The following is a 121,896-nucleotide window of genomic DNA, read 5'->3' on the forward strand; positions in this document are numbered from 1 at the left end:
TTATTTGTGGGATGGTGGGAATTACATTACATCTATATTGACACCAATCCTTTCATCAATGACATCATCCTGTACAGACACTTTATTGATGACATGGTTTTTGTCTTTAACTAAAACAGTGAGGGCACCCATTTATTCCTAGAGGTGTTAAGTTACTTCAATAACAATCACATAGGTCTAAGGTTTAGGGGTGAGGCAAATCCATTTTCAGTAAAAAATGTTAGACCACATGCTCCGAGGAAATTGTGAAAAAGGCATCATAGAGTCTAGCACCTACCACAAGCCTACTTCAGGAAACACAACTTTACATGCTAATTCTGCCCATCCTCCACATTTGATTAGATCCATAACCAAAAGCCAATTCATTAGGCTTAGAAGAAATACAAATTCAGATCTAACATATCAAACACAGTATGAGGAACTAGAAAACAGACTTTTGCAAAGGGGGTATTCACAGAACCTACTGGACAAAGCACAAGATGAAGCTAGACAAAAGTCCACTTCCAAAAAACACAACAAAAAATAATTTAGTTAAAGGGACAGTGTAGTATAAATTAAACTTTCATTATTCAGATAGGACTTTTCATTTTAATCAACTTTCCAATTTACTTTTATCATCAAATTTGCTTTTTTCTCTTGGTATTCTTAGTTTAAACTAAACATAGGTAGGCTCATATGCTAATTTCTAAGCCTTTGAGGGCTGCCTCTTATCACATGCTTTTTAAATCTCTTTTCAACACAAAGAGACAGAAAGTACACGTGGGCTATATAGATAACACTGTGTTCAGGCACAAGAGGTTATTTAAGATTTAGCACAAAACAATGCTAAATGCAAGAAAATAGATAATAAACAGTCACAGTCATGTGATCAGGGGGCTGGAAGAAGGTTCCTAGATACAAGGTAATCACAGAGGTAAAAAGTATATTAATATAACTGTGTTGGTTATGCAAAACTGGGGAATGGGTAATAAAGGGATTATCTATTTTTTAAAACAATAACAATTCTATGGTAGACTGTCCCTTTAAGAAACAGTAGTTTTCAGCACACATTATTCCCCCAGTATAACAAAATTGTTTCCATCCTAAAAAAACATTTGAGCTTATTATATAATGATACACTACTGGAGCCATATTTTAAAAATTGCAAATTTGTCTCAAAACGTCCTGTAACCTTAGGTTCCAAACTTTCACAAAGTATGCTCACAACACATGAGACAAATATAAAAAAAAATAGTTGGCTTCACTCAGAAGGAAACTTTAAATATATGAATTTCAGTTGTAAATCATGATCAGTTCTAATTATTGGTAAAGACTTTAGGTCCTCAGCAACACATACGTATATGTATGCTACTTGTCGAGCCAAGTGGGTAATTTATTTTATACCTGTAACTTGTGTCAGGTACAATATGTAGGTCAATCCTCCCGTGAGCTTCTTACTAGAGTTTGTGAACGCATGAGGGAGGTAGAACATTACAACAAAAACTCAGCAATAACAAAGCACTTTAATGGAACACACTTTACCAATATTACAGACTTTGGGGTACAAATCATTTATAGGGTTAACCGGCAACATAGAGGAGGAGACCGCCATAAGCTACTTACCAAAAGGGAACTTTTCTGGATATTAAAGCTAAATCCCAGATTTCCCTTGGGGATGACTTTTGAATGGGACATTTCCTATTTCACTGGTTTGTTATTCCTATCCATTCTTTCTCCCTTAGCAAATTACATATATTGACATTTGGCTAGATTACGAGTTTAGCGGTATGAGCGGCTCGGTACTAACTTTCAAGTTATTTCCACCGCTCACCTCCCTATAGCGCTGCTGTTACAGGTTTGCAAAAACCCGGCATTAGCAAGCAATATGTCAGCATTGAGCATAATTGAGCTCCATACCGCACTCAAATACCAGCGCTGCTTTGAACTGGTTTTACGTGCTCATGCACGATTTCCCCATCGACATCAATGGGGAGAGCCGGCTAAAAAAAAGCCTAACACCTGCAATAAAGGAGCGTAAAGCTCCGTAACGCAGCCCCATTGATTCCTATGGGGAAAGAAAATTTATGTTTACACCTAACACCCTAACATAAACCTGAGTCCAAACAACCCTAATCTGCCGCCCCCAACATCGCTGACACCTACATTATACTTATTAACCCCTAATCTGCTGCCCCCGACATTGCCGCCACCTACATACACTTATTAACCCCTAATCTGCCGCCCCAAATGTCGACGCAACCTACATTACAGTTATTAACCCCTAATCTGCCGCCCCCGACATCGCCGCCACCTACCTACACTTATTAACCCCTAATCTGCCGCCCCCAACATCGCCGCCACTATATTAAAGTTATTAACCCCTAAACCTAACCCTAAGTCTAACCCTAACCTAACCCTAACACCCACTAACTTTAACATAACTTTAATAGTTATATTGTAGCTAGCTTAGGTTTTATTTTTATTTCACAGCTAAGTTTGTATTTATTTTAACTATGTAGACTAGTTAGTAAATAGTTATTAACTATTTACTAACTACCTAGTTAAAATAAATACAAATTTACCTGTGAAATAAAACCTAACCTTACACTACAATTAAATCAATTACATTAATTAAATACAATTAACTAAATTACAAAAAATAATAAACACTAAATTACACAAATAAAAAAGAAATGATCAAATATTTAAACTAATTACACCTAATCTAATAGCCCTATCAAAATAAAAAAGCCCCCCCCAAAAAAAAAAAAAAACCTAGCCTAAACTAAACTGCCAATAGCCCTTAAAAGGGCCTTTTGCAGGGCATTGCCCCAAAGAAATCAGCTCTTTTACCTGTACAAACAACCCCCAAAAGTAAAACCCACCACCCACACAAACTAACCCCCCAAATAAAATCCTATCTAAAAAAACCTAAGCTCCCCATTACCCTGAAAAGGGCATTTGGATGGGCATTGCCCTTAAAAGGGCATTTAGCTCTTTTTCAGCCCAAATCTAAAAATAAAACCCACCCCATAAACCCTTAAAAAAACCTAACACTAACCCCCAAAGATCCACTTACAGTTTTTGAAGACCGGACATCCATCCTCAACGAAGCTGGGAGAAGTCTTCATCCAAGCGGACAGAAGTCCTCAACGAAGCCGGGAGAAGTCTTCATCTAAGAGGCAAGAAGTGGTCCTCCAAATGGGCAGAAGTCTTCATCCAGATGGCATCTTCTATCTTCATCCTTCCGACACGGAGCGGCTCCATCTTCGGTGCATAGCATCCTCTTCTTTCGACGGCTACTGTAGAATGAAGGTTGCTTTAAGGGACATCCAAGATGGCGTCCCTTGAATTCCGATTGGCTGATAGAATTCTATCAGCCAATAGGAATTAGAGTTGAAAGAATCCTATTGGCTGATAAATTACATTAATTAAATACAATTAACTAAATTACAAAAAAAAACAAATAAATTACACAAAATAAAAAAGAAATGATCAAATATTTAAACTAATTACACCTAATCTAATAGCCCTATCAAAATAAAAAAAAACCTAGCCTACAATAAACTACCAATGGCCCTTAAAAGGGCCTTTTGCAAGGCACCTGCTCCTTTTTTGCAGGTGTAAGGATTTTTTTTAGCCAAGTTTCCCCATTGATGTCTATGGGGAAATCGTGCACGAGCACGTAAAACCAGCTCAAAGCAGCACTGGTATTTGAGTGCGGTATGAAGCTCAATTTTGCTCAACGCTGCAATATTGCCTGCTAATGCCGTTTTTTTTTGCAAACCTGTAATAGCAGCGCTATAGGGAGGTGAGTGGTGGAAATAACTTGCAAGTTAGTACCGAGCCGCTCTTTCCGCAAAACTCGTAATTTAGCCGTATGTTCTTTATCCAAAATATTAAACAGTGCTTCTCTCTGAGTTTCTATTTCCTGGAGTAATTTATCATTCAAGGGGGCATGTTTATGCATGGTTTCTAAGTCTGCTATTTTACTTAACGTCAATTACAAAGCTTGACGTTACTGTTTTAAAACATAGGCTTTAATTTTCATAATGTCTCCTCTAATCACCCCTTTATGGGCTTCCCATAGAATTCTAGGATCCGAGACTGATCCTGTATTGATGGAGAAATATCCCAAAAATACAAAGTGTTTGGAAGTGGCGCCAATCAAGGCTCTCTGAATATTAAGAAAAAACAGTATACTATGATGTAGATATGTAAATAAAGCAAATTGCTGCAGCTGTTAGTTTTTAAGAAATAAAATACAATTTATTAATACATTGGATAATAATCGAAATCAATGGAAAATAAAAGTTCAGTCACTATCTATAAAAATTCAATCAGTCACTATCTGAAGACACCGGTGTCTACTCTAAAACTTCACTGAAAAGTTCACTGAAAAGTACAATTTAGCCAAATCAATAAAACAATCCTTAAAATTAAGTTATAAGAGAATAAAAAATTAGGCAATGATAATAGCATCACACACTGTTCATGTCTTTACAAATACCGTTGGCCAAGTCAGGGTTGGGAACTCAGACTTTAAGACTTAGTGGTCTGGGTATCCAATTCCTAAAATGTGTATTTTGATGTGTTAAAGTCTGATGTATTCAATGCTGAGGTCAGACTGCAGACATCTAGTCTCTATCAATCAAGCAAGCAGAAAGTTTCTTTCAATCAAGTCAGCATCGAGTTTCTATCAATCAAGCAGGCAAAAAATTCAGTGTCAAATGCAGGTTTTGAATTTAGCGGTTATTTAGACAGCTGTTCTCAGTTCTCTTTCAGTCTGCCGCTTCAGCAAGCCCTCCTACAATCCTCTCCTACCCGGAGTTCCGGTATGGGCGGTGGCAAGCTACGGCAAGCAGTGTTTTCTTAAAAATAAAGTTGTATCGCTGTTTATTTTTCTTCTAAGTGTGCACACTTACAGTTTTTTGGTCTTCACTCCTACCGTCTGCTCAGCATTGTGTTGCAATGTTTCCCCTTGTGCTGGCTTGACGGTCCTGGGAGCTACACAGTATCTGTGTCTTTTCCAAATGAACTGGGTCCTGGTGTGGTTTCTACGCGTTTCAGCTCTCCAGGGAGCCTTTGTCAAGATAACCTCCACCAGCTGTGTTGCCTTTTTTTATACTCTTTTCTTTTATTAACCCTTTCTTGGTGTTTAGTGGTTTCTTTTTCCTATTCTTTTTTTTTATTTTTATATATAAGAAGTCCATCTCTTGTCATTCTCCTGTTCAATGGTCACGAAACTTCATTACACATTCATTAAAAAATATATTTCACAGAATGTTTCAAAGCATTGTTAAAAAACATCATTGGTTATACTGTAAAATCAAGCGTTTTTCGCCTAGCAATTCACTTTATAAGATATCCAAATCTAGATTTGACCTTATTTAGCAGTAAAAATTTATAGAGGGTTTAAAGTTAATTAACGTTTTATAAAATTCATTAAAAAAAATTATTGAAAAAAAGTGACCATAATCAAACCTGGAACCTAGTGCTTTGAAGTCCAAGACCTTAACCATTTAGCTATAGATGATTAATGTATTTTGGTTTGGTATAGGGGAATCACATCTCTCATCTAATCCTCACTTAATGAAAAAAAAATTTTAAAGTTAAATTTAACTGGATTCGAACTCCTGGTTCTATACTGTCTCAGATAGACGCCTTAACCACTATGCTAATTGAATAGTTGGTATAACAGTCTTGTTAATAAATGGTTTTATTTCGGTTAGTTTTAAACAATTATTTCTCCTTGCTCTCTATGGAAGGTGTAATATCTCAAATAGTTCATAGGTTAGAAACTCATAGATTAGAATAAAATATTAATTAGACTAAAATATTTTTAATTTTAGAATAAAGTTTTTAATATTTTATAATTTATAACTATATATTTTAGTCAAAATTCTGACCAGATTCGAACTCAGAATCTTAAGCTTCAGAGCCCACATACTTAACCATTCAGCTACAACTACTCAGTCTTTGTTGTCTATACATCTCTTATCTAATCCTCACCAGATAGAAAATTATTCTTTTTGTTATTCTTGCTTAGTTAATACCACTGATGTCTGGTTCTTTATGGGCAATCGTCTCTCCTTACTCAATCTTAGCTTATTTGGCTAGGACTAGTGGCTTTTGTATCAGAGGGAGGCTAGTAGTGTAGATGTTATTTAAATCTTATAAACCCTCAAATAATGAAGTGTTACTCAACTAATCTGTGGATTATATGTGGTTGATAACTATAGTACAGTCAGGTAATATATTAATACTCGTCAAAAAATAATTCAATTAAATGAAAGAGTTTATATCCATTTCACTATTTAGACCTTTAGGGTGTAATGTCCCAAAGTTGAAAATAAATTCAGCTTCCTGTTTTAATAGTTTCTTTGTCAGATTCCCTCTCCTTCCATCCAGCGTTACTTTTTTAATTCCCCAAAACTTGAGGGCTCCTGTATTTCCCCTATGAACTTCTTTAAAATGTTTATACAGGACCGTATCCTCTCTCTCATGCTCAATCGCAAGTAGATGTTCACGTATACGGTCTTTAAGTTTTCGTCCTGTCTGTCCAAAGTATCTCAAATTACAGTCACATTGTAGCATGTATATGATGTTGATATCTGTACATCTTATAATGTCGGTTATCTTTATAACCCTTCCATCTTTCTCAGATTTAACCTGTTTAAGTTTAGTGCTGTTCTTACACGCCTTACATTGGTGGCAGGGGAAAAAAAAACAACTAAATTACACAAAATAAAAAAGAAATGATCAAATATTTAAACTAATTACACCTAATCTAATAGCCCTATCAAAATAAAAAAAAACCTAGCCTACAATAAACTACCAATGGCCCTTAAAAGGGCCTTTCGCAAGGCACCTGCTCCTTTTTTGCAGGTGTAAGGATTTTTTTTAGCCAAGTTTCCCCATTGATGTCTATGGGGAAATCGTGCACGAGCACGTAAAACCAGCTCAAAGCAGCACTGGTATTTGAGTGCGTTATGAAGCTCAATTTTGCTCAACGCTGCAATATTGCCTGCTAATGCCGTTTTTTTTGCAAACCTGTAATAGCAGCGCTATAGGGAGGTGAGTGGTGGAAATAACTTGCAAGTTAGTACCGAGCCGCTCTTTCCGCAAAACTTGTAATTTAGCTGTATGTTCTTTATCCAAAATATTAAACAGTGCTTCTCTCTGAGTTTCTATTTCCTGGAGTAATTTATCATTCAAGGGGGCATGTTTATGCATGGTTTCTAAGTCTGCTATTTTACTTAACGTCAATTACAAAGCTTGACGTTACTGTTTTAAAACATAGGCTTTAATTTTCATAATGTCTCCTCTAATCACCCCTTTATGGGCTTCCCATAGAATTCTAGGATCCGAGACTGATCCTGTATTGATGGAGAAATATTCCTTGATGTATTGTTCTATTTTTTGAAAATGTAAAGGATCCTCTAAAAGAGTATTGTCTAAGTGCCAAATATATTTAGTTATCGGCATATTCGCCAAACTTAATTCGCAGCGGACCACTGAGTGGTCTGACCACTGTTATATATCCTAGGTTAAAATATTATTTATTTTGATTTCAGCAGTAACCTCTGTGTTATATATTTACGTAACAATATTTTTTATTAATGGAATTATGAATATTAATAATCAATCATAAAATTATCGTCAGCAATACCTCCAATTAATATAAAAGAATCTTATCTATACAACCCAGTGAAACGTTATATCATTTCTGTAATGTATTCAAAAATGCTATTGAGGTAGCTAGAAATTATGATGATAAAATTATTATAAATATTAATAATTAATCTCAAATGTAATTAATTCCAGAGTTCTGACAAGTTAACCTCTATAAACACATTGATTATATTTATGCAGAAAATAGTGTATTAATTATGACCAAATATATATATATATATATATATATATATATATATATGTCTAGCTACAATGTCCTATATCAAGCAGGCTATAAAAATATCTATATTTATTAATATTCAATTAAATTGTCTGGTACTTAATGTATTATGGACACAATATAATCTATAAATCTACTTTAACCCAAAACTAATCACTTAACAAATATCCCACATGAATTTTACAAGAACAATTTGTATTTAACCAGCAACACTTAGTCCCATGCCAAAATATGGACTACTAACTTAACAATGTTTAGTTAACAATATAACCAAATATTATAATAAGAATTTTAGCTCAAATGCAATAAGTCTAATGGAATTTGCTGGAGATTATTATTCAAAATCTAGTCAAAAATAGCCTTATATCACTTCAAATAATCAACCAGAGAGATTTATATATTATCAACACAAAAGCCAATTTATGTGCGATTCTTAAGAGATTTCACAGTAAATAAGAAAATGAATTTATAAGTATGGACTGCAAAACCCCTCTTCCTAATAATAAGGCTACTTAGCACTGGTTTATTTAATATATGAAATACACTGGTCTATTTAATACTAGCATTGCAACTATAAAGTACCTCTTTAAATACCAGCTTCAATTAAACTACAGCAATAAAGAATATATTTGCTTTAAAACACTAAAAATATAATAACATCAAACAGCTTAATACATTACCAGAAAACCAATTTGAGAGTTCAATATTCCAGATATTCCTTATGGTCATACATGAAGGTATTTCTATTTTGCAAGGGTACAGGTCACAAGGTATCTCTCTTGCCCAAAGAAAGTTTTTCAGCCAGGATTCAGTGAAAATAGCCCAACAGTGAGTCTGTGCCCTCTTGCATAGAATGAAAGCCTATATCAGTGATAAACTCCTCCTTCATTCTCTAATCATTCCATATAGAAAATGGATATGCTCTTTGAGCCCAAGCTCACCTATTATAGGTTATCCAATCCCCATGATTCTTTGGCTGCAATTCTCGTATTGATCACCGGTGGCACAATAGGCAACGGAATGTAGTTTCATTAGTAAACACTACAGAAAAATATATTTTCTTATATGTTTTTAAAGTGTTTATTTAATACACATTTTCTAGCTCAATAAACTATTTTGTCAATTTGATATGGTATTATTTAATTTGACTGACCATGCGTATTTCAATACCAAATATGGGGTATTCTGATATCTCTCAAATATATATATGTATAATACACGTAATATGAATATACCTATCTGATGTATGCTTCCATACAATTCTACTTATAATATCTTAAGAGATGTGCGTAAGAGTCATGTTTCCATATTCTATACGTACCTGCACTTAGACTTCTGTTGGAACCAATATCACTATAGATAAATATATAAAAGTCACCAAACTGTAACCATCAGAAAGATAGTAACAAAAAACAAAGGCGCCCTCCACCGGCTGTCGTAGAGGATAGATGATCACCAGGGTCAGCTCTTCTTAAGAATGGATGGAAAATCTGAGAAAAAAATGAAAGAGAAGAAGGCGCTCCAATGGTGCAGAATGTTAAAACACAGCTAGATCTTCCCCAGAAATGATCCCCTTACAAATAAATGGGTACTCACAAACAGAGCGCACTATAATGCAGTGCTATTCTTGCAGGCTGGAGTATTCAGAGCCCACCAGCTAGCTCCCACCAGATTTGATGTGATCTTGAGTCTGGGATGAAAGAACAAAACTAGGGAGGGAAACAGGGAGACTCCAATGGTGCAGATGGTCACTAATGCTTTCAAAGCCCTCAATATGTGCCCCTTCTGTGATGGAATTCTCACATATGCTGCACACTATAATGCAGTGCAAGTAGTGCAAGCTGGTATATCAGAGTCTACCAGCTGACTCACTCCAAAGAACAGGATCCACAGTCCAGCAAAGAATATGAAACCCCAAAATAAAGCTCTTGAACCAATAAAATAACTTAAAATATCCCAAGGCAAGAGATATATTTTTTTTTTAAAATTTTATTTATATCCAACAAAGGGTACATACATAACATGTCAGCATCACACCTCGCAGGGTGCGTCACATAAGAAAGTACATAACCATGATAAGAGACAATATAAATTTGCATATGTATAAGGAATCCAGGTGCAATTATAGTTAAGAACATTAATGTTTTCAGCAGAATGGAAATGGTCTATATACCTGTACCACAATGTTGGGGTTTTTTGTTTTTAAATTACTAAACTAAACTAACTTAACGAAACTCAAACCCAAACTAAACTAGAAATTAATTTAATTTAAATTTAAATGCCCCCTTCACCCATCCAGTATGATAGCCCCTCTGAACTCACTGACATGTTATGGAATGCGGAGCCCATTGGGGTGAACATAGATATTTAGCTCTTATTTAAACTATGATAGGGGGCGCATTTACCTTGCCTGCAATCTGTAATTAAATTTTCATAAAAGTAAAAGTATAGGGGTTGTGAAGGGTGATTCTTCAAAAGCTTCCCTACCACAATGAGAATAGATAAGACAGCTAAGAGCAAAATTAAATGAAACTGAGCACCACAATACCCAAATAGATCTAGGAGTGTGTGTGTTAGCGCCGTAGTGGAGTATGACCTTAACTAAGCAGAGTCCACCTGCTATAGAATACCCAATTCAAGAGATAATTAGATGTATGGCATATTGGTGTAAAAGTTATTTAAAAGTTATTTAACACTCCAAGACAAACAAGCCCACCCTAATAGGAGATGTATGTAGATACCTCTTGAATACAAATAATAGAGACATGTGCACAGAGCGTTTAGCGTAATGAATAATATGAGAATAATTGTTGGAGCAACAAATTGCGGAGACAAACCATTATTTGAGGTTAAAAAAGTGGGTGTCCACTGCTAGGAAATGTTGGAGTGTACAACGGCAGGTAAGTCAGACAGTTATTCCCAAATGCCTCCCTCATCATGCCATATAGTGGGATATACCTCCCAGTGAGTATAGTCAACTTAACATTTTGAGCACCCCCTAAGCCACAATCAATTGGACAGCATTTTGAAGGAAGGTTTTGAGGCAAAAATAGTGCATACACAGAAGTAAGTGGTAGTTCAATATCTGCATTTGTTGGAGTCATTTAGATAATGCAGTGCCAAAACATGTGAAACAGTAAAAAAAAACAAAAAAACTAGATAGATAATACAAACTGAAGTAACCCATTCGGCAAAACACTCAGTGGCCAGCCTTGTTAGTAGCTTCTCAATGTCTAGAATGCACAGCTTGGAAATTTATATCCTACAGAAAGGGACAACCGCCTCAGAGCCGGCTCACGCTGACCTGGTGTATGATGTCATCCCACACCGTTCCTCGGCAGGACAATCCTGCTCTCCGATTTTAAACCCCGGTGGCCATCTTGTTTCTGCAAATGATCCGAGGTGCGCCAATTAATGTGTAGGTCTATCAGTTGTCCCCTTGTGGAGATGTGCGCCACTATAGAGAGTTCCGTTGCAGGTGTTGGCAATTGCCGGTCAAAGCTGTCCCCTGTGACTGTACAATGTGCGTGAAACCAGAGCTCCGGGGACATGGAGAGCCAGTCCGCTGCTTGCATGGGTAAGTGTGACGGAGCATTAGGTTTTGGAGCTTCCGTAATACTTCTTCGAGCGGGTTTGGGGTCACAGGCATCAGTCTCGTTCAGCAGGGGGAAAATCCAAGGGTTGCAAGTAGGTGCCTCACCATTACATAAATCAGGCTGCAGATCGTCCAACCACACGATACTGCGTGAGAGATCATGTTTTGACTGCTGTTGACACCGCGTGGGCTTATTATCCAGTGAAGAGGTAGTCACTAATATTGGTGCCTTATCCACATCCGTGGGGCAAAATCTTTTAGTCGCCTGTACCAGTTCGTGTAGATTCTTGCAGCTTAGGAGTAACTCCTCAAAAATAGGCAGAAATACTGTGGTTATCTGCGCAACAACGTCCCTTTCTGGTTCCATAGCTCAGTGATCCTTCAAGAACTATAACTTAGTATAATGCCTTCCGGGGAAGAAGTGGGTGTAATGCTTCTATCTGCCAGGGTTTCCCAGACACCTTTTCTGTCAAGGGAGATGCAGATGGCATAGAAGGTTGGCAAAATTACTGTAGTTAGCAGAGATTTTCTTCAGAGCTAGCGGAGCTCACAGCCATCTTCTAAGGCCGCCCACCGGAAGTCCCGGCAAGAGATATATTTTATTAAAAAGTATACAAGAAGCTGCTGGCACCTTTTCATCAGGCGCTCCGTTTGTGAGTATACATTTATTTGTAAGGGGATCATTTCTGAGGAAGATCTAGCTGTGTTTTAACATTCTGCACCATTGGAGCACCTTCTTCTAGATAAAAATATATTTATATTATTTCATTTAATAGGAATATATTGTATATCTGCGGATATCACTTTAATATTGAGTGCATAAAACTATATGATACAATTCATAGCACAAATTACATAAATTGCATTTATATACCAGTATATATCAGTCATATTTGGAACCTCCTAGGTTTATCAGATGTTTATAATGAACTGCAATTCATCCTGATATAATTTGTTAAACATCTTAAATATCAATACAGATACAGTATGTATTCATTTCACTCCATATTTAAAAGTATTGTGCAACATGGTTGAGACATGAGATATCCCTCAGAATCCATATATATACTGTATATATATATATATATATATATATATATATATATATATATATATATATATATATATATATATATATATCTGAGGTACAAATTAACTATTTGAAAATGTATAATATAGGTTATTTAAAATCCCAATTTGTTTTCACTTGCCTGTAAGTGTCTATTCCAGATAATTATATTGTGTATTGGGACTTGAAAAGGGAATTCTTTGTCCCACCATTAGCCTGTGTTAAAACAATTACCCTCCTGAGATTTTACTAGCTTCAAATGTCAATTTAGACTTAATGTCTGCTGTCCTCACAGGGGGTCTAGTGATCTGATAGGAAACATATCTCTTAAACAGTGGTTCAAAGGTCCCTTTGTAGTTTGAGACATCCTGTCTGTGAGGTGTATCTTACTCAGTAAGGCAATCTGAAATGTATGCTAAATCAGTAAGGGGGGTTTGTGTCAATTTCTGAACTGCAGATACAAATGAATGTATAAAGCAATAGTCAAAGCATATCCAAGTTTATTATTTAATTTATATAAATAAATTATTGTATCTTATCATATATAGGTACATTTGCATATACATATATTATCTAATTTCACTCAGCAATACCCTGACATAAATCCCCCCTTACCATTTTAAGATATGGGGGACCCACGTATTGAAATGGACTGAAATCCAGTGGTAATTGGTGAGTGTACTGACAGTATATGCATTATAGACAGTCTTACCAGAAGAGAGTCCGTTATTTTTTTAATCCTCATATTTATGCTCTTTAGCTAGACATCTTATGTATGCTTTAACTACAGCACTTTATTAGTGTATTTGGGGAAATTACCTTTCACTCTCCCTCTATGACTTGGAGTTGGGACCTAGGATGGCATGCTCGCAACTGATTAATATGGAACAATTTATCCATAAAAGTATCGTTTTTAGGCATACATGTTGTATATCCTATAATTATGAATATTAATAATTAATATTTAATCCTTTGTTCTTGATTAGTTATCTTCATAGACACCTTGAATTATATTTATGTAAAAACTAGATTATGAATCAATTATACATGATTATTCTGTTACAATTTTCTATACAAAAAAGATCATAAGATATTTCTGTAAAAATTAACCTTACTCACGATGAATCGCTTATTAAAATTACCACAAATTAGAATACCAGAACTGTCTGTAATTAGCCAACAATTTTTAGTCCAATACCGAAATATGGACTGCTAACTTAACAGTACTTAGTTAACAATATAACAAGATACTTTATATAAATCTTACTGAATCTCAATAAAACTAAGAGAACTTTCAGAAAAGTATAATTAAACTATTTAGCCCAAAAATTATTCTATATAACTTCAATTAAAACACCAGAAATTGTGATCAAATGTCTGACATAATAGGGACACTATTGCCCAATGACCCACTGATTCTCTTCTTTTTATCACTTCCTAAACTTAACAACAGTATAGCCAAACTATTACTGACTATGATGATCAATAGTGCGAAAACTTTGATCCCGAAATACTGGAAATCAAATACAGTACCCACAGTAACAGAATGGAGGGCACAAGTAGAAAACCTCCTTTATTTGGAGAGATATCACCACTTACAGTCAGGGTCTATAGATACGCATGAACTCATGTTAGACATGTGGAAACAACACACATCTAACCTCCAATGAGTAAACATCTGCACCAACTAAACCGACAGGCCCACAATATGCTGAGACCACTTATCGCACACATGCTTTTGATATTGTTTACTATGGTATTGTTGATAGACATATATTTCATAGATGTTCAGTGCCTGAAAATTACAATAAGGACTCTCATAAAGGCTGACAAAAAGAAGAAAATTCGAGATTAGACAAAGTTTAAACCTTCTTGCTGTGTATATATTAATCCTGTAAATCAAATTTTTACCTTTTTGCTATTTCTTGGCTTTATGTTATTTAAGAATATGAAACATTCTGTTAATGATTTGCTTGATATCAAATAAAGAAACCTTTAAAAATTATATGCCAATTAATCTAGGAGATTTCACAATAAGTAAGACTGACTTATAAATGCCAAAAAACAAATTATTTTTCCTAGCAATAAAATAACTTAGCATCAATATAATTATTTCTAAGCTACACAGGCCAATGGGACATACATTTAAAGTACAAAATACTCTTTTAAATCACAGCTACAATTTAATTATAGCTATAGAATACCCTTGATTTAAATATTAAAATATACTTAACAATCGGTAAGTATTTAGTTTTAAATAGGAATTATTTAGATATTAATAGTATGCTTTATTTAGATTTATTTTAATTATATTTAAGTTAGGGGGTGTTAGGGTTAGAGGGGTTAATAAATTTAATATAGTGGTGGCGACATTAGGGACGGCATATTAGGGGTTAATAATATTTAACTAGTGTTTGCGATGCGGGAGTGCGGCGGTTTAGGGGTTAATATGTTTATTATAGTGGCGGCAGCGTTGGGGGCAACAGATTAGGGGTTAATAAGTATAATGTAGGTGTCGGCGATGTCCGGAACGGCAGATTAGGGGTTAATAAATATAATGTAGGTGTCAGCGATGTTGGGGGCGGCAGATTAGGGGTTAATAAGTGTAAGATTAGGGGTGTTTAGACTCGGGGTTCATGTTAGGGTGTTAGGTGTAAACATAAAATGTGTTTCCCTATAGGAATCAATGGGGCTGCGTTACTGAGATTTAGGCTGCTTTTTGGCAGGTGTAAGACTTTTTCTCAGCCGGCTCTCCCCATTGAAGTCTATAGGGAAATCGTGCACGAGCACCTACAACCAGCTCACCGCTGACTTCAGCAGCGCTGGTATTGGAGTGCGGTATGGAGCACAATTTTGCTCTACGCTCACTTCTTGCCTTTTAACGCCGGGTTTGTAAAAACCTGTAATACCAGCGCTGCAGGTAAGTGAGTGGTGACAATAACGTGTAAGTTAGCAACGCACCCCTCATAATGCAAAACTTGTATATATATATATATATAGATATCAAAATAACAAGAGTATTGCATTGAGCAATGATACTTTTTTTATTGGACTAACTATACATTTATAAGATGACAAGCTTTCGGAAGATATATATATGTTCTAATGTCACTCAGCAATAGCCTGACATAAACCCCCCTTTAAATTTTAATATATGTAGGACACATGTATTGGAATTTACTTAAAATCCAGTGGTAATTGGTGAGTGTACTAGCAGTATGCATCATAGACAGTCTTGCAACGAAAAGAGTCAGTTTTTTTCCAATCCTCATATTTATGCTCTTTAGCTAGGCATCTTTTTCCTCTTTAAACTACAATACTTCTTTAGTGTATTTGGGGATATGACACTTCATTCTCCCTCTATGACTTGCAGTTGGGAACTAGGATATCAGGCTCGCAACTGGTTAATATGGACCCATTTATCCATAAAGCTATCATTTTTAGGTATACTAATTATATAGGCAACTGGAGATATTTTGTCAGTAATGACAAAAGGACCCTTCTATGATGGAAGAAATTTCTTCTCCTTAACTTGATCTCTTCCGAAGTTATAAAGATAAACTTTATCATTAATTTCATATTCCTTTTTGGACGTTTTGAGATCATAATAGGTTTTAGTGACAGTTGCGGCCTTCTCTATGTTCTTTTGAGCAAATGCAAAAGCATATTGCAGATGCTTCCTTAAGTTCTCCACATATTGATGTGTATTGGCAGCATTTATCAAATTCTGGTCTGATGTATGGTACAGTAAATGTTGAGGTAGAACTATTCTTCTACCAGTCATCAATTCAAAAGGTGACATCTTAGTAGCACTATTTGGTGTTGCTCTTAATGCCATTATGAATAGAGGTAATTTTACATCCCAGTCTTTACCTGTTTCACTCACAAACTTTTTGAGGATTTTCACAATTGACTGGTTGTAACGCTCTACACCACCACTTGAGGAAGGTTTATATGCAATATGGAGCTTCCTTTTAACCCATAGTATTCTCCACATTTTGGTCATCACTTCACTAGTGAAGTGGGTTCACCGATCGGATTCGATTCTCTGGGGTAAACCAAATCTGGAAAACATGTGGTTGATGAACAATGCTGCGCATGTTTCAGCACTATTATTAGGTGCACTGATGCACTCTACCCATTTAGTGTACAGGCATGTTACTGTCAACATGTATCTGTTACCTCTTGATGACCTACAGTATCTCACAAAAGTGAGTACACCCCTCACATTTTTGTAAATATTTTATTATATCTTTTCATGTGACAACACTGAAGAAATGACACTTTGCTACAATGTAAAGTAGTGAGTGTACAGCCTGTATAACAGTGTAAATTTGCTGTCCCCTCAAAATAACTCAACACACAACCATTAATGTCTAAAATGTTGGCAACAAAAGTGAGTACACCCCTAAGTTGAAATGTCCAAATTGGCCCCAAAGTGTCAATATTTTGTGTGGCCACAATTATTCTCCAGCAATGCCTTAACCCTCTAGGGCATGGAGTTCACCAGGTTGTGTCAGGGTGCCAGGAATCACACTGAGACGAGAAGTGCAAAAATAATCACACCTTTATTAATAGCAAAAAATAATAAAAAGTCCACAAGTCAAATAACAAGCCAGGAGTCAAAACCAGAGCTGGTAGTCAGATGAGCCGAGTCAGGAACCAAAGCGAATAGTCAGACGAGCCGGAATCAGGAACAAGGAGAACAGCAGAGTCAGGAACAAGCCAGGGATCAGGAACCAGGAAGGACGTCAAGCAGCCAGGTAATACACAGGAACTCTCACAAACTGGTCTCAGACAACGCAAAGGCAAAGCATACTGAACCCTTTAAATAATATATGATGACATCACAATTCTGAGACTGCATCCTGTCTCACATGGATGATGCACAACAGTCTGGCCATAAAAGGAAGTGCAGGAAGTGAGCAGCATCCCCCACAATGCACCAAGTCAGGAAGAGAGGTGAGTAAAATGGCTGCCAGCAGCACATGGCAAACACAACAGGGAAAAACCCTGACAGGTTCCCACTGGATTCTTCTTCACTCCTCCATGATGAAATCACAGAGCTGGTGGATGTAAGAGACCTTGTGCTCCCCCACCTTCCGTTTGAAGATGCTCCTTAGATCTGCTTATGGTAATAATATAAGCCCTCATCTATCCAGAGAGATAATATCCCGGTGGAGAGTAAAAAGAGGGACAGGGCTTGTAAACTGCAGATGCTTGTATCATAAAAAAATATTAAATAAAGTATGTAATGATTGTTTGTATATTAAATCGAATCCTGTTACATAATATAGTGCATATAAGAAGTACGGGTATAGTACCGGATTTACAAATTACCTTCCATTAGCCGTCACATAATAGTCGAAGCCAACAGTATACCCTCTCTATGCAATCTCCATTAAAGCTAGCAGTCAATTATATCAGCCAAATGGCCAAAATTTACTGGAGTTTGCACAATTACTACACAAAGAGCTGTCTCACAATATAAAGTGCCAAATCCCTAATGGAGCTCAAGTTAGTGTTGGCTATTAACAGTGAATTATCCTGGTAATACTATGTCCTCATTCCACAATAGATTAACAAGTTAGCATTGCTGTACGGCATGTAAATAAGCCCTCCCTAGGTGCCCTAACAAACACAGGAGCTCCCAGACTCCTCACCAGTACCCTAACATGTTTTGCCGTAATTCGGCTTTATCGAAGGGTAAACAACTGGTTAATATATGGCACAGGCCAGCCAGACATGTATACTTGTTTGTTTAGCTGTCTTAAGTCAGAACAGAAACGCCATTGTCCATTGGGCTTAAGAACACCTAGAATAGGATTATTATAAGAGCTATGCACCTGTCGGATAAAACCCCTTTCTTCCAATTTTTTTATGATTTCTGCAAGAGAATCATATGAAGCTAAGGGAAGCTGGTACTGTTTAACAAAGACAGGTGGTGCATTGGTATCTGTTTGGATTCTTGCAATGTGCAGGTCTGTAGTCCCACAGTCATAAGAATCCCTAGCAAAAACATCCTTGTACTCCATCAGGAGTTCTCGTAGTTGTCGGCGTTCATCATCACTGGAACGGCCATTAGCTAAGAAGATTTGCTCTTTGACTATTTGCTGAAATCCTGGAAATATTTCAGGCTGTCCTATCTCATAGGTTTCTTCCAACCTAGAGGTGAGATCCCCTTGATTATAATTTACATTGCCCCCCTGATTCTGGGTATTGGGGTATTATTGCTCTTTGATCGGCTGATCAAATACTAGGGAGGCTTCTTCAATTTTACAGATGCCTTCCTCTGAGCTGAAGGGATAAATAGACTGAATTGTAAACAATCTGTATATAGAGGTAGAGCAGAAGGAGGCACCACAATAGTGCACAACCAGTGTTACTTTGCCTCAATACACGCAATACAAGTTATACTTACAAAGTATACAGCACTTGAGAAGTGCCACAAATGCCTGCTGGATCTTTGTTAGCTGTCCAGAAAGCTATCCTCTTGATATTATTAGGCGATGACCCAAAAGGAGCTGTGCTCACATAGAGTCTGTGAAGGATACTCGTAGGATGAATACTCTGAGTTTCGTTGGATACAGTCAGGAATCTCTTTGATGCGCTGAAAATGGATAGGAAACAGCGGGTGGGAGCTAAACACAGTTAGCTGTAGCGGATTCCAGATATTGGTAAAAAGTTGTGAAACAAATGTCTAAAAACAATGTAGAATTTAATTAAAATGTGCAAATATCACACAACGCGTTTCCCGGTTGTAATGATCGCTTCATCAGGTGTGTAAAAACGTAAAATGATTCACGGCGTCTATAGCCATCTAGGGCGCATGCGTGCGACTTTGCCTAAAGCCAATGGGCTGTCTAGCAGTGACCGGCTTCCATGTTATTAGATAACGATAAAAATGTGATTCAATGATTGACACCCCCCCCAAGACTTACATGGCTGATGGTAAAGTTGACATTGATACAATATGTAGCGAATTATAAATTTATACTACGCATGTATCCTTGTTCTACTATTTTAAAGTATCATAACCAGACACAGCCGTGCCCAACAAGAACATCGTATAGAGGTAAATTTGCACACATTTCCAATAAATATAGCGTCCTTTATTAAATCCTCAAATAATACAGGCACAGAAATGTAGGTTGCAAACCGATATAGTATATAGATGGTAAAATAATATAGTACAAATGCCAATCAAGTTTGATCTCAAAAACCAATAAAAATATCTTGGCAATTTTCCAAGGATCAAATATTAACTTGGATATGTGTACCAATATTGCAGCCTCTCGCAATCCTTATTTGTTCAAGCTATACAAGAAAGACTTTGTTTGGCACACGTCTTTTTGGGACTTTTCACGGACATTGGTACTCACAAGTATAGTGTAACACATGATTTTTGTTATATCTGTTTTGATTATATGTTATTGATTATATATGATAGTTATAAGAGCAGACTTATTACTATCAGCACATTTCAACATTATTTCTGCAGATCACTGTTCCACTTACTAGAGAACAGTTGTATATGTGTTCTTGCACTTATTTGTGTATTTTCTGTAATATACACTTAATAGTGGTGTTGACATCAGTCTACATTTACACAATACACATTGTTTACATCTGTTTAGTTGACAGATCTGCACATGTAACAGGCGCATCTAACAATCACTAGTATTTTTGTATGAATTGTAAACAATCCCTCTGGCATAGATGCAAAGGATTGTTCTATTAACTGTTCTTCAGTTAAGTATCCTTCAGGTATTAGCACAATTATATTATTCTGGAATCCAAAAGTGTAGTAAATGGATTCTAGAGCATATCCTATGGTAGTTCCCTTGGACAAGGTGATATCCTGTGGGGTCATGTTATGCACAATAACATGTATTGGAATAGTTCCAATGTTTACCATAGGAGTATGGGTCATTGTTATACCCAGATGTTTCATTCGATGGGAGATGCATATTAGTGTTTAAATTTTTTTTAATTTCTGACCTCTTTTTACCTGTAAGGATAAGAGGAATCTATCAACCCCAGCAGGGATTACAATATCATTAGATACCTGCATATTCACAGGATATGGCATTTGCTGGATTAATTTCAGGTCTGCATTTTCATCCTGAAATGCTTCAGGGTTCCCCTTTAACCTGCTCCAGAGGCAAAGGTTAATCAAATCTATTTGTATGGCATATCTATGTAAGAGATCATTGCCAATGTATATTAGATTATGAAGAGTATTTAAAACTAAAAACAGGTGCTTCGCTGATTTATTACCTATGGAGAAAGATAATAAACATTTAGCTGTGATGTTATAGCTTTCAGATTTGTCATCCAGGTCATGGACCCAGTGGTCTTGGGGAGAGAGATATTTAATCACTGTAGGTTCAGCTATTTGCACCAATAAGCCTTCGCTTATATAGCTAGCTTCCTGTTTTAAGTTCAATTTGGCATACTTGCGGTTAGATTTAGAGTTTTGTCGGTAACGACCCACGTAGCTAACGCTGGCTTTTTTCCCCCCGCACCTTTTAAATATCGCTGGTATTTAGAGTTCACAGAAGGGCTGCGTTAGGCTCCAAAAAGGGAGAGTATAGCATATTTACCGCCAATGCAACTCTCAATACCAGCGGTGCTTATGGACGCGGCCAGCTTCAAAAACGTGCTCGTGCACTATTCCCCCATAGAAAACAATGGGGCAGTTTGAGCTGAAAAAAAACCTAACACATGCAAAAAAGCAGCGTTCAGCTCTTAACGCAGCCCCATTGTTTCCTATGGGGAAACAGTTTCTAAGTCTGCACCTAACACTCTAACATGTACCCCGAGTCTAAACACCCCTAACCTTACATTTATTAACCCCTAATCTGCCGACCCCGCTATCGCTGACCCCTGCATATTTTTTTTAACCCCTAATCTGCCGCTCCGTACACCACCGCAACCTACATTATACCTATGTACCCCTAATCTGCTGCCCCTAACATCGCCGACCCCTATATTATATTTATAACCCCCTAATCTGCCCCCCACAACGTCACCGCCACCTACCTACAATTATTAACCCCTAATCTGCCGACCAGACCTCACCGCTACTATAATAAATGTATTAACCCCTAATCCGCCTCACTAACCCTATAATAAATAGTATTAACCCCTAATCTGCCCTCCCTAACATCGCTGACACCTAACTTCAAGTATTAACCCCTAATCTGCTGACCGGACCTCACCGCTACTCTAATAAATGTATTAACCCCTAAAGCTAAGTCTAACCCTAACACTAACACCCCCCTAAGTTAAATATATTTTAAATCTAACAAAATAAATTAATTCTTATTAAATAAATTATTCCTATTTAAAGCTAAATAATTACCTGTAAAATAAACCCTAATATAGCTACAATATAAATTATAATTATATTGTAGCTATTTTAGGATTAATATTTATTTTACAGGCAACTTTGTAATTATTTTAACCAGGTACAATAGCTATTAAATAGTTAATAACTATTTAATAGCTACCTAGATAAAATAATTACAAAATTACCTGTAAAATAAATCCTAACCTAAGTTACAATTAAACCTAACACTACACTATCAATAAATTAATTAAATAAAATACCTACAAATAAATACAAATAAATAAACTAACTAAAGTATAAAAAATAAAAAAAGCTAAGTTACAAAAAATAAAAAAATTAATTACAAACATAATAAAAATATTACAACAATTTTAAGCTAATTACACCTACTCTAAGCCCCCTAATAAAATAACAAAGCCCCCCAAAATAAAAAAATGCCCTACCCTATTCTAAAATTAAAATAGAAAAGCTCTTTTACCTTACCAGCCCTTAAAAGGGCCTTTTGCGGGGCATGCCCCAAAGAATTCAGCTCTTTTGCCTGTAAAAATAAACACAATACCCCCCCCCCCAACATTACAACCCACCACCCACATACCCCTAATCTAACCCAAACCCCCCTTAAATAAACCTAACACTAAGCCCCTGAAGATCTTCTTACCTTATCTTCACCACACCGGGTATCACCGATCCGTCCAGGCTCCGAAATCTTCATCCAAGCCCAAGCGGGGGCTGGAGATTCATCATCCGGCTGAAGTCTTCTATCAAGCGGCAAAAAGAAGTCCAGAAGAGGCTCCAAAGTCTTCATCCTATCCGGGCAGAAGAGGAGATCCAGACCGGCAACCATCTTCATCCAAGCGGCATCTTCTATCTTCATCCGATGACGAGCGGCTCCATCTTCAAGACCTCCAGCGCGGATCCATCCTCTTCTTCCGACGTCCTAAGTCCGAATGAAGGTTCCTTTAAATGACGTCATTCAAGATGGCGTCCCTCGAATTCCGATTGGCTGATAGGATTCTATCAGCCAATCGGAATTAAGGTAGGGAAAATCTGATTGGCTGATTGAATCAGCCAATCAGATTCAAGTTCAATCTGAACAGCCAAAAGAATGCGAGCTTAATCTGATTGGCTGATTCAATCAGCCAATCAGATTTTCCCTACCTTAATTCCGATTGGCTGATAGAATCCTATCAGCCAATCGGAATTCGAGGGACGCCATCTTGGATGACGTCATTTAAAGGAACCTTCATTCGGACTTAGGACGTCGGAAGAAGAGGATGGATCCGTGCTGGAGGTCTTGAAGATGGAGCCGCTCGTCATCGGATGAAGATAGAAGATGCCGCTTGGATGAAGATGGTTGCCGGTCTGGATCTCCTCTTCTGCCCGGATAGGATGAAGACTTTGGAGCCTCTTCTGGACTTCCTCTTGCCGCTTGATAGAAGACTTCAGCCGGATGATGGATCTCCAGCCCCCGCTTGGGCTTGGATGAAGATTTCGGAGCCTGGACGGATCGGTGATACCCGGTGTGGTGAAGATAAGGTAGGAAGATCTTCAGGGGCTTAGTGTTAGGTTTATTTAAGGGGGGTTTGGGTTAGATTAGGGGTATGTGGGTGGTGGGTTGTAATGTTGGGGGGGTATTGTGTTTATTTTTACAGGCAAAAGAGCTGAATTCTTTGGGGCATGCCCCGCAAAAGGCCCTTTTAAGGGCTGGTAAGGTAAAAGAGCTTTTCTATTTTAATTTTAGAATAGGGTAGGGCATTTTTTTATTTTGGGGGGCTTTGTTATTTTATTAGGGGGCTTAGAGTAGGTGTAATTAGCTTAAAATTGTTGTAATATTTTTATTATGTTTGTAATTAATTTTTTTATTTTTTGTAACTTAGCTTTTTTTATTTTTTGTACTTTAGTTAGTTTATTTAATTGTATTTATTTGTAGGTATTTCATGTAATTAATTTATTGATAGTGTAGTGTTATATTTAATTGTAGGTATTTTATTTAATTAATTTATTAATAGTGTAGTGTTAGGTTTAATTGTAACTTAGGTTAGGATTAATTTTACAGGTAATTTTGTAATTATTTTATCTAGGTAGCTATTAAATAGTTATTAACTATTTAATAGCTATTGTACCTGGTTAAAATAATTACAAAGTTGCCTGTAAAATAAATATTATTCCTAAAATAGCTACAATATAATTATAATTTATATTGTATATATTAGGGTTTATTTTACAGGTAAGTATTTAGCTTTAAATAGGAATCATTTATTTAATAAGAGTTAATTTATTTCGTTAGATTTAAATTATATTTAACTTAGGGGGGTGTTAGTGTTAGGGTTAGACTTAGCTTTAGGGGTTAATAAATTTATTATAGTAGCGGTGAGGTCCGGTCGGCAGATTAGGGGTTAATACTATTTATTATAGGGTTATTGAGGCGGGAGTGAGGCGGATTAGAGGTAAATAACTTTATTATAGTAGCGATTAGGTTCGGTCGTCAGATTAGGGGTTAATAATTGTAGGTAAGGTAGCAGCGACGTTGGGGGCGGTAGATTAGGGGTTAATAAATCTAATATAGGGGTCGGCGGTGTTAGGGGCAGCAGATTAGGGGTACATAGGGATAACGTAGGTGGCGGCGGTGTGCGGTCGGCAGATTAGGGGTTAAAAAAATTATTAGAGTGGCGGCGATGTGGGGGGGCCTCGGTTTAGGGGTACATAGGTAGTTTATGGGTGTTAGTGTACTTTAGAGCACAGTAGTTAAGAGCTTTATGAACCGGCGTTAGCCCATAAAGCTCTTAACTCCTGACTTTTTTCTGCGGCTGGAGTTTTGTCGTTAGATTTCTAACGCTCACTTCAGCCAAGACTCTAAATACCGGCATTAGAAAGATCCCATTGAAAAGATAGGATACGCAAATGGCGTAGGGGGATCTGCGGTATGGAAAAGTCGCGGCTGCAAAGTGAGCGTTAGACCCTTACCTACAAGTCTCTAAATACCAGCGGTAGCCCAAAACCAGCGTTAGGAGCCTCTAACGCTGGTTTTGACGGCTAACGCCAAACTCTAAATCTAGCAGTTGGTTTTTCCAAGGTCATGCACTTGCATAGGGATAAATAGATCATCTTTAACTTTCTCAATTTCCGTGAGGAATTGAGAGTGATCTCCCCCTTGTGGAGAGATATCCTTAATGGACAGTCAAGCATAAATTAAACTTTCATTATTCAGATAGGACTTTTAATTTTAATTGACTTTCCAATTACTTTTATCATCAAATTTGCTTTTTTCTCTTGGTATTCTTAGTTTAAACTAAACATAGGTAGGCTCATATGCTAATTTCTAAGCCTTTGAGGGCTGCCTCTTATCACATGCTTTTTAAATCTCTTTTCAACACAAAGAGACAGAAAGTACACGTGGGCTATATAGATAACACTGTGTTCAGGCACAGAAAGTTATTTAAGATCTAGCACAATACAATGCTAAATTTAAGACAATAGATAAAACACAGTCACAGTCATGTGATCAGGGGGCTGGAAGAAGGTTCCTAGATACAAGGTAATCACAAAGGTAAAAAGTACATTAATATAACTGTGTTGGTTATGCAAAACTGGGGAATGAGTAATAAAGGGATTATCTATCTTTTAAAACAATAACAATTCTATGGTTGACTGTCCCTTTAATACATCGCCGTCTAGGGAAATATTGGCTATCTTTCCAGGCGAAATTTTAAAAATATTACCATCAGAGCCACTTAGGGGAGTCTGATCATCTATTTGTAGGATAGTTATCTTAGGTGCAGAGCTAATCCTGAAATGAATCTCCACAGCATCTGGCTTCTCTTCCACCACATGACAGTTATGTCTGGTGTGAGGTATGCTGGACCGCTCATAATTAATAGGTCTTTTGAGTTTAGGCTTGTGGGGCATTAGCTCATTTAGCTGTGTAGTAAGATAAAATAGTTGCTTGAGATCCAGTATCAAGTAATTTCATTACAGGGTTGGTAACTTAATCCTGAAACTCAGCTAATACATAATATTTATAGTCCAAAGAAAACCAGCAAGTTATTCAAAGCGCTAAAATTAAATTTTTTATTGGAAAACATACAGGGTAAAATTGTTATAATAAAAGCAACAGCATACACTGGAACATCTACATAATATCTCCCCTCAGTTTCTACCACTTCACACATAAAATTAGCATGTTTAAACATTTGTGGACTTTGCCACAATTCCCCAGAATTAACCACTTTACCTGATGCAGAAGAATTTTCATTCTTACCAGTCGCTTCCTCTATAATAGGGATGACAGGATTCCTGTGTACTGCATCTGTGGGAATAAGGTTTAGGGACAAGAGATTCATTAATATTTCCAGTCTGGGGGCACCTGTCATCACAGTCAGGCCTTCCGTTGCTGGGCTGTAGGGAGAGAATTTGATTAATATCATTAACATTCATTATTCCCTTTGGTATTTCTCTCCCCCCAGAGAATATCTGAAAATTTATGACTGTGCCAGTGGCGCATTGTTGGCCACTGGCGGTACCCCTTAAAAATAATTATTAGGCTCCTGAGCCATAAGAGCCTGTCTCATATTAGCAAATTGTTCAGATAATTTAGCCAGTTGGGTACCTAGTTAACCGATTTGATTATACAAGCTATTTCTACCCATGGACCGATTTTGCCCCAAGGTTGTGATTCCTGGATTGTTGTGATCCCTCAGTCATAGCCATTGTGTCTATTTTGACGCAGTTGTCTTTGAGGTTCAACTTGTCCAGCGTTAATATCCTGGGTTGTACCATTTAATTGGGGTGTCTGGTTATTCTGAGATTATCTTCGCCACTTATGGTATCTACTTCTATGGGGATACCTATTACCTTGTGGGTATTCGTCTCTTTGGGGATATCTATTTATTTACGTATGCCCCCCATTTTGTGTATATTCCCTCCTTTCAGCTTGCGGACTCTGCACCTCAGCCCTTGGTTGGGGAGGGGTTGACTCAAAACTTTGTGAGGAAGGCCTGTTTCCTCTGGAAAACCTCAGCAAATGTTTTCTTTTTGGATTAAAAATGTAGGGGGCTAGGTGACACCCTAGTTTTGGTCACTACTTTAGGGTTGGGCCTTTGCTTTCTTTTAACCCCCTGTTCACTGGACTGCTGAATGGATTATAACTTTGTACTGTCTCTGATCAGCCAATCCACAAATGTAAATGTCCACAGCACTAGTAATCTAAAAAATGTCTTTATTGACAAAAAGACAGCAACGTTTCGTGATAAATATCACTTAATCATGCTATACACATCATACACTGAAAAGCCTCTTTTAAACTGTTTAGTTTGGCACCATTTATTTGTGGCATCAGACGTTTCTATCTTACAATAATTTGATAACTATATACATAATACATACACTTTTAATCAACTTTAAAAATGCATTACTACCTTTGATACAGACCTTATATTTTTTTTAAAGATTTCTACATATTGGTTTCAGCCATTTTACCAGAATACTGACCATTCAAAATCCCTATTCATACCATTAGGGGCCATTGACCCCAACCTATTGATCCAGTACATTTCTTTCTGTTTAAGTAATTTCTCACGATCACCTCCCTTTCTTTGTGGGCCTACATGATCTATTATTTGCCACCTGAGTTGGCTTACATTATGTCCCTTTTCCAAAAAGTGATGGAATACAGGGGCTTCCTTGTCCCCACATTAATATTATAGTGGTGTTGACTCATTCTATCTTTGACTTTTCTATCGCCTGATACCACAAATGAATGGCGCCAAACTAAACAGTTTAAAAGAGGCTTTTCAGTGTATGATGTGTATAGCATGATTAAGTGATATTTATCACAAAACGTTGCTGTCTTTTTGTCAATAAAGACATTTTTTATATTACTGGTGCTGTGGACATTTACATTTGTGCATTATTGTCAGGTGGAACAGGCGGTTTCCACGGTCTAAACGAGCACAGGATTTCTTTCCAGCAGCTGTTCCAAACACGTAAGGATTGATCAGCCAATCCAATGAACAGTTATCCTCAAAGTCGCTAGCCAGATTTACTTTGATGTGTGAGGGCAAGGCTTCATAAAATAAATTTACAAACTCTGAGCATTCAAATTTGGGCTTGTTCTCTGACATACTGTAAGCTCATTTTAGTATAGAAAGGAATTGGATTGGGCTTTGATTTGCGCCACATTTTAAATGGTATACAGCCGCTTTTGCCGCTGTGGTGGTGCGATACTACCCAAATTCCCTTTTGCACTGTTGCTTTGTTTCACTCAAATAATTAATATTCATATCTGTTAGTGAAACAAATAATTTGCAATGCTTACCTTCAAATACCCCTGGCAGAAATTAATTCAGTTTTAGACTGCTCACTATGAACATTTACTATAGATAAAGCATTTTCATAGGCCTAGTGGTCATTTATAGAAATGGTCCCCCTTTTGGAGAATACGGGTACTGCACTGTTTAAGAATTGAATTATCTTATAAGTGTCATACACCTTATTAGGCACATCTTGGGTTCTCATAGGGACCTTATTATTAGGGCTGGAGCGCCCCCTATCTGTCCTATTTTTACTACGGGGAGATCCCTTATGTGTATTATAATCATATGGGCTATCATCATATGGGCTATCTGGGTAGCTGGCTACGCCCTCTGACTCACTATAATAACTGTCCTCCCCCTCTGAAGTGTAGACATTCCCTGCATTTAAACCCTTAGGTGACTGCCTATGTGGGAAGTTTATTTCTGAGACATCTTGGGTCATTTAATTTCTTCCCTTATACCTTGTATCTCACTTCTCACAAATTCTTTTAAGGATTTAATAATCTCTGTGTTATTTTCATCACTAATGGAGGGGGCTTATTATTGCTGAGTTGCTCATTTAAGCTTTTTATTTTAGCGATTAATTTTTGGTTATGTTTATCTAAGGCGGCCATGTCTTGTTTAAGTGTAACAATTTCATTTTGGGCTATTTCTAATTTTTCTTCGCATTTGCGTGATGAGCGAATTTCATCTCTTAGCTGTTGTAATTGCCATTCCTTTGCTATAAAGTGAGTGGACATTTCGTCATTAATGCATATTATCAACGGCCAAGATTTGAGAATTATCTCATTCCGTTTTTTTATAATTCTTGCATTGATTCATTTTTTATAATTCTTGGAATAATTCACTTGTTTCATTACACGCTCTATTTTCAATAGCGATAATTTTGGCCTTAGTGGTAAGCATATCAATATACTTGTTTAAATCACCCGAAATATTAAATCTATTTTTGATGTGGCCGATAGCGTCCATTCTAAGGGAGTCTGCCTTTGTAAGGGGTAATCTTGGGGAACACATTTCAATAATGTGTACAGATTCATTTGAGTCACTTCTAGTGATAGACATTACGGTTTTGGCTTAGTATTTAATTAACTAACGGCTAGATTACGAGTTTTTGTCGGTAATGGTGTGCGGTGCTAACAAGCCTTTTTTTCTTACCGCTCACTTAAGACAACGCTGGTATTACGAGTTCTCTGCAAGCTGGCATTAGCCTCAGAAAAGTGAGGATTGAGCAAAATGTAGCTCCACATCTCACCTCAATATCAGCGTTGCTTACGGTAGCGGTAAGCTGGCTGAACGTGCTCGTGCACGATTTCCGCATAGGAAACAATGGGGCTGAGCTGTCTGAAAAAAAAACTAACACCTGCAAAAAAGCAGCGTTCAGCTCCTAACGCAGCCCCATTGTTTCCTACAGGGAAAGAAAAGTTATGTCTACACCTAACATGAACCCCGAATCTAAACACCCCTAATCTTACACTTTTTAACCCCTAATCTGCCGATCCCGACATTGTCGCCACCTGCATTTTATTATTAACCCCTAATCTGCCGCTCCGGAAACCGCCGCCACCTATATTATCCCTATGAACCCCTAATCTTACACTTATTAACCCCTAATCTGCCCCCCGACATTATCGCCACCTGCATAATATTATTAATCCCTAATCTCCCCCCCCAACGTCGCCGCCACTTTATTAAATTTATTAACCCCTAAATCTAACCCTAACCCTAACACCCCCTAACTTAGATATAATTTAAATACATCTAAATAAATTTACCATAATTAAATAAATTATTCCTATTTAAAACTAAATACTTACCTATAAAATAAGCCCTAAACTAGCTACAATATAACTAATAGTTACATTTGTATCTATCTCTTGATTTATTTTTATTTTACAAGCAAGTTTGTATTTATTTTAACTAGGTACAATAGTTATTAAATAGTTATTAACTATTTAATAGCTACCTAGTTAAAATAAGTACAAATTTACCTGTAAAATAAACCCTACAATTACACCTAACACTACACTATAATTAAATTAATTACCTAAACTAACTACAATGAATTACAATTAAATTAAATAAACTAAATTACGAGAAAAAAACCAAACACTAAATTACAGAAAATAAAAAAGAAATTACAAATTTTTAAACTAATTACACCTAATCTAATCCCCCTAATAAAATAAAAAAGCCCCCCAAAATAAAAAAATTCCCTACCCTATACTAAATTACAAATAGCCCTTAAAAGGGCTTTTTGCGGGGCATTGTCCCAAAGTAATCAGCTCTTTTACCTGTAAAAAAAAATATAATACTCCCCCAACATTAAAACCCACCACCAACACACCCAACCCTACTCTAAAACCCACCCAATCCCCCCTTAATAAAACCTAATACTACCCCCTTGTAGATCACCCTACCTTGAGCCGTCTTCACCCAGCCGGGCACAAGTGAACCTCCAGAAGTCTTCATCCGATCCGGCCAGAAGAGGACATCCAGAACGGCAGAAGTCTTCATCCAGGCGGCATCTTCTATCTTCTTCCATCCGGAGCGGAGTGGGTCCATCTTGAAGACATCTGACGCAGAGCATCCTCTTCCATCCAACGGCGACTGAAGAATGAAGGTTCCTTTAAGTGACGTCATCTAAGATGGCGTCCCTTCAATTCTGATTGGCTGATAGAATCCTATCAGCCAATCGGAATTAAGGTAGGAAAAATCCTATTGGCTGATGCAATCAGCCAATAGGATTGAAGTTCAATCCTATTGGCTGATCCAATCAACCAATGGGATTGAGCTCGCATTCTATTGGCTGACTGGAACAGCCAATAGAATGCGAGATCAATCCTATTGGCTGGTTGATCATTTTCGGTATGCTAAAATCGCGGAAAAAAAAGTGAACGGTACACCTGTACCTGCCTGACTCGTAATACCAGCGGGCGTTAAAAAGCAGCGTTGGGACCTCTCAACGCTGCTTTTTAAGGCTAACACAAGACTCGTAATCTAGGTGTTAAATTGCCAATACAATTTAAATTTAAAAAAAAAATGTTTTTTTAAATATCGCTAAAAAATTTTTTTATAAGAATTTCTATTTACTACAAAATATATTATATCAATGTGATAAAGAATAATGATCTACAGCAGTAACCTCCAACATGTTATATATTTACGTAACAATATTTTTGATTACTGTAATTATGAATGAAGAAAAAGGATTTGTTCCAAAAACCCAATGGCAAATAAATCCCTGTTGCTGACACTCAGGTTGTGTAAAAGACATAAACTTTATTACGGTAATCCATGGACATACAGCTGGACACCAAGATTAAAACAGGGTGAAAAAACAGTGTTTGACCGGTTTCGGTCCTCAGACCGTAGTCATAAACCTAAAATCATGCTACATGTGCATGCTATTTAAAAAAAATGAGCTGCTCTCACTGGATAAGCTCAACACACCCTAAATTAACCCTATCATTACTTGGCTGAAGTTTGAGTGTATATATGAATATAAGTATAAACTCTGATACAAGCATACTATTATCTCCTCATTATAGTTATTAATGCTGTAAGAAAGCTGGTGTGAGTAAAACCATCCAGTAAGACTACACCCAGAATGAAGGACAAAAAACTATCGGCTAGATTTAGAGTTCTGCGGCCAAAGGGGTGCGTTAGCTACGCATGCTTTTTTTCCCCCGCACCTTTTAAATACCGCTGGTATTTAGAGTTCACAGAATGGCTGCGTTAGGCTCCAAAAAAGGAGCGTAGAGCATAATTTAACGCCACTGCAACTCTCGATACCAGCGGTGCTTACGGACGCGGCCAGCTTCAAAAACTTGCTCGTGCACGATTCCCCCATAGAAAACAATGGGGCTGTTTGAGCTGAAAAAAACTAACACCTGCAAAAAAGCAGCGTTCAGCTCCTAACGCAGCCCCATTGTTTGCTATGCGGAAACACTTCCTAAGTCTGCACCTAACACCCTAACATGAACCCCGAGTCTAAACACCCCTAACCTTACACTTATTAACCCCTAATCTGCCGCCCCCGCTATCGCTGACCCCTGCATATTATTATTAACCCCTAATCTGCCGCTCCGTACACCACGGCAAGCTACATTATAGCTATGTACCCCTAATCTGCTGCCCCTAACACCGCCGACCCCTATATTATATTTATTAACCCCTAATCTGCCCCCCTCAACGTCGCCTCCACCTGCCTACACTTATTAACCCCTAATCTGCCGAGCGGACCGCACCGCTACTATAATAAAGTTATTAACCCCTAATCCGCCTCACTCCCGCCTCAATAACCCTATAATAAATAGTATTAACCCCTAATCTGCCCTACCTAACATCGCCGACACCTAACTTCAAGTATTAACCCCTAATCTGCCGATCGGAGCTCACCGCTACTCTAATAAATTTTTTAACCCCTAAAGCTAATTCTAACCCTAACACCCCCCTAAGTTAAATATAATTTTATTCTAACAAAATAAATTAACTCTTATTAAATAAATTATTCCTATTTAAATCTAAATACTTACATGTAAAATAAACCCTAATATAGCTACAATATAAATTATAATTATATTGTAGCTATTTTAGGATTAATATTTATTTTACAGGCAACTTTGTAATTATTTTAACCAGGTACAATAGCTATTAAATAGTTCATAACTATTTAATAGTTACCTAGTTAAAATAATTACAAAATTACCTGTAAAATAAATCCTAACCTAAGTTACAATTAAACCTAACACTACACTATCAATAAATAAATTAAATAAACTACCTACAATTATCTACAATTAAACCTAACACTACACTATCAATAAATTAATTAAATACAATACCTACAAATAGTTTAAATAAACTAACTAAAGTACAAAAAATAAAAAAGAACTAAGTTACAAAAAATAAAAAAATATTTACAAACATTAGAAAAATATTACAACAATTTTAAACTAATTACACCTACTCTAAGCCCCCTAATAAAATAACAAAGCCCCCCAAAATAAAAAAATGCCCTACCCTATTCTAAATTTAAAAAGTTCAAAGCTCTTTTACCTTACCAGCCCTGAAAAGGGCCCTTTGCAGGGCATGCCCCAAAGAATTCAGCTCTTTTGCCTGTAAAAAAAACCCATACAATACCCCCCCCAACATTACAACCCACCACCCACATACCCCTAATCTAACCCAAACCCCCCTTAAATAAACCTAACACTAAGCCCCTGAAGAGCTCCCTACCTTGTCTTCACCTCACCGGGTTCAGCGATCGGTCCAGAAGAGGGTCCGAAGTCTTGATCCAAGCGGCGGCTGAAGAACTCCATCATCGGGCTGAAGTCGGAAGTCCATCATCGGGATGAAGTCTTCTATCAAGCCGCATCTTCAATCTTCTTTCTTCCGGAGCGGAGCCATCTTCTTCCCAGCCGACGCAGATCCAACCTCTTCAAGCGACGCCTACTCGCCGAATGACGGTTCCTTTAAATGACGTCATCCAAGATGGCGTCCGTCGAATTCCGATTGGCTGATAGGATTCTATCAGCCAATCGGAATTAAGGTAGGAAAATTCTGATTGGCTAACTAGGTCTCCAAGTATGTCACTTACCAAGTATGACCTCAATTACCCTGACAGTATATAAATATGGGGGATCTGAGTTGTACTATAATGTACCATATGAATCCTCATTATATAGGTTATGGGGTCTATGATGTGATGGATCTTAAAGTCCTGACATACTAGGTTAAACAGATGCTAATTTAACAATGCCAATAATTGATGATGTCAAACTCAGAATTGAATCCCACAGGTAGCAGGCTACCAAGTTTATGAATCCAGTATCCAGTAATTATGAATATTAATAATCAATCATAAAATTACCGTCAGCAATACCTCCAATTAATATAATAGAATCTTATCAATACACCCCAGTGAAACGTTACATAATTACTGTAATGTATTCCAAAATGCTATTGAGGTATCCAGAAATGATGATGATAAAATTATTATAAACATTAATAATTAATCTTAAATTAAATTCTGAGTTCTGACCAGTTAACCTCTATAAATACATTGATTATATTTATGCAGAAAATAGTGTATTGATTATGACCAAATATATATATATATATATATATATATATATATATATATATATATATATATATATATATGTCTAGTTGTTACAATATCATATATCACACAGGCTATAAAAAGATCTATATTTATTAATATTCATTTAAATTGTCTGGTACCTATGTATTATGGACACAATATAATCTATAAATCTACCTTAACCCAAAACGAATCACTTAACAAATATCCCACATTAATTTTACAAGAACAATTTGTATTTAACCAGGAACACATAGTCCCATGCCAAAATATTGACTACTAACTTAACAATGCTTAATTAACAATATAACCAAATATAATAATCTTAGCTCAAATTAAATAAGTCTAATGGAATTTGCTTTATTTATGTGCGATTCTTAAGAGATTTCACAGTAAATAAGAAAATTAATTTATAAGTATGGACTGCAAAACCCCTCTTCCTAATAATAAGGTTACTCAGAACTGGTATATTTAATATATGAAGTACATTGGTCTATTTAATACTGGCATTGCAACTATAAAGTACCTCTTTAAATACCAGCTTCAATTAAACTACAGCAATAAAGAATATCTTTGCTTTAAAACACTAAAAATATAATAACATCAATAGGCAACTTAATGTAGTTTCATTAGTAAATACTAAATTTTCTTATACATTTTTAAAGTGTTCATTTAATACACTTATATTTTCTAGCTCAATAAACTATTTGGTCAAGTTGATATGGTATTATTTAATTTTACTGAGCATATGTATTTCAATACCAAACATGGGGTATTCTGATATCTCTCAAATATATATATATATAATACACGTAATATGAATATGCCTGTCTGATGTATGCTTCCATACAATTATATTTATAATATCTTAAAGGGATAGGAAAGTCAAAATTAAACTTGCAAAATTCAGATAGAGCATGTAATTTTAAGACACTTTTAAATTCACTTCTATTTTCAAATATGCTTTGTTCTCTTAGTATCCCTTGTTAAAAAATGAATACGCACATATCATACACTAGTGGGAGCTGCTGCTAATTGGTGCCTGCACACATTTGTCTCTTGTGATTGGCTAAATAGATATTTTCAGCTTCCTGTCAGTAGTGCAATGTTGTCCCTTCAGCAATGGATAACAAGAGAATGAAGAAAATGTGATAATAGAATTAAATTGGAAAGTTGTTTAAAATTGTATGTTCTATCTGAATCATAAAAGAAAATTTTGGGGTTTACTATCCCTTTAATAGATGTGCTTAAGAGTCATGTTTCCATATTCCATACGTACCTGCACTTAGACTTCCGTTGGAACCAATGTCACTATAGATAAATATATGTTTATATTATTTAATTTAATATGAATATATTGTATATCTGCGGATATCACTTTAATATTGAGTGCATAAAACTTTATAATACAATTCATATCACAAATTACATAGGAATTTATATACCAGTATATACCAGTCCTCCTTGGTTTATCAGATGTTTATAATGAACTACAATTCATCCTGAAATAATTTGTTAAACATCTCAAATATCAATACATATATGTATTTATTTCACTCCATATTTAAAAGTTATTGTGCAACATAGTTGAAACATGAGATATCCCTCAGAATATATATATATATATATATATATATATATATATATATATATATTTATATATTACTGAGGTACAAATGAAATATTTGAACATTTAAAATATAGGTTATTTAAAATTCCAATTTGTTTTCACATGCCTGTGTCTACTCCAGGCATTATATTGTATATTGGGTCTTAAAAGGGGAATTCTTTGTCCCACCATTTGCCTGTGTTAAATCAATTACCCTCCTGAGATTTTACTAGCTTCAAAGGTCAGTTTAGACTGAATGTCTGCTGTCATCACAGGGGGTCTAGTGATCTGATTTGAAATACATCTCTTAAACAGTAGTTCAAATATCCCTTTGTAGTTTGAGACATCCTATATGTGAGGTGTATCTTACTCAATAAGGCAATCTGAAATGTATGCTAAATCAGTAAGGGGGGTTTATGTGAATTTTTGACATCAGAAATGCAGATACAAATGAATGTATCTAGCAATGGTCAAAGCATATCTAAGTTTAATATTTAATATATAAATTAATTATTTTATCTTATCATATATAGGTACATGTGTATATACAGATATTATCTAATGTCACTCAGCAATACCCTGACACCACGATCGAGGGAATATTTCGGATTTAATTGCTAGAGAAAAAACTGTGATCATCTAGCATAATGTGGTCTATCCTTGAATACCATTTAAGAGATGAGGAATAGAATGTATAGTCTATTTAATTGTTGTTAAGTATTCTCCAGACATCATGAACTAGGGAGTCTTTAAATCCTGTTTTAACTTTGTGAATGAGACTGAAGTACAGAAGATGTTTCATTTGAGTTATCTACAGTAGGATCTAAAGTGAGATTGATGTCTCCAGCTACTATCACTATGCCTTTTTGATTTTCCAATAAAGTATTAAGAAAGTTGCAAAAAAATATATCTTGTTTTTTATTTGGTGCATAAACACTTGCTAATGTAGTTAATGTATCATAAAGAAGGCCTTTATTATAAGAAATCTCCCTTCCTTGTGTTTAATTATGTTGTGGAGGACAAAGGGAATATTATTTTTAATTAATATCCCTACACCATTAGTTTTTTCTGGAATTAGAGGCATAGTAACAGGCGCTAAATTTATAATGAAATGTTGTGGGCTCGTTTATATCTTTTAATACAACGCTCCTTTTAATAGGACTATTTAGACCTTTAGCATTAATAGTCAATAAGGTAAGGCTGGTATCGTGTGAGTGTAATATACAGAGAAATACTAAATAAAGACATGTGTTTGGTGTATACTTAACTGTGGAGTATCACTTAAGTAATATTGTAATATTGAAGTATTAAACAAAATAAAGTGAAACATATATAAATGAAAACTGAAAATAATGGTAACACAGGTAATCATTCCCATGTAGGTTGGGGAGGTCGCAGTACGACATTATCACAGTTTCAGAATATCATTATAATCATTATAAAACAGAAACTTTAAATAAAGATATAAAAATCGAAGGATATTAACACTGCACCGTAACAGCATAACTAGGCCTTTTAACAAACCTATATAAACATATAGAGCTCAGTATGATCACTATAAGACGCTACTATTACAATATCTATAGCAAATCTTAAATTATCTGGTTATACAAATTATTTGGGCAATATCAAACTATTCTGTTAAGGATTTGGTACTTATATTTCAGAAGAGCGCTCAGGCCGAGATACTGGAGTTGAAATCTGTTTCCTTTTCTTGTTGTGCTTCAAGGTTACTTGAGACCATTTAGGTCTATATGCAAATGTATCTTATACATCAAGGTTAGTAGAGTGGGAACTTATAGCGGTATTAGATTCATTAGAGTCAGCTGGTGAGCTTGAAAGTCCCAAATTTTAGCAAAATTCTCCAAATCTTGGGGTCCTCTGTAAACGTAGGTGGTACCATCCTTTGTGACGTTGAAGCTAAACAGGTATACCCATCTGTAGTTTATATTCTTTTCTTGCAGCTGTACAGTGAGGTGTTTAACTGCTTTTCTTTGTAGTATAGTAGACAGGCTCAGGTCCAAGTAAATGTGTCATTTATGATCCAGATAAAAAATGGATTGCGATTGTCTAACCTTCTGCCATATTAACTCTTTGTTCTTGTAATTTAAAAATCGGAGTATAATGTCCCTTAGAGGTACGTTGACCATTGGTGGTGGCCTTAGAGCTCTATGTATTCTCTCTAGAACTATGGGAGAGGTTAATATGTCACCTAGTATTTGTTTGATGAAATCCTGGGTGTTTCGTTCCAGATCTGTTTGTTGTATAGTTTCTGGTATACCTGTGATATAGTTATTCTTTCTTCACCTATTTTCGAGGTCCTCAACTTTCATTTGGAGTTCTTCTATTTGACAATCATGTGTGGATGTAGTTTGTGAGATCGTATCTAGCAACTCATTTGCAGTTTCTTGCATTTCCTCCAAATCTAAAACTCTGTGGTCAATTTCAGAGATCTCTTTTTCCATAGCAACTAATTCAGATTTAATAAGGTCTTTAAGAGATAAAAAAAAATATGCTTTAGTAGGAAGGTTGGTAATGTCCATTTTTAACTGTGAGGTATAATCAGAGGATATTGAAATATGTTCACTTTCTTGTAAAATTATACTGACATTTTCTGTAATAACATCTGTCAGTGGAGTTATAGCAGCCTCATGTGGTTGAAAAAAGGTACTCACCGAAGATGTATGTGTGGATGGAATTTTATTTTGCTTATCCGACTTGGCATTTCTTCTTAAAGGGACAGTCCACTCCAGAATTTGTATTGTTTAAAAAGATAGATAATCCCTTTATTACCCATTCCCCAGTTTTGCATAAATAACATGGTTATATTAATGTGCTTTTTACCTCTGTGATTACCTTGAATCTAAGCCCCTGCAGACTGCAACCTTATTTCAGTTCTTTTGACAGACTTGCATTTTAGCCAATCAGTGCCCTCTCATAAGTAACTCCACGGGCATGAGCACAATGTTATCTATATGGTACACATGAACTAATATTCTCTAGCTGTGAGAAACTGTCAAATGCATTCAGATAAGAGGTGGCCTTCAAGGGCTTAGAATTTAGCATATGAGCCTACCTAGGTTTAGCTTCAACTAAGAATACCAAGAGAACAAAGCAAATTTAATGATAAAAGTTAATTGGAAAGTTGATTAAAATTGCATGCCCTATCTAAATCATGAAAGTTTAATTTTGACTAGAATGTCCCTTTAAGGTCATCTTATTATTTAAACAAAGTTGGAATATTTGTTATGAAAAAAATAGCAGAATATGAAGCAGTCCTTCCAATACTTTGCCTACGCTCAGGTAGGTCTCAACAAGAAACTATTAAAGATACCCCTGGTAAGGGAATCAGAATAGTAAGTTACTAAAAGAGTGCTGCTTTTATGGGTACATCCCACATATAAAAAACAATATGAAGATTGAGAGGCACAATGCAGCTTTTATAGGAACATCCCTTATAAATGAGATGGGAGAAAGATGTGAAGACACAGTGCTGCTACTATAGGATCTGCCCATTTATAGAGAGCAGTATAGCAGTGTAGCTGTTATATTACTGGTCCCGTATTGCGAAATATTGCCTGGAGGTATATTCAGCATTTCAAATACAAGTGCAGAGAATTCTGGTATATTTATAGATTAATAAAGCATGTTGTATATTTCGATCAAGCATATGTATGAAGCATTGCATTAGGGAGTGATCTGTAAAGATATCTCAGTGTCATGCTGCTGTTACTATTGAAATGTCACTCATCTGTGAAAGAGATACGACTGTCTTTTAAGCCGGAGATGCATTCATTGTAGGAGATGCCACTTCTTTTAATTTCAGGACCTGCCGCATGATAGATAAGATGATGGCCGCGCCTGTAAGTTCACAAACAGCCCGAACTCAAATGCCACTTATTATGATCATTGTATGTTGTCCGGTAGGGCTTCGCATGTCCATGCGCTCAGAAATTTTGCCCCTTAGGTGATTTCTCTGCATCAGGATGCTGTGAAACGCCGTTACTGCATGGAGCTGATCTAGCTTGCGGCCATGTCCCGGCACAGCACCTATATGTCATTATATTTTTAACTAGTATTTACCACTAGACTCCAAGGGGGCATCTATTTCTCCTGGTTTAAAACATCAATTGGATCTATGAAATAGAGCAATTCAATTATATTACTTTATTTTATGCTTTTATTGTACACTATACTTTTTGAAATGCCTTGATGTTTAAATTTGATTGTAAAATATGAGAAATCTAATGATAATTTAATGTTACATTTTCTGCCTTTACAAGTGATTTTGTGTATTGACCATTTGAGTAAATGATTTAGTAATTGCTTTCATTTATGTTTTTAATATTGATATTTACCATTACCATTTTGTGTATTTTCCAGATCCTCATAGGGGGCCTCCAGGGAAGCATATTTATCTATAAAGAAAATAAACAGTTTATTTGGATTAGTTCTTTACAATATATTTATTAAATTCATTAGTGCAGTGTCCTTATAATTATTTAAAGAGACAGTCTACTTTTTTAAAAAGATAGATAATGCCTTAATTACCCTTTCCCCAGTTTTGCACAAAAAACACAGTTACATTAATATACTTTTTTCCTCTCTAATTACCTTGTATCTAAGCCCCTGCAGACCTTATCGCAGTCATTTTTTTAAACTTGCATTTTAGACAATTAGTTCTGGTTCATGCATAATTTCATGGGAGCGAGCACAATGTTATCTATATGGTACACCTGAACTAGCACTGTATGGCTGTGACAAGCTTATAAAGGCAGCCTGCAGGGACCTAGAAACAGGCAGGGATGTTTAAAGGTTATAAACTATATTAATATAACAAAGTTGGTTGTGTAAGGCTGGGGAATGGGTAGTAAAGGTGTTATCTATCTTTTTTTTCAATAAATTATTACATGTTATTGGATTATTAATGGCCATTATTAAAGAATATAATGTTTAATTGTGTAAATGTTTAGAGAGATAAGATATTAATTTCAGCTGTTCCAAAAATTAAAGTTTACATTTTAAAAAAGCATACACAGGGGGCCGAGCTAACCGCCGAAGGAGTAAGATGTGCCACTACAGAGCTCCTAAAAAGCAGATTATAAAAACAACTAATTATGGGGTACTAAGGGTCTAGATAGTTTATATTTTATTCTTGAACTATTATAGAAGCATGATCTCTCTGTCTGAGCCCAAGATGAAGCTATCGACATTATTATCCATCAGCTAGCTGAAGCAGTGGCAGAGGGGTTGATACCAGAACTGACATCTAGCCTTCTCACGAACTAGCCTATTCCCAGGCCACTCATTTTACTGATTGTCAGCCCCTTTATACTACTAGCAACATGGAGGAACTCTCAATCTGCCTTATCTCTTTATTAGGGGACTTAAGCAGAAAAGCTGACAGATGCTTCTGTGGACTACAAACCACGCTCCTCGAACTACGCAATCAAGATGGCGCTCCTCCACTAAATCTATCCGACTCCTCTAAGGAGATCCGGGAAGAAGATCCCCCACCAGCTCCACACTATCATCAGCGTGCACAGAGGAGGCAGCCCAGTCACGTCCCGGCCAGCAGTTTGCCACAGTCGGTATGTCCCGACTCACTACAATTACACTCTGAAGACCTGCCTCTTTCTGAGGCGGCCATACCGGATTCCACAGGGCCCTCTCTCGCCATCACTAAGTACCACCCTCAGAGTTCACTCTCTCCTTACCTCCGCTCCCGGACAGCTCTTGCACAGACCGCGCTTAAGATCACAGAAGATACAGCTGATCGCTCCGGGCGGTCAGGGATGCCTGACCGCATTATTGCTAAGGCGTACATGGCAGGGAGGAGAGAGGCCGGGACCGCAGATCCATCTGATTACCTTGAGGGCAAAACTCCCCATCACTACATCAAACAAAGGTTTCATATCTCCAGCGGAGCTTATATAGAGCCCAGCAGAGTTCTCCAAGCCAACATCAAAATCGGAGTGGGCTAGAAAGACACTTGCCCCTCTATAAAGGCTTTCCCACTAACTTTATGGGACCTGAGTTCACGTTTTTGTTACAGCCAGATTCCCATCGTTGAAATGTATTATCCCTATGTTACCTTATGTGTTTCATGGCAGTTTTTCTCTGATGTCCCCCTGATCAGCACACCTGATATTTTAATTGGGATTTAGGTAGCTTGACTGTTGTTTTTCCCCTGTGAACGGTTGGGGTAGTTATCACATTTTTTCTGCATTTAATATCTCAAATGTCGGCCTCTATGATTGTTCTATAATGCTCCCAATTCAGCGCCATGAGCTTTATTACACAAGATATATGGTTACCCAGATAGGAGCTTTTTAGCATTACACCCTCATTATATTACTTACCTCCTATTGCATCTATATTCAGATAAAGAGAAATATAAAATACCAAACATAGGATGAGGGCTATCATTGCAGAATCTAGGGAGTTTTTTGTTGATAATTCATTGTTTAGCCTATCATTGCAATATGACTCCATGTATGTCTCACAACAATTGTTATTCTATCTACAGGGACATGAACCCCACTACTTCTATCCTAAGTATACCACTCTGATGTTCTCAACTCTCACCCCTCCTGAATCTAATCTCTCTCACTATGAGACATTATCTGTTGCTATCTGCAGGCCACTTAATTTCCCTAGCCCAGAAGGCAGATATAGCTGTCTCCATACATGCACATCTGAAGCGCAAATTCTATCCCTGAAACTTTTGCTTATTGAGTTATAAGGATATAGTGCATGCTTAGTCAAGGAGACGCCCCCCATCTCTCTCCCCACTGCATACTCCCTAAATCTCAGATAAGACACACGTCTAACAAGAATCCAACCTCCCCCCCCACATACTCCCTCTGCACTTTCCTGCCTTTCGTCTCTTTCTCTCTCCCCCTTCTTTTTCCTCCCTTCTTTAAAGCAGCTCTAACCTGCTGATTTTTCCCATCTTACTCTACTCAGTACCAGGTGCAAAAGTGACCACCCATAATGCTAATTTCCTCTCTCAGTGTCCATTAGATCTGTTGGGTTCAAAAGTAGCCCGTTGTTTGCATAGAGGAATTCACTTTAGAACATAAAATAAAAATGAGGTCTCAGATGACTAGCCACACAGATTTAATATATTTTTACTTATTTTTCTTGTCATTTTCATTTTGCCTTAACTAAAACAATTTCTGATTGTCATGTAAAATGATATGTATGTTCAATGGCATTCCATACTTGTTGTATTCTCATATGACCTCAATAAAAAGTAAAAAAAAAAAAAAAAAAAAAAAAAAAGCATACACAGATATTTGTTTAATCACAATCGGCTAGATTACGAGTTTTGCGTTATGAGTGAAAAAGCAGCGTTATGGGTTATAACGCTACTTTTTCACTACCGCTGCTATTACGAGTCTTGTCAAAAAAGCTGTACCGCACACTTTTTTGGCCGTAACGCAAATTAACTTATGCAATTTGCATAAAGTCTTTTTTCAATGGGACTTCAATAGCGCCGATATTACAAGCTTTTTTTGGGAGGCCAAAAAGTGAGCGGTACAGCCTATCCCGCAAGATTCGTAACACAATCTAAAGTCAGTAGTTATGAGTTTTAAACTACAAAGCTGTAGCATAAAACTCATAACTAAAAAGTAAACTAACACCCATAAACTACCTATTAAACTACCTATTAACCTATTAACCCCTAAACCGAGGCCCTCCCGCATTGCAAACACTAAAATAAAATTATTAACCCCTAATCTGCCGCTCCTGACATCGCCGCCACTATAATAAAAATATTAACCCCTAAACCGCAGCACTCCTGCCTCGCAAACACTAGTTAAATATTATTAACCCCTAATCTGCTGTCCCTAACATCGCCGACAACCTACATTACAGTTATTAACCCCTATTCTGCCGCCCCCAACGCTGCCGCCACTATACTAAAGTTATTAACCTCTAAACCTAGGTCTAACCCTAACCCTAACACCCCCTAACTTAAATACAATTAAAATAAATCTTAATAAAACTTACTATCATTACCTAAATAATTCCTATTTAAAACTAAATACCTATAAAATAAACCCTAAGCTAGCTACAATATAACTAATAGTTACATTGTATCTAGCTTAGGGTTTATTTTTATTTTACAGGCAAGTTTGTATACCTAGCTATAATAAATACAAATTTACCTGTAAAATAAAACCTAACCTGAGTTACACTAACATCTAATCTTACACTACAATTAAATAAATTACATAAATTAAATACAATTACCTAAATTACAAAAAAAATACCCACTAAATTACATAAAATAAAAAAAGAAATTATCAGATATTTAAACTAATTACACCTAATCTAATAAATCAAAATAAAAAAGCCCCCCAAATAAAAAAAAACCCTAGCCTAAACTAAACTACCAATAGCCCTTAAAAGGGCCTTTTGCGGGGCATTGCCCCAAAGAAATCAGCTCTTTTACCTGTAAAAAAATACAAACACTCCCCCCCCAACAGTAAAACCCACCACCCACACAACCAACCCCCCAAATAAAATCCTAACTAAAAAAACCTAAGCTGAAAAGTGCATTTGGATGGGCATTGCCCTTAAAAGGGCATTTAGCTCTTTTTCAATTGCCCAAACCCTAATCTAAAAATAAAACCCACCCAATAAACCCTTAAAAAAAACTAACACTAACCCCCGAAGATCCACTTACAGTTTTGAAGACCGGACATCCATCCTCAACGAAGCCGGGAGAAGTCTTCATCCAAGCGGCAAGAAGTCCTCAACGAAGCCGGGAGAAGTCTTCATCCAAGCCGGCAGAAGTGGTCCTCCAGAGGGGCAGAATTCTTCATCCAGACGGCATCTTCTATCTTCATCCATCTAGTGCGGAGCGAGTCCATCTTCAAGACATCCGGCGCAGAGCATCCTCTTCAATCGAAGTCTTCTTCCAGAATGAAGGTTCCTTTAAGTGACGTCATCTAAGATGGCGTCCCTTGAATTCCGATTGGCTGATAGAATTCTATCAGCCAATCAGAATTCAAGGTGAAAAAATCCTATTGGCTGATGCAATCACCCAATAGGATTGAGCTTCAATCCTATTGGCTGATCCAATCAGCCAATAGGATTGAGCTTGCATTCTATTGGCTGTTCCAATCAGCAAATAGAATGAGAGCTCAATCCGGTATTACGAGTTTTGCCTGGGAGGCCAAAAAGTTAGCGGTACAGTCTATACAGACAAGATCCGTACCGCCATCTAATGTCAGTAGTTATGAGTTTTACGTTACAAATCTGTAGCATAAAACTCATAACTAAAGTGTTAAAAAGTACACTAACACCCATAAACTACCTATTAACCCCTAAACCGAGACCGCATCATAAACACTAAAAATAAAATGATTAACCCCTAATCTGCCACTCCGGACATCGCCGCCACTTAAAAAATGTATTAACCCCTATTCCGCCGCTCCCCCTCTTTTCTTCTCTTTTTAGTGCTTCCATCAAGGACTTTGGATTCTTTTGTAAGCAGAGCTGCCAAGCTAACTGCACAGATCCGCCATATGGATTTCCTCTTGATGAATTTTTGGTGACTATTAAGCGGTGGTCTTTTTTGAACTGATTATAAACTGTGGGTTTGAGCTTAACCACTTGTATGCTGATTTCTACACTGCTTTACTGGTCATCTCTGTTTGATATTATGAATTTTCATTCAACTCTGCATATTTATTACATGTAGAGTGCATTGCGGATATCAATTAGTATTTATTTATGTAAGGATACCATGCACAATTATTATTATTTTTTTTTCACTTTGTGTGATTTGTTGTGTTTTTTAATATAAAGACAATAAACAGTATCAATGCATTACTGAATGTTATTGGTTTCATGCAGTCATGTATCACTCTACACCCTATTCATGGAAGAGCAGACCCAGCCCTAAATTAAATTAAAAGTGCATGTGTCATGTGTATGCACACGAGTGACTTTGAATTCATGTTAGTGGCCCTGTGCTGAAATTCTATTGTGGCCCATATTCAGCTTATTATTATTATTATTATTATTATTATTATTATTATTATTATTAGGTATTTGTAGAGTGCCAACAGATTCCGCAGCACTATAAACATAGGCGGTATACAAGATAACATTTAGAGGGATCAAATGGGTAGAGGGCTCTGCCGAGAGTTGCACTGTCGGCTCTTATGAAGGCAATCTTCAAACAGCTGGGCTCATAGGCTTACATTCTAAGGGGTTCAAGGGTAAAGCAATGGAGTAAGGAAAGGTTAGTGTAGGTTGTATGCATCCCTCAATAGTAGAGTCTTTAGGGAGCGCTTGAGGCTGTTAAAAACAGGGGAGAGTCATGTGGAGCGAGGCAGGGAGTTCCACAAGATGGGAGCCAGTCTGGAAAAGTCCTGTAAATGGGAATGTGAGGAAGTAACAAGAAAGGAGGAGAGTAGGAGAGTGTGAGCAGAGTGAAGGGGACAGGAGGGAAAGTATCTGGAGACAAGGTCTGAAATGTAAGGGGGAGTGTTGCAGTTGAGGGTTTTGTATGTCAGAGTGAGGATTTTGTGTTTAATCCTGGAGGCAAGAGGAAGCCAGTAAAGGTATTGGCAGAGAGGTGCAACAGATGAAGAGCAATGTGCAAGGAAGATGATCCTGGCAGAGGCATTCATTATGGATTGTAAAGGAGCTAGGCGGCAACTAGGTAGACCAGAGAGGATGGAGTTGCAATAGTGTAGGCTGGAAAGGATGAGAGAGTGGATTAAAATCTTAGTTGTGTCTTGTGTAAGGAAATGTCTAATTTTAGAGATGTTTTTTAGGTGGAAGCAGCAGGCTTTGGCCAAGGACTGAATGTGAGGAGTGAAAGGTCAAGTGTCACCCCAAGACATTGGGCATGCGAGGTAGGGGTAATGATGGAATTATCAACAGTTATAAAAAATTGGGGGGTGGAGATTTTGGAAGAAGGGGGGAAAATAAGGAGTTCAGTTTTGGAGAGATTAAGCTTAAGGTAGTGAGAGGACATCCAAGATGAGATATGAGAAAGACAATTAGTGACACAGGTTAGTAAGGAAGGAGGTAGGTCTGGTGCAGAGAGGTAGATTTGGGTGTCATCGGCATACAAATGATATTGAAATCCGTGGGTCTTTATTAAGTAACCTAATGATGACGTGTAGATTGAAAACAGAAGGGGACAGAGGACAGAGCCTTGAGGTACCCAAACAGAAAGTGGTAACGGGGCAGAGGATGCTCCATAGAAGGCTATGCTAAAGGTACGGTTAGATAGATAGGAAGAGGACCACGAGAGAGCTGTGTTCCAGATGCCAAAGGATTGGAGGGCTTGGAGCAAAAGAGGGTGGTTGAAAGTGTCAAAGGCTGCAGACAGATCAAGGAGGATAAGCAGAGAGAAGTAGTGTTTGGATTTTGCTGTAAGTAGGTCATTGGTAACCTTGACAATTGCTGTCTCTGTGGAGTGATGGGGGCGAAATCCAGATTGCAGTGGGTCAAGAAGAGAGTTTAATGTAAGGAAATGGGATAGATGTGCATATACTAGCTTTTCAAGGAGATTTGAGGCAAGAGGGAGTAGGGAAATAGGGCGTAGTTGGATGGGGAGGTTGGATCGAGAGAAGGTTTTTTGAGGACCAGTGCATATTTTAGAAATGAGGGGAAAATACTAGTGCTGAGGGAGAGGTTGAAAATGTGTGTGAGTATAGGGGTAAGGGTAGAAGAGAAGGAGGGGAGTAACTGTGAGGGGATGGGGTCGAGGGGACAGGTAGTAAGGTGGGAGGATAGTATAAGGGCAGAAACTTCTTCCTCTGTAACAGGGGCAAAAGAGCTAAATTTATGGCTCTTTGGGTTTTGGATGATTGTGAGCTTTTGAGGGTGTGGGAGATTGGTAAAATGTTGAGAGCTGATTTCATTTATGATAAAGTCAATTTTAATATTGAAGTGGCTGGCAAAATCTTAAGCTGAGAGAGAAGTTGTATTAGGAGTATCATTTGCTATTGAACTAATAAGGTGTACTGCTGAGAGTCTCACCACTTTTGCATAGGCAGCATTTTTTTTCTTGCCCTATTGTATATATTGTTGCACTGCTACCACTACTGAAACACACATGATTAAAGGGACAGTCTGCTTGAAAATTGTTATTGTTTAAAAATATAGATAATCCCTTTATAACCCATTCCCCAGTTTTGCATAAACAACACTGTTAGATTAATATACTTTTTACCTATGATTACCTGTATCTAAGCCTCTACTTAAATCTCAGTGTATTTTACAAACTTGCATTTTAGCCAATTAGTACTGGCTCCTGCATAACTGCAAAGTGAGTGAGCCAGTGACGTGCAGTCACAGGAGGCAGGTGAGGCAGCGCCTACCCTGGCCAATCTATGTAATTACAGGCAGCATTTATTTAAAATTAAAAAATAATTTTTTATTTTTTTTTTTCATATTTTTTTTTTTTTTATAAAATAAGGTGACCCCCCCTACCCCCCCACCCCTCCACCAAAATCATGTTTCTGTGTAAATTTTATTAAAACCGACTCACTGTTTATACATCAATACATTCATATTGCACAAGAAAAGGACAGCAGGCTGTCCTTGCATTGCGCAATATGAATGCATTGACTACTGTGGAAGTGTATGGGACGCTGAGAGACTGCCACCAGAGGAGAAAAGGTGCTAATGCAGTGCTCTCCAATGCGCCCCATACGCTTCCACAGGAGGCTAGCCTCCGTCCTGTCCGCCTCTCAGTCTCACTAGTCTCAGCCAATCAGATTCAGAATTCAGAACTCGTCTGAATCTGACTGGGGCTGGCTGTCTCTGAGTGCCGGGCGGGAATTAAATAGATCCTTCCGCGTGCTGTCACGTATCTCAGAGCAGCTCAAGCAGCAAGTGTGAGTGTGAGAAGGAGCCTGGAGTCAGGAGGAGGTAAAGAGTTTGAGGTGAGGTGAGTGGGGGTGGGACTGCGAGAGAGGCAAAGAGTTGTCACACTGGTTAGGTTAGTGTAATACAGAACAGATAAACACCGGGCCCTGAGTCCTTCATTCTATCTTCTCTGTTCCTGTTCTCACTGCCTGCGTTTGCTAAAACTGCCTCTCTAGTTTCCCCTCCTATGCTACTTTCATCGGCTGCTCTGCTGTTACACCCAGTGTGACCCATTAATTTATAGCTCCTTTGAAGTTACGGTCCACGGAATACATTGCTGATCGTTGGAGAACTTGGAGTTGAAAGCAGTGTCAATGTGTGTGTATATGATAATAAATTAGATGACCCTATCTGCAGTCTTGTTGTGCAGGCACTTATAGCATTCACTGTTATAAATTAGGGTCCGGGATCAGTAACACCACAGTATACTGTCTGAGTCTCAGATTCTTTGCATTCTTTGCAAACTGGCCCAAACACATGTTAGGCACTTTGTTTTCACAATAGTATATTTCTGATGAGCTTTCTGTCCAAAAGAGAATGATGTCATGTCCTGACCTGTGTGTTTATATATGTATGTTGTGTGTAGTGTGTTTATATATATATGTGTGTATGTTGTGTGTAGTGTGTTTATATATATATATATATATATATATGTGTATGTTGTGTGTAGTGTGTTTATATATATATATGTGTGTATGTTATGTGTAGTGTGTTTATATATATATGTGTGTATGTTGTGTGTAGTGTGTTTATATATATATATGTGTGTATGTTGTGTGTAGTGTGTTTATATATATATATGTGTGTATGTTGTGTGTAGTGTGTTTATATATATATATATGTGTGTATGTTGTGTGTAGTGTGTTTATATATATATATATATATATATATATATATGTGTATGTTGTGTGTAGTGTGTTTATTTGAATGTTGTGTGCAATTTATATGAAAATACTGCTATTGTGAACTGTGCCAATGCTGTGTACTTTGTGTGTTTTATGGTCAATGTATATGTTTGTATGTATGTAAGTTATATAGTGCAAATTAGTGAGTGTACTGTGTTAATGCTGTGTATGTATATTTCTGTGTATGCTGCAAAGTGTTTATGTGTATATATGCTGTGTAGTGAGTGTATGCTGCAATACAGTGTGCATTGTATGGTTGGATGTTGGGTAGTGAGTGTATATGTGTTTGTGCATGATATGTAGCATTTGTGCGTCAGATGTGTAGTATGCATTTATGTTATAGTATGTTTGTATATGCTCCATACTGTATGTCTATATGCTCTGTAGTGTTTGAATGCTATGTAGCATGTACATGTGTGTTAGTAATAACTTAGTATGTTGTGTAGTGTGCATATGCTTTGTAGTATGTGTATGATGTGTATTGTGCCTGTGAAAAATATTTAGTGAGTGTGATATGTATAATATTGGTGTATACTGTATATGTGTTTATATGCTGCATAGTGAATATACATTATGTGTGTTTGCTATGTAGCATGTGTGTGTGAGTGTATATTTTGTAATGTGTGTATGCCATGTAGCGTGTGCATGAAATATAGTGTCTTTGTGTATGGTATGTAGTGTGTTTGTGTGTGGCCCCACCTTTGTAAGTGGCATTTGGTAACAGCCAGGCATGGCCTTTTACAGTGACATGGGCATGCCTCAAATCTGCCTGACACACTTGCTTTGCTTGGTACATCTGATCTACCTTCAGGGGAGCCCAACATTTGTTTTGCGCCAGGGCCCTCTGTTCATTAGGTCCACCAATGGTCACACTGCTGCCTGGACCTCTGTGTCACTGTGTCAAAGAATAGAGGGTAGAAGGGCCTGTAAAGGTTGTTTTATTAGCAATTATTCCCCTTTTCTCTTTTTTCCCCTCTCTCTCTCTCTCTTTTTCCTCCCCTATGTGTCTTCTCCCTCCTCTGTCTCCCTCCTCTGTCTCCCTCCTCTGTCTCCCTCTCTGCCTCTCTCTCTCTGTGTCTCTCTCTCTCTGTCTGTCTCCCTCCTCTGTCTCCCTTCTCTGTCTCTCTCCCTCTGTCTTCCTCCTCTGTCTCCCTCCTCTCTCTCTGTCTCCCTCCTCTGTCTCTCTCTCTCTGTCTCCCTCCTCTGTCTCTCTCTCTGTCTGTCTCCCTCCTTTGTCTCTCTCTCGGTGTCTCTCTCTCTCTGTCTCCCTCCTCTGTGTCTCTCTCTCTCTCTCTCTCCCTCCTCTGTGTCTCTCTCTCTCTCTCTCTCTCTCTCCCTCCTCTGTGTCTCTCTCTCTCTCTCCCTCCTCTGTGTCTCTCTCTCTCTCTCCCTCCTCTGTCTCCCTCTCTGTGTCTCTCTCTTTCTCTGTCTCTGCCTCTCTCTGTCTCTCTCTGTCTCTCTCTCTGTCTCTCTCTCTCTCTGTCTCTCTCTCTCTGTCTCTCTCTCTCTGTCTCTCTCTCTCTCTCTGTCTATCTCTCTGTCTATCTCTCTCTGTCTCTCTCTCTCTCTCTCTCTCTCTCTCTGTCTCTCTCTCTCTCTGTCTCTCTCTCTCTCTGTCTCTCTCTCTCTCTGTCTCTCTCTCTCTCTGTCTCTCTCTCTCTCTCTCTCTCTCTGTCTCTCTCTCTCTCTCTCTCTCTCTGTCTCTCTCTCTGTCTCTCTCTCTCTGGCTCTCTCTCTCTCCCTCTGGCTCTCTCTCCCTCTGGCTCTCTCTCCCTCTGGCTCTCTCTGTCTGTCTCTCTGTCTCTCTCTCTGGCTCTCTCTCTCTGGCTCTCTCTCTCTGGCTCTCTCTCTCTCTGGCTCTCTCTCTCTCTCTCTGGCTCTCTCTCTCTCTGGCTCTCTCTCTCTCTGGCTCTCTCTCTCTCTCTGGCTCTCTCTCTCTCTCTGGCTCTCTCTCCCTCTGGCTCTCTCTCCCTCTGGCTCTCTCTCTCTCTCTCTCTCTCTCTCTGAATCCCCCCTGTCTCCCTCCTATGTCTCTCTCTCTTCCCTCTCTGTCTCCCCCTCAATCAAATTTTCTTTGTTCTCTTGCTATCTTTATTTAGAAAGCAGAAATGCAAGGCGTAGGAGCCTGGTTTACGCTTGCTTATTGGTGGGCTGGCTCCTAAGCGTTACATTCCTGCTTTTTAACTAAAGATAACAGAGAATGGAGAAAATTTGATAATAGGAGTAAATTAGGGCATGCAATTTTACGCAACTTTCTATCTGAATCATGAAAGAAAAAAATGTGGGTTTAGTATCCCTTTAAGCTTGAAGTCTGTATGGTTTCTTAAAGTGACATGCAACCAAATTTTTTTTAATTTATTTATTTAATGCTTCAGAGAGAGTTCCCAATTTTAAACAACTTCTTAATTTAAAGTTGAAGTTAGATAACGTGAGTTGAAGTTGAACTTATACATTTATTACAACGAACTTGCAGCCTCGCTGCCAAAATAGTCAAGTGACTCAAGTCACTTCCCTTGACTATAGAGGCAGCGAGGCTGCAAGTTCGTTGTAATAAATGTATATCAAATTGACAAGTTCAACTCAAGTTATCTAACTTCAACTTAGTGCCGCCTAAAAGAAAAGAAAAGATGGCCCAGGGCCCCAGCAGGCTCAGTCACACGACAAGGAAGTTGGTTTCTTATTCAAGCTGTTTCTTATTCGTGAAATTCTGTTTCTTATTCATGGAAGTTGGTTTCTTATTCAATTTTTTTTTAAATAAAAAAAATAGGTTTCATTAAAATAATAATATGATTCATATAAATGTAAGTTACACAGAGGTGGAATCTATTTATATAACAGATATACAAACTTGAAAAAAGGGAATACGTTGGCACCACTACAAATATTACTATTTTGAATAAATAACATATATTTTCAAAGGGTTAATAACCATTGGGCCACTGATTTCACTATGATTTTATACAGGGTAGATCCCCCTCCATGCCATGCAATTGTTTTTAGCCTGGCCCAATGGTGTTTTGGGCACAGAAATTGATGCCAACCCTGGCATAGGTGACATAATTCTCAATTTTGAATAAGTAACAGATATTTTCAAAGGGTTAATAACCATTGGGCCACTGATTTCACTATGAATATCTACAGGGTAGATCCCCCTCCATGCCATGCTATTGTTTTTAGCCTGGCCCAATGGTTATTAAACCTTTGAAAATATCTGTTACTTATTCAAAAATGAGAATTATGTCACCTATGCCAGGGTTGGCATCAATTTCTGTGGCAAAAACACCATTGGGCCAGGCTAAAAACAATTGCATGACATGGAGGGGGATCTACCCTGTATATATTCAAAGTGAAATCAGTGGCCCAATGGTTATTAACCCTTTGAAAATATCTGTTACTTATTCAAAAATGAGAATTATGTTACCTATGCCAGTGTTGGCATCAATTTCTGTGGCAAAAACACCATTGGGCCAGGCTAAAAACAATTGCATGACATGGAGGGGGAATGGGATCTACCCTGTATAAAATCATAGTGAAATCAGTGGCCGAATGGTTATTAACCCTTTGAAAATATATGTTATTTATTCAAAATAGTAATATTTGTAGTGGTGCCAACGTATGCCCTTTTTTCAAGTTTGTATATCTAATTGTTATATAGAGATTCCACCTCTGTGTAACTACATTATATGAATCATATTATTATTTTAATAAAACCTATTTTTTTATTTTAAAGTAAATTTAAAGCAGTCTGACAAAAAAATTGAATAAGAAACCAACTTCCATGAATAAGAAACAGAATTTCCCGAATAAGAAACAGCTTGAATAATAAACCAACTTCTTTTATATCCTTTGAAAAGCATATCTAAATATGCTCTGTAGCTACTGAGCATATTTAGATATGAATTTCAACAAAGGATATCTGATTTCCTTCATTCTTTTGATATCCTTTGTTGAAAATCATATCTAAATATGCTCATTAGCTACTGAGCATATTTAGATATGCTTTTCAACAAAGGATATCAAAAGAATGAAGGAAATCAGATATCCTTTGTTGAAATTCATATCTAAATATGCTCAATAGCTTCTAAGCATATTTAGATATGCTTTTCAACAAAGGATATCAAAAGAATGAAGAAAATCAGATATCATTTGTTGAAAATCAAATCTAAATATGCTCATTAGATACTGAATGATGGCTGCATATAGATATTGGCTCGCCCATGTGCAATTGCTATTTCTTCAACAAAGGATATCTAAAGAATGAAGGCGTATCCGATTCCTAGACACTGCCTCACCAGCCTCTGAAGTCACCGCACATCACTGGAGTGAGCACAATGTTATCTACAGTGGGGCAAAAAAGTATTTAGTCAGCCACCAATTGTGCAAGTTCTCCCACTTAAGAAGATGAGAGAGGCCTGTAATTTTCATCATAGGTATACCTCAACTATGAGAGACAATATGTGGAAACAAACCAGACAATCACATTGTCTGGTTTGGAAATAATTTATTTGCATATTATGGTGGAAAATACATATTTGGTCAATATCAAACGTTCATCTCAATACTTTGTTATATATCCTTTGTTGGCAATGACAGAGGTCAAACGTTTTCTGTAAGTCTTCACAAGGTTGTCACACACTGTTGCTGGTATGTTGGCCCATTCCTGCATGCAGATCTCCTCTAGAGCAGTGATGTTTTGGGGCTGTCGCTGGGCAACACGGACTTTCAACTCCCTCCAAAGGTTTTCTGTGGGGTTGAGATCTGGAGACTGGCTAGGCCACTCCAGGAGCTTGAAATGCTTCTTATGAAGCCACTCCTTCGTTGCCCAGGTGGTGTGCTTGGGATCATTGTCATGCTGAAAGACCCAGCCACCTTGCTGATGGAAGGAGGTTTGCACTCAAAATCTCACAATACATGGCCACATTCATTCTTTCATGTACACGGATCAGTCGTCCTGTTCCCTTTGCAGAGAAACAGCCCCAAAGCATGATGTTGCAACCCCCATGCTTCACAGTAGGTATGGTGTTCTTTGGTTGCAACTCAGCATTCTCTCTCCTCCAAACACGACGAGTTGTGTTTCTACCAAACAGTTCTCCTTTGGTTTCATCTGACCATATGACATTCTCCCAATCCGCTTCTGGATCATCCAAATGCTCTCTAGCATACTTCAGACGGGCCTGGACATGTACTGGCTTAAGCAGGGGGACACGTCTGGCACTGCAGGATCTGAGTCCCTGGCGGCGTAGTGTGTTACTGATGGTAGCTTTTGTTACGTTGGTCCCAGCTCTCTGCAGGTCATTCACTAGGTCCCCCGTGTGGTTCTGGGATGTTTGCTCACTGTTCTTGTGATCATTTTGACCCCACGGGGTGAGATCTTGTGGAGCCCCAGATCGAGGGAGATTATCAGTGGTCTTGTATGTCTTCAAATTTTCTAATTATTGGTCCCACAGTTGATTTCTTCACACCAAGCTGCTTGCCTATTGCAGATTCAGTCTCCCCAGCCTGGTGCTGGTCTACAATTTTGTTTCTGGTGTCCTTTGGCAGCTCTTTGGTCTTCACCATAGTGGAGTTTGGAGTGTGACTGTTTGAGATTGTGGACAGGTGTCTTTTATACTGATAACAAGTTCAAACAGGTGCCATTAATACAGGTAATGAGTGGAGGACAGAGGAGCCTCTTAAAGAAGAAGATACAGGTCTGTGAGAGCCAGAAATCTTGCTTGTTTGTAGGTGACCAAATACTTACAGTGGGGCAAAAAAGTATTTAGTCAGCCACCAATTGTGCAAGTTCTCCCACTTAAGAAGATGAGAGAAGCCTGTAATTTTCATCATAGGTATACCTCAACTATGAGAGACAAAATGTGGAAACAAATCCAGACAATCACATTGTCTGATTTGGAAATAATTTATTTGCATATTATGGTGGAAAATACGTATTTGGTCACCTACAAACAAGCAAGATTGCTGGCTCTCACAGACCTGTATCTTCTCCTCTACTCATTACCTGTATTAATGGCACCCGTTTGAACTTGTTATCAGTATAAAAGACACCTGTCCACAACCTCAAACAGTAACACTCCAAACTCCACTATGGTGAAGACCAAAGAGCTGTCCAAGGACACCAGAAACAAAATTGTAGACCTGCATCAGGCTGGGAAGACTGAATCTGCAATAGGCAAGCAGCTTGGTGTGAAGAAATCAACGGTGGAGCAATAATTAGAAAATGGAAGACAAACAAGACCACTGATAATCTCCCTCGATCTGGGGCCTCGCGAGGTCTCACCCCTTGGGGTCAAAATGATCACAAGAACAGTGAGCAAACATCCCAGAACCACACGGGGGGACCTAGTGAATGACCTGCAGAGAGCTGGGACCAACGTAACAAAGGCTACCATCAGTAACACACTACTCCACCAGGGACTCAGATCCTGCAGTGCCAGACGTGTCCCCCTGCTTAAGCCAGTACATGTCCGGGCCTATCTGAAGTATGCTAGAGAGCATTTGGATGATCCAGAAGCAGATTGGGAGAATGTCATATGGTCAGATGAAACCAAAGTAGAACTGTTTGGTAGAAACACAACTCGTCGTGTTTGGAGGAGAGAGAATGCTGAGTTGCAACCAAAGAACACCATACCTACTGTGAAGCATGGGGGTGGCAACATCATGCTTTGGGGCTGTTTCTCTGCAAAGGGAACAGGACGACTGATCCGTGTACATGCCAGAATGAATGCGGCCATGTATCGTGAGATTTTGAGTGCAAACCTCCTTCCATCAGCAAGGGCATTGAAGATGAAACGTGGCTGGGTCTTTCAGCATGACAATGATCCCAAACACACCACCCGGGCAATGAAGGAGTGGCTTCGTAAGAAGCATTTAAAGGTCCTGGAGTGGCCTAGCCAGTTTCCAGATCTCAACCCCATAGAAAACCTTTGGAGGGAGTTGAAAGTCTGTGTTGCCCAGCGACAGCCCCAAAACACCACTGCTCTAGAGGAGATCTGCATGCAGAAATGGGCCACCATACCAGCAACAGTGTGTGACAACCTTGTCAAGACTTACAGAAAACGTTTGACCTCTGTCATTGCCAACAAAGGATATATAACAAAGTATTGAGATGAACTTTTGATATTGACCAAATACTTATTTTCCACCATAATTTGCAAATAAATTCTTTCCAAATCAGACAATGTGATTGTCTGGATTTGTTTCTACATTTTCGCCTAGATTTAGAGTTTGGCGTTAGCCGTCAAAACCAGCGTTAGAGGCTCCTAACGCTGGTTTTGGGCTACGCTGGTATTTAGAGTCTTGTAGGTAAGGGTCTAACGCTCACTTTCCAGCCGCGACTTTTCCATACCGCAGATCCCCCTACACCATTTGCGTATCCTATCTTTTCAATGGGATCTTTCTAATGCCGGTATTTAGAGTCTTGGCTGAATTGAGCGTTAGAAATCTAATGACAAAACTCCAGCCGCAGAAAAAAGCCAGGAGTTAAGAGCTTTCTGGGCTAACACCGGTTCATAAAGCTCTTAACTACTGTGCTCTAAAGTACACTAACACCCATAAACTACCTATGTACCCCTAAACCGAGGTCCCCCCACACCGCCGCCACTCTATTAAATTTTTTTAACCCCTAATCTGCCGACCGCACACCGCCGCCACCTATGTTATCCCTATGTACCCCTAATCTGCTGCCCCTAACACCGCCGACACCTATATTATATTTATTAACCCCTAATCTGCCACCCCAAACATCGCCGCCACCTACCTACACTTATTAACCCCTAATCTGCCGACCAGACCTCACCGCTACTATAATAAAGTTATTAACCCCTAATCCGCCTCACTCCCGCCTCAATAACCCTATAATAAATAGTATTAACCCCTAATCTGCCCTCCCTAACATCACCAACACCTAACTTCAAGTATTAACCCCTAATCTGCCGACCAGACCTCGCCAACACTATAATAAATGTATTAACCCCTAAAGCTAAGTCTAACCCTAACACTAACACCCCCCTAAATTAAATATAATTTAAATCTAACGAAATAAATTAACTCTTATTAAATAAATTATTCCTATTTAAAGCTAAATACTTACCTGTAAAATAAACCCTAATATAGCTACAATATAAATAATAATTATATTGTAGCTATTTTAGGATTAATATTTATTTTACAGGCAACTTTGTATTTTAACCAGGTACAATAGCTATTAAATAGTTAATAACTATTTAATAGTTACCTAGTTAAAATAATTACAAAATTACCTGTAAAATAAATCCTAACCTAAGTTACAATTAAACCTAACACTACACTATCAATAAATTAATTAAATAAAATACCTACAATTATCTACAATTAAACCTAACACTACACTATCAATAAATTAATTAAATACAATACCTACAAATAAATACAATTACATAAACTAACTAAAGTACAAAAAATAAAAAAAGAACTAAGTTACAAAAAATAAAAAAATATTTACAAACATAAAAATATTACAACAATTTTAAGCTAATTACACCTACTAAGCCCCCTAATAAAATAACAAAGCCCCCCAAAATAAAAAAATGCCCTACCCTATTCTAAAATACAAATAGAAAAGCTCTTTTACCTTACCAGCCCTTAAAAGGGCCTTTTGCGGGGCATGCCCCAAAGAATTCAGCTCTTTTGCCTGTAAAAAAAACATACAATACCCCCCCAACATTACAACCCACCACCCACATACCCCTAATCTAACCCAAACCCCCCTTAAATAAACCTAACACTAAGCCCCTGAAGATCTTCCTACCTTATCTTCACCACGCCGGGTATCACCGATCGGTCCAGGCTCCGAAGTCTTCATCCAAGCCCAAGCGGGGGCTGAAGACGTCCATCCTCCGGCTGAAGTCTTGATCCAAGCGGTGGCTGAAGAGGTCCATTATCGGGGCTGAAGTCTTCATCCTATCCGTGCAGAAGAGGAGACATCTTCATCCAAGCGGCATCTTCTATCTACTTCCATCCGACAACGAGCGGCTCCATCTTCAAGACCTCCGGCGCGGATCCATCCTCTTCTTCCGACGTCCTAACACAGAATGAAGGTTCCTTTAAGGGACGTCATCCAAGATGGTGTCCCTTGAATTCCGATTGGCTGATAGGATTCTATCAGCCAATCGGAATTAAGGTAGGAAAATTCTGATTGGCTGATGGAATCAGCCAATCAGATTCAAGTTCAATCCGATTGGCTGTTCCAATCAGCCAATAGAATGCGAGCTCAATCTGATTGGCTGATCCAATCAGCCAATTGGATTGAACTTGAATCTGATTGGCTGATTCCATCAGCCAATCAGAATTTTCCTACCTTAATTCCGATTGGCTGATAGAATCCTATCAGCCAATCGGAATTCGAGGGACGCCCTCTTGGATGACGTCCCTTAAAGGAACCTTCATTCTGTGGCCCTCTCGCATTGCAAACACTAAAATAAAATAATTAACCCCTAATCTGCCTCTCCGGACATCGCCGCCACTATAATAAACATATAAACCCCTAAACCGCCACACTCCCGCATCGTAAACACTAGTTAAATACTATTAACCCCTAATCTGCCGCCCCTAACATCGCCGCCACCTACCTACATTCATTAACCCCTAATCTTCCACCCCCAATGTCGCCGCCACTATACTAAAGTTATTAACCCCTAAACCTAACCCTAAGTCTAACCCTAACACCCACTAACTTTAATGTAATTAAAATAAATCTAAATAAAACCTACTATTAATAAATAAATAATTCCTATTTAAAACTAAATACTTACCTATAAAATAAACCCTAAGATAGCTACAATATAACTAATAGTTACATTGTATCTAGTTTAGGTTTTATTTTTATTTCACAGGCAAGTTTGTATTTATTTTAACTAGGTAGACTAGTTAGTAAATAGTTATTAACTATTTACTAACTACCTAGCTAAAATAAATACAAATTTACCTGTAAAATAAAACCTAACCTGCCTTACACTAACACCTAACCTTACACTACAATTAAATAAATTACATAAATTAAATACAATTAACTAAATAAAAAAAATAAAAAACACTAAATTACACAAAATAAAAAAGGAAATGATCAGATATTTAAACTAATTACACCTAATCTAATAGACCTATCAATATAAAAAAGCCCCCCCCCCCCCCAAAATAAAAAACCCTAGCCTAAACTAAACTACCAATTGCCCTTAAAAGGGCCTTTTTGCGGGGCATTGCCCCAAAGAAATCAGCTCTTTTACCTGTAAAAAAATACAAACAACCCCCCAACAGTAAAACCCACCACCCACACAACCAACCCCACAAATAAAAACCTAACTAAAAATCCTAAGCTCCCCATTGCCCTGAAAAGGGCATTTGGATGGGCATTGCCCTTAAAATGGCATTTAGCTCTTTTTCCGCCCAAACCCTAATCTAAAAATAAAACCCACCCAATAAACCCTTAAAAAAGCCTAACACTAACCCCCGAAGATCCACTTACAGTTTTTGAAGACCCGACATCCATTTTCAACGAAGCCGGCAGAAGTCCTCAAAGAAGTCTTCATCCAACCAGGCAGAAGTCTTTATCCAACCGGGCAGAAGTCTTCATCCAGATGGTATCTTCTATCTTCATCCATCTGGCCCGGAGCAGGTCTATCTTCAAGACATCCGGCGCGGAGCATCCTCTTCAATCGACGTCTTCTTGAACAATGAATTCTCCTTTAAATGACGTCATCCAAGATGGCGTCCCTTGAATTCCGATTGGCTGATAGAATTCTGGTAGCTAGTAAATAGTTAATAACTATTTTGTAACTAGTCTACCTAGTTAAAATAAATACAAACTTGCCTGTGAAATAAAAATAAAACCTAAGCTAGATACAATGTAACTATTAGTTATATTGTAGCTATCTTAGAGTTTATTTTACAGGTAAGTATGTATTTAGTTTTAAATAGGAATTATTTAGTTATTAATAGTAGGTTTTATTTAGATTTATTTTAATTACATTAAAGTTAGTGGGTGTTAGGGTTAGACTTAGGGTTAGGTTTAGGGGTTAATAACTTTAGTATAGTTGCGGCGACGTTGGGGGCGGAAGATTAGGGGTTAATGAATGTAGGTAGGTGGCGGCGATGTTAGGGGCGGCAGATTAGGGGTTAATAGTATTTAACTAGTAATACTCAAGGAGTGACCGCACCACCTATATATTATATTGTGCTCCGGCGCGGGATGGAGTCTGGTCCTCGACTCAATACTAATATAATAAAAATAAATCCCAGCCAAGGAGTCTTAGAAATATCAACAAAGTAATTTAATAAATGTATACACCTGTATGTACACTATGGAGGAAAACAAATCTAGATGAGAGCTCACTCACATCCACACCTACCCCATCCACCAAACATATCCGTACCATATGAAAAAAATAAAAAATAAAAAATTGTTATATTCCAAACATACAAAGTGTTTGTTATATTTCAAACCTATATTCCAAACATGCAAAGTGTTCCAAACCTACAAAGTGTTCACAAAAGCATAAATATGATTGATACACAGAATAACACCCCCCGAGAGTCCCCAAGGAGTGAAGACACATTCCACCTGCAAAAAGAAAATCAACGGTAGTATTGCTTTAAGAGAGGACAAGGATAATAAACAGAAAAGTTCTCGGTCTTTGAACAACCGGATATTGTGTCAGTTGTATCCAAAAAAACAAAGTTCAAGTTCTTATTGCCTTAATTGTATCCAAGGTGAAAAAAATGAAACAAAGAGAACAAAGTTCTTGTGAATAATTCAGAGAATTGTGAAATTAAATTGAATTAGGCTTAAGAGAAGTTATACATGCTGTTAATGTTTATAGTCCATGTCTTTATCCTGTCATGAAGAGATTGGCACCAGTAAGCATATAATACATTGCTCAGAGAAAACAATATAGTGTTTCTTAGTGTCTCTCCAACAATACTATCAAATGGGTAGCCACAAAGATATACTGTAAGTTGCCGTATTAAGGCGAGGTATACTCACACAGCAAATCCAACCTCACACCCTTTATCATAACTTCACTCACGGTATACTTTATCACAGCAAATAGTAACTTTTATGCTCCCAATCTGTGTCGTAACACAGCAGTAAATCATAGCCAACGATGCCTTGTTTGGTAATGCAAATGACTTTAGGATATGGATGCAAACCAATGGTAATAAGCAATGTTACCTGCGGCGTCTAGATGCTGGTATGTATACAGTTACCGTGAGACTTGTCACCGACGTAGCCTTCGGTGTGGAAATGGACTGCTGTTACGATATTCCCATCTCGCTCCGGCCGGAAAACCGTTTGCAAAAGTTAGCGTGCAATGTGGCTACAAGAGTACAGGTAAGTTCAGGTGGTAGCGTCTATGCTCGTTCCGACGCGCGTTTTGGGGACTCCGCCTCTTTGTCAAGGAATGATATTCGGAAGGTGTTATTTAAACAGATTCAGCAAATTGCCTATTGGATGTTACCTTCACACACCTCCAAAACGTAACAGTGTCTATATCTGAACGTTTTTTTTATTCATATTAATATGGCAAACGGATATGAAAAACACTCACAAATATACCACACACACATGCTATGTGATGTACCCTTAACACAGGATAAACGCAGAAGTGAATCACATACTTATAGTGAACTATATGACTATAATTGATAGAATGAGGAAGCACTTTAAAGCTAAAGTCAAGTCTAATATGTCCTGGAAGGAGTAAAAAACTCCTTGGTGAAATTCAAAATCATAATGATCTGATTTTGAAACCTGCCTACAAGGGTGGAGCTCTGGTGATCATGAGTAAAACCAAATACAAGTCAGAAGTTTTACGTCAACTCCACGATCAGGAGAATTACATGAAAGTAACAGGTGATCCTACTATGAAAATTGCTAGCAAAATACTGAGAACAGTAGAGGAAGCCCTATCTTCTGACTTGATAACTACCAAACAAGCAAAATTTCTGATCAAAGAGAATCCTATCAAACCAGTCTTTTACGTATTACCCTAAATACACAAAAGACTATGTGATCCCCCCGGTCGCCCCATTGTGGCGGGTACAGACTCTATCTTCCAACCAATTGCCATATTCTTGAACCAATTGATTAGGCCGCTGTTGGGCTATCTGGAGTCCTATTTACAAGACACTACAGACTTTTTATGTAAGATTGCATCTAAGGTTGTCCCCGCTAATAGTCAGTTGGTGACTATGGATATAGCGAGCCTTTACACATCAATTCCCCATGATCTAGGTATTGAGAGTATATTCTATTTTTTAGATAAAGACAATTTGTACTCTCCTAGTGAAAGAAGGTTCATGAAGGATCTCTTTGAAATTATTCACTATGAGAACTTCTTCCTATTTGAGGATACCTTCTACGTCCAGAAAAAAGGCACCGCAATGGGCTCAAATGTAGCACCAACTTACACGAACCTGTTTGTCGGTAAATTCGAGGAAGATGTGGTATTCAAAGATCAGGGGTACATAGATTATGTAGAAGGCTGGTATTGTTACATAGACAATATTTTTTTCATTTGGACAGGGAGTGACGAAGATTTAACTAATTTTGTCTATTTAACTAATTGGCTATTCAAATCAGCCAATAGAATTAAAGTAGCTTGCATCCGATTGGCTGATTTGAATTTGAAGGCTCAAATCAGCCAATAGGAATTCAAGGGACGCCATTTTTAATTGCATACCTTGAATTCCTATTCAGTGTACAGCGGCGATCGTATGAAGAGGATCCTCCACGCTCTGGCTCCGGTCTTCAGTTCCAGCGTTGCCGATCTTCAGTTCCAGCATCGCCGGTCTTCAGTTCCAGATGGACGGTCTTCAGCTCCGCGGTCATCGATCTTCAACTCCTCCACTCCGCGCCGGCTGGATCCTGGAAGAAGAAGATGTCGCCACCTGGAAGAAGACTTCTCCGCCTGGAACAGGACCTTCTCCGCCGGTCTTCAGGACAGGTAAGGAGCACTTGGGGGTTAGACTTAGATTTTTTAAGGGGGGATTGGGTGCGTTAGAGTATGGGTATGTGGGTGGTGGGTTGTAATGGGGGGGTTGTTTTTTTTTTTACAGGCAAAAGAGCTAATTACTTTGGGGCAATGCCCCACAAAAGGCCCTTTTAAGGGCTGGTAATAGAGCTGATTACTTTTGTAATTTAGATTAGGGTAGGGACATTTTTTTTATTTTGGGGGGCTTTGTTATTTTATTAGGGGGCTTAGAATAGGTGTAATTAGCTTAAAAATCTTGTAATCTTTTTTATTTTTTGTAATTTAGTGTTTGTTTTTTTTGTAATTTAGTTTAGTGTATTTCATTGTATTTTAGTTTAGATATTTGTAGTTTATTTCATTAATTTATTGATAGTGTAGGTGTATTTGTAACTTAGGTTAGGATTTATTTTACAGGTAAATTGGTAATTATTTTAACTAGGTAGCTATTAAATAGTTATTAACTATTTAATAGCTATTGTACCTAGTTAAAATAAATACCAAGTTACCTGTAAAATATATATAAACCCTAAAATAGCTGCAATGTAATTATGAATTATATTGTAGCTATCTTAGGGTTTATTTTATAGGTAAGTATTTAGTTTTAAATAGGAATAATTTAGTTAATATTAATATTATTTAGATTTATTTTAATAATAATTAATTTAGGGGTGTAAGAGTTAGATAGGGTTAATATAGTTAATATATATATTATAATAACTATATTAACTATATTAACCCTAATATAATTAGGGTTAATATAGGTGGCGGCGGTGTAGGGGGGTCAGATTAGGGGTTAATATATTTAATATAGGTGGCGGCGGTGTAGGGGGATTAGATTACATTACAGGCAAAAGAGCCTGTGACAATGCCCCGCAAAAAGCCCTTTTAAGGGCTGGTAAAAGAGCTGGTTACTTTGGGGCAATGCCCCGCAAAAGGCCCTTTTAAGGGCTGGTAATATAGCTGGTTACTTTGGGGCAATGCCACGCAAAAGGCCCTTTTCAGGGCTATTTGTAGGGTTAGACTTAGGTTTAGTAGTAGGGAAATGTTAGTATTTTAGGGGTTAATAAATTTAATATAGGTGGCGGTGGTATAGGGGGATTAGATTGGGGTTAATAAATTTAATATAGGTGGCGGAGGTGTAGGGGGATTAGATTAGGGGGTAATACATTTATTATAGGTGGCGGCGGTGAAGGGGGATTTAGATTACAGGCAAAAGAGCTGATTAGTTTGTGACAATGCCTTGCAAAAGGCCCTTTTAAGGGCTGGTAATAGAGCTGGTTACTTTGGGGCAATGCCCAGCAAAAGGCCCTTTTAAGGGCTGGTAATAGAGCTGGTTACTTTGGGGCAATGCCACGCAAAAAGCCCTTTTCAGGGCTATTTTTAATTTAGTTTAGGGTAGGGACATTTTAGTATTTTAGGCGGTAATAAATTTATTATATGTGGCGGCGGTGTAGGGTGATTAGATTAGGGGTTAATACATTTAATATAGGTGGCGGCGGTGTAGGGGGATTAGATTAGGGGGTAATATAGTTAAAATAGGTGGCGGCGGGGTAGGGGGCTCACATTAGGGGGTAATAATTTTAATATAGATGGCGGCGGTGTAGGGGGAATACATTAGGGGGTTAATAATTTTAATGTAGGTGGCGACGGTGTAGGGGGCTCACATTAGGGGGTTAGACATTTAATGTAGGTGGCGGCGGGGTCCGGGAGCGGCGGTTTAGGGGTTAAAAACTTTATTAGGGATTGCGTCGGGGGATAGCGGTTGACAGGTAGACATTGCGTATGCGTTAGGTGTTAGGTTTTATTTTGCAGATCGCGGTTGACAGGTAGATAGACATTGCGCATGCGTTAGGTTTTATTTTGCAGCTAGTTTAGGGAGTTACGGGGCTCCAATACACAGCGTAAGGCCTACTACGCCTGCAATTTGTGGCGAGGTGAAAATGGAGTAAGATTTCTCCATTTTCGCCACGTAAGTCCTTACGCTGTATATTGGATACCAAACTGCGCTGGTTTGGTATACCTGTCTATGGGCCAAAAAACTACGGCCGAAGGCAGAAATATACGAGCGTAACTTCTATGTTACGCCGTATATGTGATACCAAACCAGCGCAAAATTTGGCGTCGCCGGTTTTTGCGGGCGAAGATTTATATCGGATCGGGCCCTAGTAGTTCAAGTTCAAGACTCAACTCAAGTTACTCTATATAAAAAGCTGCAGGCCTGCAGCAAAAATAATTAAAATATCTGCCCAAAAACCGTCAAACAACTGAACTAATATAATATACTATCTTCTATAGATAAGATAATAGAATACTACTAGTACTAATCTAAAGTTCTAAACTATATTGCTAATAATGCAATTTGCACACTGCAGTCTGCAGCAGCAAATATTGAGACTGTTGATGTTGTCTCTCTCTGATATATTCGATTTCGAATAAAGCAGGCAAACAAAGTAGTTTAAGACATTATAAAAAAAATATTCACAGAGCTCTCTGCAAAAGGCTTGTGGGGGCCATCATGTGACACGTATGCAGCAGGGAGCGTATCACTGAAAGGATCAAGAGGCTGGGGGAGGAGACAGAGCACAGGCTGAAACGACTCGCACAATTCAGCCTGTGCGATTATGCCTCTATAGGCATGAGGCTGGGGAGGTTCTACGCCTGCACAGTGAAAACATTGAGATCACTGTGCAGGCATATAGGGCTCTTTACCGCACGTGCGAGTGGGGGGTGGAGCCTAGAGTCACTAGACAGACTCAGCCTCAGGCAGCAGCAGGCAGTGCGACGAGCGCCGTGGTGGTGTGGTGTGACGTCAGCACACTGAGTCGTCCACCCGGTCCTAGCTCCTGCCTGTTAATGTAACAGTAAGTAATTGTAAATACATACACAGCTCAGGCTCAGCATAGCAGCAGCTAGCTATAGTGACAGGACAGGGAGGGTACAGTCCATACACACACACACACTTGGGGGAAATATAAATACAATTATAATAAAATATAAATATTTAAAAAAAAATATTTAAAATTTATTTATTTTTTCTCATTTTTTTTTTTGTTTGGGATCATTTTTGTTTCCTCCTCTGCCCCCTGGCAGTTCACGTGCGACAGTGCACAAATTGAGGAGCCCCCACTGGGTCTGGTTATGGTGGTCTTGTTTTTCAATTCCATGCCTAGATGAATATAGTCCCATTTGCAGGATTGTGCTGTGTGTTACTCCTGTGATAGTAAGCAGTAGCTCAGTTATTTACACTATGTGTAGAGTTCTAGGCACTTTGTAGTAAGTCTTTTTCAGCATCTTCTTTCACTTTCCTAGCTTATTTTCTGTGGAGCAGTTGCGGAAAAACATCATCCTCTGCAGTCCGGCTTCTCTTCAATTTCCCTCCATTTTATTATAAAATTTAGGCCATTTTATGGGAGTTGGGTTGTCGTTTAAGCCCACTGTATCGTTGTTCCGCTAACAGGCAACCATTTGTTTCCACCTCCTTCTTTCAGAGTTTTATATGTTAAGCATAGGAGACCTCTTATGACTTTATTGAAGTGACAATATTGCCAAAACTACTGGCAGAAATGCAGCCCAAACCAGGACAGACCCTCCACCATGTTTCACTGAAGGCCGCAAGCACTCATTCTTCCATCTCTCCAAATCTTCTTCTCACATATTGTCGACGATTGGACATAAAAATTTCAAACTTGGATTCATCACTCCATAATACTCTTTTCCACTGATCTTCATTCCAATCTTTGTGAGCTTTAGCATATATTAGCCTTTTCACCCTGTTTCCCTTCTGAAAAAGTGGTTTCTTGGCTGCTACCCTTCCACAAAGACCATTCGTGATCAAGCTTCTTCGGACTGTAAATAGGTAAACTTAGCATCCAGATGAAGCTGCCAGATGCTGAGCCAGGTCATTGCTGGACTTCTTCCGGTCTCTCAAAGAAGAAACTCTGAGAAACTTCTCATCAGTAGTTTTCTTAGCCTTCCAGTCATTTTTTTGTTCTTGACCTCCCCTGATTCTTCAAATGTCTTAATAACAGCTGGAATACCACATCTTGAGTATCAAGTTTGTTTGCTGATTTCCCTTTGAGATAGGCTTTGCTGATGCAAAAGTATGATTTTATGTCCGTCAAATTCTGTGATCTTTGGCATTTTGAATTGAATGATGTGATTGAAAGTTGTTGTTTTTAGCAAGTTTCTAATGAATTAAACTCATAACACGTGTATGTAATGCTCAAGCATGTCTTGCATAAACCTGGTTTAATAGACATTTTTCACAGCAGTCATTTTGACATGAAATAGTAGAACAAATACAGGTGTTAGCAATGACATTAATAAGGGCTCCATTCCATTTACGTTTACGAAAGCCAGGTTCCTGCTGTTACTCAAGAGTAAGGGGAAATCACACTAAATACTTGCCACTTTACGTTTACGAAAGCCAGGTTCCTGCTGTTACTCAAGAGTAAGGGGAAATCACACTAAATACTTGCCACAATATGGCAGACTGTGAGATGATCTCTCTGTTAATGATAACATCTAGGTACTGGATAAATAATTCAATTTGTGCAGTAAGGTTTTACCTACAACACCCTCCAGGAATGGACATGATACACATTTTTTTGTAGTGTAGCTGCCCCCCCTCAATACCCAAACCCCCTCCCAGATCCCTTTTCTTCAAATTATCCCACATATGATTCCCCTCATTGCCCCTCCTCCCTTCTTCCCCCTCAATCACGCAGCTGGAGTTTGTTTTGTTTTTTCTCCAGTAGCGTGGCATAGCTGTCCCGTCCGCTCTCGCCCTCCTCCATGGATGGGCCAGCCACCCGCCTCCCTCCTTACGCTCCCACCCACCAACAATCGGTCCCACTGCTGTCCGATGTAGAGAGGGCCACAGAGTGGCCTTCTCTGCTTCGGTAACTCTGCAACTCTATTTTTGCACTGCCCCACTCTTGGGACATGCAGAAATATTGTGATCTCACAATTTTGAGCGAGATCGCGGCAGAGAGAAGCCCAGGACTGCAGCAACGTACAGGGTACGTCACTGGTCCTTAAGGGCATAACGACCAGCGTCGTGCAGGGTACGGCGCTGGTCGTTAAGGGGTTAAATGAACATTGGCATTTTAGTGCGAGACCCCACTTTACCATATATGAGTGCACTACAACCGAGATTGGTTTACAGGAAGGGCAGGAATCTGAGATCCCTCCTGGTAAAGACAGATCTTATACCAATAAATAAAACCTGGTTATCAGACCTGAAAACGGAGTGTTACAAATGTGGCAATTGTTCTACACCCAAAACCATCATAGCTTGTAGCATTTTCCATCACCCACACAAAGCAACCACATATAAGATCAGACATTGGTTAACCTGTACCTCAGATTTTGTAGTTTATCTTACAATTTGTCTCTGCTAGCTTTACTATGTTGGTAAGGCGAGCACTACTTTTCGTGAGAGACTTGCGAACAACAAATTGGAAACAACAAGTGGCAAGACACATCTTGAAAAGAAAACCCTGTGGCTTTGCTGAAAAAGGTCCTGAAAGACAGGATCCCACCCCTAAGCAGAGGAGGGGATAGAAATACTGAGTTTTTAAAGTGTGAAGCCATGTGGATGCATCGATTGGACACTTTGGTTCCTAGGGGACTAAACAACTATCAGGAATATGAATTATTCTACTGAGAGGAAAGGTATGCTGTCACCACATCTATAAGATGTATTGAGGTCTCCCTTACAAAGGGTTACAATGTTAACCATGATATGGATACTCTGGAGTATGAGCCTATGGGCCGGGCATGACCTCTCCTAGGTTGATGTGTGGGTGATGATGCAAAGTGTCACACTTTTTGATGATTTCAGTATATGGACATAAAAGGACCATGGACCTTAAAGAGACAGTCAACTCCAAAATGTTTATTCTTTAAAAAGATATATAATACCTTTATTACCCATTCCCAAATTTTGCACAGCCAACATGGTTATATTAATATACTTTTAACCTCTGTGGTTGCCTTGTATCTAAGTCTCTTTTGACAGCCCCCTGTTTACATGGCTATTTATTTACTATCTATTGACTTGCATTTTAGCCAATTAGTGCAGTGTCATCCACAACCCACAGGAGAGAGCACAGTGTTATCTATATGGTCCACATGGATTAGAAGTCTCTTGTTGTGAAAATCTAATAAAAAAGCATGTGATAAGAGGCTGTCTGTAGTGGCTAACAATCAAACAGAAATTTAGGGGTGTAAATGTTATAAAGTATATTAACATAACAATGTTGGTTGTGCAAAGCTGGGGAATGGGTAGTAAAGGCGTTATCTATCTTTTTAAACAATAACAATTTTGATGTTGAATCCTTAAAGTTTAATTTGGACTTTACTATCCCTTTAAGAAAAAAGTTTGTAAAAGCTTCTCAAGATTCCCTATTGTTCAGCAATAGCCGACATGCATGTTTTTACCATTTGTTTTTGTTAATTGAAAAAACGCTTATTGCACCTGTGGACCACATTAACAATTCCTGGAAGTGAAGGGTTTAATCAGTTAGCTGTTGAAGGTAATATTTGCTGTAGTTTAGGGATTACCCTCCCACCCCCTGATCCCTCCCAAACAGCTTTGTTCCCTTTATTTTATTTTAGTTATATTTTTTCTGTATTGAAGGGATATCCCTTAACTCCAAGCAATCTTTTTTTCTGTAGGAAAGTCCACCGCCCCCTCCAACTGATATTATTGCCGTAGTGTGGGGACTTATTCCTCCATCTACCCTGAAAAACCTTTTTTGCTATTGTGTAGAGGACCGCCCCTCCCTCCTGTGATGGACCGCCTCCGTGCCATTGGCTCAATTACAAAGATAGTTACAGACAGTATCACTGTCTGTAAAAATCAGCAATCTGGCTTCATATGGTATTGATCAGTCCTCCCTTACCATATTAAGGCAGATGCTCCCAAGTTGTGGCTCCCGCTATCAAAGCTGACAGCAGGACAGCCACCTGTGCCAGAGTGTTGGACGTAGGTAATACGTCAACACACTAAAATGGGCAAATAACTGTGTAACATAGTACCTTTTAACCCTGTTTGTCACTCAAGGAGAAAATTAACTCTTTCCCATCCCATAATTAGAGAGGGGGGGGAAGGGGGGGAAATTGGTGGAGTCTCACTGACTACAGCAGTACAACAAACTACATTTTTTATTTGGGGCGAGTTAGCGCCTCTGCTAAGGACTACAACTTTTCCTGCTATGAGGGGAGAAGGGTTATGTAAAGGAATTACTTCCTATTGGTGAAATTCTGCTGTGAGTGTGTGATTTTACGAATTATTTGCAGAAGTTTCACTTTAATTATACCTAATAAAAGTTATATTTTAGGTAAGTGTGCACCTTGTAATTACATTTTTCTGCAGTCTTTCAATAGATTAGCATAGCAGCAATCTGAACATTATTAGGACACATTAACACCTTGGCTGCTGCAATTGTTTTTCAATTACCAAACCTCACTTTCTTATTTGGATGTGCTAATCAGTACTTGAGTCTGGGGAAGACTGGGTTTATCACTGTCATTGAGTTAACAAAAGATCTATTGTGTTACATCAGCAAAAATGATAAGATAATGAACTGCATATTAGGGACAGGTAAGAGACAGTATTAGCCATGGGCTTAGGGTTTCCACCCGCCCCCAGTTTCACCGGTACAGTCCCGGTCGGGCGATCTCTGTGTCCCGTGTCCTGGAACTACCCTTAAATGCCCCGGGGCTAAGAGCTCACCTGGCGCAGCAAGAGTAAGCACTGAGACTCGTTATTGGTGGGCTAATGCTAAACAGGCTGGAGGGGATTCGTCAAGGCCTGCGGCTGCGCAGCTGTGTGATGCTCATAACCGTGTGCACAAATTTATTAGCGCGGTCAGACAAACACAGCAGAGGTGCAGGCAGCCGATGCTGGTCCCGTTAGGTAACAGCACAGAGGACGAGGTACGTGCAAAGTACAAACCATTTACCTGACCGTGTATTTACATATGCTCATTGCACAGATGCTCGGGCCTGCCCTGGAGACAAGCTTCTTATGTACCACAGGGTCACATTGTGCTCTAAGTCAGGGTGTTCTCTTGTAATGGACTGTATCTATATATATATATATATATATTATATATATATATATTTATATCTATATATATATATATTTATTATATATTTATAGCTATATATATATATATATATTTATTATATATCTATATACACATATACAGTATATATATAATATATATTATATATATATAAAAATTGATTTTGTAATGAATTTGAGGCCGCAAGAAGCCCCACCCTCTCCACGCCCACTTAAAAAGTGTCCAGGAATTTTCTGGACAAAAGGTGGCAACCCTACCTGGGCTTGTTAATTCCTTGTCTACTGTAACTGTTCTTTTGTCTTTCTTAAAGGGACACTGAACCAAAATTTTTTCTTTAATGATTCAGATAGAGCATGACATTTTAATCAACTTTCTAATTTACTCCTTTTATCAATTTTTCTTCGTTCTCTTGCTATCTTCATTTTAAAAGCAGGAATGTAAATCCTAGTAGCCAGCCAATTTTAGGTTCAGCACCATGGATAGCGCTTGCTTAGTGGAGGCTTAAATTTACCCACCAATAAGCATGCATAACCCAGGTTCTCAACCAAAAATGGGCCGGCTCCTATGCATCACATTCCTGCTTTTTAAATAAAGATAGCAAGAGAACAAAGTAAAATTGATAATAGGAGTAAATTAGAAAGTTGCTTAAAATTGCATGTTCTATCTGAATCATGAAAGAAAAAATTTGAGTTTAGTGTCCCTTTAATTTATTTACTATTTATCGTCAAACATGCTGCTAATCTGTTAATGTCTGGCACTGAGTATATCTCTGTTTGCTTCACACAACATTAGAAAGTGATAAATAAAAACAAAAGATATAAAAAAAATATTTATCTTGATGTTTCCATCTAAATCTTGTAGAAAAGTCAATCATATTTGAACATACAAAATGCACTTTGCTATTCCAGTTTCATACTTCCTCATCCCACTGTGAAACACACATAGCCAAGATTCCTGAAAATTTACTCAAACTACAAATTAAAATATTATCTATGTGACCAAACTCAGGATTCCACCATTTTGTTCTATGTACACAAAAAATAGTTCACAAGTCCATTCTCACAGTCACTGAGGCCCATCCTGATCTAGGGTTTCTAGTAAACTCTGTAAGAAAACTGTACTAAAATAAACGTTTCCTGAAGTCTCATGTGCAGCTCTTTCTTATCAGGTTTCCAGTATTTATGTTATAAAAGCAGGTAAACTAATTATGATTCATAGAGAATAGAATATCTGACAGCAAAACATTTTAATTTCAACGTCCAGCGTTTTCTTACGTAGCTCTGGGTCACGTGACCGATGCTGCATTCACGTGACTTTGGACCGTTGCAGGCTCTTTAACTGAAACGGAACTAGCTGCTACTGGTGGAACCCCTACAAGGGAATGTGAAAGCGCTGTAGCTGTTGTTGGGTGGAACTTGTCTCCGCGAGTTGCAGAATTATGTTACTTTGGTGATGAACTCAAGTATTTAAACCTTCGCTCTCACTATAATTTTTTTGGGTGGAACAATTTAGTCTTAGTTTCCGTCCATTTATTCGGCGTCAGTATGTCGATGCAGAAGTGTCCTGATTGTGGGTCCTCTGAGATAGTGGAAGATGCTCACTACGCCCAGGATCAGATGGTGTGTGCCGACTGCGGCTACGTCCTTACCGAGGGTCTGCTTACCACTACACAGAATGAAGAAGTCTATATGCAAGGTCTTGTGACTAATAGTAAATCCTATAGTTATCATGTATACACTAGTTCGCATTAGTAATCTATTGGGGAATAAATGGCACTTTATAATACTGTACTCCATGTTTACAATGGTCAAATGCGAATTAGAAAACCAGCGCCCCACCGAATTCTGTCTGAGAGGGAAATAAGAGGCAACATTTAAATGTGCATCAGTGTATTTCACCTTTAAATAGAAACGTTTTTGCAATATACTTCCATTAGCAAAAATGCTTCTAATAAAAGTTATTACTGTTTTTTTCAGCAGCATACACACATATGCTGACATTTAACCCTTGTGCAATACAAATCACTGCCAGCTCTCTTTGCAGCCACTGGTGCACAGGCCCTCAAAGCATATGTGCATATGCCGTTGTAAAACATTAACTTTTACTAGAAGCATTTTTGCTAATGAAAGTATATTTCAAGAATGCTTTTATTTAAAATAGAAATGCACTCATGCACATTCCAATGTTGACATTTCTATCACGTAAAGTTATTGTTTTCTAATACTGGACATGTCATAATTGCTTATTCTATGCTTTTATGGAGCATACATAATATTTGGTGTAAATGATACCATATTTTAAAGATGCCTGGAAGCAGAGACTGCAAATTGATTGAAGTTCTACAATTTCTTATAGGCTGCATCAATTGAGCCTTTATTTAGGGGGGAAAAAAACTTGCTAAATTTGTGGTTAGACTCTTTAAGCTGCATAATCACATATTTCTTCCTGATAAAAATATTATAAAATAAATATTAAAGGGACATAAATCCCATTTTTTTTTTCAGGATTTCAATAAATTGTAACAATTTTAGCAACTATTTTTCTATTATCAAATCTTCATTCAAATTCACTACTGAGAGCTAGCTGAACACATCTAGTGAGACAATCCCATGACCCCAGAGACAGAACTTTTCTTCACTTTCTGCGATGAGAATTTTTTTATTGAAAAATTTTCTGCAGGTCATTTTTAAATAAAATAGTTAATTTGTTGGTTACACTAAAGGACAAGATCAATTGCAATGTGTTGGTTAACTGGAGAATAAAGCAATATTTAAAGTTGTATAATCTAGTGCAGTAGTTAAAATTTGCATTGCAAATTAGCTACAGACAAAAAAAGTAATTGTAAAATGTCTCTTGCATTAATTTGTTTCCTTTTCTCTTAGTCTAACATAGAAATGTAGTAATAAAAAAATTGCATTGCTCATACAAACATCATACAGTCAGAGAAAAACAGCTTTGCAGACTGTGAAAAGCTAGGAAACGAGCTTGCAAAAATCTCAGAGCCAGACAACAATCAATGCACTACTGCATATTTGACTGCTGTCTTCAAACAGCACTTTGCTCTGGGTGCACTGTGTTAAGGAAAACTTATACAATGCAGCCAGAGAACAGTTCTGTTTAAAAAGAACAGCCTAATGTGGAGCTGAACTGAAAAGTTAAAGTGCTAACAGTTCCTGTTCTTTCTGCAGACATGTTGCATTTTCTGCGATGACATCTCAGATCACTCTATGTTCTGCCTTGGGGCCCATGACAAATATGTGCAGTCACCAATAACCATCTAGCTTACACTAGTGTAAGATATATATACATATTATTAATACAAAATACTTACCAGTGAGACCCCCCTCTCCAGAGGGGCGTGGACAGAGCTATCCACTCCCCTCATTTACCATAAAAGCTTTAGTGGAACATCACCCCTTCCTCCTCCTCCTAGTTCTATCCAGCTTGCTAGGTGGACAGGGCTAGGAGTCCCTCTCCGTTCTTCTGGGCAACAAACATTTCCCTTACTTGAAATAGCGTACCTTGGCTATTCTCTGGAGCTGACAATCTTCCCACAGCTGTGTGACGCCACTGTCTCTGTGACCCCGGTCACTCTTGTGGTGATAGGCTGTGGAATACCCTTTCCTACGGTTTCCTTGTGGGGCTGCCATGTTACTGGGACGTCACGGGGACCGCATCTGAAGGCTGTCATTTTTTCAAGCGTGACTCCATTTAAGCTTTGGTTTAGCTTTCAACTGCATCCTATCTATCTCCCTCATGAAGATTTTGAACCTTGACTCAGCATCTGCAGTTTGGCCTTTTTTGTATACCGGTGAGTGCTCATTTATAGCACTTAAGGCAAGTAAAGGGGATCATTTTTACATAAGCTTCTAGGGCTTAATACATCTACATATTCTGTATATCCAGCTTTATCATGGATGGTGAAGGTGATCAACCTCAGCTTGAGCCTCAAATTGTTACAGCACAGGAAGAATCGGGGCAACTATAAGGTATGATATTTTCTATGTGTGTGCATTTTTTTTTAATGTTTACATACTATTTATTTATGGCTGGCTTTTGCTTTTTTCTTAGCAATACAGCCCAGCCTATGCCTACCTGTTCCCTTTGTGCTAACCCTTGCTGGCAAGACAAGAAACTTTGTAAAGTGTGTACTGGCCAAATTTATGGTGGAAGCTTTTCTCAAGCACCTGAGGGTTCTATGGATAATTGGCACAATCTTGATTGTGCCTCTGACTGTCTCAAGTTGTTGTTGTTAATAATAATAATAATATCAGGTATTTGTAGAGTGCCAACAGGTTCAAGTACCATCTGATTGGTTTAATTCAAGTTCTTCACCAGATCAGTCCTTTCCTGTTTCTGATCATTTGAAATCTATATATTTAAATGTTTTTTTGCGAAACCAGATAAACAGTTTGGTGTTCCTGATAAAATATATAAAAATGTTCCCTTTCAAAAAATCTTTGCATAGCCAATTTGTTTCCACTCCCAAAATTGACGCTGCAATTGCTAGACTTTCAAAAAAGACAATCTTTCCATTAGATGATGCAGTATCATTTAACAATGTCATGGATAAAAAAAAAATGGAACAGAATTTAAAAAGACTTTATCTTTAACAAGGGGCCTTATTTCATCATCTGCTTACTCTATTTTGAACCCTTAAAGCTACTGATGTGTGGTCTTCTAATTTGTCTCATACTTTGCAAGACAATGAAAATGTTACATCTTTTTCAGATTTGAAATATGGCAACTTCAGCCGCTGCCAATATTTTGGAACTTAATGCAAAGTCTATGGCTACTGCTAACCTTGTCAGAAGGGCCCTATGGCTACGACATTGGGAGGCTGACCCAGGTTCCAAGTATAATTTGCTGAGTCTTCCCTTTGAAGGGGTTTTGCTGTTCGGAAAGTAATTGGAAACTCTAATATCTAAGAGAACAGGAGGTAAGAGTCCTATTCTTCCGCAGGTTACCAGAGGCCGGAAGGGGCCCTCTTAAGCTCACAGGCAGCGCAATCTACATCAAAATTTTAAAGTTTCTTCTCGAAGAGAATTCTTTCAACCTCTGGATGGAAGATCTAAGTTTCAGTTTAGAGGCAGGGGACGTGGTAAGTCCTTTACTTCCTTTCAGTTTAAAAAAACAATCATGGTGTGCTGTCCCAGACCTTTCCACTAGGAGGAAGATTCTGCAATTTCAGGGAGGTCTGGGCATCCAGTATATCAGACTGATGGGCTCTGGGGATTCTTCAAACCGGGTACCATCTGGAGTTCTGAAAAAAACAGATCTTCCTTGCTTAGTAAAATCTCCACTCCCCAGGGATCCTGTGAAACTGAAGGCCATTCTCGAGTTTATCAGCAAAATGTGCGACAATGTCATTCAACAGATAACAATTCAAGCTCACAACAAAGGCTTTTACTCACCTCTTTTTCTGGTAAAAAAGGACGGTTCCTGGAGGCCTGTTCTGGATCTTCAGGTTCTCAACACCTTTCTCAGGATTCAGCGCTTCAAGATGGAGTCCGTTCTTTCAGTAATCAATCTTATCCCTCCAAAAGCATATCTGCTTTCTGTAGATCTCAAGGATGCATACTTCCATATTTCAGAAATGCACAGAAAGTTTCTCTGTTTCGCGGTTGGAGACCGCCATTTTCAATTCTCAGCTCTTCCCTTCGGAATATCTACTTCACCAAGGGTCTTTACAAAGGTTTTAGTTCCTCTCATAGCAGAGCTACGTGTCAGAGGGTTATTCGTCATCCATTATCTAGACAATATTCTCCTGGAAAATTCATCTCAACAGGCAAATGCCCACAAGGATATCCTACTCAATTTCTTCAGGATCAAGGTTGGAACATACATTTTCAAAAGAGCCAGCTTCGACCCTGTCAAAAGCTACTGCTTTTGGAAGCACACTTCAACACCCAAAAAGAGTGTTTTCTCTTCCAGAAGTGCGCATCAAATTTCTACTGAAATATTTCCAGCTGTTCTGTCATGTCAAATACCTCACAGCTGGCCAATGGATGAAGCTTCTGGGTCATATGTCATCAGTAATTCATATGGTGAGATTTTACAAGAATTCAACAGAAGCAAGGGACTGTCGCAACACATCAGGTTACCTGTGAATTTAAGAATATCCCTTCTCTGGTGGTCCCGGATCAAGAACCTATCCAAGTGACGTCCTCTTCAGGAGCCAAATTGGATCATTGTACAAACAGGAGCCAGCAAGTATGGATGGGGAGCACATTGCCATGGCAAATTTGTCCAAGGAACATGGGAGAAACAATTTCAGTCTCTTCCATCCAACATCCTGGAGATCAGGGCAATCTTCTTAGCTCTTCTTGCCTTCTAGCAACTGTTGGAGGGAAAATCAATAAAGATCCTCACCGACAACAGGACAGCTGCAGCTTATCTCCAGTTTCAAGGAGGAACAAGAAGTTTAAGTGCCTTGAAAGAGGTCTCTCCAATCTTCAGGTGGGCACAGCACCACATTCAGTTCCTCTCTGCAGTCCATGTTTCAGGGACAGAGAATGTCACGGCGGATTACTTGAGCAGAAGTCAAATTACTCATGGTGGCAACTGAAAAGATGGCAGTTTCAAAAGATAGGGACTTCCGGAAATCAATCTCATGGCCTCTGCTTTGAATCATCAGGTTCCAAAGATTTTTTCTTTAGCTGTTACCCGACACCTCTTGCCTTAGGAGTAGATGCCTTTCTCCAAAATTGGTCATACCATCTCATATATGTCTTCCCTCCAATTCCTCTCATCCCGAGACTGTTGAACAGGATTCTTTTGGAGTCGGCAACCTTCATTGTCATCCTTCCCTTCTGGCCTTGCAGGCCTTGGTTTCCTCTGGTACACAAACTGGCAATTCAACCTCCATGGCATCTCCCAGTCTCTTGGGGCATGCTGAACCAAGGACCAGTGGTTCATCCGAATCCACTCCCATTCAGGCTAGCGCCTGGTTGCTGAGGTCTCCAGGTTACAACAATTGAAAGTTTCAGAACCTGTCATTCAGACACTTCTACAGGCCCCAAAGGGAACTACATCTAAAGCATACTATCACATCTGGGACATCTCATCATGGATAATTTCACATGATATTTCTACAGCAACAATCAAGATATTCAATTTGCTTGATTTTCTACACTATGGTTTTCTTCAGGGTCTCAGCACTAGAACTCTTAAAGTTCAAATTTCTTTAATAATTCAATTTTTCCCAACTTTGGCCCATATCCGTCCATCTATCAAAACATGAATTCCTGCCTTTGGTTTTGGACTCTTTTTTTTCTGGAATCACCCTTCGAACCCTTACGTGAAGTCTCCTTATGGTTTCTCACCTTAAAAACAATTTTTCTAGTGGCTATTACATCGGCTCGTCGAGTATCAGAACTTCAAGCATTATCAGTTAAAGACACATTGTGTTTCATCAAGATAAGGTTGTTCTTTGTACTGTTCCTGAATTCCTTCCTAAAGTGGTATCCAACTTTTATAAAAACCAAGACGTTGTTCTTCCTTTATTTTGCCCAAAGAACTCAAAGCAAACCATTATATCATTTGAATGTGGTCCGATGTCTTCATATTTGTTTCAAGGACTTAAGATATTTGTAAGACAGAACAATTATCCATTGTTCCTAAGGGCCTTCGTCAGGGTCACGCTCCATCACGAACGACAATTTCACGCTTGATTGTGCAGGCTATTTCAAGAGCCTATATAGAAAAAGGGGAACAGGTACCTGAAGGGCTTAAAGGGACACTCAATCAAAATTAAACTTTCATTATTCAGATAGAGCATGCCATTTTAAACAACTTTCCAATTTATTTCCATTAACAAAATGTGCACAGTCTTTTTATATTTAAACGTTTTGAGTCACCAGCTCCTACTGAGCCTGTGCAAGAATAAGTGTGTATGCATTTTGTGAATGGCTGATGGCTGTTACATGGTACGTGTATGCATTTGTGAATGGCTGATGGCTGTCACATGGTACAGGGGGAGTGGAAAAAGACATAACTTTTAAAATTGTCAGAAAAAAAATCTACTACTCATTTGAAGTTCAGACTAAGTGCTATTGCATTGTCTTGTTATCTTGCATTTGTTGATTATGAAAATCTACTGTGTTGACTGGTCCTTTAAGGCTCATTCAATGAGGGCTGTATCAACTTCTTCAGCACTTCAAGCTGATGCTTCTCCTGAAGAAATCTGTCAAGCTGCAGTTTGGAAATCTTATAACACCTTCATTTCTCATTATAAGCGGGGTGTTAGTCAGCTGCTGCCTGGTTTGGCAGTATAAAAATATTATCTTCTGTTGTAAAAGAATAAACATTTGTATTTTATATTTTTTCTGCAGTATTTCTGTGTGTTTTATATTTATTTCCCACCCTTTCTTTAATTATTGCTCTGTATTCTCTCACTGGTAAGTATTACCAAGGGGGGCCAAGATCATTGGAAATTGACAACAAAACATAAGCAATTTCTATATCTTGGCCCATACCCTGGGTAATACTTACCAGACTCCCTCCCTTTGTTTGGTTCACCTATTTTGGCTGGACCTCTCTAGGAGGAGAAAGGGGTGGTTTTCCACTAAAGCTTTTATGGTAAATGAGGGGAGTGGATAGCTCTCTCCATGCCCCTCTGGAGAGGGGGTCTCACTGATAGGTATTACCCAGGGTATGAGCCAAGATATAGAAATTGCTTATATTTTGTTGTTAATGTTTCAACAATGGATATCAAGAGAACAAAGTACATTTGAAAAAATAAGTGAATTTAAAAATGTCTTAAAATGATATGCTCTATCTTAATCATGCAAATTTCATTTTGAATTTCCTATCCCTTTAACATTGTTAATGTTCGGGAAAAAAAAGAAAGTGCCTTATATAGGTCATACACTAGTCCCAAACCTGTCAACATTTAGATATATTACATAATGTGTGCACTTATATGTAAACTGTATAGCATCACAGAAGCTAACCTCATGTAGCCACCAATAAGCAAACATAACCCTGGTTCTGAACAAAAATGGGCCGGCTTCTAAGCTTTACATTCCTGCATTTTAAATAAAGATAGCAAGAGAATGAAGAAAATGTGCTAATAGTAAATTAGAAAGTTGCTTAAAATTGCATGCTCTTTCTGAATCATTAAATAACATTTTTTGGTTTAGTATCCCTTTTAAGTCTACATATAAATTTATTGTAACAAAACACACAAATAATTAAATATTCTTCTTTCCAGAGGTCTTGTTTGCCCTTTCACCAGAAGCTGCAAAGCACACATTTTAGTTCTGCTTTTTCCTGAGAAGGGGGTGCACAGAAACTAAACTCAACAGTAATCTAGCGCCAGTCATTTAATACCTTGATTGAAAACAGTGCTGTGTACCACAAGTATACTTTATTTACCTCTCCATTTAAAAAATAAAAATAAAAATGTAAATGTTTCTTGCCTGGAATACATAGGTAGCAGTATTTCAACCTCCTGATTGTCTGTTAAATAACACACAGATGTTACTTGAATGCCCAGAACACACAAAGCAAAGATTTAACCCTTGTTGCCCCCTACCTTTACCTGTTCTTGGGACTGTTTACCCATTACTGTATGAGAAGCAACTGTGTCATCCGCACCTCTCCCCAACCATAATGCATGCTATGGTAAAGGCATTTTGTTTAATAGGGAACCAGGGCTCATTTTGTTTAACCCCTTAATGACCACAATGTACCCTGTATGTCACTGGTCATTAAGGGTTTTTTCAGGACATAATAGCACAAGTCTAGAAAGAAGACGCTATTAATACCCTCCCTCCAGCAGGCTTTGTGGAATAGAGCAGTCTCAACGCTGGTGGCAAGACCGTGCTATAAAACAATCAAGTCCCAAAAAAAGGCCAGCGACATACAGGGTACGTCGCTGGTCCTTAAGGGGTTAATAGTGAACCCAGCAAAGAGGGTCTTATTGGTCAAATGTCATACTAGAAATGGAAAGTGCATACTAGCAATCTGTTTCATCACTAATTATGCTGCATGAATATGCATTTGATTTTCATGCTGATTTATTTCCTTTTTTGTTCACAGCTGTAAGATTTTCAGAGAGCACAGGCGAGAATGCATCCATGAGTAAGAGCTTGTTGATTGGTGAGTAGATTTTCCAGAACAAGGGTTCCATGTTTTTTTTCCTTTTCACTTAAATATCCTGTAGACACATTTTACAATCTCTTTCTCTTCCATACATAGCATTAACTCCTAAGATGTCAATAACCCAACATGCTGCCAGTAACAAAACAATGATCAATCAATGTGCTGTAAATAAAAGCTAGAAGCCATCACTTGTGTCCAGAGGCTGCCAGTTTACCCAAACACGATACCCTTCACCAACACCAAGCACTGTGAGCAAAGTAGAAACCTGGCAGAGACTAAGACCCTCTCCTTGCAGAGACCATAGTGGTTGGGGAACAGTGAACAGCCTCTCAGTCCCATGGTGTCATCCAGCTATTACTGGCTAAAGTAAGATTTGAGATCAAGTCCTCAGAAAAGACACCAGGGAACGGGAGCAGGAGACAAAGCACTCCTTGCCAGTGTCAGGCTTCTTTACTCCAAGGATGCAGCCAGCCTTGTAAAGACTAAATAATATGCTAGTTCAGGGTTTTCTTTAGAAAAAACCCCACTGAGAGGCTCTGCCCATAATGCTTCCTGACCAGTGATACTAAAATGCAGGCGCTGCAGAAGGCACTGGAGGATGAACTCTGCTTGTACCCCATGCTGGAATCTGAGTTATCCTTTAGAGTTATTCTAGTTTACACCTTCTCAAACCATTAACAATCACTGGTATATTGCACTATAAGTTACTATATTGTTTAACAAACCTTAATTTAATTTTTTTTTTTTTAAAATAAAGCAACACATTTTTTAGTCATTCGCCAGACACCAGGCCCCAATTTCTAGATGCCATGTAGACCTGGTGTCTGATTTGTTGAGCCTTGGTGTAGCTACATTTGAAACCTAGACCATAATGTCATATGCGGTCAGAGTAGCATATGTATTGTACTCTCTTATTGACTACCATGCTAGCTAGCAGTAAAGTGTAATACAGTCATGTCTCTCTCTGCCTGTGAAAAGGCATAAGATGCAAAACTAAAAAAGTGTGTATGTATGTATATATATAAGCAGGGGAATACGGCACACACTTTATCAGTACATCCACCTGGTGCTCTGCAACAGCAATACATACAGTAGTGAGATGAGTAGAATCCTACGGACGGCCTCCGTATTGTAGAAAGGATCAGCGCTGCGGAATCTGTTGGCGCTCTTCAAATACCTGAAGATGATGATAATAATAAAGGATCCAAAGAAAACCAGACGTTTCGGCTCTAACAGGAGCCTTTTTCAATGGTATTCAAACCGGATATCCGGTTTGAACACCATTGAAAAAGGCTCCTGTTAGAGCAGAAACGTCTTTTTTTTTTTTCTCTGCAATTAAAACGGATTGTTTGTCAAAACCTGCTGTGCCTGCTGGATCCTTGCTACAATACGGAGGCCGTCCGTAGGATTCTACTCATCTCACTACAAATATATATATATATATATATATATTAAGAAATATTGGATACCAGATTGACTTGACAGTTATAAATTGCAACCTGTCCCTTTGAAAATTGTCCTAATAACCTTTCTATTTGACTCTTCCCCTTAAAAGCACTTCATCCACACTCACATCTGCCCCACGAGAGAGAGGTCTACTGGTGGATAAGAATTAAATCAAATCACAGTATCTAAATTCAGAAGTCCTCTGTGGATGTAATTACTGGCATCTTCACCTGTTGCTCTCCTGCTTCTTTTCTCATGCTTCTTTCCTTCATCTTTCTAGTTCTTGAATGCGATGCTCTTTGTTAACCCCTTAATGACCACATCACTTTTCCATTTTCTGTCCGTTTGGGATCAAAGCTATTTTTACATTTTTGCAGTGTTTGTGTTAAACTGTAATTTTCCTCTTACTCATTTACTGTACCCACACATATTATATACCGTTTTTCTTGCCATTAAATGGACTTTCTAAAGATACCATTATTTTTATCATATCTTATAATTTACTATAAAAAAATTATAAAATATGAGGAAAAAATGGGAAAAAAAAAACACTTTTTCTAACTTTGACCCCCAAAATCTGTTACACATCTACACCCATGCTAAATAGTTTCTAAATTTTGTCCTGAGTTTAGAAATACCCAATATTTATGTGTTCTTTGCTTTTTTTGAAAGTTTTATAGGGCAATAAATACAAGTAGCACTTTGCTATTTCCAAACCACTTTTTTTCAAAATTAGCGCTAGTTACATTGGGACACTGATATCTTTCAGGAATCCCTGAATATCCCTTGACATGTATATATATTTTTTAGAAGACATCCCAAAGTATTGATCTAGGCCCATTTTGGAATATATCATGCCACCATTTCACCGCCAAATGCGATCAAATAAAAAAAATCGTTCACTTTTTCACAAATTTTTTCACAAAATTTAGGTTTCTCACTGAAATTATTTACAAACAACTTGTGCAATTATGGCATAAATGGTTGTAAATGCTTCTCTGGGATCCTCTTTGTTCAGAAATAGCAGACATATATGGCTTTGGCGTTGTTTTTTGGTAATTAGAAGGCTTCTAAATGCCACTGCGCACCATATGTGTATTATGCTCACCATTGAAGAGGTTAATTTGGGAGCATGTAGGGAGCTTGTAGGGTTAATTTTAGCTTTAGTGTAGTAGACAACCCCAAGTATTGATCTAGGTCCATCTTAGTATATTTCATGCCACCATTTCACCGCCAAATGTGATCAAATAAAAAAAAATGTAAATTTTCACAATTTTAGGTGTCTCACTGAAATTATTTACAAACAGCTTCTGCAATTATGGCACAAATGGTTGTAAATGCTTCTCTGGGATCCCCTTTCTTCAGAAATAGCAGACATATATGGCTTTGGTGTTGCTTTTTGGTAATTAGAAGGCTGCTAAATGCAGCTGCGCATCGGATGGCCAAGGGGTGTTATTGTAGGATGCCTCGATATCGAGGCATCACTGCAATAACCGGAAAGCAGCTGGAAGTGATCAGGATCGCTTCCACCGCTTTCCCAGACCGTCCTCAGTCGTTAACTATTTTTTTAGAGGACATACCCTGTACGTCGTCAGTCGTTAAGGGGTTAATATGCACTTCGCAAGGGTGAATTAACAGCACAATAAGCTTCCACACTCACTCCGGTCCAGCGTGCACATCAGAACAAATGGTCTCAAAGCAGGCAGTCTTAGAGTAAAGTCCTACTTTTATTGTATAAATTTAAAACCACAGCAAATAATCAAACTGTAAATCAAGATCTTCATTTTGGGGTACGGAGCATTCCTGCATATGCGCCAATGCATGATAAACATTTACAATTAGCAACACTTCTGCTTTAAAGTGTCAATTTAACACTATTACCTAAACTGAAAGGAAAGCAGTTAAACGAATGAGTTTCATTCATCAAATCATTAGTAGATACTTATCTTCAGAGATATTTCACTCTGAACACTATAGGGATAAGCGCAGAAGCTCCGGTCTCCATTTACAGCATTTGCAATCAACAAATTGTCGTTTCCCCCCCGGGGCGTTCAGCCCCTTTGCACAAACATCACTGCCCGAGAAGAAACAACAATTTGTTAATTGCAGATGAGTTATCTGTCAATCAAATGCTGTAAATGGGACCGGAGCTTCGACTCTTATTCTTATAGCGTTCAAAGTGAAATATCTTTGAAGATAAGTATCTACTAACGATTTGATGAATGAAACTTTTATTCTTTTTTTAACTGCTATCCTTTCAATTTAGGTAATAGTGTTAAATTGACATTAACTTTAATTAAATCTATGGGACCTGGAAATTTCACACAGTTCCAAGTGTAAGGACTTATAACCTACAGGAAAACTATTACAATTTCTATATTTCATATAAAATTGTGATTGGACATTATTTAATAAATATATTTACACCACTTCTTTCTTAATCAAAACCTGTTCTCTATTACCTTGTCTGGTCAAATTTGGCAGGTGCTGGATGTGTGTAAGCATACACACATTTATAATTGGTTCTGTTTTGCCTTTTACAGGTCTAAAGCGTGTACGAGATCTCTGCAAAGTCCTGAGGCTCCCCTTGGGTTGTGAAGACACTGCAGTGTCCTATTATGAGAGAGCATTTGTTCACCCTACGTATCACTTTGTCACACTCCAGAAGAAGGCGGCGGTGATGGGATGCTGTGTCTACATTACCTGCAGACAACATGGCTGGCCTCTCACAATGGCTACTATCTGCTCACTGATGTATGTCAATAAAGAATTGTTTTCTGGAATCTTTCGAGACTTGATACAAGATTTAAAGCTAGATGTGCCAGCTCTAAGCCTCCAGGACATGGTGAGGAATCACTGTAAAAGGTAAAATATTTTGTGTAATTTGATTAGGAATATGTCCCCTAAATGATTAGTTGTGTTTTTAGTAACAACTTTGTAGTTTTAAAAATGTTTGCTATTATATAAAACCAGCCAGTTCATACATTTTTGCATCTTTAGATAAAGGGACACACTAGTGCAAAAATAAAATGTTCTAATGCATTATAGTTTCTACTTTTGCACAAATGCTCTTTTATTCTATTGGCAGTGAGAGTCCACAAAAACATTCAGAACCTATGGGAAATACTTCACCTGGCCACCAGGAGGAGGCCAAAACACCCCAAACAAAGCATTGATGTATTCCTCCGACTTCCCCTACCATTCCAGTAGTTTGTTGCCTCGTGTAATGAAGGTAGGCAGAAAGAGGTGCTTTGCAGAAGAATTAAAGTAATTGATCAAGAAAGGAAGAATTTTGTTCTCATATAGATAGTATTCCTTTAAGAGAGAGTTGGGCATTCTTTTTACCATGTAATTCTTGAGGTGGAGTAATAGTCTGTTAGTTTTGGTCATCGATGGGAGCTTCCATGCCTCTTTCCAGATACTCTTTGCTAGATCCCCTGTCAGGAAATTTGGTGTCTGTTACTCATTTTCCAAACCTAGTGCAATGGTAAGTTGTTCCCTCTCTCATAACAAGGTGTCTAATAGAGTATGTCTTACGATGGATTACTGTGATCATTGAATGTGAGCTTTGGTTGCTCAGTGGTTACCTGGCTGTCATTTCAAGTCTAAGCAGGTTGAAGCCTGGCCACAGTCCCCCTTAAGGCATCACCTTGGGGTAATTTATATGGGTCTCTGAACTCTGAGACACAGAATATTTGTGTAAGGCCATGGCTGTTTTGTAAAAGCACTACTGTGCACACTTTGATTCTCTAGACAGTTGAGTCAAGGTCCTAGTGTGGGACACCCTTTGACCTGAATACTTCTTTTATGACATAGTGTCAATAAAAGGGCCGCATCTGTGTAATGGACACAGTGTCCTCCGACTTGTCATGCAGACAGAGTGCACACCGCTGACAGGCGGTTTACAGAGCAGTGCGAGCCCAGTGTTTAGATGCCGGTTAGAGCCAACCACTACTCCGGATAGTAGTGATATTAGACCTTAATATCCCTACAGGCCACGGCAGTGTGCGTAGCCTTAAAGTGAATGTAAATTTTGATGCTAAAGTGCCCGTTTTTTAAAAATTCGATTAAAAACAGGGGCGCTTTAATTCATAAAAATTTACATTTCACTCGTGTTGTGAAAAAATACTTACCTTTTCATCTTGACAGCCGCTCCAGCTTCCTCCGCCCGTCGCAAAGCCTCTTCCTGGGTCTAAAATGAGGAATCCGGCTTCCTCCAATCACAGCGTTGAATCAGACACTGATTCCCCCGGGGGGAAGCCATGATTGGAGGATGACCGATCCATCATTTCTAACGTCAGAAATGGCTTGCGACGACAGGGGGAAGCTGGAGCAGCTGTCAAGTTTAGCATTAACATTTACATTCACTTAAATTTTCTGCCGTGGCAGCGTTTTCACACCACTTCCGCTGGAACCTACTGTGCAGCAGACCTGGGAGAGAGCGGTAACAGCGCGGCCAAGCCGGTTACAGAGCTGGTAAGAAGCAGGGCATTGCATTGTGGTACAGTAGATTTGTGTCTAGAACGGGTTCCTTGCTGTGGGGCTCACAAACGTTCCTTTGTTATTTACAATAAAGAATTCTTTGTTCTCCATATTAGTCAAGAGGAAACTTTTTCAACTCCCTCTTTTGATATAAATAAGTGTATGCTATGCAGGATACATACGGTGTGCCCTCCAGCACAATCGTGCAGCTCATTTCTGTCAACTGTCCTGCAGTCTCACTAAGGAGGCCATAGTGTGATCCCCACACTGCTTTTCTACCCCAGATACCTTTTCTGGATTGCAGACCTCAAGCTTACTCAGACATGCCTGTCGCTTTTTTAGCCCGCGGTTGGAATCGCTGCCGTTGCTGGAGCAGCAAAATTCTGTCGGACCTGATTATGGTTGACTCCCCTCTGGAAGATATTCAGGATCATATACAATCTTTAAAGATGGCTAATGCCTTTGTCTGTGATGCCATTATTCAGATTATCTGCATCTAGCTTTGCCGTGCTTGCCAGAAGGGCTCTATGGCTCAAATCCAGGTCAGTGGATATGGTTTCTACATCACGTCTCCTATCCTTGTCGTTCAAGGGCAATTTACCCTTTGCTCCCGGCCTGGACTTGATCATTGCTACTGTCACCTGTGGAAAGGGAGCTTTCCTACCCCAAGATAAGAAATCTAAACCCAAGGGGCGTACTGCAGGATGTTTTAGTTCATTTCGTGGAGCCCACCTAAGGGTGGAGCAAGAAAAAAACAGCCCAAGAAACCTGCCCAGACAATAAGTCTGCATGAAGGGGTCACCCCTTACCTGGGATTAGGTCACATGGGGGGCAGACTGTCTTTGCTTCAAAGGGTTTGGGCTCAATACATCTAGGACTATTGGGTACTGGATATCATCTCTTATGGATACTTGATAGATTTTCAGTCTCGTCCCCCAAGGGACAGATTCCTCCTTTCCACGGTCTCAGGGTACCCGGAAAAGAGGTCAGCGTTACTCCACTGCATAATAGCCATGGACGTAGTGACCCAGTACCTCAGTCAGAGAGTTGAAGAGGGTTTTACTCAAACCTCTTTTTTTGTTCCCAAGAAAGAGGGCACATCCCGTCTTATCCTAGATTTAAAGAGTCTCAACAAGTTTGTAAGGTTACCCTCCTTACAGATAAGATCCATTCTCCCTCTTGTTCAGGAGGGTCAATTCATGGCTACCATAGATCTGAAGGAGGGGTACTTTCTTATGGTTGCGGCTTAGGACGATATTCCGTTTGCTTGATTTCATTGGAGATCTCTACAGTTGTGTATTCTCAGACAGTGGAATGGGGATCATTCCGATCTGTCACAGGTAATATCCCTGGGCACTCCGACTAGAGATAGTCTCGATTGGTGGCAGTCCCTGACTCCCTTTCTTCAGGGTATTTGGTTCCTACGCCCATCCTGGGTGATTATTACCACAGATGCAAGCTTGTCCGGATGGGACACTGTGGGGTTCCCTGACAGCCCAGGGAACATTGTGCCCCAAGGAAGCATCTTTTCCAATCAACATTCTGGAATTGAGGGCCATCTTCAATGCTCTACTAGTTTGGCGGCAGCTGCCTTCCATCCGCTATATCCTATTCCAATTGGACAACATCACTACCGTGGCTTACATAAATCATCAGGGCGGAACACGGAGTTATCTGGCGATGCAGGAGGTGTCTCGCATCCTTCAGTAGGCAGAGACGTACCATTGTTAGATAGCCATCCAAATTCCAGGTGTGGAGAATTGGGAAGTAGATTTTCTGAGCAGACAGACTCTCCACTCAGGGGAGTGATCCCTAAATCAGGAGGTGTTTTCTGAAATCACATGCAGGTGGGGTTTTCCGCAGATAGATCTGATGGCTTCCTGTTTCAATGCCAAACTACTGAGATACGGGTCGAGATCCAGAGACGCTCAGGCAGGTTTAGTGGGCGCTCTGGCAGTCCCCTGGCATTTCAGTCTGGTTTACCTGTTTCCTTCGGTTGTACTATTACCTGAGTGGTAGCTTGGATCAAGCAAGAGAGAATCTCAGCCATTCTTCTGGCTTCTGTGTGGCCACACAGGACTTGGTATGCAGACCTAGTGGAAATGTTGTCTGCTTCTCGATGGCAGTTGCCTGTTAGCTCAGGGTCTGTTTTTCTATCAAAATTTAGATACTCTGAGGTGTTTAATTTTGTCCCAAAGAAGTTTCTCTGAGAGGGTGATTGATACTCTCATTCAGGCACGTAAGCCTGTTACCAGACTCCTATATTACAAGGTCTGGAGGTCTTACTTATACTGGTGTGATCAGCATGGATTCTCTTGGCACCATGTATCTTACAGTTTCTCCAGGATGGTCTGTTTTGTTACATAGGAAGTTGGCTTGTCACCCAGACTTTCAAGAGTTTTTTCAGGCTTGGAAAGTGATCTTTTCATTAGCCATTTCCTCTGCTCGCAGTGTCAGAATTAGCTGCTTTGCAGTGTGACCCACGATACTTGGTGTTTTTTTGTTTTTTTTATTAAATAGTTTTTATTAAGTTTTTTTTAAAACAAGTGTACAGAAATAACAATCTTATGTAAAATTTCTACATACATCAAAAACAATTAAACCCAAGTGTTTACTGTTGTGTTTTAGAACAAGTGAGCACAGAGTATAAAAAGTAACCATAAGGAACTGAATATTCATATACCAGTCTACTAATCTCAAAGCTATTTACTTGACATTATACATAAAAATAAGAAGATGTTTGTGTGGATTTATTGATGTATCCCCTTTTACCTCTGCTCCCATATGAACAATATATCTGCAATAAATCTTGTTTTCCCATGAAGGCATAGTGGATACTTGGTGTTTTATTCCGAAAAGGCTATTTTAACGACAAAGCTGGGGTTCTTACCTAAGGTAGTTAACACCCATAACATAGAAATTGTGGTTCCTGCCCTTTGTTTCCACATAATTTGGATGTGGTCACGCTACTATGGATTTTCGTCAGTTATCTTCCTTGTTGGTCCTGTATGATAATAAGCACAAGGGGCAGAAGACCTCAGATGTTACTTTCCTTCTGGCTGAGAAGTCTGATTCGCATGGCCTAGACTGAAATGGGCGAGCAGCCTCCATCCCGAATTACGGCACATTCTACACGTGCGATGTCCACTTCTTGGGCCTTCAAGAATGAGTCTTCAGTTGAACAGATTTGTAAGGCTGTGACTTGGTCTTCCTTACACACATTCACAAAATTCCACAGATTTGATTATTTTGCCTCGGCAGAGGCATCCTTTGTGACAGTGTTAATTTTTACGGCAAATTTCAATTTAGTTTTAGTCTTTTGTCTAAAATGCCATTTTAGTTTTAGTCGTATTTTAGTCATCTGAATTGTTTTAGTCGACTGAATCTCCAGTAGATTTTAGTCAACTAAAATCTAAGGGGTTTAGTTAAAGTGTAATGCATTATTTAAGCATTTCTCTATAATTTGCAACCTCATTATATACTCCAGGAGTAAACCTAACACCTGTTATTATTTATGGTATTAAGGTTTAAGCATGCAATACAGACACAGATTTAGACGTTGTGATATATAACATCTTTATTAAACTTAAAATTAAATAAAACCAAGTTTCATAAACAAACAGAAGTGCAACTTTAAAACATAAAAAAACAAAACTGTAAACTGTTTTGGCTGTATTGTACATATTACCTTATATAAAAAAAACTTTAAAGGGACATGAAACCCACATTTTTTCTTTCTTGATTTTCAAAGAGCAAGCAATTTTAAACAGCTTTTTAATTTACTTCTATTATTTAATTTGCCTAATTCTCTTGATATCCTTTTCTGAAAAGCATATCTAGATAGGCTCATTAGTTGCTGATTGTTGGCTGCATATAGATGCCTCGTGTGATTGGTTCACCCATGTGCACTGCTATTTCTTTAACACAGGATATCTAAAGAATGAAGCACATTAGATAATAGAAGTAAATTGAGATGTTGTTTAAAATTATATTCTCTATCTGAATCATAATAGAAAAATGTGGGGTTTAACACAACAAAAAGTTTCTGCAGCTAGCAAAGGCACAGCATAACTTAAACCCATACTCGTGGGTTATGCTTATTTCTATAGGAAGAATCGATGGATTGTTCACAGATTCTGAAAAGTTTCGGCAACGATATTAGCACTGCTCTAGAACTTCCAAACTCATTATATAATCCTGGAGTAAAGGTTTATTAACCTGTTTTTATTTGTGGTATTAAGGTTTGAACATGCAATACAGATTTAACTGTTGTGGTATATAACGTCTTTATCTTAAAATTTAATAAAATTAAGTTTTGAAAATTTGACAAAAGAGCAGTAATTAGATATGGATTGATTATAACACCTTGCATAAAATGGTTTTTGTCAGCAAATTTTGATTTAGTTTTAGTCATAGTCTTTTGACTACAATGCCATTTTGATTTAGTTTTAGTCATAGTCTTTTGACTACAATGCCATTTTTAGTTTTAGTCGTATTTTAGTCAACAGAATTTCTTTAGTTTTATACTCCATTTTAGTATAGTTTTAGTTGACAAAATTAACACTGCTTTGTGAGAATGGTTCAGCAAGCGGTGGTGCCTAGTGATTAGGACGGCCTTCCCTACATTCTCTCCCAAACATTACTGTATTCCACAGCTTGGGTATTGATTTACCATAGGTTATGAATGTTTTCGTGGACTCTCACTGCCAATAGAAGAAAAATAAAATGTATGCTTACCTGATAGATTAATTTTGTTTTTGACAGTGAGAGTCTTTGGCACCTCTGTACCCCTAGAGTTACTGTACTTTACTTTTCCTTATCCTCGGCTCGAACTCTTTGAGCGTAGGGGAAGTGGGAGGGATACTTCAATGTTTTGTTTGGGCTGTCTTTACCACCTCCTGGTGGCCAGGTGATGTATTTCCCACAGGTTATGAACGTTTTCATGGACTCTCGCTGCCAAGAAAGAAATTAATTTATCAGGTAAGCATTCATTTTATTTTCTTAAAAGAACATGAAATCCAAAAATTTTCTTTCATGATTCAGATATAGCATATAATATTAAACAATTTTCCAGTTTACTTCAGTTATCTAATTTGCTTACTACTCTTGAGATCCTTTGTTGGATAGCATAGCTAGGTAGCCTCAGGAGCTGGGAGCTAGCTTCTGATTGGCAGTTGCATGTGTGTATGTATGTGTGTGTGTGTGTGTGTATATATATATATATATATATATATATATATATATATATATATATATATATATATATATATATATATATATATATATAGATATATATATATATATATAGATAGATATATATATATATATATATATATAGATAGATAGATATATATAGATATATATATATATATAGATATATATATATATATATATATATATATATAGATATCAAAATAACAAGAGTATTGCATTGAGCAATGATACTTTTTTTATTGGACTAACTATACCTACTACTACTACTATGGCTACTGCAATCAACGTATATATATATATATATATATATATATATATGAAAAAGTGTATATGTGTGTATATATATATGTATATATATGTATGAAAAAGTGTATATGTGTGTATATATATATATATATATATATATATATATGTATGTATGTATGTATGTATGTATGTATGTATATATATATATATATATATATATATATATATATATATATATATATATATATATATATATAAGAAAGTGTGTGTGTGTATGTATGTATGTGTGTATGTGTATGTATATATATATATATGTATATATATATGAAAGTGTATGTATGTATATATATATATATATATATATATATATATATATATATATATATATATATATATATATATATATATATATATATATATGTCTACACACCCCTGTTAAAATTTCAGGTTTCTGTGATGTAAAAAAAGGAGACAAAGATAAATCATTTCAAAACTTTTTCTACATTTAATGTGACCTATAAACTGTACAACTCAATTGAAAAACAAACTGAAATCTTCTAGGTGGAGAGAAGTAGAAATAAAAATAAAATAAAAAAATAATATGGTTGCATAAGGGGGTTGTAGCTGTGTTCTGAATTAAGCAGTCATATTCAAAATCATGTTAAATAGGAGTCAGCATACACCTGCCATCATTTAAAGTGCCTCTGATTAACCCCAAATAAAGTTCAGCTGTTCTAGTAGGTCTTGCCTGACATTTTCTTAGTCGCATCCTACAGCAAAAGCCATGGTCCAAAGCATCAGAGGGATCTCATTGTTAAAAGGTATCAGTCAAGAGAAGGGTACAAAATAATTTCCAAGGCATTAGATGTACCATGGAACACAGTGAAGACAGTCATCATCAAGTGGAGAAAATATGGCGCAACAGTGACATTACCAAGAACTGGACGTCCCTCCAAAATTGATGAAAAGACGAGAAGAAATCTAGTCTGGGAGGCTGCCAAGAGGCATACAGCAACATTATAGGAGCTGCAGGAATATCTGCCAAGTACTTGCTGTGTGGTACATGTGACAACAATGGCCCGTATTCTTCATATGTCTGGGTTATGGGGTAGAGTGGCAAGATGGAAGCCTATTCTTAATAAAAAAACATCCAAGCCCGGCTAAATTTTGCAAAAACACATCTGAAGTCTCCCAAAAGCATGTCACAAAAGGTCTTCTGGTCTGATGAAACCAGGATTGAACTTTTTGGCCATAATTCCAAAAGATATGTTTGGCGCAAAAACAACACTGCACATCCCCAAAAGAACACCATACCCACAGTAAAGCATTGTGGTAGCAGCATCGTGCTTTGGGGTTGTTTCTCTTCAGCTGGAACTGGGGCCTTATTCAAGGTAGAGGGAATTATGAACAGTTCCAAATACCAGTCAATATTGGCACAAAACCTTCAGGCTTCTGCTAGAAAGCTGAACATGAAGAGGAACTTCATCTTTCAGCATGACAATGACCCAAAGCATACATCCAAATCAACTAAGGAATGGCTTCACCAGAAGAAGATTAAAGTTTTGGAATGGCCCAGCCAAAGCCCAGACCTGAATCCAATCGAAAATCTGTGGGGTGATCTGAAGAGGGCTGTGCACAGGAGATGCCCTCACATTCTGACAGATTTAGAGTGTTGTTGCAAAGAAGAGTGGGCAAATCTTGCCAAGTCAAGATGTGCCATACTGATAGACTCCTACCCAAAAAGACTGAGTGCTGTAATAAAATCAAAAGGTGCTCCAACAAAGTATTAGTTTAACACTTATGCAACCATATTTTTTTATTTTTACTTCCCTTCACCTAAAAGATTTCAGTTTTGTTTTTCAATTGAGTTGTATAGTTTATAGGTCACATTAAAGGTGGAAAAAGTTCTAAAATCATTAATCTTTCAAATTTTTTTACATCACAGAAACCTGACATTTTAACAGGGGTGTGTAGACTTTTTATATCCACTGAGTGTGCATGTGTGTGTGTGTGTGTGTATATGTGTGTGTGTGTATATGTATATATATATGTATATATATATATATATATATATATATATATATATATATATATATATATATATATATATATATATATATATATGTGTGTGTATATGTATATGTATGTGTATATATATATATATATATATATATCTCCAAGTAATATAAAACTAGCAGTATCAAAGATATAACAATTGCACAGGTCCTCTTGTTCCTGCTTTTCTTAGCATTATTTGCAGGAACAAGGTGCACAGAGATTGTTAATTTATTAAACTACTGTTCAAAGTCAAGAAGAATAGAAGAGAGAGATTAAAGTATGAAATATCAGAAAGAATAAAGCCAATCTTGCCCGGCACTTGGACTATCCTGTTTAGTTAACTATTGCATTACCTTAGGACAGGGGGTTAACCAAGGGTAAATAGCGGTACAATTTAAAATACCAATTTAAACACAAAACTTGCTTCAGTATATACTAATTTATTTGCCATTACTTAGACAGCATTTTAGGCTATCCTATTTGAGCACATTACAAATCTTATCACAATATAATTCAATATTAACCCAAAATAATAAAGTCCATTTAGTCTGGGGATCCCCAGAGATGATTCTGATGTAGCCAGTTATCTTTTAAACAGGAACTTATTTTGAAACAATTAACATTGCACAGTTCTCAGTTAACTGTATCCATAAGCCTTTTGTGAGGAAAGCAACAATTGCAATAATGTAAACAATTCAATTTTAATTAGTGCCCGGACCTCCGGTTGGTTTCAGAGAGGGGGTTAACAAATAAGAAACAAACCAATGACTTTGTTGTCCTTTCACCGTGCGATCCTCCTCTTCGGTTACTCAAATTTACTCACTTGATTTTTGACATTCCCCTTCACCTTGGGAAATACCAACCGATTTCGGAGTTCCCACGGGCTGCAGATTCTTGTTAAGTTTCCTATGTCTGGTATGTCCGCTCCACTGATTGCAAGTCAATACTTGCCAATTATCGCAGTTGCTTATCACAATCCCTCTGTCAATTATATCCACTCCAGCAGTTGCAAGTTATTACTTGCCGATTACCATCTTGATTGGGCTATTGGTATTATTTTGTGCTATACAGGACTCCTCATAATCGCAAATCACTCATAGCGATTTACAAATGCCAAGCTACACGCGTTTCACCCTCTATGGCTAAGGGCTTCTTCCGGCAAACCTTTTTAGTGTTAACTAAACAGGATAGTCCAAGTGCCGGGCAAGATTGGCTTTATTCTTTCTGATATTTCATACTTTAATCTCTCTCTTCTATTCTTCTTGACTTTGAATAGTAGAGTAATATATATATGTGTGTGTATTATATAAAAAAAAAAAAATTTCCACAAACTTTTGGCTTCTCGCTGAATTTATTTACAATTGTGTTATGCAGTCGTCATAACACAAATGGTTGTAAGATCCCCTTTGTTCAGAAATAGCAGACATGCTTTGCCAATGTTTTTTTCGGAATTAAAAAGGCTGCTTGTTGCAGCTGTGCACCACACTTTAACCCCTTCACTGCAGGGATTTTTTAATCAGGTAGCTTGTAATGTTAATTTTAGCTGTAGTGTAGAGATTACCCCCCACCGGAGACATCCCACTTCCTGATCCCTCCAAAACTACTCTTTCCTCCCTCACCCACCACTGGTCACCACCAACAGTCTGCCAGTATGCACTTTTTAGGACTTTATTATTATTTATTTCTGCAGTGTAGGGATCCCTCCTCAACTGTCCAACCTCCCTGATCCCTCCCAAACCACTCTCTACCCCCCCCCCCTCTAATTTGTGTCCACCATCTTAGGTACTGGCAGCTGTCTGCCAGTACTCGGTTAATATAAATGTATTCTTTATATTTATTTAAATTTTATTTTTTTATAGTGTAGATCCCCACTTCCCCCTCCAAGCAATCTTGATGGAGGGCTCACCTCTCATGGTCCCTCCCTACCTTCCTCCCAAATATTGTCACTGTCTGTATCTGCGATCTGTCTTCATATGGTAACAGGAGCACGATCAGTGCTCCCTTGCCATATGAAGACAGATCCCTTCTGCCTCTGGCTGCGGTCTTAGCTGTCAGAGCCGACAGCTGGGACAACAGCATGAGGCAGAAGGTTTGACATAGCTACTACGTCAACAGGGTATGCTGGGCAAAGTACCATGTGATGTAGAAGCTACGTCCAATAGGCAGTAAGGGTTAATCCAAGAAATACTATGTAGGTCTATTATGATAACCACCTGCTACAGCCACTTTATCAGTGCTGTGGAATACATAATGTTTATAGAAATTGTACTGGTGTATATATATATATATATATTTTTGTAAGAAGAGTTTCTACTGAGAAACCAAACAATTTGTAATAGTTTTAATTTTTACTGCAAAATGTAGCCTGATATTTTTTTTCTTACAATTTTTTTTGCTTTTAAATATGTTTTTATTGAGGTTTCAAGAAAAACATTACAGACAATCATAGGAAACATATGATAGATACATGGAACTAGTAATCAATGCAAAATATTGTCCGCTATTAGAGGACACAGAACAGTGTCTGTAAAATATATAAATCAAACCTAAATTAAACCTCGTTTTTACATTTTATGATTCCCCTAATAAACTAAGGGCCACTCTTGGGCCTATGCATTTTCATGTGACATAGAGAAGGGGAACTAATACATCTCTAAGGCCACTCTTGGGCCATGACGGTAATGCTACATTCTCAACATTTTAGTAACCTGGATAATATCCATTGGGCTAACAAAGTATCATAACCTGCAAAGTCAACATTATTACATTAAGGTCAGGCTGTATGGAACATGCCAACATATGTTCCATGGAGTGTGAATAAATAGGAGGGATATAAGAGTGTTTGCTCAGTATTACCCTTTGGCATAGTTTTATATTAAGGGGTGTGGGCAACCTTGGGACATTACTAGCCTCACATATATATTAGTATATAATACTGACATGAACTTTGAGACCAACACATGAACCTGACCTACGCTTTACAGGTGTTTTCTTTACAGTAAGTAGAGGAATTCATATTCCCATATAGCAATAGACATCGATCTTAAAGTAACATACATCATAAACAACAACTTAGTTAACCAAAACAGTAGTGGTATAATGATAAACAAATGGCAGGAAACTATTCACAGCTATTGTGGGGTATTACCTACGTCCGGGGGAGTTACCAGGCACTGAGATAAGTCTAGGATATGAATGGTACCATTAACTTTCACATAGTGATCAAGGCTGGCTCTGTTTGCAGTGTCATGAATCAGGGGATGACTCTCATGTTTGCCAAGCCTTACAATTATAAAGTGATAGCTTTTAGACCCAGTCGGATATTAATGTGAAACTCTAATTTTAACTAGATTTGCCAGACCCATTGAAATCCTAAGTACATATATATCTCCTCCTTGGTTCTAGGGTTATAGTTCTCACCAAAGTCTCTCAACAAAGATAACGGTACTGATTATGATATGGGCAGATCCTATGCTGTCCCTGAGCTAATTCCCGGGCTATTTTAATAGAATCAAGGTGGAAAGATACTGCTAACACTGGTACAATAGCAAGGGGATCTCTACAAATCAGCCGTCAGAAACATACATTTTAGAGAGGGTACATTATCTGTTATGGGTTAAATAACAAAGGACACAAATATAAGGCGGCACATAATCTAAGTAACTGAATTGACCACTATTAACCATTCCCACTACCTTATGAATAAAAGAGGATTAGTTTCTTTTTCATGTTGTCACACTGCGCCCAATTCTGGATAGACCCGTGTGTGAAAGAACTTACACATAATCTGCAGTGTTGTACAGCGAGGCTAAACGAGAGTAACATCCTGTGTCGCATGTAATTATTATAAACTTAAGGCTCAATCTTACCGCAGGATATAAAAACTGTAACCTAATGTCAAACCAGCAGACGTATATCAAATGGTAACGGCAATATTGCTCTATTAAGGAAAAAACAGTGAGCTACTTAAAACAAATAAATAGCAAATAACGTCTCACAGTCTGGTAGTACAATGGGGCACAGAGCGAAAGTTACATATCCAGCTCTATGAACCACCACTGTAGACTGCCAGCTGCCCAAAAGTCCATCTGACATTACAGCGAGTCTGAAGCTATGGAAGTTACAATGTTCGTTTAAGCAGCTCCCGCAGTCCTCAGTTCAGATGATCCAAATTATCCCACGCCAACTCTTCTAATCGCTTTTCCCAAGAAGGTGACAAAGGGTGTCATCCAGTCTTGTCTACCAGCGTTCTCAGCTGTCTGAGAACCGGAGTCAAGAGATGAGGCCGCTGTATTGTATCTATCTACTTCAAATAAGCAATTAGCAGTCTCTTGTATGTCTGTCTGCCAAACTAACACTGCGCCCAGTGCAATCAGATACTTAGCGCTTTTCTCCACCGGCTTCTCCAAGTTAGAATAGTGTAGTATTTGGCTCTTTAGATTTTCTTGTCTGTCCGGCAAGGCAACGAACTGGCGGGTGAAATAGTTATAGATCAGTTCCTGGGGATCGGCCGCATCCTCTGAAGTCCGATCCTCACAAGCAGGCTTAATGTGCTCCTCATCCTGCCTCTGGCCACTCATAATTAGCGGTACTTCTGTATAGGATGACAGAGGAATACTGTTTTGCATGTTCACACACTGCGTTGGCGGCAAGAAGTTGTCAAAGCTTCTGAGTATTATCATCTCCAAGTCTAGCAAGAAGGCTTGTATATGTTGTGTGAGGTCTCCCATGATAGGTAAGAGATAGAGACCGTCCGATTGAGGTTACCTTTAGTCCCAGTGAAGCGGGTAGGTATTGGGAAATGGGAAATGTTCAGTGTATACAGCTGCTCGTCCTGTGTCTGCAGGATACTGGGGAGGGCTAGATAAAGGCTAACGCCATTAACAGGCCTCCGCTATGCAACACATCTGTTAGATCTTCCTGGCTGAAATCTGGGTGAATAAATATATGTTTCTGAGCAGTAGCTTCTGGACTGTAGAATATTGTTGAAAAATAGCTCAGATTATAAGATTTCAGAGCAGTAAATAGCGGTTTTATCTGCTCCTGTAATCAGCCTTAAAGGGACATTAAACCCAAATTTTATCTTTTATTATCCAGATAGAGAATACCATTTGAAACAATTTTCTAATTTACTTCTGTTATCTAATTTGCTTCATTCTCTTGATATTCATTGCTGAAAAGCAGATCTAGATAGGCTCAGTAGCATCTGATTGGTGGCTGCACATATTTGCCTCATGTGATTGGCTCACCCATGTGCATTGCTATTTCTTTAACAAAGGATATCTAAAAAAATTAAGCAAATTAGATAATAAAAGTAAATTGGAATTTTGTTTAAAATGTTATTCTTTGTCTGAATCATGAGAGAATTTGTTTGGGTTTAATGTCCCTTTAAAGAAAAGCAGCCCCCCCTTTTCTTACTATTTTGGTAACTTAATGAGGAATAATTTTAATTTTCTTAGTTCCATATTTAAAAGCCAATAATGAGATGCATCTATTTATGATTATTGACAATATTAATAGGTAGGGAATTAAAAGAACGTTTTCTTTTGTGATTCAGACAGAGCATACAATTTTAAAAAAAGTTTCCATTTTACTTCTGTTATCAAATTTGCTTAGTTCCAGAGGTATTCTTTGTTGTTGTTACTTAGGTAGGCATTTGGAGCACTACAGGGCAGGATATAGTGCTGCCATCTAGTGCTCTTGCAAATGGATAAAATTCTTGCAAAACGGCTGACATTTATGCTCCAGACATGTGCATGCTCCTGAACTTTTTTTTTTAACAGAAGATACCAAGAGAACAAAGAATATTTGATAATAGAAAAAGTTCTTTAAAAATCATGAAAGAAAGATTTGGGGTTTTCATGTCCCGTTAATCATAAGATACATTAATAAATAAATACTCCTGAATCTATATTACTCTGTGTAATCAAATAATTTACGTTTATAAAAATGCATTTTCTCATGAGGATTTGTCTTATTGGCATTTATATGTTTGTGATTTGTAGTTTCAGACTTTTCGATGACTTTCCATATACTCCTCCTGGTTTTGCAGAGAATCTGGACAAGGTTATAGAAAGAACTTTGCAGGTTGTGGAACTTGCCAGTGATACATGGCTTGTGACCGGACGTCAACCTATTCCCATTATAACTGCTGCTGCATACCTATCTTGGCGGTCATTAAACCCTTCCTGCCGCATGTCCTGCAGCATCAACCAGTTTTGCAAGTTGTCTGAAACAGAATTGCCACCACCAGCAAAGAAGAGGAAGAAAGAGATTGAGGATAATTTGCTGAAACTGGCCATTCACCTGCCTTGGTTGAAAGTATTGTCTGTAAACAAGAAAAATGTGGTGCAGCACTTGGGTGACATACTGAAGCATCGTGTGTACCTTCTCAGACAGACTCTGACTGCGGCAGAAAAATCTGCCACAGAGACAAAGACATTAACTATGGATACAGAGGAATCGACTACCAGCACAGGAACCCCTTCTCCTGCACATCAACATAAAGAGACTCCTGTTATGCCTTTCCTTCCACCATGCCTCACAGAAAAGAGAAAATATGTTAAGGCATTTTCCAAAGGTCCTCAAGACATCACAGGTGATGAGGACATCTCAGACAGTGAAATAGAGCAGTACTTGCGAACACAGGCTGAAGTTGATACATTCCTACAGGTCAAGGATGCAATGGTAAAGCCGCAAAAGATTCCGAAACTATAAAAGGAAGATCAGGCAATAGGTTGGCACTAAAATAACGATACAGTTTAGGTGTCTTTGGTACTGCTAAGCCCTTCGATGGTTGGGTAACCAACAGTAAATTGCAGAACACTGGATTTCTAGGACTAAAGAAAATATAAAATGAAGGCATTAAATAAACAATAGAAATCATGATGTTTGTGTCTTTAGTGAAACAAAGACCAATATGCTGCTAAAGTAGTTTTTAAATAGAGAACCATTAATTAAGAGTTATTTTTATATAGTTTATGTTGATTGTAATAGAGGAAATATGTTTAATGTAAAATCCTGAAAATTAGTTAATCCTGTCCTGTTAATCTAAACGTACGGAGCGTCATTAAACATCTTGTTACACCGCAAAAATAGACACAAATATAGAATCGTACAAAATAAATGTTTTTTTGTATTTTTTATTTTGTACTATACTTAATTTATTATCTGACACAAGTTACTGGCTCTGTCAGGTATGTCTTGTGAAATATCTTGCATCCATAGCAGTAGCTTTCTTTGCTGTTGTCACTGCATGGTAAATTTACTTTTTCTACTTGCTAGTAAAATATTTTCTGTATTCATTATATGCAGCCACAGTAATCTCTTTCACAAGTGGTATATTTAGGTTTCGTAATTCCGTAGACATACACAAATCTGCCCTAATCATTACTGCTGATTTCAAGATATTTTATCCATAAAGATTTCCTTCAAATGGCAGTGAGAGTCCATGAAAACATTCATAACCTATGGGAAATACTTCACCTGGCTATCAGGAGGAGGCAAAGACACCCCAAACAGAACATTGAAATATCCTTCCCACTTCCCCATCTCTCTCAGTACATTAGTTCTTTGTCTCGTTTCATGTAGGTAGGCATAGAGAGGTGCTCTGCTAAAGATTCAAATTTTATTGTTGTTAATGGATTGTTTCCTGCAAGAAAGGACAGGGGAGCAGCTCTCTTAGTAGAGTTTTGGTAAATGTTAGCTTCTGGATGCCGCAGGGAAGTTCCCATGCCTCCTTCAGTATAGTTATGCTATCCTCCCCACCAGGCAAACAGTGTTGGTTACACTGATTTTCCTTATGTCTTAGGTCCTTGTCAGGATGAAGATTGCTACTGTCAGACCTGTTACTACAGCAAGTGCTGCCCAGGACAGCAGATGATTACGTACTGGATGAAAATCTCTGACTGGAAGAAGCTACTTTAATTTTCCTTCTGAATGATTGTTGCCTAAGAGAGCAGGGTGAGCTGTAGATGACTAAGGGAGACCACTGATGCATAGACCCTTTCCAGGTTGTGGGATAGTCAGGCCAGTGGCTTTATTTAGAGGGTGGTAAATGGTGCTGTGACTCTTGTGGTTCCAATGATCAATGCCCATTTATGATGCAGTTCATTATGTATGCTGCCATTTTATTTCATCTTCATAACTCTGGTCCCTTCATCACCGGGTTGTTGGACACTAAATATCCGGTCTATATAGGTCAGCTGGGCTCTCTCAGGAGTAGTATCGATCCTGGACAACTAACTTTTAGTGTGCTCTAAGGGATAGATGGGGCAGCTACGTTTATGGGAGTGTGAAAGTTTTTCTTTTCATAGCTGTCCTGCGGCAGTTGGAGTTAATTTTTTTTTTTCCTGCCACAGGATCATTTAAGCGCTCACTCCCCCCACTTTACTGAGGCCTAGGCAGTGTTGGAGGCCTTTTTTCTCACGGAGCACTTCAGAGGAGATCGCCATATCTGAACCTCCTGGTGAAGCAGTGAGCAGTGGGGGCGTGCCTATTTTGCCCTTATTTTGGGCTATGACTATCCCTCATGTTACAGGGATGTTAGCTTGTATTGTGCTGTTATCAATCTCCAGGTCGTTTTTATTGCAAGGAGGAGTGTACAAGGAGCACAATGCGGCTCAGTATAGATCATGCTTTATACTTAGGCTATAGAAAATATTATATAAGATGTCTTTTCAGCATATCAAAGACTTCAACTCTAATTTTGTTGCCTAAAAGAAATGTTATTTCATTAGCATGCAATATGCTTCATATCACTTTTTTCTGCTGTAGGGATTTTTAGCATTCCAAATGCTTAATTTCACTTATTTCTATTGCTCAAAAAATTTATTTATGGTAATTTATTAACATTAGATATTTAATCTCCCTTTTTTCTGCTATAGAAAATATTTCTGTTACACTAAAGAAATATATATGATACTTTTATTCTGCTGTAGAAAATATGTATTTGGGGTGATTAGTAGCATTACAAAAACCGTAATCACTTATTTCCAACACAGTAAATAAATATATATTAATAGCATATAAGATGATTCCTCTTGCTTATTTCTGCTGTAGAAATTATTTAATTATGGGGATTAGTAGCATTACAATGCTTCCTCTCACTTATTTCTGATGCACTATATATATCTATATATATATATATATATATATATATATATGTCCAAAGTAGAAATGGCTGCAGCACACCAGATGAAGTTTAAATTTTTTTATTACAGGCAGTGAAATACAGGCGACGTTTCGGGCTTCTGCCCTTTCTCAAGCCAAGGCGACTTTCACTGCTTGTAATAAAAATGTTTTAAACTTCATCTGGTGTGCTGCAGCCATTTCTACTTTGGATATCAATATCTGTCAAAGGTGAGACAGAGGCTGCTTGCACCCTCATACTGTGGTGAATTGGTACTGGACTTTACCATATATATATATATTTATTTAGCGTTACAATATTTAATCTCTTATTGCTGTTGGAGAAGACATATATATGTATGGTGATTAGTTTAATTACATATTATCAATCTCTTCTATGATACACTATAGAAATATATGTGGTACTTTATTAGCATAAAGATGCTTCATCTCATTTATTCTAATGTAGAATATATATATATATATATATATATATATATATATATGTATATGTGTGTGTGTGTGTATGTATGGTATTACAAATGTTAATTTCACTTTTATATGGATGCACAAAGGAAAAATATATGGCGCTTTATTAGCATTAGAGAGACTTAAAATCTCTTATTCTGCGGTAGAAGACATATACACTCACCGGCCACTTTATTAGGAACACCTTGCTAGTACCGGGTTGGACCCCCTTTTGCCTTCAGAACTGCCTTAATTCTTTGTGGCATAGATTCAACAAGGTGTTGGAAACATTCCTGAGAGATTTTGGTTCATATTGACATGATAGCATCACGCAGTTCCTGCAGATTTGTCTGCTGCACATACATGATGCAAATCTCCCATTCCACTACATCCCAGAGGTGCTCTATTGGATTGAGATCTGGTGACTGTGGAGACCATTTGAGTACAGTGAACTCATTGTCATGTAAACCAATTTGATATGATTTGAGCTTTGTGACATAGTGCATTATCCTGCTGGAAGTAGCCATCAGAAGATGAGTACACTGTAGTCATAAAGGGATGGACATGGTCAGCAACAATACTCAGGTAGGCCGTGGCATTTAAACAATGCTCAATTGGTACTAAGGGGCCCAAAATGTGCCAAGAAAATATCCCCGACAACATTACACCACCGGCAGCAGCTTGAACCGTTGATCCATGCTTTCATGTTGTTTACGCCAAATTCTGACCCTACCATCTGAATGTTGCAGCTGAAATAGACTCATCAGACCAGACAACATTTTTCCAATTTTCTGTTGTCCAAGTTTAGTGAGCCTTAGCGAATTGTAGCCTCAGTTTCCTGTTCTTAGCTGACAGGAGTGGCACCTGGTGTGGTCTTCTACTGCTGTAGCCCATCTGCTTCAAGGTTCGACGTGTTGTGCATTTAGAGATGGTATTCTGCATACCTTGGTTGTAACCAGTGGTTATTTGAGTTACTGTTGCCTTTCTATGATCTCGAACCAGTATGCCCAGTCTCCTCTGACCTTTGACATCAACTAGGCATTTTCGTCCACCCAACTGCCGCTCACTGGATATTTTCAGACCATTCTCTGTAAACCCTCAAGATGGTTGTGTGGGAAAATCCCAGTAGATCAGCAGTTTTTGAAATACTCAGACCAGCCTGTCTGACAACACCATGCCACGTTCAAAGTCACTTAAATCCCCTTTCTTCCCCATTCTGATGCTTGGTTTGAACTTCAGCAAGTCGTATTCACCACGTCTAGATGCCTAAATGCATTGAGTTCCTGCCATGTGATTGGTAATTAGCAATTTGTGTTACCAAGCAATTAAACAGGTGTACCTAATAAAGGGGCCGGTGAGTGTATGTATGGTGTTTATTAGCGTTACCAATGTATATAATTATTTGTGCATCAGAAATATCTCACTTATTTGTGATGCACAAATAATTATATATAGTAATTTCGTAACATTACAAATGCTTCCTCTTTCTTATTTCTGTTGAAGAAATTGAAAATATGGTGATTTTCTTAGCATCACATGCTTAACCAGACTTGCTGCTAATGTGAAAAGAAAGTACTTATGTTGACTTATTTGCACTATAACGGTTTATACACTCCTTCTGTTGCAGAACAAAAATATGTATGGTTAGGGGACACCCGGGCGGCGGCCATCTTACAGGTCGCACTGAGCTTCAGCTCCTCAAGCTATCTTCATTGAAGCCTGATTTAGCAGTGTATTTCTAGCAACACCTTGCTCAAAACAGTGGAGAGGCTGGACTGAAGAAGTCCGAATTCAAGATATAGGGTTTTTGAATAGTGACTAGGCTCTATAGCCCTCAGTACCGGACTTTGCACTTTGAGGCCTTCCCCTATCATAGAAGCCTCAGCCTGTCCCCAAAACTAGCTGTGCCCTGAGTGCGCAGTACAAATCCAATCTTAATATGGATTCAGCTACCTTTTTGTTATTGAAGCTCAGCAACCTTCTAGATGCCTATCAAGTTGCTTTTGAAAAAACCCTGCAAACTGGGATCTACCCGTCCACAGCTACTGACTGGGATGAAGCCATGTGGGGAGACCGCGTCTCTATAGAGGTGGAGAGAGATGCAGCTTCTGTGCCCCAGCAGCCAATACAAAGCAATCAAGCTGCATTTCTAGTAGATCGGCAAAGTTCTCTGCCTACCCCGAGACAAGAAGATCCAGTCGGTTCTGATAGTGCATGTATCGGCGGCGGAGATACCTTGGGACCCTGGCGGACCATGCCGCATGCCAATGCTACTAAGACAGCTCTGGATCCTACACACACCATGCACTGTGAGAAAGGAGGATGCTTCGTGCTGAGGCCAAGTAAAGGTGGTGAGAAATTCGAGTCTCATAGCAAGGCTAGTTTACCTCCTATACAGCCAGGCGGTCTGGGAACAGGCACCTATTGCAACACCCCCACGCTAGCAAACCGCTCCAGACCACGCCATGCAACTGCAGAGATTTCTGAATACTTGCACGCTCATGGTATACAGAGGCCTTTTTCAGCCTGCGACCTGACTCTTACTTTTCTCAGAGAGGAGGATTATTTAGAGGTACTCTGTCATCGGGGGGACGTCTGGCTGTCACAAATATCTTACCCGCAACGGACCCTGGAGAGCCTGGTCACTCGTGAGCACTTCTGGGGCAATGCGATCCAGGATGGGGCTGCCGGGAATAGCAGGCTTGTCACGGATCGATCTTCAGCAATGCATCTCTGGAGGTGCGCACACCAACATACTAGGTCTGCTAAACAAGGTATAGGCTAATGTCACTGTGCCCTGATTCTTTCTAAGCACTCTCCGGATCGCTTCTTTCTAAGGCACGGTTCCTCCTTTATGATGGCATGTACGCCTGAACTTTGGACTGATTAGTGTCTTAAGAGAGCTATAAATTACCAACCTTGTCAGTGCCTCATTGTACTGTTGTAAGATTATTTACAGGGTGAAATGTTCCCCCCTCTACTTAACTTGTGCTTTAAATTCTTTGAACTTGCCATAACTGTCATTGCCCTATACATAGGAGACGAAGTACTGTTGTTCAAATTTCTAATTTATGCCCCCATCTCCCTCATGAGGATTGTAAGCCTGTTATGCTCCCTTACATGCAGTCCCACTTTTAATATTTGCTCCTGGGGTTGGCAGATGTTACAGTTTGTCAAACACCTCTCACTTTGCTATTATGGACAATAAGCCTAATATAAACTGTATATAACTAATGGTCCAAGAGTGAACTCCAGGGCAACTACCATATACGCTATAAAACTTTTCAGGGGGTCCATGAGCAACTAGTAAGGTAGCTATCCATATGTTAATGTTTTTCTATAACACAAAATCGAGGTCTCTGAGATATGCCGTAATGGCTGTAATTTTAATGCCTGGATGGTTTATGTGTTCTAAAGTTTGTCATTATATGCATCATTTATGTGCATTACACTATTTTCTAAGAGGCCAGGTAGTGCCTTTTCCCTTACATCCCCCGCCCCAATCCTACCTGGTTCCCAGCGACCCAAAAGTGGTCGTTTTCTTTCATTAGGGGGTTATCATTTATTACCAAGCTTCTAAATACAAAAAAAAAAAATGAGGTCTTTTTAGGTACATCTAACTTCCGTTATATGACATCAAATACTAATGTTAGTTGTAGTACAATTGTTATGTCATGCCTTCCTTTTACAGTTTGGAATTCTGTTTATGTGTATCTGCATGGTGCATTTTCATGTAATTTTTATTCCTCAATAAAAATCTATTTTAAAAAAAAAAAAAAAAAAAAAAAAAATATGTATGGTTACAAATGATTAATCACACTTATTCTGATACAGCAAATATATATGAGGATTATAGCAATGCAAATACCTAATCATGTTTAATTTGATTTAGTGATACATATATATGGTGATTTATTAGCAGTTCAAATGCCTAAATGCACTTTTATTTCTGATATACTGAATAATTGTTTCTTAGTCATGAATCTTTGTGGTAACAGATGATAATTTCTGGTTATTTATGATCTTTCCAGTGATCTATGTTTACATAGGTCTAGTGAGTTATTAGCACTGCCAGTGTTGTAACATACTTATTTCTTATCCGAATAAGAATATTTGTTGGGTCTCAACATTACCAATATTTATACAGAAGTACTTTTTTCTTGTTTCGAAAATAAACATTTCTGATGGCTTATTGACTTACCAGCACTGAAACTCATTTATTTCTTATATAGAAGATTAATATATCTAGTGGTTTATTAATATTACCAGTGTTTATACATACTTATTTCTTATATAACAGATAAGCATATACAGTGGTTTCATAGTGGTGTGGTATCAGTGCTTTTAACATACTCGTTTTCTTATATGGAAAATAAATGTATATAATGGTTTATCTGCATTGCTGGTGCTTTAAGCATTGACAATGTTTACCATTCTTAAAGACATAATTATCTTCCATTTATAAGCATTAGCCAGTGCTTAACCTTATTTCTTATAGGGGCATTATACATATAATGTGGTTTATTAACATTATCTGTGCTTAATCATGCTTATTTCTTATATAGAAAAAATGTGTATCTGGTGTTTTTGTCAGTGTTACCAGTGTTTTACCATATTTGTCTTATATGGACAAAAAAATCATATATACTGATTTATTAGCATTAACAATGCTTCTCCAATACTTGTAAATGAATAATAAGCTTCTATGGCGGACTATCTACCTTAAATGTACTTATCCGCACTTATTTTTTATTTTTTTTTAACAATATACAGATCTGGTGGTTTTATCATCATTCCAATGATTAACCATTCCTATTTCTTATATGGGAAGTAAAATGATGACGTGTTTTATAAGCAGTTTCATGGCTTAGCTATACTTATTTCTTACTTTGGAAATAAACATATCTGATGAATTATCAGCATCTCCAATGTTTACTCATACTTTATTTCTTAAATGGAAATATTCATATCTGGTGATGTTGTCTATAGTACCTGTGTTTAGACATATTTATTTCTTATATGTGTGTGTGTGTGTGTGTATGTATGTGTGTGTGTATGTATGTATGTATATATATATATATATATATATATATATATATATATATATATATATATATATATATATATATATATATATATATATATATATATATATATATATATATATATAGGAACAACAAAAAATTGAGGACTGCAGGATCAGTTTAAACCAAGTGGTTTATTCAGGCTTGGGTGATTACACGCTCAGTGGGTTACAAGGTGAGGTGTCATGGATCTGACGCGTTTCGCGCATGTGCAATGCGCTTCATCAGAGATCATACATGTGTGTTCAACAGGTGAGGTGATATACAAAGTGTTAGCCAATCAGGAACGTTTTAGAGTACATTTAACCAGGTGCTAATGCTGTTAAGCATATTGTGTGTGACTAATTAGTAACAAGTGATCTGGTTCGTGTGCTAGTGCAAGCAGAGAATAAAATAAAAAACTCATTTGTTAATAACATGCATGCTTATTGTTGCCTACTTGCATAACATTACCTTTCAACCGATAATTGTCGGAAAGGGAAATTATACATATTTCTTCTGTTAAGTGTGATCAGTCCACGGGTCATCATTACTTCTGGGATATTACTCCTCCCCAACAGGAAGTGCAAGAGGATTCACCCAGCAGAGCTGCATATAGCTCCTCCCCTCTACGTCACTCCCAGTCATTCTCTTGCACCCAACGACTAGATAGGATGTGTGAGAGGACTATGGTGATTATACTTAGTTTTATATCTTCAATCAAAAGTTTGTTATTTTAAAATAGCACCGGAGTGTGTTATTATCTCTCTGGCAGAGTTTGAAGAAGAATCTACCAGAGTTTTTGTTATGATTTTAGCCGGAGTAGTTAAGATCATATTGCTGTTTCTCGGCCATCTGAGGAGAGGTAAACTTCAGATCAGGGGACAGCGGGCAGATGAATCTGCATAGAGGTATGTAGCAGTTTTTATTTTCTGACAATGGAATTGATGAGAAAATCCTGCCATACCGATATAATGTCATGTATGTATACTTTACACTTCAGTATTCTGGGGAATGGTACTTCACTAGAATTACACTGTAAGAAATACATAAAGCTGTTTAATAACTAGAGATTATGTTTAACGTTTTTGCTGGAATGTAAAATCGTTTTCATTTGCTGAGGTACTGAGTGAATAAATGTTTGGGCACTATTTTTCCACTTGGCAGTTGCTTAATCTGTTTTCTGACAGTTTCTGTTCTCCCTCACTGCTGTGTGTGAGGGGGAGGGGCCGTTTTTTTGGCGCTTTTACTATGCATCAAATATTTCAGTCAGCAACTCATTGTATTCCCTGCATGATCCGGTTCATCTCTACAGAGCTCAGGGGTCTTCAAAACTTATTTTGAGGGAGGTAATTTCTCTCAGCAGAGCTGTGAGAATTATAGTTTGACTGAGATAAAAAACGTTTATTCTGTAATTTGTTTCCTGCTTTCAGAATTTGTTATCTTTGCTAATGGGATTAAACCTTTGCTAAAGTTGTGTTGTTTACAAGGATTGAGGCTATAACTGTTTCAATTTATTAATTTTCAACTGTCATAGATCTTCTGTGCTTCTTAAAGGCACAGTACGTTTTAATATTATTCTAATTGAATTGTATTTCCAAGTTGCAAGTTTATTTGCTAGTGTGTTAAACATGTCTGATTCAGAGGATGATACCTGTGTCATTTGTTGCAATGCCAAAGTGGAGCCCAATAGAAATTTATGTACTAACTGTATTGATGCTACTTTAAATAAAAATCAATCTGTACAAATTGAACAAATTTCACCAAACAACGAGGGGAGAGTTATGCCGACTAACTCGCCTCACGTGTCAGTACCTACATCTCCCGCTCAGAGGGAGGTGCGTGATATTGTAGCGCCGAGTACATCTGGGCGGCCATTACAAATCACATTACAGGATATGGCTACTGTTATGACTGAGGTTTTGGCTAAATTACCAGAACTAAGAGGTAAGCGTGATCACTCTGGGGTGAGAACAGAGTGCGCTGATAATATTAGGGCCATGTCAGACACTGCGTCACAGGTGGCAGAACATGAGGACGGAGAACTTCATTCTGTGGGTGACGGTTCTGATCCAAACAGACTGGATTCAGATATTTCAAATTTTAAATTTAAACTGGAAAACCTCCGTGTATTACTAGGGGAGGTGTTAGCGGCTCTGAATGATTGTAACACAGTTGCAATACCAGAGAAAATGTGTAGGTTGGATAAATATTTTGCGGTACCGACGAGTACTGAGGTTTTTCCTATACCTAAGAGACTTACTGAAATTGTTACTAAGGAGTGGGATAGACCCGGTGTGCCGTTCTCACCCCCTCCGATATTTAGAAAAATGTTTCCAATAGACGCCACCACAAGGGACTTATGGCAAACGGTCCCTAAGGTGGAGGGAGCAGTTTCTACCTTAGCTAAGCGTACCACTATCCCAGTGGAGGATAGCTGTGCTTTTTCAGATCCAATGGATAAAAAGTTAGAGGGTTACCTTAAGAAAATGTTTGTTCAACAAGGTTTTATATTGCAACCCCTTGCATGCATTGCGCCGATCACGGCTGCAACGGCATTCTGGATTGAGTCTCTGGAAGAGAACATTGGTTCAGCTACTCTGGACGACATTACGGACAGGCTTAGAGTCCTTAAACTAGCTAATTCATTCATTTCGGAGGCCGTAGTACATCTTACTAAACTTACGGCGAAGAATTCAGGATTCGCCATTCAGGCACGCAGGGCGCTGTGGCTAAAATCCTGGTCAGCTGATGTTACTTCTAAGTCTAAATTGCTTAATATACCTTTCAAAGGGCAGACCTTATTCGGGCCCGGGTTGAAAGAGATTATCGCTGACATTACAGGAGGTAAAGGCCATGCCCTGCCTCAGGACAAAGCCAAAGCCAAGACTAGACAGTCTAATTTTCGTTCCTTCGTAATTTCAAAGCAGGAGCAGCATCAACTTCCTCTGCACCAAAACAGGAAGGAGCTGTTGCTCGCTACAGACAAGGCTGGAAACCTAACCAGTCCTGGAACAAGGGCAAGCAGACTAGGAAACCTGCTGCTGCCCCTAAAACAGCATGAATTGAGGGCCCCCGATCCGGGATCGGATCTAGTGGGGGGCAGACTTTCTCTCTTCGCCCAGGCTTGGGCAAGAGATGTTCAGGATCCCTGGGCGCTAGAGATAATATCTCAGGGATACCTTCTGGACTTCAAATACTCTCCTCCAAGAGAGAGATTTCATCTGTCAAGATTGTCAACAATCCAGACAAAGAAAGAGGCGTTTCTACGCTGCGTACAAGAGCTCTTGTTAATGGGAGTAATCCATCCAGTTCCACGATCAGAACAGGGACAGGGGTTTTACTCAAATCTGTTTGTGGTTCCCAAAAAAGAGGGAACTTTCAGACCAATCCTGGACTTAAAGATCCTAAACAAATTCCTAAGAGTTCCATCGTTCAAGATGGAGACTATTCGGACAATTTTACCTATGATCCAAGAAGGTCAGTACATGACCACTGTAGATTTAAAAGATGCTTACCTTCACATACCGATTCACAAAGATCATTATCGGTACCTAAGGTTTGCCTTCCTAGACAGGCATTACCAGTTTGTGGCTCTTCCATTCGGATTGGCTACAGCTCCAAGAATCTTCACAAAGGTTCTGGGTGCTCTTCTGGCGGTACTAAGACCGTGGGGAATCTCGGTAGCTCCATACCTAGACGACATTCTGATACAAGCTTCAAGCTTTCAAACTGCCAAGTCTCATACAGAGTTAGTGCTGGCATTTCTAAGGTCACATGGATGGAAGGTGAACGAAAAGAAAAGTTCACTCGTTCCACTCACAAGAGTTCCCTTCCTGGGGACTCTTATAGATTCTGTAGAAATGAAGATTTACCTGACAGAGGACAGGCTAACAAGACTTCAAAGTGCTTGCCGCACCCTTCATTCCATTCAACACCCGTCAGTGGCTCAATGCATGGAGGTAATCGGCTTAATGGTAGCGGCAATGGACATAGTACCCTTTGCACGCTTACACCTCAGACCACTGCAACTGTGCATGCTAAGTCAGTGGAATGGGGATTACTCAGACTTATCCCCTTCTCTGAATCTGGATCAAGAGACCAGAAATTCTCTTCTATGGTGGCTTTCTCGGCCACATCTGTCCAGGGGGATGCCATTCAGCAGACCAGACTGGACAATTGTAACAACAGACGCCAGCCTTCTAGGTTGGGGTGCCGTCTGGAATTCTCTGAAGGCTCAGGGACAATGGAGTCAGGAGGAGAGTCTCCTGCCAATAAACATTCTGGAATTGAGAGCAGTTCTCAATGCCCTCCTGGCTTGGCCCCAGTTGACAACTCGGGGGTTCATCAGGTTTCAGTCGGACAACATCACGACTGTAGCTTACATCAACCATCAGGGAGGGACAAGAAGCTCCCTAGCTATGATGGAAGTATCAAAGATAATTCGCTGGGCAGAGTCTCACTTTTGCCACCTGTCAGCAATCCACATCCCGGGAGTGGAGAACTGGGAGGCGGATTTCTTAAGTCGTCAGACTTTTCATCCGGGGGAGTGGGAACTTCATCCGGAGGTCTTTGCCCAAATACTTCGACGTTGGGGCAAACCAGAGATAGATCTCATGGCGTCTCGACAGAACGCCAAGCTTCCTCGTTACGGGTCCAGATCCAGGGATCCAGGAGCAGTCCTGATAGATGCTCTGACAGCACCCTGGGACTTCAGGATGGCTTACGTGTTTCCACCCTTCCCGTTGCTTCCTCGATTGATTGCCAGAATCAAACAAGAGAGAGCATCAGTGATTCTAATAGCACCTGCGTGGCCACGCAGGACTTGGTATGCAGACCTGGTGGACATGTCATCCTGTCCACCTTGGTCTCTACCTCTGAAACAGGACCTTCTGATACAGGGTCCCTTCAAACATCAAAATCTAACTTTTCTGAAGCTGACTGCTTGGAAATTGAACGCTTGATTTTATCAAGACGTGGGTTTTCTGAGTCAGTTATTGATACCTTAATACAGGCTAGGAAACCTGTTACCAGAAAGATTTACCATAAGATATGGCGTAAATACCTATATTGGTGTGAATCCAAAGGTTACTCTTGGAGTAAGGTTAGGATTCCTAGGATATTGTCTTTTCTACAAGAAGGTTTAGAAAAGGGTTTATCTGCTAGTTCTTTAAAGGGACAGATCTCAGCTCTGTCCATTCTGTTACACAAACGTCTGTCAGAAGTTCCTGACGTCCAGGCTTTTTGTCAGGCTTTGGCCAGGATTAAGCCTGTGTTTAAAACTGTTGCTCCACCATGGAGTTTAAACCTTGTTCTTAATGTTTTACAGGGCGTTCCGTTTGAACCCCTTCATTCCATTGATATAAAGTTGTTATCTTGGAAAGTTCTATTTTTAATGGCTATTTCCTCGGCTCGAAGAGTCTCTGAATTATCAGCCTTACATTGTGATTCTCCTTATTTGATTTTTCATTCGGATAAGGTAGTCCTGCGTACTAAACCTGGGTTCTTACCTAAGGTAGTTACTAACAGGAATATCAATCAAGAGATTGTTGTTCCTTCTTTATGCCCAAATCCTTCTTCAAAGAAGGAACGTCTACTGCACAACCTGGATGTAGTCCGTGCTCTAACATTTTACTTACAGGCAACTAAGGAATTTCGACAAACGTCTTCTCTGTTTGTCATTTACTCTGGGCAGAGGAGAGGTCAAAAAGCTTCCGCTACCTCTCTTTCTTTTTGGCTTCGTAGCATAATTCGTTTAGCTTATGAGACTGCTGGACAGCAGCCTCCTGAAAGAATTACAGCTCATTCTACTAGAGCTGTGGCTTCCACTTGGGCCTTCAAGAATGAGGCCTCTGTTGAACAGATTTGCAAGGCTGCAACTTGGTCTTCGCTTCATACTTTTTCCAAATTTTACAAATTTGACACTTTTGCTTCATCGGAGGCTATTTTTGGGAGAAAGGTTCTTCAGGCAGTGGTTCCTTCTGTATAAAGAGCCTGCCTATCCCTCCCGTCATCCGTGTACTTTTGCTTTGGTATTGGTATTCCAGAAGTAATGATGACCCGTGGACTGATCACACTTAACAGAAGAAAACATAATTTATGCTTACCTGATAAATTCCTTTCTTCTGTAGTGTGATCAGTCCACGGCCCGCCCTGTTTTTAAGGCAGGTAAATATTTTTTAATTTATACTCCAGTCACCACTTCACCCTTGGCTTTTCCTTTCTCGTTGGTCCTTGGTCGAATGACTGGGAGTGACGTAGAGGGGAGGAGCTATATGCAGCTCTGCTGGGTGAATCCTCTTGCACTTCCTGTTGGGGAGGAGTAATATCCCAGAAGTAATGATGACCCGTGGACTGATCACACTACAGAAGAAAGGAATTTATCAGGTAAGCATAAATTATGTTATTTAAGTTATGCACTAATGTATAAAGAAAACTGCCTAATTGTGAAAACTAAAAATAAAAAAGAAAAGGCGTGGGTGTCTATAACTATGCCGCTGGAGTCATGATTAATTTTTTAAAAGGGAAAAAAGAAGATAATACTCTAATAATACTAAGTAATAAAATTATTAGTTAATGTTAATGGTAACCGATTACCAGTAAATGTCTGGTATGATGATTAGAGATAGGAAAATGAAAAATTAAAAAAATTAATTAAAATTAAAAAAGACATTGTGTTTTGACTGTGGAAATGCGGCCGCCAATTCTACTGAATAATAATGTATAGAACACTAAGGAACCATGTACATGAGAAACTCATGTATAGGTTTGACACTAAAAGAGCTTATTAAGTGTCTGTAGGGAAGGAGGGAAAAAGAAGATAAAGAATAAGAAAATTAGTTAGAGGATTTTTGCTTTTACATGACAAAATGAACAAGAGTAAAAATTGTGTAACTAAACTAATAATAAAACTATGTTTTTTTCTTTTTCTTTACTTTACTGCTCTTCTATAGTAGCTGCAACTAGTATCTCTCTTGGTGATATTTATGCCTAATCTGCAGTTATCTAGTGATCTGAGTCTGATTTGGGCCAGCTTATGAAAGTAGCTAAATATAGAAGGGCATAAGATTCTTTTACGGATTATGTACCTACAGTCTACTCTATTGCCCTTCCAAGGAAGTAAGATATATACTCAAATTTACTGAATAAGTCTGTGAATTAGTGTCTACTTCCTATATTGAGTATATCAACCACCTGGGTGGGCTAAATGCACATCCGAACTTTAGTACTATGGGAAATGTCAGGTATATGATGACCTACTGGTTCATAATTGTTTGGAAAGGGGGGGGGCAGGGTCCTCAGAGTGGGCAAGTGTATGGCAATGAGGGAATACATTGTACCTTATCACTTATCCAAAAATAGATCTAGATCCTGTCTCTTGTTAATACCATTGGGATATTTGGTTTGGAGAGTAAAGATCCAGAATGCCTCTTGCCTGAGTAATTTACCCATTCTATCACCACCCCTGATGTCCCTTCTGATATGATCAATGCCTATAAAGTGGAACAGATGTTTTTTGTGTAATCCATGGGTTCTAAAATGTTTAGCGACTGGAGTTTTAGATTTATCTTCATCTAGGGAGAGGAGATGTTCCCTAATGCGGTCTTTTAAAAGACGAGAGGTAAGTCCTATGTACTGAGCCGAGCATTGTAAGCATGTTATTAGGTAAATAACATAGGTACTGGTACAGTCTATTCGATGTTTGATGCGATAGGTAAGACCTGTTTGTGAAGATGTGAAATGCTCTGTTTTGTTGGTGTAATTGCAGCTTTTACAGATGTGGCCACATCTGTAGAAGCCATTTGAGACAGATAGCCAGTTGGTAGATGTGCTTGGTTTATTAAAAAAGTTTTTTTTTATTTTTTCGCCTATAGTAGGGGCCTTTTTAGCTACACATCTAATGTGTTTCTTAGTGATGTCTTGTAATTGGTTATCACTTTGAAGTATCGGTAGGTATTTTAGAACTATATCGCAAATTTTATAGTATTGCTTACTATAGGCTGTTGAAAACACTACATTATTTGTTTGTGAAGTAGTTTGGGTGATTGTGTCTTTTTGTTTGTAAGAACCTGAAAGTAGTTTTTCTCTATCCATTTCTCTGACCTTTTTGGCAGTTGATAGTAGGAGGTTTTTTTTATAGCCTCTTTCTTGTAGTCTTGTAGTGATCAGGTTTGCTTGAATATTATATTCTTGGAGTGTGGAACAGTTTCTGCGGGCTCTAATGTACTGGCCTTTAGGTATACCTCTAGTGGTATGGCCCACATGACAGGAATCCGCTCTAAGAATGGTATTCCTAGATAAGGATTTTCTGAATATAGTAGTAATTATATTCTTCTGATTACTTGCTGTTAGTTGGAGGTCTAGATATGGAATGGTATTATCATCTATGGCATGGGTAAATTTCAGATTAAGATCATTGGTATTTAGCCAGTCCACAAAAGAGACGGCACTATTATGGCTGTCCTTGTTCCAGATGACCAGCAGGTCATCTATGAAGCGACCATACACAACTACTCCGTCTTCAAAGGGGAAGCCTTCACAGAATATATGGTTGAGCTCGAACCAGCCCATATATAAGTTTGCATAAGCGGGGGCAAATTTTGCCCCCATGGCTGTGCCACATTTCTGTAAATAAAAGCTTCCCCAGAAGACGAAGTAGTTGTGGGTAAGTAGGAACCTAGTGATTGAAACTAGAAAATCAACATATTCTATGGAGAAATTTGTGTACCTCATGATCATATTTTTCATGGCCTCTAGTCCCTTATCATGGGGTATGCTGGAATATAAGGCTGACACATCAATGGTTAACCATTGATAGTCAGAATGCCATTCAACTTTCTCCAATTGTTGCAGTAAGTGTGTACTGTCTCTTATGTAGCCCGGAAGGGATGTCACTATGGGTTGTAGGATAGAATCCAACCAAGCTCCTAATTTTTCACATAGAGAGCCCATGCAAGCCACAATGGGACGCCCTGGAGGGCTGGATAGTGTTTTGTGGATTTTAGGAACGACCCTGAAAGTGGGTATCAATGGGTCATCTGTGAGAAGACGTTCAAAAACTTCACGAGTGATAAAACCCTCTTCCAGTGCCGTATCCAAAAAATCCACAAGTTCCCTAGTGTACCCTACTGTGGGGTCAGACTTTAACTTAGTGTATGTGTTATCATCATTCAATTGGGTGTTGACTTCCCTAAGGTAATCGGCGGTGTTAAGTACCACTACGACTCCCCCTTTGTCCGCTTGGGTGATCACTATGTTGGGGTTGTCGTGTAGTTGTTTCAAAGCCAGTCTCTCCATACGGGAGATGTTGTTATATGTGTTGGGTGATATCTTGATCTCATCATGTAATCTAACAATATCTCTTTGTACTGCTTCTTGATACATTTCTATGCAGGGACTCCTAGATTGAATGGGGTAAAAGTAGGAGTTATCTTTATTGGCCTTGCCGGTATGTGCTGGAGTGTGTCTCTGATCATTGTTCTGTAAGGATATAAGTGAATTAAAGGTGCTAGTGGGGTTAAAATAGCAAACGGCTCCGGTTTCCACATTTTAAGGGTTAACAGCTTGAAAATTGGGGTGCAATACTTTGAATGCATTAAGACACTGTGGTGAAAATTTGGTAAAGATTGGATAATTCCTTCATAGTTTTTCACATATTCAGTAATAAAGTGTGCCCTGTTTAACATTTAAAGAGACAGTAACGGTTTTGTTTTAAAACGGTTTTTGTACTTTATTAACCAGTTTAAGCCTGTTTAACATGTCTGTACCTTCTGATAGATCATGTTCTGTATGTATGGAAGCCAATGTGGTTCCCCCTTCAAATATATGTGATAATTGTGCCATAGCGTCCAAACACAGTAAGGACAGTATTGTCACAAATAGTAAGGTTGCCCAGGATGATTCCTCAGATGAAGGAAGTAGAGATAGTTCTACATCTTCTCCTTCTGTGTCTATACCAGTTATGCCCGCGCAGGCGACCCCTAGTACTTCTAGCGCGCCAATGCTTGTTACTATGCAACAATTGACGGCAGTAATGTTTAACTCCATAGCTAATATTTTAGCCAAAATGCCAGCATTTCAGAGAAAGCGCGATTGCTCTGTTTCAAACACTGTAGAGCAGGAGGGCGCTGATGATAATTTTTCTGTCATACCCTCACACCAGTCTGAAGTGGCAGTGAGGGTGGGTTTCTCAGATGGAGAAATTTCTGATACAGGAAGAATTTCTCAGCAGGCAGAACCTGATGTTGTGACATTTAAATCAGAGCATCTCCGCGCATTACTTAAGGAGGTGCTATCTACTCTGGATGATTGTGACAATCTGGTCATCCCAGAAAACTTGTGCAAGATGGACAAGTTCCTAGAGGTCCCGGTGCACCCTGATGCCTTTCCGATACCTAAACGGGTGGCGGACATAGTGAATAAGGAGTGGGAGAAGCCAGGCATACCTTTTTGTCCCTCCTCCTATATTTAAGAAATTGTTCCCTATGGTCGACCCCAGGAAGGACATATGGCAAACAGTCCCTAAGGTCGAGGGGGCGGTTTCTACACTAGCCAAACGCACGACCATTCCCATTGAGGACAATTGTGCTTTCAAAGATCCTATGGATAAAAAATTGGAGGTTTTGCTTAAAAAGATTTTTGTACAGCAAGGTTACCTCCTTCAACCTATTTCGTGCATTATTCCTGTCACTACAGCGGCGTGGTTCTGGTTCGAGGAACTGGAAAAGTCGCTCAGTAGGGAGACTCTGTATGAGGAAGTCATGGACAGAATTCACGCACTTAAGTTAGCTAATTCCTTTATTTTAGACGCCGCTTTGCAGTTAGCGAGATTAGCGGCGAAAAATTCAGGGTTTGCAATTGTGGCGCGCAGAGCGCTCTGGCTAAAGTCTTGGTCGGCGGATGTATCTTCCAAGACAAAATTGCTTAATATCCCTTTCAAAGGAAAGACCCTTTTTGGGCCAGAATTGAAAGAAATTATTTCAGACATCACTGGGGGAAAGGGCCATGCCCTCCCACAGGATAGGCCTTTCAAGGCTAAGAATAAGTCCAATTTTAGTTCCTTTTGCAATTTCAGGAACGGACCGGCTTCTAACTCGGCAGCCTCTAGACAACAGGGTAACGCTTCCCAGACTAAACCAGCTTGGAAACCAATGCAAGGCTGGAATAAGGGTAAACATAAGGGTAAACAGGCCAAGAAGCCTGCTGCTGCTACCAAGACAGCATGAAGGGGTAACCCCCGATCCGGGACCGGATCTAGTAGGGGGCAGACTCTCTCTCTTTGCTCAGGCCTGGGCAAGAGATGTTCAGGATCCCTGGACACTAGAAATAGTCTCTCAGGGTTATCTTCTAGAATTCAAGGAACTACCCCCAAGGGGAAGGTTCCACATTTCTCACTTATCTTCAAACCAAATAAGTAGACAGGCATTCTTACATTGTGTAGAAGACCTGTTAAAGATGGGAGTGATACACCCAGTTCCAACTGTGGAACAAGTTCAGGGGTTTTTACTCAAATCTGTTTGTAGTTCCCCAAAAAGAGGGAACTTTCAGACCAATTCTGGATTTAAAAATTCTAAACAAATTTCTCAGAGTTCCATCGTTCAAAATGGAAACCATTCGAACAATTTTACCTACAATCCAGGAGGGTCAATATATGACTACCGTGGATTTAAAGGATGCGTATCTACATATTCCTATCCACAAAGATCATCATCAGTTCCTAAGGTTCGCCTTTCTGGACAAACATTATCAGTTCGTGGCTGTCCCATTCGGACTAGCCACTGCTCCCAGAATTTTCACAAAGCTGCTCGGGTCCCTTCTAGCGGTTC

At 38.4% G+C, this 121,896-nt stretch overlaps 1 protein-coding gene across 1 annotated transcript; it reads left to right on the forward strand.

Annotated features, from left to right (window-relative positions):
- Positions 1-73,218: 73,218 nt before the first annotated feature.
- BRF2 (BRF2 RNA polymerase III transcription initiation factor subunit) lies at positions 73,219-102,554 on the forward strand. The gene is made up of 4 exons (XM_053717748.1): positions 73,219-73,553; positions 81,903-81,962; positions 85,955-86,276; positions 101,417-102,554. Exons 1-4 carry the CDS (start codon positions 73,403-73,405, stop codon positions 102,126-102,128), a joined length of 1,245 nt encoding a protein of 414 aa, XP_053573723.1. The 5' UTR covers positions 73,219-73,402; the 3' UTR covers positions 102,129-102,554.
- Positions 102,555-121,896: the final 19,342 nt, after the last annotated feature.

This window comes from Bombina bombina, chromosome 6, assembly GCF_027579735.1.
Source record: "Bombina bombina isolate aBomBom1 chromosome 6, aBomBom1.pri, whole genome shotgun sequence".
Classification (NCBI taxonomy): domain Eukaryota; kingdom Metazoa; phylum Chordata; class Amphibia; order Anura; family Bombinatoridae; genus Bombina; species Bombina bombina.

Excerpts from the sequence above, each read along its gene's own strand:
- BRF2 (XM_053717748.1), top strand. The coding sequence starts at position 73,403 with ATGTCGATGCAGAAGTGTCCTGATTGTGGGTCCTCTGAGATAGTGGAA. Across the intron at positions 81,963-85,954 it reads GAGTAAGAGCTTGTTGATTG|GTCTAAAGCGTGTACGAGAT; the intron begins GTGAGTAGATTT and ends TGCCTTTTACAG. Across the intron at positions 86,277-101,416 it reads GTGAGGAATCACTGTAAAAG|TTTCAGACTTTTCGATGACT; the intron begins GTAAAATATTTT and ends TGTGATTTGTAG.